Raw genomic sequence first — 121,896 nt, forward strand, 5'->3', positions numbered from 1 at the left:
CTCCTTTCCCTAAGACAACAGTTGGAGCTTGTTCAAAACTCTTTTCTATTTTATGTTAACAGGGGTGGCAAAACAAACACCACACAACCCTTAAAGATGGTGCGGATTTTGGCCAATGGCGACATCGTACAAGACGATGACCCTCGAGTGCGACAGAGCACTCAGAACAGAGGAACCTCCTCTCGGCCGGTGAGGAGAAGACTTTTATGTGGTGTTTCAGTTTTGCTGGGAATTATTATATGAGGAACTTGAAAGGCTTCAATATTCCTGTTGCAAATGGATGCTTAATTCTGAAGTTTGGTCGATCTGTTCAAAGATTACCCCTTTAAGTACATGTGCATGTTTCCTCTAAAGTAAATTTGCAAAATTGAGCCAGGATTGCTTCCAAGTAAGCATGCACAGAATTGAATTTGGGCACTGTAATCTGAACCACCTTTGTACTGAACTTGAGATGGAGAGGGGGAGTTGGACTGGACCACAGTTCCTAACCCTGCCAGTCACTGCCCATGTGGAGTTCCCTATTCCATCTGCAAATATGCAGGCTGTCCGGTGAGATTCCTGAGGTGGCAGCCTGCAGAAAGACCCAATATGGGGTCCTCCAGGGGCAGGAAGGAGAAACTTGCTGGATCCTGAGTCGTCCCCACTGCTGTCACTGGTGCAGCAGATTTGCCTGCCCTTCTGGCCTGACTGCCACGATCAGCAGGGCTGTGGATGCTGTAGGGCCTATGTTGCTGCCTAGCCAGGGTTCACATGGCAGGCTTAGTTGTGAATCATCAATACTAATAGGGGTTTTAGTTCTCCGAAGGCCAGTCATTGCATATCAAAAACCACACCATTCACATGCTAGAGGGGTTATCAACAGACTCAGGGAAACACCAAGGTTTGTAGATGTTTGTTCAGAAGAAAAGCCTTGGGTGGGTGGGGTGGGAAAGATTAAGGGGGGGGGAGAGAGGAGGCCAAAAACAGTTTGGTGAGTACTGAGTGTGCTCACTGGTCATAAAATACTGACTTGATTATTTGGAACAGGAGTGGGACATTGGCAGAGGAGTTTGTCAGTCCTTCTCCACAGGCAACCCTGGAAATTTTAGCTCTTTGAGGGAGAAACAGCAACTCTCAGCAGCCTTGATGAATTATGATTCCCATGATTCTTTGGTGGAAGCCAGGACTGAAAAAGCGGTATGATACTGCTTCAAATGTATAGTGCAAATAAAACCAGGGACAGAACACGAGGGAGGAAGGGGAGGAGGATGGGATATCCTGAAGACAGGAGTGATCCACACTGCAGCATTTTGTTTCTAGCTCCATTTCTGTGTAGGCTGTGTGCCCCAGGGAGCCTTCTTTGGCATCTTAAGTCCAGCTGTCATAGATAGGATTGCAGGCTTACTGTTTCTTAAACCATGTTTTGTTTTGTTTTTTAATTAAGTTTTCTGCTGCATTTTAATGCCTTGCACTATTTTTAAGGATGAGGTGGAAATTAAAAATATTTTTAAATGTCTGTGGAATGTGCTCACTGAAGAGGCTTGTAAGTTTTTGTGCTGTCTCCTCATTTCTCAAAACTCTCTGTGGTAGTACCTCCTCTTTGGAATCTATGAACCACCCAAATGGCTGCATTTCCAGCTCTTTCTGGCTTTTACTGTATCTGTCAAACTGGATCCGGCACCATGAATTCACTCTGTTTCTCTGGGGTTCCTCTGCAGGGTTTTTTCAACATGAACGCAGGCCCTGCTCCACAACAACACTACCGCCAACAGCAGCCGCCGCCGCCTCAGGATGCAGCAAGGCCAGGGGAGCGCTCACTGCTTTCAGACATCAATCAACAGTTGGTGAACATGGGATTCCTCACGTGGAACCTTGGAAACCAGGTGGTGGAGCCAGTCATGTCCATCCTGCTGCTGCTCCTTCTCATGATGGTCGGCGTGCGTGGCCTACTCTTGGTGGGCCTCATCTACGTTGTCTCTCACTTAAGCCAGCGATGACAGGGACTTCTCTACAAGCCATGACTGCTGCTTGGCGAATGGAGAGCCACATTTCCTTATCCGGTGTGTGAGCGCATGTTAGAGAGAGAGTGGGGGGGGTGTCAAATGTGCCCCCGTTGTGTGTATGCGTGCCCATATGGGCTCCCACCCTCAAAATGTTATGTAAATAGATTTTGTAGGGGACAGAAATGAGTTGTGGGGGGAGGCAGTATATGGAGGGCGAGTTTGTGAGGGTACAGTTTCTTCTACTTCAGTTGGCTTCCTGCGGAAGCATGAAAAATTACTTTATTTCAGTGGCACAAGGCTCACTACATTTTTTCTCTTTGTGCTGCTCAGATTGTAGCAGTTGGGTGTGGAGGCAATCTCAGGGTTGTTGGTTAAAGCTTAGTTTTTTGACTGAAGGGGTGAAAAGGCAGCAGGTGGATCTCTCATTTGTTCTCTCAACAAAAGCGCTTAATGAACCTCGTATGTAAAAGGCAGTGTTATGAGATGACTAAGTAGGCATTGTTTATTGCCCTTAGAGAGGAGGTAGGTAACATGATAACTGAGAAGGTTTAAAGCAGAGGTGGGAAATGAGTGGCCCTTCAGGTTCAGATGGACTACAACTCCCACAATCCCTAGCTATTGGCCATGCAGTTTGGGACTGATTTGAGGTGGCATCTGGCAACATCTGGAGTGCACCAGGTTGTACAAGGCTGCATTACACTCATAATCTGGGAGTTGTAAAATGGATTGGGTTTGGTTTGGCACTCTTGGTCATGATCCGACCTTGAGCCTTTGCTTCCTTTGGTTGGAGGGGAAGACACAGGCCCCACATCTCTGCTGTAAAGCAAATTATATAGGTATAACACCTATCACTTCTGAGATGTGTGTCCAGGTCTTTTAAAGACAGGCATGTGCATGAAGATTGATTGAAAACCAAGCTTCTTAACTCAGGTCAATCACAGGATTAAAATACCATCTCCAAATGGAGGGAAGCTTGGGTTTGTGTGGAAATATCGATCATGGAACCACACTTTGCATAGTTGATAGGAGGCCACTCTGTAGCTAATCAGCGTACATGAGGAAGGGCAATTCTGAGAATTATTTTCCATGTTGGGAGCTGTATGTGTGGCCTCTGTACTTTGCATTGTCGCATACACAGTCCCCATGCTGGAGGCAACAGTGCTGATGAATGGTTGCCTCTGTGTGAGTGCTGGCTCCCGGGGTGCTCACTTGGGGTCTGCCTTAAGCATGAAACCATCCATTGTCTCATAATGTGTGTGTGGTTTGTGTGTGTTGCAGTGGGGGAGCCTTACTAGGTGAGTGTGCAGTGGGCATGTGTAACGTGGTTCTCACGTCTGTTAATTTACGTGAATGGACATTTCTGCGTCCTTGCAAAATGACTGGTGGGAGAACTCCCCACCCACCCACACTTTTTCCCCTGCTAGTGGTGGCCTCCTCTTGAAAACAGGAGTGGAGGAATCTAATCCAAGCAAAGGAAAGCTTTGTAACCACCTCCCTCAACTCTTTGTAATACTAGTTGCAAACTGTTCCTTAATACACATCTTTTGTTCCTTTCCAAATGGCTGTGGCTTCCATTCCTTTATGTGTTTGATCTTGGGCTGCTAATAATGAATGCTGCAAGCTTAAATGAAAAACTGGCTATCAACATAACTTATATTTCAGATTTATCCTGTGGACGTAAGGCAAGTTACATGTTTAAAACCAAAAGTATTACATTAAGCTGTAGAAATATAATGTCCACAACACTTTGAACACTCAAATGACTAAACCCTCCCATCTGAAGCTACACCAACAGCTCGACAGTGGCTGCTATAAGCTGATATAAACAAAAATACCTCTGTTTGCTTTTGGAAGTTGTTTTGCCTTGTCTAGATGAAAGACAGATCTGAACAGGCAGGCTGTGAGTGGGTTAGAATTTATTTCTGGGGTGCCTTTCAGCCGAAAAGCCCCTCAAAATGGTTCACAAAGATTTGTCTGTTCTTTAACCTCAGCATATTCTGCAATTTTAAACAAATGCAAATGGGGAAACTTTGCTTGTTCAGGTTAGTAGGGTAGCATCGCTTCCAGCTTTTCAGTCACTCACTTGGTTAGCAGATTTATCAAAGAGCAGGCAGCAGCACTGGCTGGGATCCAAAAAGCCATGCCACTGGTTCTGCTCACCCAGGGGCTGGAGAGACAAGCTTGGAGAAGTACATGGGGAGATGCTCAGCCTCTCCGTGCTCATAAGCAGTTTTAATGTGCGAGTTAGGAGCTCACAGGATGTGGCTGCAACAACTTCTGGGGTCTTGATTGCTATGATGAGGATGATGAGAATGATTTTATTATTTATATGCTTGGCATGACTGGGTTGCCCCAGCCACTCTGGGCGGCTTCCAACAACATATTAAAAACACAGGAAACATCTATATCACTAACTACTGGGTTGGGAAGCTGACCCGCAATAATCTGTGACTCCCCCCCCCCCCCAGTATGTTCTCTCACTTGGCTTTTATTCACTCGCATTCGTGGATTGTCTGAATTTTTGAGGGAAACCCCTGTCAGAGGTGGTCCTTCAGTGCCGGCAGCCACTATTGTGAGTTCAAGTAACAGAACTAATCCTGTTAGCAGCTTGCTCCTGTGCTTGCTGTAGAGGTGATGCTCTCTACAATAACAGAACAATGGGTTTAAGTGGAAGGGGGGGTGGCCTGTCCTCCGGGTGCATTAATCTTCAATCCTAATCTCCTTAAATAACCATGTTCCCATGGGATGTTGTATTTGAAACATGTCTGCTCAGACTTGAGGGCCAAGCCTGGCTCCTTGAGGGTATTTGCCTGTGTCTGGAGTGGCAAATGGCGGCAGCAAGAGGCCATGCTGGGCCTGGTAGGTGATGAGGCTACAGTCCCACTCCCTGTCCCAGAATGACCTGCTTCCAGGCTCCCTTGATACTTGGGTTTTGGAGGCCATTTTGTAAACCCATTACTAATACCTTGACATGGTACTATCTGCATGGGTGAGCTTCACAGACCTTGGGCTCACCTGGTGGTAGGGAAGCTGCTATTTAAAGTGTCTCACAGTGCCCAGGGTATTGTGGAGAAATATAAATGGTGACTTGCGGACCCAGCCACCTGGGTTCTGTGGGGCCTTGGCAGCTGCTGACACCAGACCAGTTGTGATGGCTCATTCAGCTAGGGATCCCTAAGATTCTCCACTTCAAACCCAGTTCCTGACATTTCTGTTTCCTTGGGACCTTGAGCTTTCACCTTTCCTGACTAACATGTGCTGTTTGGGCTGGCCAATATATGTGTGTGTAACACCACAGAAGCAGACCAGTTGTGTGTGGTGGGGTGTGTTGTGGGGAGGGAGCTGGGGTTGGAGAGCTCTTCTGAGGCATTGTCAAGAGCGCCTCCAGTTGCAGCTGCTTGCTGCAGCATGAATAGCTTCACAGCTCACTGAAGAGATGACCGGCTTTAATTTGAGTTGAATGGGCTCCTCCCTCGATCGAGATGACATTTTCATTTCAAACTAACAAGGGGAGAAATCCAATTACACCACAAAGGGGCTCCCTAATAAGCCATTCAGGCATGTGGGGTGGGGTGGGGGGCTCGAGGAATGGGTTGCGGAGGGAAACCCCTCAGGCCATCCATCAGTCACACAAAGCAAGGCCGAGGGAGGGAGGGAAACACTCAGCCCAGCTTTGTACGTGCGGGACTCAAAAGAGAGCATCATTCTGAAAAGTTCAAGAGATGCAGAGAGCGAGCAGTGCTCTGCCAAGAAGGGGTTTAAAGTGTCACTTCCAACTGGCTGGTTTTCATGAGTGCATGTTTACACTTCAGCCACTATATTGATCAAACATGGCTTTGTGAGTCCTAAAGTGTTGGGTTTGGAAAGCCCAGGATGTGAGAGTCTCTCTGAGTGTTTTCACAGGTGATGTGAAGGATGCTTCCTCTCCCTCTGAGAGAGTTAAACTTACATTACTGCACCACCCATTCTTGTAACATGGGAAACATGCTGGTTTCTTAAAAAACTAAAACAACAGTTCCTGGAAATGTGGCTATTGACTAGTGGGTCTCAGATGTATGGCTGCTGCATGTTTTCTCCTCTTTTCCACCCACCCTAATAATGAGTAAAACAAAACATGGCATGGTAGGTCTTTGCAAATAAGAGTTTCCCCCTCCTTGCATGCAACAACTCCTGAGGTTGGGTAGGGGCATGTTGCAGGAGACTGGGAAGGTGGCATGTGGCAGTGCCACTCTTCATATACTTGATTCTGAACAATCTGGTTTTCCCTACTCCTGTGTACAGGTACCAGACTTAGCAACGTACATTCTTGATCTCAAGTTGCTATAAGAAAATGTGGCATCTAATATCTCCTGGGTGTTTGGAAATAACAAACTTGGTATTTTCTAAAAGGCTCCCCAACATTAACTTACTGTGGGTTTAGCTTTAAGAATTCAGAGCAGCCCTGGATCAGTTGCTGTTTCTGACACCAGTCAAACTCATGGAGCAGTTTAGGGAATAAAAAGTGGGTTGAAGGGGGAATAAACCTTTACCAGCACTAGGTATGTATGTATGTATGTATGTATGTACAGAAAACTGAGGGTGTTGGTAGCAGAGGGGCTGGGGATCACAGCTGGAGATGGAGGGGAAATGGAATGGAGTATCCTGAAAATGGACATGGCTCCTTGCCTGAAACCCTGAAGGAAAGCACTCCACAAGCCAATGTCACGGGTCCCACATGTAATTGTTTAATTTTTATAAAGTGCATTCCTGGCCCAAGTCATTAATGAATGACATGCTATTATAAAACAGCTGGTATTGATCCTTAGTGCAGAGAATGAAAGGCAAAACAACAAATCTGGGCCCATAATTATTGGAGTGCTGTGAAAATAACCACTGAGGGGGCAAATTAATTTGTAAATTTAGTGTAACTCATCTATATATCTGGCAGTACCCAGGAAAAAAAGTAGCATGTCTTTTGCCCAAGTGGGACTTTAGAGTACTGTAGGTGTGCCACCTGGTGGATATTGTGCGGCTTAATGTTTTTTCTGCCATAGTGTGCTTCTGTGTATCTTTGCATCTTGAAATACCAGAGAATCTTTGCCCAAAACTGTAACACTGAATTCCTTGCTGGTTGAGCAAATCAGTCTCTGGCTGAGGAAGTTCACCTATCCCTGAGAAGAAACCAACTAGGTAAAGACCAACAACATTCCCTCTTCTTTTCCTGGTCCCTCTTCTTTTCCTTTCCTTTCCTTTCCTATTCTTGTTCATGTTCCAAAAAACACACTGCATTTGTGTCTCACATGGTGCAAAACGACTCAAGTTGCTGTGCAACCCAGCAATCTCATAATGACCATTGGCTGAATAAGCAATTAATTTTAAATCCATGTGAGCCAAGGCGGGGCAAGTTTGTGTTTTCATGTTATCTCCACTAGATGGCACTGGCCCCCTGTTAACTTGCTCCTGTGGATGAGAGAAGAAACAACTTCATAGGAAGACAAGAGAGCTCAGCTGAGGAACGAACTACATTTGCAAATGTGAAAAGGAAGCCAGTCGCCTTTCAGCCCAGTCCTATGTGGGAAAAGCCTTTTAATTCCAGCTATGTTTGCAAGGTGAAACCAGGCTTGTTTTACTCAATTCATGGACAGAAGGAGGGGAGGGCAAGTGCAACGAAGAAACAAACACACACACTAAAAGATTACCCACCCCAGGGCTTTCCCAAGACATTTTGCTGCATAAGGTGGAATAACAAATCGTGCCCCACTCCTCACCATGGCTAGTGCCCAAGGTGGGTCAACTTATTCGGAACCTGAGGAAGAAAACACCCTAAGTTCCTCTTCCCGCCCTGTCAGTGGTTGTTGTTGGCATCCATCTGTCTCGAGAGATAATGGAGGTGGGGGTGAAGTCAAACCACTGCGTCACCAAAGTGACCTCCTTGGGGCACAAGCCTGGGCAGTGTGTATAGAGGTCCTGGGCTGCCCAGATGACAAGATGTGGTCCAAAGGAAAAACGAGCAATATGTTAGGCACCAGCTTGGCTGCAGGAATTGCCGGAAGGAGGCGTACAAGGCACCATCCAGCAGTCTTATTCCTTAGCTTTTTCTTCTCCCAAAGATATCCTGCAAGGCAGCGGAGGTTTAAGATTAGAGTTTTCCTTCTCTTAGATGGGCTACCTTCCCAAGTGGATGAGCCACATCTGCCCCTCACTTCCCTCTAAACCACTTGCAGAAACCACCTTCTTCCCTGTTGAAATCAATGGACTCAACTTACTTAACATTGATTGTAATAGGTCTATGCTGAATATGCCTTAGTTGGATATCTCTCCCCCCCCCGCCATGGCCAAGAATAGAAGATTACTGAGCAATTTTGAAAGAGAAGATAAAAAATATATAAAAATAAAAATTAGGAGAAAGCTGCATGGTATTTTAGGATTTGGACTATGCTCCAAATGCCAGTCCAGTATAAGTGAACAAGAACTCTGCCAATGCTGTAGCCAATACAGGTGGCACACGGACTCATGCTACCCATCTAGGACTCCCTGAGGAAGCAACTATAGAGGAGGAAGCAGAACTGTCAAGTTGTCCTTGAATGTCATCTTGATGTCAATTCTGAATGAGCAGTCTACTCCTCTTTCCCTGATGTATGTATGTCTAGATTAGCAAAACATTGCAGTAAATGCAATTTAGGGCTTTGTTAGTTTTTAAACAAGCTACATCCTCTGTCTCATAGGCCCGAGGCAGGTTGCCATTTCAGATGCTGTGTCAGAAGCCTTTCTTTGGTTGCAGCTGCTAAAAGTTAGGGAAAGGGGAAGAATAGGATCCAGGGGCTCAACTGCTGCTGCCCTTGCTGTTGCCTTCTGCTCAGCATGGAGGAGGTCAGCAGTTACTCTGAACCCAAGTCAAATTGGGAGTGAATTTACCTATATGGAGTTAGAGTTCTCACAAATTGAGAATACACCCATCTCACAACTCGAGTTACATGACCCCTACGGCATGCTCCAAGCCCTGCATGGGTCCACTCAAGCCACAGTCTCAACATACACATCTTGCTTTGTGACACTTGGGTCTCTCCCTTGCCAATCTATTTCAACTATCTTTTCCCTGGCTGTAACAATACAACAATAATCAATAACCAACAATTTGCTGCCCTTTCATGACACCCAGAATTGACCGCCTGAGGCAGCTGTCTATTAGCAGGGCCAGCGTCCTGTCCTGGAAGCTAAAGGGGGTTGGATTACAAAGTATTAAACAGAGATTAAGTACATCACATACTTTTTGGTCCTTGTATCAAACTGCTGTCACTGAAAATTGGAGATGTGTTTTTTTCTGTAGACTCTAAAGCACAGCTGTAGTTGTATGCTGACAATCTGATGGACCCTGGACTCTCTTTCCCCCCTGTTACTGAAACAGGCTATGCACCATCACTTGCCAGTCAAACCATTTTGTGCCATACAGAAACACAACATTCATCCAGCCTCTCCTTTAGCACTCATAGTGTTTCTAAGTGTATGGGGGGAAAGTAACATTTTAGTATGCACTCTGTGTGCTGTTACAGTGTGCAGATCCAAAAACTACAGAAACAAATTACAAGCAGCCAAAATATGATAAACCGTTTCAGCTTTCCTTCATTTTGGTGAAGTCCAGCTTTACTGGATCTGTTGTTAGGGAGAGATAACTCTATCAACACATGTTTTCTGCTGATGCCTAAATTTATTTATTTATTAGACTATTTATATTCCATCTTCCTGATACAATGCTTCATGCGACTCACATTTTAAAACAAGAATAATTAAAAAACAAACCAATTCAAAGTAAAAGAGAGTGAGAACTACACACACACACACACACACACACACACACACACACACACATATATAATCTCTTTAACTGAGGGGTGTGGGGAACTTCTGGGTCCTGGGCCCAGTTAGATCTGTCATGGATCTCAATTTGGCTATGAGGCTATTCCCATTCCCAAACCATGACTGCCTGCCCCACACCTGATGTCATATATAATATCAGAGATAGGACAGGTAGAAATGTGGCTGTCAAGGAAACATCAAGAGCTTTCAAGTGCTCCTGATTGCTCCTTAGCAAAGGAGGATTGCTGTTGGCACCAATCAATTGATTGGAAGCGACAACAAGCTTGCAGTGACTGACAGCACTATGCAGTTTTCCCATCAGGACCTTCATGGCACACAGAATCCCACTGGGCTGCCTGTAAGCGACAAACAGGTGATGTGCAAAGGCTGACCAGACTGACTGACTCACATTGACACTGGCAGTGGGACAGCATCCTCCACGTCAGCTGAAGGCAGCAAGGCACACACAGCTCTGTCTACTCCCAGCCCATCAACATTTGTCGCAGGAGGCAACTGCCTCACTCTGCCTAAAAGCAGGGCTGGTCCCGATTGGAGAGCTGAGCAACTGAAGTCAGTGACAATAGTGTTGTCCAATGGTTTCCCTGCTATGGTGGAGCAGCTTGCAAATGTCGCTGTTCTTTCTACACTTAAGGCTCAATCCAGCACTCTTGTAGTTGTTGGCATGACAAGGGTAGGGTCATGTGAAACTTTCTGCCAAGCAGGATGCAGGGTTTAATTTGCCATCTTTAATAAGTAAGAGCAGGAAATGAGAAAGGAGAGGTTAACCATAAAAAGGAGTCTCGGTGGACAGTTCTTAGCTTCACGAAGCATCAGTGTTGCTTTGAGGAGGCCAACATACTGTTCCATTTATTCACCTTTCCCTTGGCAGAGCACAGCCCTGGAATATATGAGAAAGCTACAGTCTTAGGCCCAAATCCTTCTATTCCTACCACATCTGCTGATGCTAAGAGGGAAGACAGATGTAGCATGTAGGGAGGGGGGCAACCTGGAAGCACACCCACTGTGTTCAGTCGATGGATGCCTATCACTCTGAAGGGCCAAGCTAAAAAATGAATCAACCTATCAATCAACAATTTCCTAGAAGTTTGCAAGAGATGTCAGCTATGCATCATGCTAATTAACAAAATCCTTTAATCCTGTAATGCCACCCAAAACCTCTCCTCATTTTTTATAATGATGATGATGCAATGAAGAACTGGGAAAATGCATTAATGGTTATGTGACATTAAAGAGAAGAACAAAGGTATACAACCTGCATGAGGTGAGGTGGGTGGGAAGATTGATGGCTGTCCCAGCATCCGATTCACTGGAATGTCTGTCTGAAGTTGCAGTTGTAAGGCTGGGCTGCAATTATTGCCAAAGAGTGGGCTGTAAGCTCCTTTCCCCCTTCCTTTACAGCTATTTTCGCTCTCATTTGGATTATTACCAAAAATCTCAGGAATATCTCTCTTTCTGTTCAGCAGATCCCAACATGGACCGTTGCCTGATTAAGATCCACCTAATTTTACACACGGTCAGTGATCTGGAATTCCCCCTGGGAATCGAATGACTTTTTCATCAAGAGCAGGATACAGTAATTTTGGAGGCCCAAATAATTATAGGAGGTTTTTGAGGAGATAATTAGGAGCAGAAAGGTTTGGGTGGGTGTTTCTTTTCTTTTCTTTTTGTTCCTGTGTCTTTGGAAAAATCCACTTCTCCTTCAGCACATCACATGTTTGTTACACAGAAACATCCATAACAATTCTGGGATGGCCAACGAAGCATTGCACTTTCCTGGTGTTTCTCCATACATATATTAATAACTGTGATGATAGGCAAATGCCACAAAGCGTAGATAGAATTGCACTAAAAACTGCCTGTCCTTCTCATCAGGGATCTGAGTTTTCGGAATTCCCTCTTCTACTCCAAGAATCTTGGTGGAAGAGTGGTAGAGTACACACTTTGCATGCAAAAGCTCCCAGGTCCAGTCTCTCCAGGCTGGGCTGGGAGAGAGACTTGCCTGGAACTCCTGCAGTCAGTGCTGGCAATACTGAGCTAGACAGAGCAATTATTTCCCTTGGTGTAAGGCAGTTCCTGTGTTCTATTTCTACACAGGGTGCCTGCAGACTTTCAGTATTTTGCAGAAGGGATTGAAGCACATACAAGAGCTTCAAGTCTGCACAATTAAAATGGATAAAATGCCCTGTTGCCCTAGTGCAACAAATCCACTTTACACACACACACACAGGAGTTTTTGCAGTTTGGCACGTGGTGGTGAAACACACTGGAAAGTTTAGAATGAACCAATGAATAATAGAAAGATGTAAATGCCCTGCAAGTAATTCTGGATGAATGCTCGTTGTTCATACAACTTCTCAAATAAACCAAAACAAATGCTCAATAAGGGCTGGACATAGTCTAACCACCACACAAGCTTTGTGCTAACAAATCAGGATGAATGCAGAATAAACAGGCCATCCAGGGGACCCCCCAGCCATACCAAACTTGGTTGGAGCGAAACTTGTGTATACAACTATCCGTGAAAGAATCACAACCATTGTATGACAATTGCTTTTGTGGCTAACTTGAAACCAGTTTGCCTGCTTGTAGTCATCTAACAGGATGTTTAGATAACAAATACTATGGCACACAGATCGACACCAGTAATTTTGAAAAAGTTGGTTAACATCCTCTGACACGTTGGAGTATAACAGTGAGAATTAAGGAACTTAAAACTATTATCAAAGGAAGTTTTTAAAACATTGCCTGCACCACTAAATTCCACAAAGTCCTTTTAAAGACTATTTTGTTTTTATCTGACATCCTGTTTTTTAAATCTCTTTACGCTTTTATATTGTTTTGTGTGTTTATTGTAAATTTCTTATTTTTAGTGTTCTTAGCTGCTCCAAGAGGTGTTGCTTTTTAGCAGAAAATCAGCTTAAGCACACAATCCTATACATGTTAACTCAGAAGTCCCACTGTGTTCAATGGAGCTTGCTCCCAGGGTTGCAGCCTAAACTGTGTAAGCAAAAGCGAATTTTGTGCTCTTTTTTTTTTTTTTTCACTGCCTGAATCATAGAGGAGACTCTATGGAAGGGACATTCCTTGATTGCCTTTCTGCTTTTCCTAAATGATGCTCTGGCTTCTTGGTCTAAGGTGACCCAATGGGAACCTTCTTGAAATTTGAGTGCATTTTCTCTCTCTCTGTCTCTCTCTCCCTCCCTCCTGCTAGTTAGTTTCATTCCCCTGCGATGGCTTGATGAGAACCAGACTCAGAGTTAAGGTTCACATATTCTCAACAGGGTTAACTGGGTTAATTTTTGCTTCCTGTGTGATGGCCGTGTAGAGCGAGTGCCACAGTGGAATCTTTGCCTCTTCTGCGACAGGGTTCATGGATATTAGGAATTCCCCATCCCACAGAATTGACCTGCTATATGACTGTGGTGACTCTTCCCACATCTGTGTTGTCTCAACTCCCTTGAGCACCAGTCAACTGTGAAACAAACTGTAAGTCCAGGAATTAGGAAGTGCATAGTGCTTTTATCATGGAAGATGTGCAACCAGAACTCATGAGACAAACTTGAAAAGTACATACTGCATCTCCTTGAAATCAGTGGTAAAGCTTCCATTAATATTAGCAGGTCTAGATCACTCTATAAATCCAGGAATTATAGTGATTTGGAGGTTGAGCTAGATAAATCTTTGTTTGTCTTAATAGCACTGTTGTATCTTACCATGGCTGGGCATCCTGGCTAATATAGCTGTTCCTGTAACAGCACTGGATCAAGTAGTATAATGAGAACTATTGATGGTGGGACCTTGTGATTGATCTTATACACTGTAATCCAGCACAGCAGTTTATGGGATTGGACTGTTATCAATTCCTTGCTTTATGTCCAATAAAAACCACTGCAGCACCGGATCATTGTAAGAAATTCAGACTTCACTCTGAGCTGGAAGTTAAAGAGGAAAAGTAAGTAAAGTTCCATTGTGCAGGGGGAATAATTAAAAGTCAACAGCATTGCTTCTGAAAAATAATGTAGTTTTTAGGCACTATTCAGATTTAATCCTCCTAAGTGCTATTCATAATGCAGGTTAGAGCTTTTCCTTTCTTTTGTAATCCAAATTAAAATCCGTTTTTTAACTACGACCCTCTCGATATTGAAATGGCACAATTTCCTATATTTATTTATGGCCGGCTGCAAAATGATTTGCAGAGCAACTTGGGACTCCATCACTGCTGCTACTGGTTTTGTAAATGATGTCACTTTTCAGCAAGAAGACCACAGACAGCAGGAGGCTAAGAAACAAATTACGTTTCCCAGGACCTTTGCAAATGAGACGGATCCCTGGGATGATAAAGGAAATTTCGTCCTGCAATTCATCAAGATGAGATGAATTTTCATGGGGAATGGGAAAATTCGTTTTCCACTGCCTATAGCCTCAGATCTTTCCCAGGGAAGTTCCCTGCCCCTTCTAGACTGAAGGGTGCCTATTGAAGCTGATCTGGAGGTGTTGATATAACACTGACTGCTCGATAGTTTGAACCTCTAGTTAAAGCGGAGAGTCAGGGAAAGTGTTTGTGTAAGGGGAACTTATTAGACCATGTTGCTCTGCAAAAATATGCCCATATGTTCTTTTGCAGTTTCCTGGCTCTCGGTTCTCTCTCCTCTCTGCCACGGAGGTGTAAATTGTTTCCATGAGGCCTAGAACCAGGGCAGGAACCCTGTCAGTTCCTGTCACAAAATGGAGCATTCTCACTGACAACTGCTTGGTTGTCCCAATACAGTGCTGCCATGGCAACAGCGAACTTTACCTCAACCTCTTCATCGCACCCCTGCTTCTTTCTGAGAGACTGAGACAAGGGTTAGCAAAGAGCCTGAGGGAGACAGGGATACAATTTCATTTAATATCTGTATGCCGCTTTCGCAACAACAACACTGAGCTCAAAGCAGATGCAGATATATACAAAGTACAAAGTATTTCTGTTGCTCCAGCAATTCAAGATGAAACACAGACCCCAACTCATGCTTCTGGTCGGACTTACTCATTTCACAAGACTGGCCCTGACACACACTGAGCTGATGTGCCTTAATCACTTTTATATAGATGGCACTGGGCTGTTGCCATAGCAACTGGCTTGGCTGACCTTGCACCTGTCGGCTTACCTAACACATGGGGTGATTTGGGCTCATGAAGGAAATTAACCCCCTCCTCCATGTCCAGTTCCTCCAAAACAAGTGACAGAGCAAAGAGAGGTGTGGATAAACCTGTAGTCTCTGTGTGGGGTTGTGGGCAGAACAGTCCGTCAGTCTGGAAATGGCATAACAGATGAGGGTGCTGGAAGAGGTAAAGGTGTGCAGCCTTTGATCTACATTTCTATTTTTTCAAGGCTGATCCAGTTTTGGTTGAAACTTTGTCATTGTCCGGATTGTCCCTAGCAGTTATTTACACTGGACAATCAGCTGTGGGAAGCATTTAAAGTGAATGCAGTGTCTGCTCACGCTGCATGCCACAGCAACCTCAGTGAGCTTGTTAAGTATCTTTCACATTCCTTTTCTCCATTTTGTGCCTCAGGGAAGGAGTTGGAGCAACCTCCCATCTGCCCTCCTAGACACTAGCTTGCTCTTGCCCATAAATTAAATGATAAAGATTTAAAGAGTAAAATGGGAAAGCAAACATTCAAGTGGAGCTTATGTATGTACCTGGGAATCGGGCCATCTCTCCACTCAGATGCTCTTTCCAGCTTGGTCTGAAGCCACGTGGGAGGAAGAACTCATCTGCAGAGGACATAGAAAGTCACACCACGTGCCTGGAGAGCTATGCAGGCCCGGCTCTACCATTAGGCAGCATGGGGTGGCCACCTCAGGCTGCTAATTTTGGATGTCCCCCCAAAATGGCAAGTTATTACTTTATCACTTGCTTTTCCTGTATTTTTACTTCCACGGAGAGGGTGTTTGTGGGATTTTTCTGTCTCTAGTGCCAAAATAACTTGACTAGCCTTAGGTACAATGCACCCACTCTTGGGGTTGGTGGGGACGGGGGTGACATTTGCTGTTTGGACTCAGACAGCAAGTATTTGTGTTTATTATTTGCATTTATGTCCTGCCCTTCCCCACAGGGGCCCAGGGTGGGTCATGAAAGTATAACAATTAAAACAGGTACAGTTACAAACCATAAAAGAAAAACCACAAGAACAAACCATATTGGAATACAGTGGTACCTCAGGTTACAAACACCTCAGGTTACAAACACTTCAGGTTACAGACTCTGCTTACCCGGAAGTAGTACCTCAGGTTAAGAACTTTACCTCAGGCTGAGAACAGAAATCACACACTGGTGGTACGGTGGCAGCGGGAGGCCCCATTAGCTAAAGTGGTACCTCAGGTTAAGAATGGTTTCAGGTTAAGAACGGACCTCCGGAATGAATTAAGTTCGTAACCAGAGGTACCACTGTAATAATTCAGGAGCACAAAACAGCCGTGCAAGGAGGAGGCAAGAGATACACTCTACAAAAAGTCTGACCAAAGCATTTAGGCTTATCATATTTGGGCAGGCCTGCTATTATTATGAGTATTTTTGTTTTCTTGTGACCTTGCTCCAAAAAGCTCAGAGCAGCATTTTTTTAAAAAAAGCTTCACAACAACAGCCCTGTGAGGTAACTTCATCCATTTGTGGTAGTTGCCCAAGGCCAAAAGGGTTTTGGCAGCTACAGAAAAAAATATCTTGGGACTCATCTGACCAGTGAAATAGATATTTAAAGAGGTTGTCCTTATAGTCGTTTACTTTATTAACTGTAGACAACACACTCCACCATCGCTGCTTCCGTCAGAACCCCAAACGCTTCCACCTGGAACAATTTGGACAGGCCCTATATAATGAGGGAGCAGAAAGTCTTGTAAAGAGACTGACAAACTGACGTGTTGGCAGGCGTATGCTCTGCGTCTGAGTGGTCTCTTCAAGGTTGGATGAGACATCTAAGGAGGCCTCTCCCACGCTGAAATTTCTACTCTATGCCCATCTGGACATTTCCCCTCAAATAAGTCTCAGGTGGCTGCAAACATGCCTGTTTAATCTTGCAAGAGGATGCTAAGCTTTTATTATCACATTTAATGTTGGAACACGGCTCTTTTCCATATGGAAATAAATTGGAAAATAAATTCAAATGGATCCCCTGTATTTCAATCATTCCTCCTAATTGCTCCAAGCCTCCTCTCTCCTTTTTCCCCTTCATTTTTTTTTTCATCCTGCCGGATTGTTTTCTAAATGATGAAAGGCATTTTAATTTTAAAGAGAAAGCAGGCCCTGAAAATCAAAGCCCCTGCTTAAGATTTCTCAGAATTACTGCAACTGGGGCTAATAAAGCCAAGGTTATGAAGTGACACAGAGCCTGGAACAGTCAGGCTCGTTCCATAATACACGGCTCAACAAAAATCTATTCATACTAGGTGAAGGGGTGGGGAGGTTATGTAGAAAAACGGAGCAATTTTCCCAAAGTTTGGTTGTATGGCAGAGTGCTTACAAATATCTGTTTAATGCACTATTCTCCCACTCCAAAAGAAATTGGCAAATGTTCCTATACAAAATGTTCATTATATAAGATGCGGTCCATACAGTCAGTTACTTGAATAGACCCTGGAGCAAAGTAGCCTCAGGTGCCTTCTGCCTAGGATACTTTTGATTTAGCAAGCTCAGTTTCAGAATGCTTTGTTTCATGCTTCCTGTCTCCCCAGAGTTTGGACTTGATATCCCGTCTTCCACCCCACTAAAGGAGCCTCAAAGCGGCTAACAATCTCCTTTACCTCCTCCCCCCCCCAACAACAAATACTCTGTGAGGTGAGTGAGACTGAGAGACTTCAGAGAAGTGTGACTAGCCCAAGGTCACCCAGCAGCTGCATGTGGAGGAGCAGGGAAGCGAACCCAGTTCACCAGATTACAAGTCCACCGCTCTTAAGCACTACACCATGCTGGCTCTTGAGTGGTAGGAAGCTCCAGAGCTGGGTTGTTACAGGTCATGGCCGGTCCTGCCGCCTTTCAATTTTTTTTGTTTCATTCATCTTTTGCTGAGAAACAACACCAGCCAAGAACAGCATTCAGTGAGAACATGTTCACAAGCTATGACTTTCCTTATGAGGTCCCCCAAATTTGTGGGACTTCAGGCACACCTGGACCTTTTTTTCAACATTTGGATGTCACGTACATTGTCCCAGGGCCAAACTAGATTGAATGGTGAAGATCTGTAATGAAATTATGGAAGTCACAGGTGGGGATTCTCGACTGGAGCTGCAGCCCTGAGGGATGGAATAGTGAAATATTGTGGACATGGCAAACGGCAACTTTAGGGAGTCATATAAGCTAAACAGCATGTGGGGGGGGGGGAGAGGATGAACTCTCCCTCCTCTAGCACTGTTGTCCCAATCCACACCCCCTCCCTAGTGGCATAGTGGTAAATTCTGCAATGCAAGTAGTCTCACTGACAACTTCCCACAGTCACACCCCTTCTAAGACTATGAAAAAAAAAGAACTTTTGACCAATGCAGATATTATGGCCTCTATACCAAGCCAGCATTTCTCTGTCTCTTGCATGCCCCCCATTTGCTAAGCATGCAGCCTGACAAAGAGCTCTGCTGGATTCATAATGAAATGATGTTGGGTTTTTGGTTTTTTTTCCAAAATAAAAAAGTGACAATGTAGCCTTCAGCTCTGCATGCAAATTCAACCTACCTCTTCATCTGCTTAGCTTATTTGGTGGGCTTCTCTCTGAGAAAAGCTTATATATTTGGCAGGCAGAGGACTGTCAAATAGCAGGCTCAGGTGATGACATCATTGTCCCTGCTGTGAAATAAGTGCTGGCACACTGCCCCTTCCCTTCCCTGTCACACTGTATTGCTGCCTCTCCTTCCCATAGCTCCTATTTGCCAGAACAGAAAGAGACAAATCGGGCCCTCCCTTGAAGAGGGCATGTATTGCGCTGAGACCTGGAAACCGACACCCTGTGTTGTGGGGGGTATGATTGGTCAGCCACAACACCTGATTGGTAGGTCCCTCGTAACTGGGTGCAATCTGGCCAATGGGACGCAGTCCAAACTGCTTAAGGGACCTATTTATGCCCATGCACGTGACCCAGAGCTTCCTCTTTTGGTGCGTGCATTCAGAACACCCGCCCACCTCTCCCTACTTTTAGGGCTTTGTGCTTGACCTTGCTATGCCTTCGTGTGTCGTCTGTCATTGGGACAAGGGCACGGCAGGATTTTCCCCCACTTGGCTGACTGGCTGTTGCCATTTGGGTTTTGCCTGCTGCGTAGCAAATCGTCACAACTTGTAAGGTTGCGGATAGGCTCTGGTTCAGGTGATAGGGATGGGAGAACGCTCTCACCATCCCTATGTGAAGGGTATTCCATTAAAGGAACCCAGGGACTCAATGGTTTGGTCAACCCCTGAGAAGGGGTTCTGCCCGTGCCTGAGTCCAGAGGGACATTTGGGTGGCGAACATAGCCTGTTCCCGGCTTTCCACTTATCCAGGTGTTTACCCTTGGCTGACCTATGCTGGAACCCTGGGTTAGCGCTACATGCATGGCAGGGAGCTAGTCGAATCAGAGCCTATGCAACCACTCACTTTCTGTAATCAATAAAGTTGTGGCCTAAATTCTGCCAAAAACCAAAAACAAAATTTGAATCAAGTGTGAATTTATTTAGGGGGGAGGTTTCTGGGTCTGAACATGCAAGAGATCCCATTGTTGGCCCTCAGTCAAAATTAGCCCTCAGCAATCCTTCTAGTCAACAGTCCTGTGCAGTTGGCCTGTGTTCTTGTCATCCTTATATTGCAGATGGTCAGTTGAGATTGTGAGACTAGTGGCCTGCCTAAAGCCACAATGAACTTGAAGGCAGTAATGGCTTTGAATGGAATCTTCTTGGCTGATCACTCAGCCCTTCAGCCTCACCAGCTCCTTCCTTCCTTTTATCTGCCACTGGCCTGCCATGTGTTGATGGACAAGTCACTTTGCCCCTGTGAGTCTCCTTTACTAGGGTTAGGGAGCAATTTCAGCTCAGCCAGAGGGCTGCATTCTCTTCTATGAAACCTTATGAGGGCTACATGGGGCCTGAGCAATGACAGTAAACTTTATGTTTGTACAGCCCGGACAATGAGGTCCAGCTCTGAGGGCCTTCTGATTGTTCCCTCACTGTAAGAAGTGAAGTTACAGAGAACCAGGCAGAGGGCCTATATGAGTTTTAGAAGACATCTGAAGTCAGCCCTTTAATGCTTGATGTCTTACTGTGTTTTTATAATTTTTTGGAAGCCGCCCAGAGTGGCTGGGTCAACCCAGCCAGATGGGTAGGATACAAATAAAAAGTATTATTATTATTATTATTATTATTATTATTATTATTATTAAGCTAGTTTACCTAAACACAAACCTCTATCTTCCATCTAGATAAGCAAGAGACATTATCAGAGTTCAAGGACATATTCTGGTCAGACAAAAACATTTGGACTGTGAAACACGACCAGTGAGGTGAGTCACCTGAGGAGAAATGTAAGGGCCAAAGAGAGAGAGGCTTGGAGGGCCACATTTGGACCCCAGGCCTGAGTTTCTCTATCCGTGCTCTGTACACATACACTAAAAATACCAGCACCTGGCACTGAATACTGAGACCATGTTGCAATAGGGGGACGCTGCGAGAAAGTGTGTGCTTTTGTGAACACCTCACAGGGAGATCCCAAAGCCAGGAGAGTAATTGAGACAAGCCATTTGAGAGCTTTAAGCTAATGGACTAAATTCCAACATTATTCTGAAAGTGCCAGGAATGGGCTAAGCTTGAAAGAATGCTGGCAAATACTTGACATTTTCGCAGCACCCAAACTGCCTGCCCTTACAGGGCGCCATGGAAGCAGGAAAGACTTAAAATGGAATTGGCATTGCTGAGAGCTATCCACTTGCCTCAGCAAGGAGGAATGCTAACCCATTTCAGTTCAGGGAATAAGAGATTTGGTGGGAATGGTAGGAAGGAGGGGCAGCAACAAGGGGAGGGGGATAATGCAAAAACTTTTGTAGAGCAATTTAGAACTTAAGCGGGTGGCCCAAACACAAGCCCTGCAGCTGACGTCAGGGGCTACAACCCCGACTTAATAATAAATAGGTTTGCCTTCTCTTTATTACATGGCCGACATTCTTCTCATACAGTGGCTTCTGATAGCTTCAGAACAACCAGCCAGGCAGGGACTCCTGCAGGGGTCAATTGTGCCATGGATACTTAATACTGTTTGACCTTGCATAGAGCCAGTTTACTTGTTTGAGAGCACCGGTGTAGGAATGAAAATCATGGGAAACGAGCAGTGGGTGTCACAAGAGGCGTCTGCCGGGGAAGTCCTGGGAACTCTCTTTTATTGAATATTACAAACATTGCCACAGGTGTGCTTGTGGCTGATTGGTTGATACAAACACAAAGAAACTTAATGCTGATTGGTTAACATACATACAAGGCGGGAATTACATGTGAGGGGTGGGAATTACATGTGAACATTAATCACCGGTAGATTAAAGGCTGGGAAACGAGGTTGGGACTAGACAGGCATGAAACCTGACAGGCATGATTGATCATAACATGAAAGAATACAATAATCAAGTTCTATAAATGTGGTCAGCTATGCATGGAGTACAAGTCACCATGAACTTAAAGTAAACTGAGCGATGAGGGAATGTCTTGGTGTTTGGAACAGACAGTGTGTGCAGAAACAGAGAAAAGACTATAAGCGAGAGTTCCCAGAATGCAAGAGAAGAGAAGCAATGCTTCCCATAGCAAGACTTCCCATAAGGCCACAGTTATGTGTAGAAAGAGAACAATGCAATGCTTCCCTATAATGCAACAATTATGTGCAGAGGGAAAACATATGTGCAGAAGGAAAACTTCCCTTTACACCGGGCCTTTCCAAACATATCTCAGAAGTAGACACAATATATAAATGTAATGAATGTGCTGCTGTAAACATTATAAATTATACAGACTGGAGTCAAGTGTGGGCAAAGGAACTTGACTCTTATCATGCTGCTATAAAATGGCTGCTTCTCTAAGTTCCTGTTTCTTGCTTGGTGTTCCCCAGAACAGCTTCCCTCACTACAACCACACATGGAACACTTTAGTTCCACTTATCTGCTGCTGTCTTCAGAAGGAAGAGGCCCTCTAATGGACATTTTTCATTATCACTCCCCAGATCCTTCATCCTTGTTTTCATGTTCTTTCTTTCCTTCTTTCATGTCTGTCTGTCACTGTGGGCAGGAACTGTGACCATTGGTCCACCTATTTCAGTATCATATACAGTGACTGGCAGCAGCTCTTCAGGGTTTCAAACAGGAGTGTTTCCTCAGCTCCATCTGGAGATACTGGGAACTGAATTTGGGACCCTTTGTATATGGACTATGTGCTCTACCACAGAGCTATGGCTATACCCCTGACAGATTTACACAGAAGGAAGTACTATTGGTTTCAGTGGAACACAACTTCCACTTAATGATTTACCCTTGTCTATGCCTGAAGGAAGGTGCGGCTTTTTTCAGGGCCTCATTCAATAATAATAATAATAATAATAATAATAATAATAATAATAATAATAATAAAAACAACCTTTGGGAAACACATTCATTCTTCACCTCAATTGTTGTGGAGTGGGTTTACGTTTTAAAATATTTCACTCATGAGTAAATGTTAGGTAAATATGCAATTTTGGTAAGAACACCAATATTTCTCTCTCTCTTCCCTACCCCCATTTACATGGATGTTTATTTGGGATGCAACCTGGTGGTCCTAAAGTTTATCATGTAATGATCCCTCTTGCTATCCCTCTGACTGTTTTGAAGAGTTAAACACCATATACTGTAGGACGGTCCTTAAGTGCCTGTAGGAGGAGCTGTCTTTCAGCACTTAGTAACCATGTGTGGAATAATCATCAGGAGCGGAGGAGGGGGAATGTGTAGCCACAGAATTCATTTCCTGGCAGAAATGAGGAAGGCAGCATGAAATGACTGGCAGTATCTAGCTGACTGTGAAGTTACTAAATAGACTGTTGGGCTCCCCGCACTTGGTTGGGAAGCCCCAAGCCATTTAGAGATGGTAAAACAATATCACACTAGTCGTCTTGAGACTTGTCTTAAGATGAAGACTTATGCAATATTCGTAGGCTGTGTGAGTTGGGGAAAGACGGCTGGTTTCAAAAGTGCCCTCTTACCACATTAAATATAAATATACTTTTTGTCCCACTGCAATCTAAAAAAGAAAAGAAAAGAAAAGAAAAAGTCCCTCTACATTTCCAGCACAGTCAGTTTGGAGAGGTAACGCTAGTTTGGAAGGTTACCCATTGGCTAGTATCAATGATGTCACTGACACATCACCCTCAATAGCAGTTTTTTCAACTGTTTTTAAAAATAGTTGTTCAGGTTTTGGCACAAAGGGTGAAAATATAAGAAAAAAGAGCCCCACCTCCCACACAAAGGTGAGCATGAGGGACATGGCAGAGCTGCAACTGATTTAGTATATGTTTGCTAGAACATATGCCTATAGTGTGTTGTGAGAGCAGGATCACATCACAAGTGATGCCGCTTCAATCTTTTGCTTATCTTCAGGATTTATTTGGAGCTAGAGACTAAGCAAAACGTTGAATAACAGGCAAAAAGCATGAATGCCTGAAAGGCATTTGCATTTACATTAAGAACATAGCTTAAAAATCTTGATCTGAAAGTAATGCTAGGTTTTTTGTTTTGTAATAACTTCTTTTTATTGAAATAAAGTTAAAAGCAAGATGTTAAAATCATATCGAAACTCAAATAACATTGGTGGAACCCATCTTAACGTGCCAGGCGCAGGGAAACTCAGGCCTAGGAACCAAATGTAGCCCTCCAGACCTCCCCATCTGGCCCTTGGTGCACTCCCCCAGGCTGCATGCCTCCTGTTTCGCACCCCAAGTCTTTGTAACTGATTAGAATGTATCCCTGAATTCTTGCTTGTCTGGATGGAGAATGGAGAGGCCTGTGCAGAAACTAGCCTACTGCAATTTGTTCCTCTGCCAACTTTTGTCTCTGGATCTGCCCACAATTGCTATATGGCCCTCAGGTGGTTGGCCAAAAGAGAATGTGGCCCTTTGGGATGAAAGAGATTCCCCACCCCTGCAATATGTGATAGGGACTTTTCACTTGCCTAGCAACTACAGTGGTACCTGTACATACGCTTCAGGTTACATACGCTTCAGGTTACAGACTCTGCTAACCCAGAAATAGTGCTTCAGGTTAAGAACTTTGCTTCAGGATGAGAACAGAAATTGTGCTCTGGCGGCGTGGTAGCAGCAGGAGGCCCCATTAGCTAAAGTGGTGCTTCAGGTTAAGAACAGTTTCAGGTTAAGTACGGACCTCCGGAACGAATTAAGTACTTAACCCGAGGTGCCACTGTAATTGAATAAAGCTGGCCAAGTGTGCTCCACAGATAACAATGATTAGCTGTTACACAAAGTGGGGATTCTTTTGACAGCCAAGAGGCTATGGCTGAAATGGAATGAGAGGCAGCTCAATTCACAAAGAACAAATAATAAAAACAATTCCTTGGAATTGATTCTAAGATCTTTTCAAGTATGATCAAATTTGTGTCCTTTAAATTTGCGGCGGCAGTAAGCATGGTTTCAACATCTACCCTGAAGATGACACAGGATATAATTATAAATTGCCCCTCCCTGCTATTGAAGCCCCAGTAGCAATACCAAGGGGCTTCTAAATAACAGATCAGCTTCCGAGCAAAGCCACAGACAGGCATGGAAGGGCGACTACTGTTCTGTGACTCATTCCGAGATTCCATCTGTCCGCCCTGCCTTTGGCAATTTGTTATTCCCATTAAGGAGCGCAGCCTTCCTTTCCCAATGGAGTTAACTGCAAGTCTGAGGTCAGAAGTGTGTTCTTATAATAAGTGGTCTGAAAACTGTAACAGGCAGAATTCAACAGGCTGTATTCAGCCCTTCCTCCCAAAGGAGACTATGGCGGTAGTGTATTGATGCTTATCATTTATGTTGATTTTAATGTTTATTGTATACGTGATTTTGGTTTTATTGCCTTTTATTGTTGTGTTTTAACAGTGTTGTACTCAAGGGATCTTGCGATGAATGGCGGGTTGGAAAAACCATAAACACACATACAGCATCATGCTGCTGAGGTTCTCTGCGCCTATGGAAGGTGACAGGATCAGATTTTTTCTCTGTCTCTAAATCATAGAGGTCACCTGATTGTGTGTGTCCAAAATCAAGGCAAGATAGTGGGTTGTGGAATCAATACTTTTATGAGCCTGTTTTCATCTGTCTGTCATACAGATATAGCAGTGAGTAGAAAGAGGTCTTGATGCTGGGGGCACCTGTAGATAAACATGAATTAGCACAGGGGTAGACCTGGAAAGTAAGTTTTTCAGAGTCCAGGCCTACCCAGGTCTCGCCACCACTCAGTAGATTTGTTCTCTGATGCTAGTTATGTTTCTTTATTTGGAGTATTTACTTACCTGGGAACCTCTATGGTTTTTGCTGAGGACCATCAGCAGTTATATTGTTAGAGGTGAAAAACACACCCTGATTCTCAGACATGGTGACTGTGTGCCTCCTCTTTTACATACCCAGATTCAGCACTTCCCCAGGTTTGGAATGGTTTCCCTCCTTGTCTGTGTGGATAAGCCATTAAAGAGACAGATGATTCCTGCTGGGCAGAAGAAAACCCTGCGGTCACGAGAAACGGTTCTCTGGTTACGTCTAGGCAGGTGGATAGACTGTCTAGCCAAATGTAAACACAGCCCATGTTTTCATTTTCTGCTAACACCTGAGAATGAGTACTCCCACACAACTGAAAACCCCTAGGAGGTCCAGAGGAGCCGGAATCCAAGGCAGCTACTGCCAAAGAAAGTCAAAAGACAGGATAACCGAGGGGGGAAAAGTGGGGGGCAGATATCCTTGCTGTCAATTACTGTTATAGGAGTGTTGGAGCTGAAGAAGCACCTTTCACCCATCCAAAGGACGATCAGCTCCCCTTGACTGTAAACCACCATCTGAGAAAACACTGCCGAAAGGCCTGTTATGAAAAAATAAACCTCATATGCTGCTCCTTGTAACTCCGAACCAAGGCAAATAAATATCAAGCTTTCCTCAGCATATAATGTCAGGTTGTCTCTAGTGCTTTCAAATATAAGCTGCCTTCAATGTAAATATCTATCAGTCTATCCATCTATCTAGCTGTTGAGGAGGATGTCAAGGTAAGTAACTAGTGTATGACTGGGAAAATATATCTCAAGATTAGGGAAATGAGGATTAATCGAAAGAGCATTATTCCACAAAAGCTGCTGGAAGAGGAAGGTGGAGGTGTTTTGACAAAATGGGATTGAGGGGAATTGGTGCATAATGCAGCAGCCCAGGACTAGCTTACTTCAGCACCCATGCAGGTTTGGCAGCAGGGAAAGTTACATTTCCCTAATATTAGGCTTGACAAAAAGGGGGAGGAGCTTGCTACCTCTATTTCAGCTGCTCACTTCCTTTTACATTGCATCAGTAGCAGACACCACAGTGAGGTGGTAGTGCTCACCTGACCTCCCAACATCTGAGTCGCTGTTGCTTTCCGGGAATGGAAGGGGAGAGGCAGTGAGGAAGTCTATGTGATGAAAATGCATCTGGAGGAGTGCCAGGTTGGCTCCACCAGTGCATTTGCAACATGCCAACCTCCCCACTCCCTTGTCCCTCCCCTTCCTGGTAAGCAGCAGCGACTCAGGTGTCAGGAGGTCAGGTGTGCATTGCTTTCCCCAGTATACTGCCCATGACTGCATTATGTATGTAGAAATTCTGCATACCAAGAATGGAAAGCCATAATTGTCTCTTGCCCCTTGTTATGAACACCAAAATATGATATGTTCTGCGTAATCATTTAGAGCTGGGCTGGGTGCTGGTGGCCCTCAAGACGTTTTTGGAGGCCAACTCCCATCAGTCCTAGCCAGCATGCCAACAATCAGGTTTGATGGGAGGTGTAGTCCAACAACATCTGGAGGGTCCACTGGTTCCCCATCCATGACCTAGAGTGCAGACCATAAAGAAGGTGAATGTGTGGGTGGTGTTTTTGGGTGGGTGCTTAGGTGCATGCATGCACAAAGTCTCTTCTCATATATTGCTGCTTTGAGGGGAAAATATATTAAATTGAATGGCTATCCTTAAAGTCTCCATTGATTTGCAATGCTTCCACAAGAACTGTGAACACAACCAAAATCCTCTGCTGTTGCCCACTTTTCAAAGTTTGTTATGTTCAGTGATTTCATTCATGGGAACCCTTCTGCTCGAAAAGGAAGATTGAATATGACAAGTTCTCCAGTATTCTTTATGGCTTCAGCATTTCCTCCCTCCCCCTTCTCCTCCCCCCTCCATTTTCTTTGGCAGTGAAAAAGGAACATTGCCTGGACACTGCCAGAGAATGCCTAGCTTGGCACAGGTCACCCCACCACCCCCTTCAGTGCAGGCCTGCAAATGGACAACTTTGAAGAAATCTGTACAGCAGAAACGTCAGAGGGGAGATTAACCTTTAGAAAACCCGCAGGTTACAGATACAGCAACTCATACCAAATAGGAGTTCCAGGGCTGAGCATTGGAGATGTCAGCAAATGGCAATTCCAGAATGTTCAGAGAGTAGCAAGAGTTGTGTGGGATGGACAAACATTTAGTTGTGCGTGGAAGAAATGTTCCAAATAATAAAAGGACTGGGAGAGGTTCACTGCAGAGGAGGAAATAGTATGCATTTTTCTAATTTATTAGGCAGGGTAATATTTCATTAATTCTCTCTCTCTCTCTCTCTCTCTCTCTCTCTCTCTCTCCATATCTCCACAGACAAGTGTTGTGCAGGTTCACATCCCTTTTTCTACTCGAACGCTCCCAATACATAATTCTGCCAACACAACTCAATTTTGACTGACAACACTCCTTGCTTTCGTCAGTCAGCACCCCCCCTGGGGAAACACTAATTGTAGCTTTCTGCTCTGCTGACAGACTGTTCCACCGGCACCCATCTTACCCTGTGAACTGCCACCCAGTTCTTTGTCCCTTTTACAACCCATCATTGGGATCCATCTTCACTTGAAATTGTTAGGGCAAATGAACCTCAGTTTTACTTGGAGCAAGCATTTAACTTCATAGCAACTGTTCTAATGCTTAATCAGCTACAGCAATAACTTTCCTTTGCTCAGTTAAAAACAACACCGCCTTCTTACATATCAAAAATGGTATCTTTGTATGGCTGAAGCTGCAATCCTAAACACACCTGCTAGGGAGGAAGCCCCATCAATCTCAGGGAGCTTCATTAACATGTAATCCCGAAATTTTGAATGCCCTCCAAACTGATGCCAAAGTTTACATGTTAATGAACCTATCTCAGGAGGACACCCTGGGCTGTATCCAAAGTAGTGCTGAGAAACGCTTGAGTACTGGAATTTCCCTTCTCCCTCCCTGATGCACACCCCCTAAATCTGTTCTAGGTGTCCCCTCGTCTCTCCAGAGCAGATATGGGGAGGGCACAGGGTGCACATCGCAGCCTTTCAATCCACATTCTTGAAGTATGCACAAGGATTCTGTATGCACAAAAGACTAATATGCAACACTGAATGGCTCCTGGCACACCCTCCCAGGGATCATAGGATAGCATCCTAATTGTTTCCCATATATAGGTGGGGAAGCTCAGGCTGGGGAGCTAAATGTGGCCCTCTAAACCTTTCTATCTGGCCCTAAGCACTCTCTGAAAGTTAGCCCCCACCCTACCTAGTCACATCCCCTACTGGCTTCTCTGGAAACCTCCTTAAGTAGTTTTGCCTGGCTGCAATATGTCCCTGAACTCTGATCATGCTTCTTGCATTCCTGTATGGAGGTTAGTGAGGGGTGTGTAAGCATGTGTAGAGCCTAGCCCAGTACACCAAGGCAAAATTTACATTAATTGTTCCACCCACTTTTGCCTCTGGCCCCACCAACCACTGACATGCTACTCCCTCTCCCAAAGGTCCCAAAGGGAACAAGATCCTGAAAAGGTTTCCCTGCCTCTTCTATAAGTAATTTATCACATTTTACGTAATGGATCACAAAAAGTGTATTCCTTGTACATTGAAATGTCCCTAGGCCAAGAGAAATGTCTGTCAGTCTATCAGTGTTTCTCACCCTTGGGTCCCTGGCTGTTGTTGGACTACAAGTCCCATCATCCCTGACCTTTGGTCCTGCTAGCTAGGGACAATGGGAGTTTGTAGTCCAACAACATCTGGGGATCAAAGTGTGAGAAACATTGATAGACACTGCTTCAAGACATGGAACGCTTTGTCTCCCCATGGCAGTTTGGAGGCCTGTCACAGCCACCTGTAATTGGCTCTCAAGTGCAGTCAACGCATAGGGAAGACCATTCCTTAGGTTTAAAGCAGATTCGTTGTGGGAGGGGAGGAACAAACAGGACCAGGGGATTTGTTTTATTTCTCAGAATGAGAACTAGGGAAAGCAGAGAAGAGGAGGCTTGCTCCAACAAGGAACAGGAGTCAGGCTTCCAATAAGCAGAAGAGGCAGGTGCAGTCTTCAGCTCAGTGGCATATGTTAAATTGTTCCGAGGAACTTTTCAAGCCTCCCTTGTAAAAATCCACATCTTTCTCTCCGTATTTAAAGCATCTTTGTACAGACACTAATTCCTCAAGTATCCAATCCGGGATTGACTTTTAGTGTGTTTGTCCAGGCAGGTTGCCAGCACATCCGTTCCTACGATGCTCCCAAGCTCTGACATTTTTGTTAACACTGCAGTAAATCACAGCAACTGCTCCACATTTTCACAAAAACATAGAAGCGGGTAGACTTGCTAGGGGCACACAACAGAAGTACAAACAGCTCTCCTTTTCTTTCAAAAAACAAAATAAATCCTAAATCCAAGGATGTGGGGGGTGGAAGGGAATAGCATGAAAGAAGAGCCAGCAGATGGGAGAGACTGAGGAATGAAAATACTGCAAAATGATGACTTGTCACTAGTGTTTGGTGGCAAATGATAGTATATAGAGATTAGAAAAACCTCAACATTTTCTTAGGCTGACTTCGTCCAATGGACAGGGCTAGGGGGAAAACCTCAAATTGTGGTAAAGTTGCTGGAATTCTGTAATCTGAACTCTTGGTTTACAACCCCCCACTTCTCCCAGGCATCAGAGGGAAAAGAAGTGATTTGGACCATTTAATCTGTTGGACTAACAGTAGCAGCAGTTTCATACCAGATTTCAGCAGGGAAAATAAAAAAGCTGGAAGTGGGGAGGGGGAAAACACACAACCTGTGGTGTTATTGAATACCACCCACCCACACATATTGGAGTTGGGCCCATAACCCAAGGCTCCTTGAGTTTTGCCAGTATTTTGGCTCTCCACCCACAGACTATGCTAAGAAGCGCATTTATATGCTCACAAACTATGCCACTTCTCTCACCCCTCAAAATACTCTGACAACTTAACACAGTTGCTGGTGACAGTAGCCTGCTAGCAATTAATTCTCCTCCCATCAGTGAATTAGAAAAACCCTTTCTTCTTCTTCTTAAAGCCTTTTAAAGTAGGGTTGCAATTTTTTAATGAACTTTTTGAAACGAAATTATTTTTATGAAAATTCGCCAACAAATCTACACTTCTGACATGCGTTGGCATGTACCGGGTTTTCCCGGACATTTTGACTGATTTTTGCAAATTCTGCCTGGACACTATTTTTGGCGGAAGAATCCCAGCTATGTCCAGGAAATTCCGGACATATGGCAGCTCAATTTTAAAGGCTAATGATATTAGTGCTCTTATTGGTGGCTATGGGGATGGCAGAATGGTAGCAAGTCCTGATGACTCTGAAGTATGACTTGTCATCCCCTTGAAACTCTAGCAACAAGTGTTTTAATTTGTCATGGTAATCGCTTATGGAACCACATTCTATAACTTCATGTCCACACCCCACATTATTATTATTATTATTATTATTATTATTATTATTATTATTACCTGTAATCAGCTCCAGTTCCAAGGATCCTTTGGGGGAAGCTGTGTGCCTTAAATATATGGTGCGGGCATGGCTGATAAGAGAGCTGCAGAAGGGCTTCTCCCCTTTAAAAATGCCCTGGATTTTGTCATTTTTGCTTTCACATTCTTGGGAAGAAATGGTCCAAGTAGAGAAGAAACACTAGTTAGGAAGCTAAGGGGAGATCAGAAGTACTATAGATTTCGTCCCTTAGAGGAAATCTCTTCTGTTTTTGTAATATTTCCAAGAAGAAGCAGGAAGCACCAAAACTCTAGGGGGAAATCTGGCAACATTCTTTGCTTATTTCTGCAGTTTCAGAGAGTTTGGATGAGGTTCAGAAAAACTTTGGGGGGTGCTTATGCAAACTGCATCTCCGAACCTGCAGCGATCCGTCCATTCATTTGCAATGTCAGTTTTTCTTGTGACGAAGATGTGCCTTGGCAGATTGAAAGCAAGCCGAAAGGAAACGATGTGTTTAAATAATACGGCAAATAATAAAAAAGATGGAACTGGCTCCTGCTTCTTGCCGTGTGGCCTTCTCTTGGGCCATACAAATTATTGCTCCGATGTACAGATCCCAAGGTGATCTCTGGCTCTCTAAGGCAGTTGCTTTCAGAGTGTACACTTTGAAGAGAACATTTTCTACACATCAGGGAACTCCAAGGCATCCACTGCAAAACTCCTGCATTTTGCAAAGGATTCTGGAGCATCTACATGGACAGGTTACACAGAGCACTGGCTAGGCAGGTGCGCAAACTTAGAAAGCAACACATCCGACAATCCTCTGTGGCTGCATATTTTAGGGGATGGTGGTAAAGCAGAAACGAATCTCAGTAAAGACAGGGCATTGCCTAACCTCCATGTGCAATCAAATCAGGATGAATGCTCAATAAACGGGTTGCTGGAAGGAGCCCACTGCTGCTCCAGGGAGACCGTTCACACCTTCAGCTGCACATCTCTTGAGTGATGTAAACCGCCATGTACAAACTGCCCCACCAAACTCCTGGGACAGTTGCATGTAAGGTGGGGAGCAGGAGGGAAGCCAGGACAAAGTGCTGCTTGTTTTGCTCCTTGTCTTCAATAGCCTTGGCATCTATTTGTGCGAAAGTCTCACATGGCTCGACAACAGCGAGGCCTTAGGAGAGAGAAGAAGTCCTATGTCTTAATGGCCGGTCTGTTCTGTTGAATACTCCACAAGGCTGGCAGGACTCCTGATCTCCCATTCCATTTTCAGGAAGCAGCCCATCACCCCTACCCCCCCCACCCCTATTCTGCTCCCACAGGCCTGCCTGTATATTTCACTGTCAAAGTGCAGGTATTTATTTTTTGCCAGCTTCCTTTCTGTTTTATTTTCCTTGCCTTATTTATGGCTCTTCCCTTTCAGCTCCTTACTGTCTCGTCCTGAACTTTTGCATTATACTGCTTCTCATCTAGGAGGCATTAATCTCTTGGACCAGTGTGCAGAGTGATGGACTTCCCTCATCATCATTAATTTCCCTTCAGCTCCTGGCCCTTCTTCTGGATCCGCAGCAGCTGTACGTGTCCTGCCGGCAGCCTCGGCAGCCCCAAGAACCATACGTCGAAGCTCCCGATTACAGAGGCCTATTGTTTCATTCTCTCGGCTGTCAGAAGTTCCTCCAGCCCAGCCTGCCAGACATACTAATAACACTTGGCCAAGGCTTTAAATGAACACCCTAAAAACCTGCTCTTTGAAACAAGTTGTTTTATGCTAAATAAACTAGGCAGGCACCTATTGCCAGAATAAATTAATTAGTTTTTGTGTGTTTTGTCTCAATACTCTTACCATCCCCTAAAATATAAACAACAAAAACTCATGTGGCATTATGGATGCATAAAATCTGTTAGTTTTGGTTTCTTTCGGTTTCTCATTTTTCCATTCTTAAATTCTGCAACAGTTTACTATTTTTTAACGTCCTCGTGATAATTTGTCAGCACTTTAGTGCACGTTCCTCCAAATACACACATTTCTGTATGCGATTTCCCTTAATATACACATTTTCCCCTTAATATACACATTTTTGCAAGCATTTAACTAATCTATGTCTTTCTGGTGACTCTTTCCCCTAATACATGCAGTATGTACACACTTTTTGTTCGAAAAACTGCACCACAAAATTTGGAGAAGTGTGAATTTTGAAGGACAGCTGTATTCAGTGCTTTTTTCTGGGGGGGATGCAGGGGTACGCATACCCCTAAACATTTTGTGAATCTAAGTTTGGCCTCATTCAGGGGCAGTATTTCAATATGAGTAGGATAAAAAACATTTTTTTAAGAAAAAAAACACTGGCTGTATTTCAGTTTGCACATTGTTTCAAGAAGTGCAAATTAGGTAGATATGCAATGAAATGCAAACCAAATTTCTCCCCCGTCCGTATGTGTCATGAGGTTTTTGTGGAACAGAGCCAGTTTGTTATTTACATGAGGTGCTCTCTTTGTGCTAGGGCAGGGGTGTCTAACTCAAATTCATTGGGGGCCGCATCAGCAGTTTGGTCACCCTCAAAGGGCCGGTTGTATCTGTAGGACTTACAGTACAGGAGAGAAGGGTTTAGGCAGCCGTTGGATCTGTCAGATCACAGGATGGCATGTGCTCAATATAAAAACAAGTGGAGGTTTCCTGAATGCATGTAAAGTGGAGGTTTCCTGTGTAGAATGGCCGGCGCCGCTAGAGGGCAGACGTTCTCTGGCTTGTAGGCTGCTGCGCATGTGCTGAAGAGGCGGCTTTCTTGTGTCAAAAAAAGAAGAAGCGAGAATAAAAGGTGAAGGCTGGCAGCCGGCGGCGGCTACACGGGCCACATAACGAGGTCTGGCGGGCGGATTCGGCCCACGGGCCTTGTGTTTGACACCCGTGTGCTAGGGTGATATGTGTGTGTGTGTTTATAATAGGCCATGTTGTGTATGTATGCATGCATAAAATTAGACTGCACACCTATTTTGTGGTTCTTTGATTCCACTTTTTTCTCTATATGCTGAATGAATGTGAGCCTGTGCATTTGTGAAATGAGGACAATATCCCATGCATTTAGTCCACACTGCTGTGCTTTCAGAGCAGGGGAATGAGGCAGACATCAAGACCCCACTCCACATGTCTGGGAACTGCCATCGGAGCCAAAGGAGGAGAGAGGGCTCCAGAGGGATGCCGGAGAGGGTCCCAGTAGGGAGAGAGGCAGCCCATCCGCTGGGGAAGGAAATCAGCGTAGCACCTGTGGAGAAGGGGGGCAGATGGGGGAATCGGAGAAAAGGCTCCTGGACTCCTCACCGGAGACCAGCGGGGAGAGCACGGGTCCTCCGCTGCCCACACCCTCCCTGCGCAGAGGACTTCCACGCAGGGAGAGTAGGAGGCGACTGGGCGTCAAAGAACTTCTTTGCTGGAAGAAATTCATGAAACGCCCACTGACGGATTCTGCCAGTGACTGAGACAGCCACGAGTGCAAGGCTGTCCAGAGGAAAAGGGTTCAACCAGGCAACCGTACCAGGAGGTGGCGGCAACTTACGCACGACCAACCCCCTTAGAACCATTACACCACAGAATGAGCACAAGAGACCTCAAAGGCAACAGGACTGGTTTACCACATTTGGATGTAAGCGAAGGAATACACATGGCCACTGAAAGAGCCACAGGCTGCTCTATAAGACCATTAAATCTGTAATCTAAAATTGTGTCAGTGTACCACTGAGTCAACGAAATATTATGCCACAATACATCTGCTAATCTTCAAGGTGACACAAGACTACTTCCCTGCCTCTCTGCAACTGACTAACATGACTGGAAGTGCTTAAAATACTTAAACTATCCATCAGAAAAAAATACAGCTGGAAGACAACAGAGCGGAGGAGGAGAACAACTTATACCACTTATAGAAGATGTTCACACTTGAATGGGTCTCCAAATAGCACAGAGAAGAAGTGAAGGAAGATATAAAGTTGTGCCTTAAACTGAATTACCGGTAACTCTCAACTTATGCACATTTAACTAGCGTGCATTCAGCTTTAGGTGCTTGGCAAAAAAATAAACAAAAGGGGGTGGACGTCCAGGAAAATAGATTTTAGTAGTTCCATCTGCCATTGAATCCAACGTGTCTTGACTCTACCCAATTTTGGCTTTAGGTGCTATCCCCGGAATGTAGCCCCAGCTTAAGCTGAGAGTCACCTATATTAAGCAAGCCAACCCATATGCTCTCTACCACTTGGGCAAGTGCAGATATTTGGAAATCCAGAAAGAGATTTTTCTGTCTCCTCTTTCGAAACATACCACCAAAGTTTCAGCACTGAGGACTCTGTTGTAAAGAATCAAAGACGCCAATGGCCCCATTGCTGGAGGTTTAGTCAGGGGTGGGGAATGCTAAGCAAGAGGCTTCTATGCAAGGCAGTGATGGGGGGCATTTCCTTAATATGATCAAATAGGACAGTCCTGATTAAAGAGCCCATTTATTCTTAAGGGAGTCTGGGATGTCTACTGGCTGAGAATAGACTCATATGAAATCGGCCCCATCCCAGAAAAAACGGACAAGTGGCTTTCCGCTCCAAGCCACTTGCCAGCCAATGACAACATAAAGCTCACCCTCCATTTGCTGGGAATTTGAGAAGTTTGTATAGGACAGGGCAGTGCAGGATTAGAACGATCCTTAAGGCAAATCCCCAAGGTAGTTATCTGAGCTGTCCGGGCGTGAAGCTGTCCCAGATGAATGGAGTCAAGAGGCCTGGAAGCCACAGTGAGCTCCCTAACTCTCCCATCCTCAGGAATCTCGCTCAGCTGCTGTGAAGGGCAGCTGCCTAGACTCAGATCCACCTGCTGCTATTGTGTCTGAGAGGAAGACCATGAGCATATTTCCTTAAATCCCATCGAAACCAGCGAAGCTACTTATGTGGCGCTTTCCTTAAGAGCCCCGTTTTCCCCAGTTGTAAAAACCCTAGAAGGAAGGCCAATAATATATTATTCCCATATTACGGACTGGAGGAAGCAGACAGTGGGTGAGAGGGACCCAGTAAGGCTGCAGCTGAAAGGGAGATTGGAAGCAGGAGTTTACTGGCTCACATGCCTCATCCCCTTAATCCTCAGATGTAATCGGATTTGGGGCAGGTTTCCACATGCCTTTTAAATATGTAAAGGCATGAGGGTTTGTATGCATTAAGCGCCACATTTGTTCCACCGGGGCCTTTCCATTCAACTTGTCTTCTGAGTATACCAAGAGGTTTTCCACCTCCGCTATATAATCCAAAATCTTGTGATTTCTGGCTAGATACCTATGCTAGGTGATACTGGGTGCCCTCTAGCGGCAACATCTATTTCAGCTATTAGAGGGATTTAAAAGCAGCGATGGTAGTAGAAGGCTAAGATTCCATTGGATGGGTTCTTTTTGCAGTGAGGGGAAGGAGTAAAATATAGAATTGTAGAGTTGGGACCTCAAGGCTCATCTAGTCCACTTCCCTGTAATGCAGGAATCCTGCCAGATTTCCAATAGAAAATGTCCTTCCCCCGTTTGAATGCTTGAATTTTTGAGTATTTTCACCCTTATACCCTGTGCAAGTGGTAACTGGTGGTGTTCGTGATGGCTTCTCAGTGCAAATGGAGTGAAAACGGCCCTTCTGAACTCCCATTACTAGACTGTATGGAGTTTAAACAAACAGAAACCAGCCCTTAAAGCAAACCTGGCTTTTAAGAAGCCAGTGCAATTTTTTTAAAATGGAATTTGCTGACACAAGCTGTGGTAATGACCTCTCATTGCAATGGCTTTATAAGGAGATTAGGCAAAATTTGTAGGAGCCGACATGTCTGTGTATTACCCATCATAGCTGTCAACCTTCCTTTTTGCGGGAAATTCCCTTATTCCAGCGCCGTTTCCCGCTGCTATTCCGGATTGTTAGATATCCTGTAGACTGTCCCCGGGACAGATGAGGCTGCTGATCCCTTATTTTCAAATCTGAAAGTTGACAGCTATGTTACCCATGACGGCTAGTTTCAAATGAAACCTCTAAGTCCCAGAACAGAATGCCACTGCGTACAAGTTGCTGGTGAGGAATGGCAGGAGGGGGCTTTTTGTCTTCCTCTCTGGATGGTGGGCTTTGTAGAAGCTTCCAGTCACTGAGCGAAGCAGGGGCCTGGATAGAGTCCTTTGTTGCAGTCCAGCAGGGCTTTTCTTATATTCTTCACCAAGAATAATACAGGGTACATTTAAAATATAATAAATTGGCTCCTGAATGGGCAGGGGTGGGGTGGCATTTTGCTTTGTAATATATTCATTTTAATACTGCTTTAGGAAAGCTAGGACTTATGAATATAAAATACTGTGTTTGCTGCAATTTCTGCTTTTTCCTTTTTCCTTTTTTTTAACAAGACAAAATTGCCCCAAAGATGGACCATGGAGGGGGCAGGGTGGGGAGGGGTGATTTCTTGGTGACATCATGAGGAGCCAGTCAGTCAGCACTGCATGCAGTTGGCTGCTACTGTCAAGTTGGGACGAGGCCTACCTCTCTGGTTATAGAAAGCACCTGCTTCACATGCATGGAATACCAGGTTCAATGCTTGGTATTTCCAGTTAAAGGATCTTAGGTTTTTAAGCCTGGAAAGATTCTTGCACTACATAGAACAACAAGCTGTGGGTATAAGGAGACATTTATGCACCCGTTTTCCTTTTTCAGAATTGTGGAGGGAACAAAATACATGTGGTCTGAGCACAAGGCACTTCAGGATCAGCTCATTGCACTGTATATGTCTGCCTTCTGTTCTGCCCACAAAAACAGCACTGTTCATAAGAAGAGCCTGGTGGATCAGGCCAATGGCCTATCTAGCCAAGCACCTTGTGGCCAACCAGAGCCCTGTCGGAAGACTGCAGGCAGGGCCTGAGCCCAAGAGCTCTCTGCCCTCCAGAAGTTTCTAGCAACTGGTATTCAGAAGAATTACTGCATCCAACCATATCAGGCAGAGCAGATATAACTCAATAACTCAAATAGGTCTAGTAGCTTCTGGGTTTGGCTCTCAAGCCCCTGAGCCTTCCTATATTCTTTTTGCTCTTCACCAGAGTAATAATTCAAAGGACCGCCAAACCCTTTCCTCCTCACACATTAGTAATTCCATGTTTCAGTGACGAGCCTGCAGGAAGCAGAACTTAACCAAGGACAAATGTGGCTTATATACAAAACCAAACTGGGCAATGCAAAAGGAAGAAGAAGCAACACAGCAGTGTAATCCTAGACAGAGACTGCTTCTCCCTTCTCCCCCTTCCGCATTCTTAACATCGGGCTGCAGCTTGAATGAAGCAGCAACAGCAACAGCAACCAAAGAACATGAAAGAAAAGGGAATGGCTTCTGTGTAGCCTCAAGTTACTTTCAAGAAAGTGTCCTCATTCAAAAATAATCCGGTGGTGCAGGCAGTGTGTATGGATGGGAGGCAGGAGCGAGGAAGGTTGTTAGCATGCTGCAGCTTCCAGGCTGTATTTTTAGGACTGGCATTTAGACTTGGCTCAGGTGCAAATGGCCAAGAAATGTATGGGATTTCCACTTCCTGCCAGATGATACACTGTGTGCATGTATACAAGATCCCAACCGGGTGGACGCTTATTTGGTGCATCAGGTAGCAGCACATGGCACAGGTACAGACTCTCTCATTTAATTGATCTCTCTCTGGTAAACCAGACATGTTTCTACACTGTGTCATTTCAGAGTGCAAGGGAGGTGCTCAGAACTGAATGCTCCTCTATACAGAAAAACAAATAAATCACTGCACATAGAAAACCAGCATGTCAGGGAGAAGGGTAGGCTAGAATCTTCCTCCCTGACATATAGCATTAGGAAGATAAACCTATAGCATCAGGCCAGTGGACCATCTAGCTCCTCAGAATATTGATATCATGAAAATCATGGTAGGCCAGGTAGGGCACTGTCTGGTGAAACATTGCAGTTGTGGAATAAAATCCAGTACCTGCAGAACTTGCACTAGCAGAAATAGGCTAAAAATTTGCAAAATAGTACGGAAATGCATAACAAACAATAATACTAAATGCAGGATGCATCTTTTGCTAGTACAGGATTTGTATTACCTTGGTGCAGAATTTTCCATACATATTGCCCTGCCCATAGTATCTGAGGTAAATTTGGTCTTGGCTCGCTTCTTGTAACATGTCTAGGTATCTAAAAAATAAGAAAAAGAAGAAGTGTGCAGCACTACTGTAAGGCCAGAGACAAGTTTAAATAAATGTGACTACTGGCTTCCTACACAGAAAGATTTCCTCTGGCTCAAACAAATGAAGAAGGGGAAAAGCTCTTACTGTGCAATTGGGCAAGACTAGACAATGAGCTGTTCACTTGCCAAGGAGCCACCTGCCCATGCGTCAATTTAACATGTTAACAAGAGGTCAAAAACGGGCTCTTCAGTATCGGCCATACCTGCCTACCTTTGTTTCAAATCTTCCCATTCACCTGAAGGGATAAGGGGGAGAGAATAGTGCAAAAAGTTCATCTGGGGAAGTCTTTTACTGGGAGAAGCTCATAAATCTCGATCCAGCCTTCTGACCTCCTGGCCCCCAGAGAGCCATAGAGTGGGGAAAGAAGCATTTTCCCTGCTGTGGTGACACACAGGACGGAGGTCTCCCCTCCTCAAAGCAGATGTTATATACATAGTGCTGGGCCAGGCTCTCAGCTGTAAAAGTTGCCTGAATCCTTCCACCGGAGAAGGTGATATTCTAGTTTGAGTTTTGCTGATAAGTTGGGGGCAAAGCAAGGTTTCGAGGTTTGGAAAGAAAAAGCCTTGGATGGTGACTCAGGGCACTGAATTTGAAGGTTTCAAGTTTCACAAGTAGACAGGATTATGACTCTGGGTGCAAAACCTTCAGGGCAGGGCAGGAGAAGATTATTCAGATGGTGGAAGCATTTTAGGTGGCAGACGAGCACCCTGTGGGGCAGGATGAAGTGCCCAACTCAGGAGGTGGAAGTGCAAGCGATGGGGCTCAGCATGTCCCACCTCTTCTGCAGCCACCAGAATGCCCCCCTCTCACTGGCGTGTATTTTGGTGCATACTTTGTGGAAGCGGAGGGGGCATGGCCTTCGCTTCTGCACTTAGAGAAGAGTTTGGATTTGATATCCCGCCTTTCACTCCCTTTAAGGAGTCTCAAAGTGGCTAACATTCTCCTTTCCCTTTCTCCCCCACAACAAACACTCTGTGAGGTGAGTGGGGCTGAGAGGGCTGAGAGACTTCAGAGAAGTGTGACTAGCCCAAGGTCACCCAGCAGCTGCATGTGGAGGAACGGGGACGCGAACCCGGTTCCCCAGAGTACGAGACTACCGCTCTTAACCACTACACCACACTTTGCCTAGAATGCATCCCTTCTTGCTCTTGATGTACAGATTCAGCCGATCTCTCTCTCTCTCTCTCTCTCTCTCTGTCATCCCCTGTTATCTCTGACATACATAATCCCTGCCATTTGCATAGGTCAAGCATTCTTTAAAAAAAGTTATCTAAAAGATCCCCTATTGGCACTCTAACAGAAGAGTCTGGAGACATAGTGTGCCACTAGAGACTGCCGCCATTTTGAGGTGGGGTTCAGTGTTATCCGATACAATTCAGGGTGCACAATTAAAGTGGAATTTGGAGCTCTTGTGTGACAAACCCACATCTCTCCCCAAATGGACTTTTTATGATAAGGAAAGGAACAGGAAGATGTGCCGGAAAGTGTGGGGTAATGCTTGCTTGACGAAATGCCTTATTACCTCCCCACAAACAGATCACAGTGCTTGATAAATAGCTCTTTGCAAACAAACCAGTATGAAAGACTAACATGGTGAGAACTTCATATAGGAATCCAGCTAAACATTACTGTGGAACTCTTTCTGAATAGCAAAGAAAGATGCTACCACTGTCTAATGAGGGCATATTTCCAGCAGGTGTCACTATCACCCACTGTCAGCCAACCAACCTGCTGCCCAGATAACTGTAGCCTCTCTCTCTCTCCAGAGAAGGAACACCCCTATTAGTCCATTTCCTGGTTACAGGTGCTCTTCAACCTCTCTCCACTTTAGTAGACCTTCGGCACGCTTGTGACTGAAAGCATGTTATTTCTCTTAACACCCAAGCAATGTAATTCTCAATTCAGTGGGGAAAGCCTGCAGAACATCTCGGAGAAATAAGCTCAGGCTGCTGAGAAGTGATAAGAACAGCTGCCACCTGAGGTTAAGACCTCTCTAACGGTCCCTCCGTGTTTAATTACTGCAGTCCTTTACTTCATCAAATGAGTGCTGAAAACGGAATGGAAAAAGATTTTTGGTTTTTAAAGCCAAAACTTACCTCATTTTTGTAAGGCTTTCTTGCCAGGGAGAAGACTATATTCCCTCTAGGCAAGGCCTTCTCCTCAACATATTCCAGTGTCTCCTAAACCTTTTCCAGGGGTACAGGCCTCATTTTAATAATGACTTAATGGTGATATGGAATATTAGTAGCTAATGTCTGTCAGCGTGACAAAACGTAACTCCATTCTCCTAGGGGAGCAAAAGTAAATGGGTTGCCAGGGAAGCAGAGGCCCCACCCAACTCCAATGCTGTAATTAACTTCTTTTCCCTCTCCTCACCACCTCACCTCCCACTGAAGTGAATGGGAGGAAGTAAAAAAGCGCTGAGGACTCAAAGACACACAAGTACCTCAGAACCAGGGCAATGGGGCAATAGAAAGAGGCTGTCAATTGCTAGGACTTTTGTGGGGACAGGTAGGCAGCATTCAGCTCTCTCAGCTCTGCATATAGACATGTTATTAGGGCAGGTCCACCCATGGGGCAAGGAGAGGCAAACACCTCAGGCAACAGAAGCAGCAGATCTGGCCTCCAAGAAATGCATTGCCCACTGCTGTGATGGCTGTGGAATGCTCCTTTGAGACTGGATCTGATGCCTTCTCAGCCGCTCCCCCATGCTGCCTCTACAGCAGCTTCTTGGCACTAGCAGGGTGGACACCATTTTGTGGTTCACCTCAGGTGCCAAAACATCTTGGGCTGGCCCTGCACGTTAGGCCCTTGGAAGGAAAAAGAACCTTCTGCCCCCTTGCTCCTCCTCTCCTCCTACCACAACCTGTCTCCTGGTCCAGCTTATTTTCCTTCTCCCAGGTGGTTCACGAGGGCATGGGTTAGAGAGCGCCACCTTCCCCCCAGTTGAATCTCAAGGAGAAAGGCATGCCTGGCAGTGGTTGGTGGCGGTGGAGGGGAGCGGGTGATGGCAGCAGTGGCACAATGGAAGAATACAGGGCCTGGGAGACATAGTGAAGGGACAGGAGCTGAGAGAAGGAGAGAAGGAACTGTGTGGCTGAGAGGACGAGAAAGGCAAGGAGGGGTTATATTTAAGGTGGAGTGAATGAATGCTCACTTATTCATAAAGTAAATGACTTTTGGTTCCACTTCTGAGGACTGGCTTCAGCGAAGTGTTGTGAGGAATCTCTTTTCCCCCTGCTGTTTAGTAAACGGACATCCGAAAGGGAAATTGGCAACTGAGTGGAAAACAGATAATCTCTCCTGTGTGTTCATAAGCAGTTATGGGATAAAACTACTTGGCTTTACCATAAATGCAGGGCTGCTTCTAAAAATAGGGGCAACACGTTTAGCTTCTGTTCCCCTCCACCCATGTAATGTTTAGCAGAACATGTCGTGATACATCACAACAAACCTCAGTTCCCCATCGTCTGCCAGCTGTAGCTATTTATTTACTTCTGTTCATTTAAACCGTCTTACCCTGTTCTTTATCTAAAAAAGGCTCCCAAAGCAGTTTTATTTTTAAAAAGAAAGTAGTAAGGCTGTATTTACCCTAAGCCTTACTGTTTAAAAGACATGACACACAAGGAAAAGGGGATAAGGAGGAAGAAGGAAAAAAGCAAACTTAGGAGACAGTTCTTAAAGGTACAGTTCTTCTGAAGATCAGCTGGAATAGAGAGCATTCCCTTCTCTCCTTTGCCTTGTTATATGAAGTAGGGGCAGGAAGACACAGAATCCTCTGTTCATTGTGTCATGTAATAACTTCTGTTTGATGGTAGAGAGGACGAAGAGGGAGCCAAATGCCCGCTTGCTATTTGCAGAGCTCTTGCATCTTTAGGGTAATACCTGCTTTAACCGCTGAACAAACATGGACACTGGATTTTCCCTCAGCACCCTGCTATGTGTCTGAAATAAGCCAGCACAATGTTTCAGGTGAATACTAGTTTGTCCTAGTATCTCAACAAACTGTAAATACAACTTCTGGACTGGAAGGCGCAACACAGAAACAGTGTGCAAGAAAAACAATACAAGATCCAGGAAGCTGTCCTTGAGTTTGTAAAAGATAGATTTGATGTATGCACAGTTCAGAATTTGCACTGTTGGACTGTAGATCGGACTACAAAACAATGACTGAAGCAGACATAGCAGATGGTAACAACATAAAGGCTTGAGATTTTCTGCAGCATTTGTTGTCCTTTAAAATAAAGAGGCCTCTTGGGTTACAGTGAAGGGCCCCTGTTTCAAACTATAACAGGTCAACTGAGGACCATACAAAAGATGGCAGACCTCTGCAATGTATCTTGCTTTGATATTTTGCCCTGCATCACCCACTCATATAATGAAAAATGAATTTGCACATTACCATGCCCTTCAACCATCCCAATTTGAGTGGGCATCCCAGAGGTACAGAAGCCATCCTGCAAATATGTACACCTGATTTGGCTGGAGAACTGCTACAAAAGTTGAAGAAGTGTGGATTTTGAAGGATGGGTGTGTTTCAAATTTTATTTTGGAAAACACATATTTGGTAGGTTAGCCAAATATGCCAGCTGCCAGCTGAACCAAATTTCTCTCCGAACAAGGCATGTCTGGTCTGAAAACACAGGAAGGGTACAGCCATAGGCATATTTACTTGGAAGTGGGTTGACGAACTCAGCCAGCTGGACTTCTGAGTAAGTATGCAGTGCACAGGATTAGCATGCAAGACTTCCATTGTGCCCTGGTTTTGTAGCAAACCTGTATTCCTTCAGCCTTTCACAAGATCAACAGTCTAAATCTTACACCCCAGAAGTGGGTGGGTGGAGCTCGCCACTGGTGCTGGTGATCTCACTACCGTTACTAAGCATACTATGCTCAGTCCTAGCTGTCTAGGAACTGCTTGCTTCCCACACTTCTCACCCTGCCAAATGGCCAATTACAGCATGAGAGTTCATCATTTCCCTGAAGCCTGCCAGTACTTGCAAGAATCTGTTAAGCTGAGGATATTCAATATCTTTTGGGGAGGGAGGGGGAGATGGCATCCCTACTGGTCACCCTCACATCCACTTTAAGAACTGAATAGACTCCCATGTGCATGATCAGATTCAATGAAGTCATTCTGGAATCCCCTACATTTCTTCTTGGCTTCACAGCGAACCATTTCTCATATACCTGCCGGTTTTGTCCATGGAATTCTACTGAGCATGCTCAAGTGCTAAGGGGCACGCTCAGTAGTGGCAACTGCAAAGGCCTGTGCTCTTTGGGCGCCCACAACTGGAATCAGATTTCACAATACTATAGGAAACGTGTACAAGAGAAATCTAGATTAGCAAACAGAGGAGTAGATGGGAGTGGGTGGGGCTCCTGAGTGGGGGATGCAGTGATGTCCTAGCAGTGCACTGCACTCATTGCGATGGGGATGGTGTGGGGGAAGGGGGAGTCCAGAGGCAGGGGGAGCCCAAAGCAATGTCCTAGCTGACTACTTACCATTTCTTCCTTTGCTGGTGTGTATTATATGCCATAGGTGGCTGGCTTTAAGTAAATTGTGGGTGTGGATGTGTGAGGTGTTGGAATCTTGATATGAATAGACCAGATCCACACCTCCTAGAGACTCATGTGCAGATTGGACTGTATGTTCCCATCGGATTTTGCACATCTCCAAAGGTTCTGGTGCATTTCTCAGCACACAGACAAAAATGCATTTTAAAATACATATTTTGAGAGAAAGTGTATTTTAAATGCCTTCTTACCTAAATTTAAATGTGAATGTTCATGTGAATTTTTTTTTAATGCTGATTAAGGCAAAAATGGGGCGAATTAGGTTGATTCTCCTATGTTTAGTCATGAAATCTGGTCATGTGTCTCTCACACCCTGTCTAGTTGGGCTTTTAGTCCCAGGTAAATGTGCATAAAATTGTAGCCTTTACAGATTTCTAGCAAACAATATGTTGTAGGAACATAGCACCCAGAAGAGCTGGTCTGAGGAAGAGGGAAATTTCCTTCTTTTCCTTATGGTAATTCTTTCCTCCTAAAGCCTCTCTGAAGATAGACATGCTCAGACTCAAGAACAGATGCTCCAGATGGGATGCTCCAATCACACCTGAGTCTGGCCACTGAACAATGCCCACTTTCTTTCCCAGTGAACTTTGTGAAAGCAGAGGCGTGTGCTGCCTTGGCTTTGCAAAGGGAAGATTTATGAGGTGTTCCACTCCAGGGGTTGTTGGCAAATGTTAATTGCTTCTGCTCCAAGGATTTCTGAGTAAGGAAAAGGAGCGACTCTGAATATTCTTTCTGAAAACCCTGTGTTTTGAAGTTCATTGCCTATAAATGGAGTATCATTTCATATCCTTGCTGGATATGTAGTAACTTTTGCTTGCGCTTTACAGTGCCACATCACTACAAACTTTCCCCCCTTTTTTCTTTTGCTGAATATAAGCAGATACAGATATATACCCAGCTACTTAGAGGTAAAATGCAAGTGCTCAACCTTATGTAAGTGTGGTGCCTTCCTAGGGCATCTGTTATCTTGTTACCTTCTTGCTTAGAAGAAGGGTTTCTCCTGGGAACTGCAAAAAGAGGTAGAAGAAATTATAGATTTACCTCAGACAGTGGTTTGGATATTCAAAATCTGGGGTCGAATTCACACGGAGATACAGCTGCAAGCTGTATTTAATATGAGATCCAGGCAAATTATTAAACCTACACATGAGTGCTCCCTTCCAGCTCTACGATTCTAAGACTGTTCTACTGCAGTTCCACATCACTCTACAAATCAATTTTTAAAACACGCACACAAAATGTACACTTTTAATGAATTTTACCCCAATATAGGCATTTTTCTATGCATTTATTATAAGATACTCCTTTTCATATCCATTTTTACCTAAAGTGTTTTGTAAGCACTTGGTGCATGTTTTGGGGCCCTGAACTATTGCGCTATTCAGAGAAACATGAAAATGAAAGGATAATTGCATTATGATTTGTGTATTAGTCTAGGAAGTGCAGATCAATTCAGTTTGGTTAAAAAATATGGACCAAACAAAATCCCCAAGCAGCTCTATTCTTGGTTATTATTAGCTCAAGGAATGGAACAGATAAATCTCCTTTTTAATATATTTGCATACTGCCAATGCGGTTTCAAAATATATATACTGGGTTAGGTAGTTTGGGCATTTTAAGCACAGCATTATCCTTCTAATGCTTGAGGGAGAGAGCAATAGGGCAGCTGTGTCAGGTGGATTGATTCTACCATGTGTTCCTGCCTATTCAGCACAGGTGCCTGCACAGAGCAAAGCCCCAGGAGAACCCCCCCTCCCCTCCTGTTCTCCTGCGTTTGAGCTAGGCATTAAAGGTTGATTTAAAGGGTTCCACTCCAGTTGTCCTCCTATGGTTCTATAACGAGTGGAGCCTTTTATAAACGAACTCAGATTATGCACTTGCCGGGGAATTCCTGCTGTTGAGTATCTCTGATTTCCTAGCCACATAGGCTGCCGAGAGCCGCAGTCGAGTTATTCCACCCCCACAGCTCTGTGAAACTTTTGCATTTATTGTTGTAGCCCATCAGCATTACAGAGTAATTTCAGATAGCTGGGTTTGTACCTCTCTGATCAGCTCTCGCCTGGTCTCCCAGAGCAGAGGGAACATTCTTGGCCACTGGATCACAGTCAGCGTTGCACCTGTTCCTCTCCAGTGGCACCATGGGAGTTTAAGGCATAATAAAGGGATATAAATAATACCCTGACATTGCTTACACAATCCATTACGGTAGTGTGCACAGTCTGCAATGAGATCCATCAGCTGTTCCCTGGCCAACGCCTCATCACCTAGTCCTTTCAGTAGAGGCAACAGACAAGGCTCCATAGGAAGTAATGGACAACTATCCTGCCATGAATTCTCAATGCATTCAGCTTTTCAACGATGAGCCAAAGCAGGAAGAATTCTAGTACAAGGAGGGTGAAACTACACATTACATTAAATGAACTAGCCTGGATAGGTCAGTTGGTTAGAGTGTGGTGCTGATTATGCCAAGGTTGCAGGTTTGATCCCCATATGGGATAGCGGCATATTCTTGTACTGCATATTCCTGCATTGCAGGGGTTGAACCAGATGACCCTTGTGGTCCTTTCCAACTCTACAGTTCTATGATTCTATGTATAACAGCTTTTGATTTATACAGGTACCTATTGAGAAGATCCATTAAAAACAACAGCTGTACCCAAAGGAATCATTGTGAAAATAGGAAATATTTAGGGGTGTGTGTGCCAAATTTTGTCCTCGCTCAGGGCACCATATTACCAAAGTCCGTCCCTGGTAGTGTGATCCTCTGCAACAGATGAGCTACAGCCTTGCACTTAAGTTTGCTAACTAAATTGACTAAAGGGAAAAAATGGAATGGCCCCTGAGAGATTAGAATGAATCGCATTTGAGCTCCTGATATATATAGGGCTCTCTACTAAGGTGGGGAAGTGTCACACTAACTGCTTTGCATGCAAAGTGGCAGCCCAGTGGAAGCTGATGCCACATTGATGGTTATCAAAGAGAGAGGGCTCCAAAACAAGGGATTGTAAGCTAGTCTTTCCGAGCTGCAAAACTGATTTAACCACCAGGAAGTAGGAAACACGAAAATGTATCCAACATTAATTTCATTACTGAAAAGTACCAATAGACAAATGCTCAGTATTTCTTGACAAATAAACCAAATGGGATCCAGATACCTGAGGATCCAGTGAAATTGTGAAATTGCCAAACCACCAAATTAGTTGCATGGGCAGGAGCAGCAGGAAGTTGCTCCATTTACTTTAAATATTCCCATCAGCATATTGCCTTACAAGAATAAATTTCTTGTGGGCAGATTTCTAACCCCATACTATAGGGTCAGATGCATTTTGAATGCTATTTAATTTGCCTAGAGTCCAGAGAGTTCTTGCTTACTGGTTTATTACGCACTATTTTGTGCCACCAAGATGCTTTTTCCTGGTTTGAGCCAAAGTGGCTTTTCCAGAAGCTTCCTAGCAGGATTGGCTCTGGCGGTGGAAGTACACAGTCCTGACATCTCTGCCACTTTGGGCTTTCCCCTCTCCATCCTAGTAAGTGGCAGCAACACAGCTGCCAGGATGCTAGCATTGCAGCTCCACCCCACCAGATAAGCTGCTTCTGGTTTTGTAAGGTCTGCTGTTACCAGATTTGCCCATGTGAACCCCTATCTCTTTACTAGAGACCATTGCATGCTGCAGAGAGTATTTTCTCGCTGAGCTAACAAACGGCAGCAAGGCAACCTTCCAGAATAGTTTTCACTCCTCACATCATTATGGGGCAGCAAAATGACTCCAACTAGAATGTATGAGCAAACGGCTAGCCATGGGCACTCACTGTGATGCACAGAATTGGAAGGCTAGTTTGGAGCTGTTATCCAAAAATGTGGCCATTTAAAGCACCCACACTAGGATGTCTTGTGCACTGACCTGCTCTTCAAGAGATGATGTTGAATAATCGCAGCAAATTGAAAGCGGCTGCTTGTGCACACAGTGTCATTGCAGACATTTTCAGACATTTTCATCTTTCCCCATTCTTTTACCCTAAGAGGGCAAAACATGCGTGGTGAGCAGCTGCACAGAACAGGCACTTGGTCATCAAAGTCTGCTTCTGTGCATCATTTTTGTGATTATATTATGTATGTATGTATGTATGTATGTATGTCGTCATTTCAAGGGGCTACCATATAGCTGGAGATTATGATTTGGATCTTAATGTAACTTAAGGAAGCTCAAAGAAAAGAAGCTTCAGGCCTCCTCCTCCCCCTGCACCCAAAGCCTGAGATTTATTCCCTTTGTTTCCAATGTGGGGGGGGGGAACATGTGCTAGTCATAAGGCTGGTTTTGGTAGCATGTTGGGGGCCTGGGAGAACAATGAGTATGAAGGATCCATTCGTTCCCAGGATCTGCCACTGGTATGCTCCTTTTTGCATTTACTAACACTGGAGCACTGAGAACAGTAAGGTAAGGGCTGCAGAGGCTGCCACAGCAACAGGGAGGGAGCTCACCAAGTTGGGTCTTAGTCTCTGAATGGACAACCCTCCCAGGGATGATAGAATTTCAGCCTTAAGGAAGACCACAGAAAGAAGTTCCACAATCTATTCTCCCCTTGGCAATCCTCAGACACCCCACATTATTCAAGAGGGCCCCCATCCCTGCCATTCAGGCTTGGGATGTGTGTGCATGGATAGATGTCAGGGGTGGGGAAAGGAGGAAGTGGGAAACTTTGCTTCCATGACCTTTCTTATCCTATGTGATATATCCCTGAGCCTTTGACACTCAACACTCATTATTTGGGAGAGAGTTCCCTTTCAGAAATTAAAATCTGATCTCTGTTTCCTCCCCTTCCCCAATCTTTTTTCTTAAGTTTTACATTGCAAATTAAAATTCCAACATTAAACATCAACGTCATCATTTAGAATTCCCTGAATCCTTCAACTCCCCTCTGTCCTTCCATGGTTACAATTGTCAATCTTTTTTCAATTGCTTCTCTTATTTTCTCTTATTTTTTTCCTTATTACAAGCATTACTCAAATCCTGCCAAAGTTTTAGTTGTTTACATTATAAATTTTTCCCATTCCTTCTTGAAGTTCTCCTCTTCCTAGTTTCTGATTTTCCTAGTCAGTTTCGCCATTTCGGCATAGTCCATCATCTTCATCAACCATTCATCTCTGGTCAGGACTTTGTCTTCTTTCCATCTCTGGGCCAGTAGCATTTGCGCTACTGTCATTGCATACATAAATAATCATTTCTGCTCCTTTGGTATCTTTGCACCTAAAATTCCAAATAAAAAAGCCTCTTTTTTTTTTTAACAAATGTTATTTTAAACATTTCCCCCCAACTCATTATAAATCATTTCCCAGAATGCTTTTGTTATCTTGCACGTCCACCACATGTGGTAGAATGTGCATCTGATCTTTGTTTCCTAACACTAGAAGTGTATGGCTTGACCTAAATATTTTGATTCTCTCATGAAGCCTGCTAGTCATAGAGGTAATGCTGTACACAGATGTACAGTGGTACCTCGGGTTACATACACTTCAGGTTACATATGCTTCAGGTTACAGACTCCGCTAACCCAGAAATAGTAACTCGAGTTAAGAACTTTGCTTCAGGATGAGAACAGAAATTGTGCTCCAGCGGTGCGGCAGCAGCAGGAGGCCCCATTAGCTAAAGGGGTGCTTCAGGTTAAGAACAGTTTCAGGTTAAGAACGGACCTCCGGAATGAATCAAGTACTTAACCTGAGGTACCATTGTACACTACTGAGGTCTTTCCTTTTCTATGAATGCGACAGAAATTTACAGAAAATTGAACACTGCATTCAGAATTCGATGTCATACTTCGAAAAGGAATTACAAAATTTGAAAGTTTCAAACTGGGGAAAACTGGTTCCCCCCGCCCCAGCCATAGTTGCTTTCCTAGCCTCAAAAGGGTGTATTATACAATATAAGCATTAACTCTTGCAGACTCAGAACCAGCTAGTTTAATCTAGGGAGCATTAAAGACAGCACATGACCCAAAGCCCAACAGGTGGCAAGGGTTAGCCTCTAACAGTTGTTTGATGATCTAATGTCAAACTCATTGGTTGCATTATCCCACATCCTGAGAGCAAACAGGTGACCACATCTCCCAAACCACAACTGGTTAGCAATTTCAAAGAGAGAAGTCATGAAACTGACTGACTAACAGGATACGGTACTTGGCCTACCCTGTACGGACAATCCCCGGTAGATTGATGCCATGACACTCTTGCAGGGAATGTACAGAAGAGTAAAATGTTGTTCCTTGAGCTCTGATCAGTGAAGACTTCCATCTCTCGCATGTGGCTGCATTTAATCAAACATCTTTCACCAGCACCACATTTATGAAGTTTAAACAAAAGCACCGGGGCTCCTTAGCTGGTTATTGGTCCTGCATAGCTAAGATGGTTAGGCGCCAGAAAGATATGGGAGGCAACTCCCAAGAGATGCAGAATCTCAGCACATGGTGTTTACCTTCATTTCCAGGCACTTAATATACACTGATGTGCCTTTGAATTGCTTGTCATCAGGTTGTCTTTGGCATTTGGATTCCCCTGCCCTCTTTTTAGTCCCTGGATGGGAAGCCCTCTATGTAAAACAAGGCGTTCTTCCCCCTAATTAAAACCTGTGATGCAATTCTGAGTGGCAAGTGAGTTTTAAATTATTTATAAAACAAGGCCAATCTTAAAAGGGACATTGTTAGGAAACTGTATGCTAATATACGTTACTTCTGGAAATATCCTTTGCTGGATGGAAACATGAAAGATCAAGGACTTCAGCTAATGCTTATTGTCTGCCGTCTAAAAGTCTGTAAAGTTGCTGGGATTCATCTGGTACCAGCGGCGCCTAAGGACTCTACTAATATTTTTGTTAACCAGGAGTAATGGTGGCAAAGTTACCTTTTATTAGGTTTTTGAATTGGGGAAAGTGGAGCTATGCCTCACTTCTGAACTTGGAGCTGCTTTTGGTCTTTTGGGTTTGGCTTTTGCTGCTCAACTCCCCATGGGACTCTTGAGTCCGCTAAGATCCTGATTGCATTACCTGGGTAGCCTGGCTATTCTTTTGTGATGGTTAATACTTTAGTTCCTGAATCCAGGTCACAGGCTCACCCTATTCATAACACAAATGTGCCCTGAAGTCAGGATTTGTAAGCAAAAAGAAGGCTTTCGCCATTTGCCTCCCTTACTGCAGAGGAATATTTGAAGTCATTGAAAGAGTCAAAATGGCTCCAGGATTGCTTTCCTGTACTATTTCAAACACATGGTTTATATACGGTATTTAGATGTGTGTGCATTTATGAATATTTATTCTATATTTGAGACCTCAGAATTCTTATAACAGCAGAAACATCTTTACTTGGATCTGTCTTGATATTATCATCATTTCCGGGGTTGGGGGTTGGGCGGGGAGATGGAGACGCCATATAAATGAATGACATCCCTTGGACACAATGGGCTCTGTTACTGTTTCACTTTATTATAGAATTTCATTTTGAAGTTCCTTCCTTTCTCTTCCAGCTTGTTTCTTTATGTCCACTGAGCTTCAAGCTCTGTGTGAAAGTCTGGGAAAAGAAAATGACAAATCGTGATGGACTTCCGGGTTAGCGCGAACGGCTAATGGCGGATTCCCTCCGAGCTCCGGAGGGAATCGGCTCTGCTGAAGACGGGTCTTGCCGTGCCGGCGACACGGGGACCCTCAGAAACCGCAGGCGCGGAAGCCTGCGGACTTGGTGACTCGGTGGGCACCTTAAGCGCCCTCCCCGACCCACGAAGAGCCTTTTTAAAGGCTACGGAGAGGGTACGGAGAGTGGCGTGGTGCTGAGAGTAGACCGCTACTTCAGTGGAGCGAAGCCGCAAGCCATGGCCGGAGAGCGCTGACTTTCTTCCCAAAATTTGGACTGGATAACAAAGGACCTGTGAGTAGTGGAATTTGGACTTTAAAATTTTTTTGTCCTTTGAATTCGGCACGATCGGGGGATGTGTTAAAGGGAAGTCCGCACCCCCTCTACTTATAGACTATTTAAAGCAAGGAACAGAGAATTAAGGCGGAATGAATACTGTTTTGATGATTTAAAAGTTTTTCACAAATTTGATAGAAGAACATTTTGTGCTGGAGAGAAAGGGAGGAACTTTGGAACTTTGTGTGTAATCCCCCCCAAAACCCGGGAGTGTCCTGTTTGGGTGCCGGAGGAAGAAGTGAAAGGAGTTTGACAGCTGTCAAAGAAGCTGTCAAACGGGCGGACAAAGTAAAGAATTTTGTTATTTAACAACTCTCTGAATTAAAGGTGATACATTTGAACTGAGGCGATTGGAAACAAAGTACTGATAATAACAAAGTAACAGATTATTGGAAAAGGACTACTAAATAACTGAAAGCCCCCTAGGGGGAATTAGTGACATTACAATGGCTGCAGAGGGAAAATTACTGGCGGAGATAGAAAAAATGTTCTTTCTCGTGGGAATCCTGCAAGAGCAGAGTATGGCTCTGAGTAAAGTATTTATGACCTTGAATTCTGAAACAAACAACTCTGCTGATTGCACAAAGGAGACGTATGACAAAAACTCTGCAGCTGAGCAGGAAGAGATGCCTTTGGAATTGATAGAGAAGAAAGAAGGAGTGCAGACACTACAAGTGGAAAATATCAACCAGGAATCTACATTGTTAGAGTATGAGCAAGAAGACCTTTGGATTACAAACCTGCGAAAGATGAGAAAGAAGAAGAGGGAAGTCCCTGGAGTACTTGGAATATTAAAACTAAAAAGAATAAAGCAACATGATTGGGACTTTCCTCTTGAGTATGGAAAAGTAGATGATCCTTCGCAGCAAACACTTTTTAACATTCTGGATGAAAGAAAATATGATGTGACTCTGACTGAACTCCTTCGGGGTCTTAGGACCAACAAAGAGGACTACGAATATAGTTGGCAGAGAGGGACTGACAGAGAATCAGACGCCTCGGACGTGAGGAATCCGGGCTAAGAACTATTTTTTGTTTGTTTTTTGGACATTTGTTTGGGAAGGGACAGAAACCGGGGCGGGGGGGGGGAGAGAGAATAGAACTATAAAATGTTATGATTTGTTTTATTTGGTCAATGTGACCTATAATTAATATAATAAAGGGAAAATTTGTGGAAGGGAAGTTAGATCGACCTTAAAAAAAAAAATTAATGATTATAAGAGAATTGGATAAGTTGAATATAGATAAACAAAAAGAATTAAATCTTTAAAAGCAATATGAATATGTTTAAGAGGTTAGGTAAGAACTTGCTGAATTAACTATTGGAACTGGGATGTAAGAGGAGGGGGTGGGGGGAAGTCAATGAAAGTGGGTAAAGAAAATTAGGGTATGTAATTGTATTTGTGTGTTTTTGTCTTTGTGTGTGTGTTTGTTGTTATAAAATGTAAAAACCCAATAAAAATTATTGTAAAAAAAAAGAAAAAGAAAATGACAAATCGATAGGAGGTGTGCTCATTTCAGACCATTAGCAGAAAGTGGCAAATAATTATGCTTTCTCTTTTGAGTTTTCCTTTCTATTGACAGTACATAACAGAGCTTGCAAAGGGAGATTCTCTTCTGTCGCCCGCTCTTTGAGCTCTTCTGGTGCTTATCTGCAGAGCTCCCTATGACATGATGCTAGAACCTCTGTTCCTTTTTTGCAGTCCAAGTACAATACAAGGGGTGGCCTTCCGGGCCATTCAAGGACCACTTTGAGAAAGCATTTGTAGAAATGACTGCTGCAGGAGGTGTTATACTCTCATTCATATGCCCCAGGCAACCAAATCAAAGTCATAAGGCTTACTTGTCTGCAAAGAACCATAGCTGATAGATGCCTGCTAAAAACTTCTTTGTTTTGGCAAGCCTATCCAAGCATGGGCTTTTATTGTGCTTACTGATTTTTAAATTCTGTTGATTTTATCAGTATTTTTAAAAAATCATTTCACTATATACACATTGCTTTTAAACTTTGTTGATTGTATCACTGTGTGTATCAGAGCATGGATAGCTAGGGTGGTTGGAGTGTGGTGTTGATAATGCCTAGACCGCAGGTTGAATCCTTGTATGGGATTGCTGCATATTCCTGCATTGCAGAGGGTTGCTTCAAACTCTACAATTCAATGTTTCTATATTTATTTCTGGCTTCAAGTAAGATTAGAAAGAGAGAGAGAGAGAGAGAGAGAGAGAGAGTATTGCAATAAGTTGCACAGGAGATCCAGAGGTCTAATGCAGGCATAGGCAAACTTGGCCCTCCAGATGTTTTGGGACTACAACTCCCATCATCCCTAGCTAACAGGACCAGTGGTCAGGGATGATGGGAATTGTAGTCCCAAAACATCTGGAGGGCCGAGTTTGCCTATGCCTGGTCTAACAGAAGCTAAGCTAGGTTTGAGCTAGCAGATGATATTTATGAAGGCTGACGCCCTTTCTTCAAATCACTGATCCCTTGTTTTATGTAATTGCCGTATGCTGTAGGTTATGATTTGCAGTGTGGCAAATTATAATGGTGAAATTGTTATGGCCTTTGGCCAATAAACCTTTGATTGGTTGGGGTCTGTATTTTTCAAGAAAAGATTTTGCATGGTGTTATGTTAGAGACGTTTCATAGCAGTCTATAAAAGTTCTTAAATAAATAACATTTAAAATGTGCTTTATAAGAAAGCAAAAGAGAGAAGTTAGCATCTCTGGTAGAAGAAACATTTGGTATGTTTACTCTAGAGTGGAGTTAGTACTGCCAACATTTCAGGTGGCAGAAGGTTATTACCAATAAAAGAAGACTGAATATTTTTGTAATATCAAGACAGTTCCAGCAGCCTAGCCTGAGTGTCTTGTCTAGGATGGGGGCAGATTTTCTGTACCTCAGAATGCATCCCTAAATGCAACAACCTTAAGGTAAAGGTAAAGGTACCCCTGCCAGTCGTGTCCGACTCTAGGGTTGTGCGCTCATCTCACTTAAGAGGCCGGGAGCCAGCGCTGTCCAAAGACACTTCCGGGTCACGTGGCCAGCGTGATGAAGCTGCTCTGGTGAGCCAGCACCAGCGCAGCACACGGAAATGCCGTTTACCTTCCCGCTATAAAGTGGTACCTATTTATCTACTTGCACTTAAGAGTGCTTTCGAACTGCTAGGTGGGCAGGAGCTGGGACCGAACGGCGGGAGCTCACCCCGCCACGGGGATTCGAACCGCTGACCATACGATCGGCAAGTCCTAGGCGCTGAGGTTTTACCCACAGCGCCACCCACATCCCTATAAATGCAACAATCTTACTTCATCCCATAAAGTTCAGAGCTGATAGCCATTAAGATCTGAGATGGCATTACTGCTACCCTGGGTGCCATTACTCAGTAATGCTAGTGCAGCAAGACAAAGAAAGTGTTGTGTGGCTTGTTGTTATTATTTTGTATACATGGTACAACTGAAGCTTGTTGAACATGAGGAGGGCCTGACGGCGAATTCCAGTCCACATGTCACATAGTTCTCGTAAGGATACTCCGCATGTGCGCTGAAGACAAGAGAAAAATAAGCAGCCAGATCAGATGCAATGTGCAAGCTGGCTTGGCCACAATTTCACAAAAGCACTGGGAGGTGCCCTCCTGTTTTCTTCTGCAGAGCTTACACGATAGGATCTGCTCACCAATCTTCAGAAAGAAGGTTCCACTTAAGATCACTCACTCCATGCTTTTTTACTTGGGGTTTCCAGTGGGGCTACTCCTATAAGAAGCCAATTCTTAGTGAGAAGAAAGGTGGCTTTTGCTGAGCCAGCTTCACCCTATGCTTCTCATGCCTGGGGGCAAGATCTCAGCAGTGGCTGCTGTGTGCTTTTCAATCCCAAGCCAAAACTTATGACCCCCAGCTTTGCTTTGTCTGATTTCCATCTTGTCATTTCTCCTGCTTTATTACTTCTGCTGTGTTTTTATTCATTTCTCTTATTTTACAAGCAGGTCCCTGAAATGCTTTCACTGGCTATGTCCTTCCTGCAGTCCTGAAGAATCAGTTACCAAAATCCCAACTGGACTTCCTGCCAAATTGCTCCAAGTAGCAAAAAGCTGCTCCTTCCCCCACTTTTTCTTCTTCTTCTTCTTCCCCCGCTTGATGTGCCTTGTAGGCATCTCTGCTTTTCCTCCCTTTCCACAGATGTTTTGCATTACTGCATAGTCGCATACAGGAAAGCAGGGGACTGTGGAATATTTTGCTAGATTAAGTAATGCAGGTCAGACCTGAATTTGTGTAGGAGACAGATAAACTTATAAAAGACTTGCTTGTTGAAGTCTTGATTTTGTGGGCTTCAAAGCAGCTGCGGGCTGATTTTTTAAAAAATGGAGGATGAAGGCTGACATTTGGACAAGCAGCAAAGCTAAGACTTTGCTGCCCTTATTCTCCTTCACCCACACTAATTCAGAAGGGCTCCAGGCCTCTGCATGCATTGAGGGTTGCCAACCATTCAGAAAAAAGACTCAGCCTAAAGTTTTCTTTTTAATCTCCGGCTCCAGGGATACAGACAGATAGAGAGAAAGAGAGGCAAAAATGTTCCTCTTTAATCAGGCCTTTGGCTGATTGACTTTTAAATATGTTGGAGGAAGTAGGGGGGATTATTGATTTGTTGTGAGCTGCCCTGAAATCTGCGGATGAAGGGCAGTATACAATTTGTTCCTTAGCCACAGTCATAGTTCATAGTTCAAAGGACTGTAACCAGGATAAGGAGTTACAGATAGGTAGCCGTGTTGGTCTGCCATGGTCAAAACAAAATAAAAAAAATTAAAAAAATAAAAAAAAATTAAAAAAATTAAAAAAATTAAAAAAAAATCCTTCCAGTAGCACCTAAAAGACCAACTGAGTTAGTTCTAGGTATGAGCTTTCGTGTGCATGCACACTTCTTCAGATACTGGAAGGATTTTTTTTATTCTGTTTTGACCAGGATAAGGAGGTCAGCATTTCAAACTCTTGCAAGGATGTGTGCCGCCAATTGTCTGCTTCTGTTGCTAGTGTTCTGCTGAGGTGAACGATGAGCGGGAAGTGGGAAGCCTTGAGGAAAGGGTTAATGATCCCTTGCCACAGCACCACTACTGCAATCACATTTGCAACTCTCCAAAGCGGCAATTTACAATGAAGGAAACGCCAGCAGATCAGTCATGGATGTCTACTGATGCCATGTGCAGTTGGCGTCTCGGTATGCAGAAGCTGGCCTTACCAGGGTTGTCTGTGATGGACAGCAGGGCCCCTTCAGGGCTGGTCTAGTCTGGCAAAAGTCCAAGGCAAGTCACTTCTGTCAATATACAACATTCCAGTATATGCTTTGTGTTATTCCGAGACAGTAGTTTAGCATTTTCACTCAGCGTTTTACGTTTACGTAGGAGACCAGAAATGTGTCCCTGGGCTCAGAAAGGTGGCTGAAGTGAAGGCCACTTAAGAATCTGTGCATTCCCTGCTTTACAACATGTAATTCACACACAAAAAATGTCCATGACGTCCTGCCCCAGCATGCCACTGGGAGGAGGCATACCAAAATATCTCCAGAAGGCTGCCGTGTCCATTAAAGTGTTAAAAATGAGGATATATAGCAGGCAAAAATCTCCGTTTCAGACTTTTCATGAACATATATAATCTAAATAAGAAGCAATCCTCCCTTCAAAGGTTTCAGGATATTTATTTTTAGGAATTCCAGAGCGTTCATAAATTGAGCTCTTTGTCTGAGCCCCTCAGAGGAATACATTACCTTATTGAGAAATAATGTCTGGGGGTTCATTTCACAGGGCTTACCTCTGGACTCCGTGATGGAGAAACAGCAGATTTCAATTCCCATGCCCCTTCTCTGGTGCAACTTGTACCGTAGCTGTAAAGCAACCTCCAATCACAGCAACCTGGAAAGAGGTGAAGGAAAGAATTAGCATTTAAGCCAAGAAAAGGAAATGGAAAAAAATTATGTAGATAAGATCTCCCACCTTTTTGTAAAACATAATGGCATGAACTTACAAGTTCAAAAAAATAATATCTAGCATGGGATGGTGCCCCACAATAACCCTTCATCCCAATTCTTGTCTGTAGGATAATCTGCACTTAGGTCTATTTGTCTACGCTCCTCATAGGTTTTGAGCTTAGCGGGTGTGCCTTGGATGTTGGATATATCCTCACTGGGCTCAGTTTCATTATGTCAACCCTCACACTTCCATATTTCTTTATTTATAGCAGGAGTAGCCAACTGCTACCCTCCAGAGGTTGTTGGACTCCCATCATTCCTAAACACTGGCCATGCTGGATGAAGCTGATGGTAGATGGAGTCTAACATTGGCTACCACATTGGCTACCACTGATTTTATAGCTTTTGTAAATTACTTTTTAATATTCATTAACAAAGTGTTTTATAATATAACAATTAACCTGGGGGGGCACCAATCTGTTGAAATGCATAAAACAGCCCAACAGCAGCAGGATTATCTTCAAATCTTTAAGACAGCAATTTTTGTCAGCACTACAGGTTGTTAGTCAACGGTGGGAAGACAGGGATCCATCTTTGCTGCAATGTGTGAAGAGGGCAGTAGAGCAACCAGGAACAGGTTTTGGTGCTTGTTATCCTACGCAAATTCCCAAGTGTTGACAAGAGGCGCAATAATTTTCTAAATCTGACCAAGGTCTATAGAAACGTGCTCCTTATGGGATCAACCTCTGGAAGATCACTCTAGAAAGTATGTAGCAGATCGCTTCAGAAACCATCAGGCAATACAGAGAAGAGACCCTTTTATATTACCGAGCAGGTCTCCTAGCCATCCCTTCCACTCAGGGCTGGCCCACCCATGAGGCAACTGTCTCAGGTAGCAGGGTCCTCAGGGGCAGGTGATGTCATTCTTTCTCCCCCCCCCCCATTCCTGATGTAGATCTTCGCTTACCCTTCTTCCCTAGTGTGGAGGGACCCCATTTTGGGGTCCGCCTCAGGTGCCAAAATATCTTGGGCCAGCCCTGCTTCCAATCCAATATGGTTCTAATCTGCAACATCTGCTACTACTCTTGTCTAGTATGATTAGACTGAAAAGAAGACAGGGTGCCAGTTGCTTTAATAATTGTACATAACAAGGATTTGTTTGGTTGCTTGCAAGTGGAGCTTGTTATGTGAGGATGAGAAGAAGAAGAGTAGTTTGGATTTGATATCCCGCTTTATCACTACCCAAAGGAGTCTCAAAGCGGCTAACAGTCTCCTTTCCCTTCCTCCCCCACAACAAACACTCTGTGAGGTGAGTGGGGCTAAGAGACTTCAGAGAAGTGTGACTGGCCCAAGGTCACCCAGCAGCTGCATGTGGAGGAGCGGAGACACGAACCCGGTTCCCCAGATTACGAATCTACCACTCTTAACCACTACACCACACTGGCTCTCCAGAGAAGCCACACTCAGGGAAATGGTCTTTCTAAACTAGGTCCTAACAAATTACCTGGGAGTAAGTCCCAGTGAACGGAGAGGGACTTACTTCTGAGTCGATATGTATTGGATTGCAGTGCCTGCTTATGTATTAAAATACACATTAAAATATCCTCTAAATTCATATTTTGAAGGGGAATTATCGTCACAGAAATGGAAAAGAATTATGAGTAAAAAATGTGAAAACAACACAGATCGGAAATTGAGAGATTCATAATGATAGTTCACAGCTCTACACATTAATCCTGCTCACTCTGAATAAAAATTGCCACAAAATGTCACTAAAAATTAAATGCTGGGGCAAATGTGGAGGTTCCTCCTCAAACTAAATGTCTAAGGAATTTAGAGGAAAGCAAAAAGTTTTCAGGAATGACGAATGACATTTCTCATGGGGTATCATAACTTTTGCCACAGCGTTTCACCTAAAGTGAAAATTTGATATAAATTTTGCAGTTCCTGCTCAGGAGAAACATCCAACGGTTTATTTATCTTTTGCAGAACAAAAGAAGTTTAGATAAAACTGCAGAAATTTCTCAGGGGACGTTACATGCACATCCCTGTTCTGACATTTTGTATACTGATGATGCAATTAATTAAAGGAGGCACAAAGTCTAAGTGTTGAAAGTCTGCCAGAACCCTTCATTTACAAATTAAACAGGTTCTGTATATAAACCTCCAGAGGAGAATAGCTATTGGACTAACCTTTTGTGCAGCTAAATCCAAGGGGGGAAATGGCCTCCTCTTGTTCCATCTCTCTAGGCTGCTTATATAGTTGACAAAGTGGCAAATGGTTTAGACACAGAGTTCTCTCACCTGAACCCCTCCTGTGGTGCTCTCTGTTTTAACAGCATTTCAGGCAATGGCTGAAAAGGTGTCAGTCAGCTTAGCTTCTATATGAAACTCTATATTGGCCATTCACCTCTGGACCAGCAGATCCAACTCACTGTAAAGGTCTTGAGTACTACAACTGTGCTGACACCAGGATCATTCACATTAATAATATTTCCAAATGGGCCCCAAATCTGGCAACACCTAGCCATTATTAAAAGTCTCTGGACTGAGCAACTACAAGGTGTGAACTTGTGAATTCCAGCTTGATTGTAGGAAAGAGGGCAAGGTCAGCAACAGGCTTGTGAAGAGGAAGGTGGGTGAGTAGCTGCTTTTCCAAGACTGCAGAAACCTCTAGTCAGCCATGTTTATGATATATATGCAGTATAATTACCTCAGAACCAGGATTAAGACACTCTCCTGTTATATCATAAGGAACCTTAAAGTGGTCCTACCACCTCCAAGTTCTAATATTCTCCTGAAAATTAGCAATATTGAGGTCAGAGCCAGACTGCAAAAAAGAACCCTAAAAACAGGAGTAGATGCATGGTGACTGGACAGAAGAAATTGCAGAGTAGAGTCTAAAGAGCATCTATGCCCCATTTCACATCAGAATTCATGTCACACAGCTTCATGAGTAATAGCTTGGGAAGACTATCCATATTAATCTGTATTTTACCCCATGCACCTCTCTCAAAATTTACCCATTACCACCTGCAGACAAGGTTAAATATTAAATATATTTTCCTTCACCTCTAAGGACACATAAGACCATAATTGTTGTCTTGCTGAATCTCACTAGGATCCAACTAACTCAGCATTCTGTTTTCATTCCAACACTGCCAAACCATATGCTTTCATACACTCACAGTCAGGACATGGAGGTGATGACCACTGAGTGGTGAGATGTTGTTTTCAATGAATTATTGTATATTTTTCTTGGGTAGACAAATATCCTTTATACTCAATTAGTGTGTGTGTATTTTTATTTTTTATTTTAATTCCAAATGCATTACTCTTTTACTGCATTACATCTACTCTTACGCCCGGTTTGTAGAGACCTATTTGCAGCTCTTTACAGTCTGCTTGAGATTTCTGCAAAGTAAATAACACGGCTATTGGTTCACTCACTTCCTTCCTTCCATTAAGAAAACTGTCTAGTTATCCCCACTTTCTGTTTCCTGATTTTTATCAGTTACTCATCTTTAAGAGGACTTCTTATCTGGATTACTACTGTTTATACACAACCAGCTGATATTTACCTATTGGCAAGAAGGAGAAGAGTTTGGACTTGATATCCCACCTTTCACTCCCCTTAAGGAGTCTCAAAGCGGCTAACAATCTCCTTTCCCTTGCTCCCCCACAACAAACACTCTGTGAGGTGAGTGAGGCTGAGAGGCTTCAAAGAAGTGTGACTAGCCCAAGGTCACCCAGCAGCTGCATGTGGAGGAGCGGAGACGCGAACCCAGTTCGCCAGATTACGAGTCCACTGCTCTTAACCACTACACCACACTGGCAAAAGGAACATGAAATCATTAGTAAGGCGGCTTTGCTGTTCTGAAGGCTAGTACAATATAATATTAAACTGGTTTTAACATGGCTATTGCCATCTAGTAGAGTCTCCCCATTTGACATGGCCAATTAGGGGGCAAAACATGCAGTATAGGTTTTATAGCTTTAAAAGATATTGAATTAAGTAATACTATTTGAAAGAGAATTTGCTTATTTCCATGCACTGAGACAGGACCTTGCACACCTAAACATATATTTCTGCTTATTACAAAAGAATGCTACCTATGATCAATCAAATCATAATGTGGCACAAGCAGCTAGCGGATAGTTAAGCTATGGCACTCACACCCACAGGAGGCAGTGATGGCCACAAACCTGGATAGCTTTAAAAGGGGATTGGACAATTTTGTGGAGAATTGGGCTATCAATGACGACTAGCCATGATGGCGGGGCTCTCCCTCCACAGTTGGAGGAGGTAATGCTTCTGAATATTAGTTGCTGGAAGCCACAGTAGGGAAGTGAGCTATTGTGCTTGGGTCCTGTTTGTGGGTTTCCTACAGGCATCTGGTTGGTCACTGTGAGAAGAAGGTTGCTAGATAATATGGGTTACTGGCCTGATCCAGCAGATTCTTCTTATGTTCTTATGGTATGGGTTTCAGTTTCCTCAATGCCAGAGGTAGCCGAGGTAAAAAGAGCAAGTCTAATAGGATATATACACCAATCTCAAGAACAATGAACTTTTTCATTTCCTGCAGGAGAAAGAATTTCCAACCAATTAGACCTGTAGGAAACGATTTTCCACCCTCCTAATACAATTATGAAACTGAGCAATGATATTCTCCTTCGCTGAAATCCCATCCTCATTTGTGGCTATTCCACTTGTAAGAAAGGGGATCAAGGAGACCTGGATTTATGCTTGATAATGCAAACAAATGAATTTCTTGCCCCAATGACTTCCCATATGAATCTGAACCACAGTTTTATATGAGATATATAATCTATAATATAACTAGCAACATGAAATACAGAGGTATGGATTAACTGAGAAAGCCTTGCAAAACCTTTTATAGCTTTCAGTTCTGAAGGACTCCCCCCACCCCATACCAAAGTTTCAATGCTTTTTGAATTTCAAACAAATCCTGATCAGGAAACTCAGCCAAAATGTCTGGGTTTTGCCTGGTTTCAGGTTGAAGCTGCCCTGAGCGAAGGCTTGAAGCTGCTCATGATTTCAACCCTCCAAACAATAAACTGAAATATAAATTATAAATTGGCTCAGCTTCATTTGAAACTCAGCCCAGCCTTCCATGAAATTCAGCCCAGCTTTGCCAGAAGGCATAATTTGAAATTGAGTTGGTCTGGGTGTCAGAGTTGGGGTGGAAGACACTTGGAAACTTCCTAAGTTGCAGCATGGGGAGCATTTGTTTGAAAATTCTTGGAAAAGAATAAAGCAGCCTTCACCAAGATTGGTGCCCTCAATATTTTTGGACTACAGTTCCCATCATCCCCAGCCAGCATGGACAATGGTCAGAATGGTCAGATTTTAGTTAAATACACACAGTTAGCAATGCTAGACATGCTCAGATTGTGAAGCCAATCCTCAAGATTAAAAAGCTAAACGATCTTCTCCTGGGATGCATGGAGGAGTGCCGGTTTTCCGTTATTGATTCTGGGACTGGTAATCCCACTCGTATCCTCAAAAAAACAGCCCTGCAGAGCACCTGCAGCTCCCTCCTCCTTCCTATTGGTCAAAGTAAATTTCAGCACCTTGGGGCTGTTGTTCATAAGATTTAGGAGGCTAGGGCTTTGCTTACTGAATCTTGCTCACAAGTATTCTAGCAGGGTATCCAAACACCCGGGACATCCCTATGACTATCACTGGGAGTAAATAAATTAATATTTAAAAGCTTACACACATACAGCTGCTAGTTGCAGTGATTACTGTCATTAGCTTTTTGGCTGTTTGGGGATACAGTGGTACCTTGGTTTAAGAACAGTTTAGTTTATGAACAACTTGGATTAAGAACGCTGCAAACCCGGAAGTAGGTGTTTTGGTTTATGAACTTTGCCTTGGAAGCAGAACATGTTCCGGTTTCTGTTGAGTGTGTTTAATTTGTAAATTGAGTCCCCCACTGCTATGGGAAAGCACACCTTGGTTTAAAGAACGTTTTGGTTTAAGAACGGACTTCTGGAACGGATTAAGTTCGTAAACCAATGTATTACTTGACCTGTTTGTGTGCTTTATGTTTAATATTCTAGATGCATTTTATATGACTTGTTAATGATTGATCAACAATAATGATTAATTAAAAAGGTAAAGGTACCCCTGCCCGTACGGGCCAGTCGTGTCCGACTCTAGGGTTGTGCGCTCATCTCACTTAAGAGGCCGGGAGCCAGCGCTGTCCGCAGACACTTCTGGGTCACGTGGCCAGCGTGACGAAGCTGCTCTGGCGAGCCAGCACCAGAGCAGCACACGGAAACGCCGTTTACCTTCCCGCTATAAAGTGGTACCTATTTATCTACTTGCACTTAGGGGTGCTTTCGAACTGCTAGGTGGGCAGGAGCTGGGACCGAACGACGGGAGCTCACCCCGCCGCGGGGATTTGAACCGCCGACCATACGATCAGCAAGTCCTAGGCACTGAGGTTTTACCCACAGCGCCACCCGCGTCCCTCTAATGATTAATTAGTAGATTGTTAATTTAGCATTGCAAATAGTTTTATGATTTTAATCATGTAGCATGGTTATTATAGTATTTCTTTGGCCTGTTATTCTGCTGTAAACCACTCTGAGTACAAATTTGTAGAAAATGTGTTATATAAATAAAATAATGGTGAATATAATAATCCAACCTCAAATCTTTCAGTAACTTGTCAGCTGAACAAATAACCAACACTCAGTGTCTTGCTTTACATTCTAAGCTGGAATGCAATTCAATTTGCATTCCTGTTTTCTGAAAGTAAGAAAGAACTTTGGTGACATGTGAACTGAAGGGTGTGTACATGTGCAGTGTTGTCCATCATAGAGTGTGATGGGAAATTGGAGATGGCTTTTAAATATGCACATAGTACTCATTAATATGCATGTTCACTGAATATGTTTGGAGAAAGGGAGAACTGTCTCAAGCATGTACTGAGTTGTGCTTGAATGTGTCTTTGGAATCTGTCCATTGATTAGTAGCACTCTTTGCTAGGAATTACCTAGCGAAAGTCTCCTCTGGCAGGCAAAGAAAGGCAAAGTAATGGAGTTTTAAGCAAGAGGCAAGTCTGAGGCAAGAGAAAGTGCAGACGTCCCTAGGAAATAAAGACCATTCAGCACATGTACAAATCCCTATCTTCAGCTTTGAAAGCTAAGCATCTCTGTTGTTGCACGGCTGAGTAACTAGGCTTTGAAATATGTTATAAACTGAAAGCAACTGACTGACATTTTCAAGATGTCAGAAAATTAGGAAAGCTGGACAGAAGCACTAGGCCAAGAAAGAGACGGGGAAAAGAAAGAAAGAAGTGCATTTTGTGCCAAGAAACCCTGAGCTGCCAGAATGACTACTTACGCCAAGAGGCTCCAAAAGCTTTGGGCTTTTTGTACTGCTTGACCCAAGTACACTGTTCTTCTTCTGGGTCTGGGCTTCAGGTTCAGTGCAGGAGGTCGAAGGGATTTGGGATGAAACCAAAGAGGATATTTGTGTGCATTTAATGCCTAGCTCTGGGATTATTATGTTGAAAAGCAATCCATTTCCATTCCCTTCCCTTCCCCAGTTCTTTCAGAATATATCGCATTCAGATTTAGATTCCTCCATATTCTTACCTAGAAGAGGATAACTATTTCTGTTGCACATATTATTATGAGTTTGTGTCTGGCTTGATATAGATACACTTTCATGCTTAATCCAGACTCTCCAAGTGTCCCTATTTTCCAGGATTTACAGAAGCAAACCTGGTTTCTGATTTGATCCCAGAATGTCTCCTTAGGATGTTTCTATTTTCATCGGAGAAATGTTAGAGGGTATGGAGTTATCCAACCCCCGAGCCATCTGAAAGCAGCGCTGTATGGGGATGTTTTTTAATGTTTAATGTTTTCTAATGTTTTTATATATGTTGGAAGTAGCCCAAACTGGCTGGGGCAACCCAGTCAGATGGGCAGGGTATAAAAAGTAAAATTATCACCATCATCATTATGGAATAAAAAGGTAAAGGGACCCCTGACCATTAGGTCTGGTCGTGACCAACTCTGGGGTTGCGGCGCTCATCTCGCTTTATTGGCCGAGGGAGCTGGCGTACAGCTTCCGGGTCATGTGGCCAGCATGACTAAGCCGCTTCTGGCGAACCAGAGCAGCGCACGGAAATGCCGTTTACCTTCCTGCCGGAGCGGTACCTATTTATCTACTTGCACTTTGACATGCTTTTGAACTGCTAGGTTGGCAGGAGCAGGGACCAAGCAATGGGAGCTCACCCTGTCGTGGGGGATTTGAACCGCGACCTGATGATCAGCAAGTCCTAGGCTCTGTGGTTTAACCCACAGCGCTACCCATGTCCCTCATTATGGAATAGGACATCCCTATTTTCCTTGGAGAAATTTTGGACAAGCATACTCCTAAATCTCAGGAATATATTTTGACAGTTAGGAAGCCTTGCGATTTTTGCCATCTATCCTGGGGAAATCACAGATCACCACCATAAATGGTGTTGTTCCCTAGCCAAAGGCAATAGCTAAATATCAGGCCTTTGGGACGCTTTGCTTGTCAGCATGCACAGACTTCCCATAGCAGCCATCACACTAATGAAGCTCCTTGGAGTTCCAGCAGGGCTATTTCACAGCCTGGTTTCTGTAGCAATTTAGGTTTTTATTGCCTCTGGGACAGAGCTTCTGCAAGTCAATGAAACACTCTGCTGCAGTGGTAAAAGGTGTAAATTGAACTAACTTCATGGGGTCCCCAAGAAGCAGTGACAGATGAAGGAGGCTCTCTCCCCTGCAACCATTCTCTTCACTATAGCTGGGGGGGAAAGAAGAAGGTTGAGGTGTTACAGTAAGAAAAGCAATATTTTATGAAAGTTGCAAGCTGTATGCCTGAAACAGTCCCCCACAGAGTACTCTATGGACTGGTGTTTTCTGTTTATTGTACCTCACCGCACCTAGACCTGGTTTCCTGCTGGCTTTCTTCCTTCCCATGTCCTCACTTTATTTTACCTCAGTCACTACAACCATTTCCAGTATTTGTCCAAGTTTCCACTTAGTTCTTTCGCATCCGACCTCATACACTTCTGTTTGCCTTTCTCTTCTATGGTCTGGACTTGGGCCCCAGACAACAGCAAAGAGTTTCTGAGTTCATTCAGAGGTGACAGTGTAGGGTGTGCAGAGATGCTTTAAATGGGTTTTTAACATTGCACGTTATTGCATTTTAACATTCAGGTTTGCTTCAATTGTTATAACCCACCCTGGGGCTTTAAGGGGAAGGGCGGGTAAGAAACTGGAATCAATAATTGTTTGTCTTCTGTATCTCAAACATTTGTATTGTTATATGTAATAAAATAACATAATTAAAATTTAGGGAGGAATGCTACTACCTTCACTCCCAATAATAACAACAACAATAATTCTCTTAAAGTATTGTCGATGAAACAATCCTAATTTGCATTTTGTGTTTATGTGTATGCTTAATTTTAATTCAGTTGTATTGTCTTTATTTCTTCCTTTATTCTTGCATATTATTGAAGTGAATATCCTTTCTTAAAAAGAAGTAATAACTGAAAATCAGCAGCAGTAGCATGCTTCCTCTCTCTACCCTTCCCTGCCACCCAGCTGCCCAGGTTTGAAACCAGATTGAAATGGGGCTAGATTATCCATTTCATCCAATAATCTATGGAGCTGTATATGCATTCAACACACTGTTTCTGTCCCTGTTTGGTTCTTTTCTCAAACTTTCCTTCTTCTCTCACTTAGTTTCCCCCCTTCTGTCTAAGTCATGACAAACACCAGCCTAACTTAGACTCTTGAGCACATTTACCAAGCTCTCTTGTATCCCTCTTGTAAATCTGTCTCTCTGGCTACTACATTTGCATTCCCTTTTGCTCCTTCAGGCTTTCACACCAGTTCATGTTCCCAGTGCCTCCTGTGTGACATCCATGAACTTGTGCCAGTTTTTGTTGGCTGATACTCAGTTTTAGGATGCAGTGCAAATAGCAGGAGTTTATAGTCTTTTCTCCCAAATATTTGGGAGAAGGAGCCAACTGCAGGCCATTTAGAAAGCTCAGTTTCTTGAACTGTTCTCTTCTAGTCTTTTGTTGGGGCAAGGTCAATAACACAGAAATATTAACTCAGTAGGAAACATAGCTAGGGATATCTGTTCATATATTGCTTCACTGGTATAATGAATACTTAGTTTCCTGAGGTTAAAGACGTACATCCTGGCATGCACTGCAGATACCACTTTGTTCAGTACTTGAAACATATATTCAGAACAAGAGCAAAGCATATTCCAGATCTGAGGCAAAGTGCCCTCCGTAGGTCACTCCCCACCCCAAAGCAGACTTGTCAGGTGGTAAGTTGCAGCAAGAGGCCAGCTGCAGCACTGGAGCACTGGGCTTATGTGGCTAAACCTGCTGGCACTACCATTGAATCCCCCACAATGCAATGCTGTAATTATGCTCCTGTCAGCACCAGGAAGGAAAAGTATGCCCAAACTAGGCTAGTGTTAGCAGTGGGAGAGGAGCTTGTGGGGACCTCAGCATATGCCCAAGAATGGTGCTTGCTGGTGCTGGCCATGAGCACATTAAACATGTGATAGGAATTAAGACCCTGGGTGAAGAGGAAGGATAAGGTTATTTGAGGCAGCCCATTAAGAGAATCCGCATCACTCAGGGTACGCAGGAAGCAAAAAAGGCTAATGCTATTCTAGGCTGCATCAACGTAAGTATAGTGTCCCAGTCAGGGGAGGTAATAGTAGTGCTCTGTTCTGCCTTGGTCAGACCACACCTAGAGTACTGTGTCCAATTCTGGGTGCCACAATTTAAGGAGAGTTATGACAAGGTGGAGCATGTGTACAGGAGGGTGGCTAAGATGACCAGGGGTCCGGAAACCAAGCCTTATGAGGAACGGTTGAGGGCATTGGGTATGTTTAGCCTGGAGCAGAGGAGACCATCTTCAAATATCTGATGGGCTGTCCCCTGCCTAGCTGCATATAGCCTCTCCTCCTTCTAGTTAACAGTTTCCAAGTTGGTGTTGCTCTTGAAAGTTCTTACACGAGATCTACCAAATTCTGGAAATAACTAGAATCTGCTTGTGAATTTATGGGTTCATTCTGAATTGGACTTGGGACACAAATGAAATAAATAATGTTAGAAAAGGGGCAGATGACTGCTGGGAAAATGAAAGAACAAAGCTCTGTCCCTGTATGCATGTATGTACATATTCATGGATTTATTTCATGGATTTATATCCAGCACTTCAGTAAGTTTCCAGGGAATCCTGCAAAGAATCAAAAATACTTATCATGATATAACCCTTGCTCTAAGAAACCTCAGCTTATGTATAGCCAAAAATGTGGCATCTGGAATTAAGAACCTCTTCTTTCATTCAGATTACAAATTGAAAACAATTCAGACTCAAACTGAGGATTACGGTGGTTTTGGCTCTGTAGCTACTAAAGGGGCCATGAATTTCCTAACTTTTATAGGATGTACGGGAGATAGGTTTGAACTTTTTATGCTTGCCTCTTTTAAAATTCTATAATCATACGGCTGTTCAATTCTCCTGGGTAAACTGAGACCCAAGTAGAATTTAGTTGGTTGTAAAATATATATTTTGTGTTCTCCATCATATATATCCCTGGTGAATTTATTCATTCTCTAGCAGTCTTTTTTATAGCAAGCTACAGATGTGTATTACTTAAACAGATTGTCCCATCTTCTGAGCAGAGTCTTATTGAGTAGATGGATGCTTTGATAATATGAAGATTTCTTGCATTTTCAGAAACTAGTTATCTTATTCTCACCTCTTATTCAAAAACAGCACTGAAAAAATGATAGAATCTTTAAAGTCTTTTAACTACAAGTTTTTCATCAACTTGGTTTTTACTTGCCTCATTTGGTAACATATAAATAGCCTTGGAGATAGTAATATAAAGCTCCAAATCTTTTGGATTATTTAATATTTGTGTCTTAATAATTTAATTATATGAAATAAAATAACTTAATCCAGAGCCACATGCATGCTTATTTACATCCTTGGAGCTTCTGCATGAGTGGAGCTCTGTTCATTTAAATCAGGGGTTTGGCCGTGGCCAATCTTCACCCAATAAGGGGTCCAATTTGGCCTGCAAGGCCATTTTCCCTAAAGCATCATCCATCAATCAGATGGAATCACTGGGTGATAGATGAAAACTGGCCCCTTGCTAGGTTACTTCACAGAAGCAACAAGAATAAAGCTGTTCCTCTGTTAAGCAACCATTTTGGTCTGACTTCTTTGAAATAACCTGACAAGGGGCCAGTTTTCATCTGTGTTTGGACACTAGGTGCCGTTTTGATTCAAGATGTCAGACTGAAATGTTCTAAACTGATTTAGACAACTCTGAAGATACTGTCACCCAGCTTGGCATGATGGCTCCTGAGGTGGAGGAGTTGGTTAATCCCTTGTGCACTCTATTTTACCAGAGTGAATTTAATAGCCAAGATTTAAGTTTTGGCTATCATTAAGCATCATGCAATTATCGCCATCGGCGAGCTGCCAACAGAAGATGTTCAGTCTGCCATGTTCTTCCTCTGTAAGTCCACCATCAGACACCATTTTGAATCAAGGTGGTGGGCCAAATTATTCCAAACTGCACCACTTAAGATATCATTGCTCAAATTGGCATGGCAGTTTCCAAGTAGTAGATTTTGGTCTAGGCTGGGACACTATCAGATTTCATTTTGACTCAAGATGGTGAAGTGAGTCACCTGCAATGATTTGAACACCTTTGAAGATGATATTGTTCCCCGATGTGGCATGATGGTTCCTGACATCATAGAGTAAGTTTGAGCCTACGTTTGAATACTATCAGATGCTATTTTGAATCAATATGGCAGGCTGAACCCTTCATAACAGCACTGATGTTAACCATCATTTGGCAGGAATATAATAAGTCTATGCACCAGATTTGGCCAAAATCCCAATTCCAAACCAAATTTGGCCAATTCAAGCTGATCTCAGCTTTGACCAAGTTGGGTCAAGAGAGCCCTGTACTGCCCCAGGTTGGGTTGCCCCAAATTAACCAGGACCATTTTGCATAACAAAAAATGGATTCTTTTTCAGCCATAATATATATATATATATATATATATATATATATAATCTGCTAAAATGTTCCCTTATCCATTTAAATTTACCTCACTTGCCCTCAGTGATAAAATCACATAGCCAGACATGATTGGCTGCATAGTGTTATGATGTCATGCTGTGATTCCTGACAGTTATTCTCATGTGACTACTTCAAAATCGAGAAAGAAAACGAAACCATAGTATTGCTGTTTCAAAACTTTAAAAATTAATAAATTTATCAGGTGATATTTACACTCCACTGGAACAGCTATTCTTGCCTTTAAAATCGATACTGGCAAATATTCAGTGCAGCTCCAGTTATAACATTTTTGGAAATCAAATATAAACACACTATACTTCCCTCTTAATTCTTCAACATGCTTTTGTGCTTTTTGGAGTCCATCAGGTTTTCTCTTCAATCCAGTAACCCCTGAAACAGATCCACTTTTTCATATTGTAGCTGGGATGTATATTTTATATACAGCAAAGCAGTTTTCCGGGGCATATCCTCCAGACCCCTGTTTGTCAGCATTGTTCTTCTCATCAACCTTATCTATCTTCCACATGTACATACTAAAGTGGAATCTCTTTACAAGAAAGCTGTCGGTATATGTTGTGTCCTTGTTGTGCCCTTTTCATATAACCTTCTTCCCCCAGAGGAGTACATTATTATTTTTTTTTTAAGTTCACCATTTTAGGTAATTCACAAATGCTAAGGACTCACAGTTTTTACACGTACTGTACAAGCCTTGATTGTAGCCTTGTCCAAAGGAAGGAACTGCAACAATAAAAACATCTGTGTAAGGCTTCACCTCTTCAAAATCTCAGAGATCTACTCCTTCAACAAGTTGTCAACACAATAATTCTCTGTAAAGCTTTTGTGTCATATGCCAGGAAAATTGAGAGCAGAAGTGACAATGACACATGGCCCCTCAACTTTAGCTTTTATGAAAAATGGGTTTCTTTAAGGGACAGGGGGTTCCAAACCCAGACCCTGCTTCCATCACTACAATGGTCAGAGATCTTCTAGATTCCCCTGTGCCTTAATAGGGGGACCACTACTAACAGAAATGGAACTTCTTTCTGTGACTCCCTCCACTTTTCTTCACCACCTGCTTGCTCACCCACCACCCATCTCCCTTCTACAAAGAAAGCCAATGGCTCTTGAGGGAGGTTAGGTGATCCTGGGTGACCAGGCCAGCAGGTCACAGCTCTTTCTGAAGAGATGAGAGCCTGGGAGGGGAGGGTGCTTGCTGGTATTTGCAGGGTGCAAGATTGGCCCTACCAATAGGCAAAGTGAGGCAGCTGCCTCAGGCAAAAGATTTTCATTGACACAAAAAGCCCACAAACTGTTAGCTATTTTATTTATTATGGTATTTTTTTACAGACTTGTGATACAGAGCAAAATGGAAAAGACTCTGGGACGGAGGAGCAACAGCCTCCTCTAAGTCGGTGCCATGGGAGAGGTAGATGCAGGCCTCACCTCAGTTCTCTCACACAGCCTGCTATATTAAGGGGATCCCTGAGGGCATTTTGCCCCGCACCCCAAGCCTTCAAAAACATGCCCAGATTTCCCTGCAGTGAGCGATGAGGTGAGAAGTTAGGTGATAATTGTGTAGTGGTAGTATGAGGAACAGATGACTTATGAAATGCCACCAGCTTCTCCTGCAGTGGCCAAGAACCTCATTGGAAATTTAAAACAAATATAGCAGACAGAAGAGTAGTACATTCCGTATGTGGTGGCAATTCCACCCTTGCGTAGTGTGGCATCATGATGCCCCACTTCTGATCACAGTATCTCTGGCCAGGGGCAACAGTTTTTCTTTCATAGTTTATTTGTGCTTCTGAAAGGCAGGCAAAACCAGCCCAACATATTTTGGATAGGGTGCTTTTTAAACAAACAACAACAAAACATTCCTACATTTATGACATTTAATTCAAAGTCCACATGTGAACATTTCTGGCCAAATCACTGTTTCTATGCCAGCAAGTGTAGCAGGAGATTCTGCACTGATGACCTAGCAAGGTTAGAAAGTAAGGTTCCCCGTATTTACACCAGGGAGCTTCATACTGCAACAGGTATGAGGTACCCCCCAGAGTCAAGTTGCTTGCTCTGAAGCAGCTTTCTGTTGCTGTTGCTCTTGTTCCTGCAGTTTCCTCTCTTTTGCCTACGGGCCCCCCCTTTTTTAGTGGCTCCTTCTCTTTGGCTGTGTTCAATTGGTGCTGTTGTTCTAGACTGTTCTTTTACAATAATGCAGTCCCTCAGTTAAGCAGCCATTTTGGCCCACCTCAATTGAACGCAGCGCCACCTGTAGTTGAAATAGCAGTACAACAGCTAGCTCTAGGTTACACCCTGTCAGGTCTGAAGCTGCTTATTAACTTAAATCTCTTTATCCTGATGGATTCACAACGTAATGGAAAGTCCAAATGTGAAGGAATCGTGAGGTAGCAAACCTTTTATCGTACAAGACCACTGTAGCACAAAAACAAGCGTCTCCCTTCTAACTTCTATCGGGCACTGTTTCTTTTATCCTTCACTTTGTCTTGCACTCTTGTGGGTTTTAAAATCTCATTTTCCATTACATGTGATTTTGACAGCAGGCTTTGTGTAGATATCTTGCTGAGGTCACTTATGGAGCCAATTACATGGAAACTGCTCCCAGTTTGGATGTTTGTTTGGTATTCAGTTGATGTTTTGTCTGTTAATTCCGGAGAGGTTTCCTTCTTAGGCGTGTTAAAGGCATCTGGAGGTGAAGAAAGTCAAGGTGATATTTTTTTCTCCCTCCGACATAGAAATGTGAAATAAACTGAAGTCCCAGGTCAACAAAATCCAAATATATCAGAAGACAGAGACAGGAAACTGTAACAAAACAATAAAAACTCACTCTTCGATTTTGAAACATCAAAGGCCTTGTAATGAGGAAATGTATGACAGGGAACAGGAGTTTATAAGTAGAAGAATTGTGGGAAATGTCACATTAAAAATGGGCTTGACATTCTTACGAGATGTATGTTTTGCTTAAAATCCTAGGTGTGCAAAAGTCCGTGCCCCAAAATGACTTCAACAAGGCCTAGAATTCACTCGTTCCAAGAGACTCCATCTGACAAGGTTTGCTCTGCATGGCAGAGGGTGAGTCACAGACTATGGTTCTTTTGTGCCATATTCCTGCCTGTGCAGGGGGTATTCCTTAGGTATTGTATACATTTAAGATGGCTGGCTACCAGCGACTTTTAACATTTGAAAAAACAAGTAGCTGTAGGAGCAGAAATGTTTGAGGTGATGCCCATGGCCAGTTAGTGCCAGGGACAAGGCAGATCATTAAGCTTAAGCTGCTTTCTCCTCCTCCTCCTCCTCCTCCTCCTCCTTCGTATATGTCTCAAGGAGATGTACAAAATATAATAAAAGTAAAAACAGCACAGAAAATGAATGATTTTTTTAAATTAAAAAAATATATACAAACCAGACACTAGGGGCTGAGACTTATGCGTTCAGTGGGAACGAAAACTAATTCAATTTTTTCCCAGGAAGTGCAGGCAGTGGGTGCCTGTTGTTTCTCAATTTTTTCAGCCAGCCCCAGCCTGCTGCAAAAAAGGGAACTCCACAAAAATTCAAAATGGTGTTCCTGTATCTGTGTGGTGTTTTGGCGCTAAAGCTGACCTCACAAGCGATTAGACTTCCTAATAAAGCATAAATTTTTTCAACAAGAACACAGGGAGCTGCCTTCCACTAAGTCAGACCTTCTGGTCTATCCAGCTCAGTATTGTATACACTGACGGGCAGTCGCTTTCCGGGATTTTATACTGGAGGGAGATGCCATGGATTGAACCCAGGAACCTGGGACTTCCGCTTGCAAGGCAGATGCTATACTGCTGAGCTATGGCTCTTCTTATAACTTGTTTTACACCCCCCCCCTTTTAAGGCAAGTTGCCTTAAAATACAACATCTTTATTAATATAAGAGACACCAGCAAGTAATCCTTAAATCACTAATACTGATTGTGCCGAATGAAGTTGCTGAAGTTTGTAATTCCTCAATTCAGTATGGAAATTTGTTCAGCTTGTCATGCTCAGCAGTGTTACAAATTGACTTCCATTTGGAATCATTTTCTGGCTCAGAATGTTGATGCAATTCTGCACATGCACACAGTTCTGTTTGCAGCGACAGCCTAAACAGTATGGGAGCTCTGACCTAATGTAAAAGTTAGGTTTCCTGAAATTTTGCAGCCCTGAGCTGGATTGGAGGACCGTATTACTAATTTCTGTAAACAAGGAGATGAGGTCATTTTAAGTATTTTTGCGTGTTGTGTACTTAAATGTCTTGTTTAGTTTGACCTTTACTTTTCTGACAACACCTGTATACTTTCATGTTCTGCATGAAGTCGTTTCTGGCACTCGATACTCTGTGAAACCTAAGCAAGGTAGGAGGAACCTTGCTAGAGTGTGATTTTTCATTTTTAGCACTTTCCATTACTTCATTGTGCATGTTTCTCATGCTTAATATTCTCAGTCTTTCCTCAACTAAATTCTTAGTTGTTCTCTGCATTTTCTCGCTAGGTATCCATGATTTGGACTAATTCACAAATGCATGCGTATCTTTTGAAATCTCACCACTTACAACTCAGTCTTATGGATGTCTAAAGCTCATTCCTATGCACATTTGCTCAGAATTTGTAAGCCTATTGAGATCTGTGGGGCTTACTTCAGGGAAAGTGTCTAGAGGACTACAGCGTCCATGACTCTTCCTTTGATGGTTTCAGCTGAATGTAGAAGCTACCTCCATTAGAAAGCTCCATGTTTAAGGTAGCCTTCACTGCTAAGAAAGCTTTGCCTGTAGTGTGTGATATGTGGTGGCACTCACTGAATGATGAATATGAATGTGTGAACTTGCTCTTAGCTAAAAGGAGATCTTAGAATCACTTATCTGTAGAGAAAGTTGCTGCCATAAAGAAAAGCAAATGTAATGTAAGTATAGTCTAAAATTATAAAAAGTAGTCAAAGTATTATAGTTTCCTTAAATAAATCTGTGCCAGATTTACCCTGCAATTATGAGGCACAAGGAATAGCATGTGGCTAGCAAGGGTGGGGCGGGGGGGGGGGAATCTTGATTTCTCTCAGTTTCTCAGTTTCCCAGTCTTAAAGTCAGTTCTCCACATTTCCACATCAGTTTGTGATTTTTTTTTAAGTCCTCATGAAAATTAATCAGCATTTTAGTGCAAATTATTTCTAATATACAGTTTTCTGTGGAATTTTGGATAAGACATGCATGTTTCCAAACCATTTTCCCAAATACAAATATTATTATATACCATAATAAGATACACAATTATTTTTGCTAATGTTTTCATTTATTTACACACTTTCCCCTAGTATATACTTTTGGGTACACATTTACTTGCCTGTAGAATTACATTGCAAAATTTGGAGAAGTGCAGATTTCAAAGCGTGGCTGTGTTTCAGTTTTTTCATTGTGTGAATTAGATAGGCTCATTTTAAAATGTGAACTGAGTCAAATTTCTCCACCATCTCTACTTGTGGCACTCCTTGCTCATAACTAAAAAGAATTACTTTTAGAGTGTCTAAAAATTAGAGCCACCCAATCTCAGGGGAGCCTGGCCCCTTGAGCTTCTGCTTGAGTCATTGGACTGGCATGCTTCCTTAGAGGGCAGGTGATTCTGCTGCAACACGAATGACTGAACTATCCAATCACACTCAAAGCACATATGCAGGAAAATGTCTCACCCCCAGCAGAGGTCAACTGATGGCAAAGCCAAAGCAGCAAATCATACAATGGTGCAGTGGTAAGACCTCTGTCGATGACCCCAGGGGGCTCAAAGAAGTCTTTAATTAGTTTGTTTCATGTGATGTAGTGGGAAGTGAGGGGCAGATAAGGCTCATCATCAGCCTGAGAAAGTAGCCCATCTAGGACAAGTAAAACACTGACCCTAAACCTCTGCTGTCTTGCATGGTACCTTCCGGAGAAGAAAAGGCTAAAGAGTAAGCCCTACACAAATCCAGAGTGGAGTCCCTTCGATGGTTAGATGGTGCCTTGTACTTTCAGCAGCTGCTGCAGCCAAGCTGGTGCCAAATGTATTTGTCTGCTTTCCTTTGGAGCACCTCAGAGAGGCCGAGAGGAAAGTATTTTTGACTGGGGAACCTGGGACCTCCATACACACTGCCTTGGCTTGTGTCCTGAGGGGGGAACTTTGGTGCTGATAACACAGCAGCTTGACTTTGTCCCTGGAGACACACTCCATTGTCTTTTGAGTCAGACAAATGCCAACAACTGGCACTTTTCTCCTGGCATGCAGCTTGGAATGACTGAAACGAAGCCCTGACTTTTCAGTGTGTCTTCCCCCACCCTTTTTGTGCAAGGGGTCATTGAGTAGACTGAGAGTGGACAGGCAGAGGAAAGTCAGGGATATATGCCCCATGTCCACTTCCCTTTATTCAGTTCTGTATTGCTCACTTCTTCAATTGGATACAGATGTCAAGAAATATTTCTGAAGTGAAAACATATGCTGCTGGAGTGGGGTGGGGGCACATTTGCTAGTTAATTACTGTCAGCTCTGGAAATCTGGAGGCTGTTGGGGTGACTCCTGCATGAAGAACAGTCACACATGCATGTGTGAGTGTGTGCTCATGCAGGCACATGTACACCAGGAATATACCACATTCAGCCAGTCACCTAGTAGTTATGGCTGCAAACTCTCCTGTTAGGATGTCATAATAAGCTAGAATAGGTGGCTTTGAGGCAATTTACTGGTCTAGCCAAACTTGTCTTATGTTCTTCTCAAAAGTTGCAGCTTAGTGTGGCAGAGGGAATCTTTTTTAAAAAAACTTTGCAGATAAAGGCCCATGAAGATGACAGAAAAAAGGCTTCAAACTCATGACCCTGGCTTGGTGGGTGATGATAGTGGAGAGAAGCATAACACTGTGATTAACCCACTGATCTAAACTTTGGTCTGTAGAGCAAGCCTTCCAGTTTGCACATTTAATAAGTTACGATGATGATGATGATAATAATAATAATAATAATAATAATAATAATAATAATAATAATACATCAGGATACACAAACAGAAGACATTGGCATTTAGTGTTACATTGATTGGGCTCCCCCTCATCAGGGAACATTTGTCAGGAACTTCTGTTCTGAGCTTGGTGTGCTACCACCAGCACCCTACAAAAGTAAATCACCCAAGCAATCACTTCAACACAGGAACCTAGCCAGGCTTATATTTTAACACTTGCTGGATCTAGGGGTTAGAAGGGTCTCACATATAGCCTACTTCCTCCCCTTCAAACTCATAGCACTACAGTGGTGCCTCGCAAGACGAAAAGAATCTGTTCCGCGAGTCTCTTCGTCTTGCAGTTTTTTCGTCTTGCGAAGCAACCCTATTAGCGGATTAGCGCTATTAGCGGCTTAGCGGCTATTAGCGGCAAAGCGGCTAAGCGGCTATTAGCGGCTTAGCGACTTAGAAAAAGGGGGGGGAGCGAAAAAAATCGCAAGACTCGCAAGACGTCTTCGTCTTGCGAAGCAAGCCCATAGAGAAATTCGTCTTGCGAAGCGCCTCGAAAAACGGAAAACCCTTTCGTCTAGCGGGTTTTTCGTCTTGCGAGGCATTCGTCTTGCGGGGTACCACTGTATAGGGAGAGTATGCTGTGTGTCTGAGGAATATAGAGGAAGGATTTGTACAAAGAGGTATGGAGTTCTCCATCACAACCTTTTCTCTCATCTATGAACTTTCTAGAGATAATAAATCAGAGAGTATCCTCAGGAGTTTAGAATCTTTAGAAGAGTCTTTTCCATTGCACATTTGTTTCACAAAACTGTGGCTGGCCTTTGCGCCTGGTCAGCCCACACACTTGTGCACATTAGCTTCTGTGTATATTCAGGTGTCAGGTGCAGAAGATAGCTACTGTGCAACCTTGCAGACAGCTGCTATTTACGGTAGCACAAGGTTTTGGTTTGGGAAAAGATTGGAGCAATTGGGTAGGCAGGGAAAAGTTTTTAACCTTATGTTAAAACTGATTTGGTTTAAAAAGAAAGACAAAAAAAGTATCCAGAGGGGTAGCCATGTTAATCTCTTGCAGCAAAAACAACAAAGAGTTTGGGGGCACTTTAAATACTAACACATTTAGTATGGCATAAGTTTTTATGAGCTACAGTGCACTTCAACAGATGCATGAAATGTTATTTTGAATTCCGTATGTACATGGTCATGGGTTGGGTTGGGGAGGACTGTATACAGAGGTCAGAAGGGACTGAAATGCAGAAAAGTACAGTCACTGATATTTACTTTATTAACAATGACAACTCACTCTCTCTCTCTCTCTCTCTCTCTCTCTCTCTCTCTCTCACACACACACACACACACACACACATTGATAACAAAGGCATTCTAGCATTGGAAAGCCTTTTTCATAATACAATACAAGAAACTAATCTAAATCTTAAAAAAAACAGAAAAAGAAAACAAAATGCAGAGTCCTCTCTCTAAGGTAGCGTCTCCTTGCGTCTCCTTCCCAAAGCTGAGGCAGGGTCTTAAAGTGTTCCCATCTACTTTCCAAAGCTGGGCAAGCACTAACTAGGCTTTTGGAAAGAGGCAGGAGGACTCTAGGACCTTGTCACAGCTTTGTGCCTACTTCCCAAAGCTCAGCATCTTGCTTACCCAGCTTTGGGAAGGCAGCATGAGGGCTGGGGTGGGTGTGTCAACTGTTGCCAAGGGCCGGCAAAAATGATCTTGAGGGCCACATGCAACCTTTGGACCAGATGTTGGACCACCCTGCTCTAGAAGCAAGAAAATGTATTTTTCTCAAGAACCTCTGTTGTCTGGAATAGATTACTCTCACGTTTTACTTAGGCTAAGAATGTTTTGATATCTTGTTAGCTGCCCTGAGGGCTCTGGACTTCCCTGTTGGTGGTGAGTGAACCTGTTAAGGCAAGCAAGCAAGCAAGCAAGCAAGCAAGCAAGCAAGCAAGCAAGCAAGCAAGCAAACAGGCTAATGACCGCAAACACCACACACAAAATAAAAAAATGTTACAGCCATTTACATGACTTCTCTTTAATTTCAGTGACCTTTCTCAGATGCTAATATACATTCCCCACACCATGCTTAGTTTTTGGCAGGATGGTAGACAAGCACATGCTTTTTGAAAGACCTTGTCTCAGTCTTTAGTTTTCTAGGCCTCTCCAATGGCTGGAAGAACTGGTTCCATGCACTGCTCCATATAGGGCTCATCCAGATTTCCATTTGTCTTGCTGCTTCCCCCCAGGAAAATCTGATCTTTACCACTGAAATGGAGGAAATATCAGTCCCAGGCTTTCCATGAATTGTTGTTTGTTCTAATTCTGTTAAAGAGAGGGTTTTCCTGGGGAAAGCAAGGGACAATTGGGAAACTGTTTCTGGGCACAGGATAAGGAGAAGTGTGGACGAGCCCATAATGTACTCACCCACACAGTTCCTGTTTCCTTTTTACTTCTTTTCTAGTCTTGCCAGCACAATGACCCTTCACAGTTTAGGCACCACCCAGTTAGCTCAAAGGGGCTTTTAAGACGCTTTAGGGTTCCCCTCTTTTACATTGTGTTCCCCAACTGGGACTATAAGCTACTTTCTTTCTAGGTTACACAAATGTCTTTAAACCAAAAGGGATTATTATCTACTGTATTCTGTTCCACTGGAAACAGATAGGAGATGGGATTGCGTGCCTCCTAAATGGAGGAAGACAGTTCCATCAGCCAGGAAGTTTGTTTCTAAGATGTTCATAAAGTATAGAGAGACATCTCTGACTCTCTGCTCTCCAAACCTACAGACGTTTCCTACTGTATTGCTTAAGGCCTGGTTTCACGGCACACACCGGTGGCATGGATCCAAACCGAGGTTTTACTAAACATTTCTTCCCACAGCTAATTTTGCTCCAGCATATGTTATTAAACAAAAAAACACACAAGCTCACTTATCCTGAAATATGTGGAAACACATGTAAAACGGCATTGAAAATGTTTGATATAGGATGTTGAGCTATAATGTTAACCATGAGGGAACATTTCGCATCAACGTCTGGAATGTCATTCCCAAGAGGCTGTCAACCTCATAGGCCTAGAAACTCAATTTGCTCAAAATTACAGGTGAAGAAGTAGAAATGCTGAGATTGTGTTTCTCGACATCTCTACTGGGCTTCCACAAAACAGTTTTCTAAAACACTTTTAGCTTTAGCCATGTGCAGTTAATTGTAATTCTGTAAACCACGGCACTCCACAAAACAACTAGCCATAAAGCAGTGTGACGGTGAATGTTACAGTGTGAGTTTCACAGACAATGTAGCATGAGCAACATTCAACAACCAGATTGAATGCAGTATTTGCGCATGATGGCTCTCATTCAGTAACTCATATTGCATTGGCACTGCCTGAATGAAAAGCACTATTTATTTTTATGCATGCAACTGGGAATGATTTGAGGTCTTTATGTTTGGCAGGCAGGGGCTGAAAAGTTTGAGAATCTCAAACGTGTTCTGAACCACAGCTGTGATGAGGAAGCTATAGACCCAAGGCTTGTCTGCTGCTTCTCATGAGGTTTTCCAAGTCTTTCTTTTGGTTCAGATAATGGAACTCTTCCAACCACGTTTCCTTGAACATTAATAACAGCTAAAAGAAGCTGTAGGCATTCCATCTGCCTGTGCAAGATAGATTCTATAGGCCAGACAGGAGTTTTGTTCCCAAGCAATCCCAAAATCAGCTCTGCAAAGTCTGGGCTTGCTTAAAAAAGGTTGCCTTTGTTCATTGACCAGCTCCGTAAATATATCAAAGAGCATAAATCCATCTGCAAGAGTCTGGTAAGGATCTGTACTTGATGGTTACTTTTGGATTCCTACTCCAGCAGGTTCAGGTTTTGGCTCTCTCATGTTTTACCTACGCAAGATCAAAAAGTGAAAATGTAAAATTTCTGTGATTCACCCTGGGCACATCTCTTTTAGTCAGCCATTTCTTTAATAACAATCACAACGGCAATAAGATATTCTTTTAAAAACAAACAGCAATATTGATACATTCACCCAAAATACAGCCATTTATTTAATAACAGTTCTAACAACAATAAATTAATTTTTAAAAACTGAAACACCAGCAATGTTGACACATTCTGCAAGAATAATTGTCAAACACCTAGGATTCATTTGGACACTTCATATATGTATGCTGTCCTGGTTCAAGGCTAGGAATAAAACAATATACCTTGTTGTGACTTATGGACTCCCAGCCTCAGCAGTTCAGTAACAGCAAATAAAATTATGTATGTAAAATGCATGTACAGTGGTACCTCGGGTTAAGTACTTAATTCGTTCCGGAGGTCAGTTCTTAACCTGAAACTGTTCTTAACCTGAAGTACCACTTTAAGCTAATGGGGCCTCCTGCTGTCGCCGCACGATTTCTGTTCTTATCCTAAAGCAAAGTTCTTAACCCGAGGTACTATTTCTGGGTTAGGGGAGTCTGTAACCTGAAGCGTATGTAGCCTGAAGCGTCTGTAACCCAAGGTACCACTGTAAAAGCATTAAAGGAGGGCAGGATGTGGTCTGTGGGGAGAGAAGTGGTTCTGGGGAGAGTGTTGAGTTCCAAACAGAAAGGCCTGGGCCCTGGGCCTGAGGTTCTTGGCCCTGAGTAGTTGTGGAGTAAGGTTTAAACTATCCTTATGGTGGGGGTGAGGCTAAACATGTGGGTTTGCCCCACAGCACTGGCACCACGCCTCCCAGTGGAGGGTTGATTCTGTGGTTGGGATCTATCCTGCCCTAGTAGTTGGGTCTTTTAAAATATTCCTCCTGCAATGCAGGAGCCACTAGCAGAAAAATGGCTCAGTCACAACTCAAGTGCTTCTCTTTTTCATAGCAGCATATTATTTACCTACTTATTTGTTTTTTTTTTATAAAAAGCGTACTGCTTAATATAATAAAAAATATTTAGGTGGTTTACATAAAATGCAACTGAAATTCAACAACGTTCCATAATGAAACTAGATAAAAATAAGATAAAAACAAAACATATCAGTGTACTACAGAATAAAACTCAGCAATGTACAAAATTAAACATTAAAGAGTCAGGCTTGAGTCAAGTTTTTGACAGGAATCTAAAGGTCATTAGTGTCTTCTTAAGGGAGGATGGTCCCTCCAGAGAGTCAGTACTGTCACTGAGAAAGCCTGCTTCCCCATTATTATCTGCTGGTCATGGAACGACCAGCAGGGTTTCCTTGAAAGGTTTTAAACATCAGCAGAAGAGGCAAGATGGTAGGTAATCTTAGTCCAAAATTGTTTATAGGGCTTAAAACAACCAAACCTTAAATTTGTATATTTAGCTAAAACTAATAAGGCAGTAGTATTGGTAAAGCTGAAGGCCAGGATACCATTAACACTCCCCAGGTAGCTTTTCTGTAGAGGTTGGTCCTCTAGTCAGATCCAGCATTTTTAAACAATGATTTTGCAATAGCCTAGACTCCTCCTTTACGTGCTGAGAAAATAGGTTACTACTACACTGATGTCTGCATTAATTGACTTACACTGTATTGTGGATGAGCATGCAGACTTCTCCTTGTCAACAAAATTTGTAAGACTCGAAAGTATTTAACTTTAGCCAGATTATATCTATAGAGTAATGAAACTGTCATTAATCTTAATTGAGCCTTAACTGATATCATAACTAGCAATTCTCTTTTGGGTTTCACAGGAATTCGGTAATTTATAATCTAAAAAACCCCAAATGCATTTATTTCTTGGCAGTAGTCTTAGGAAATGCATAGTCCCACCGTAAAATGTACATTAACTATTAGTTTGGGTGGTACTGATTGTGCAAGTACATTACATTTTTTAAAAGGTATATTGATATATAGGTTCCCACACTATCTGGCTCCAACATTTCTCCAAAATCATGGTTCCATTTATTATCTACATGATTTTAAAAGTTTACATTCTGAGTGGCACCCAAAGGCCTTGTGGTAGTAGTGACTGAGAACTTTTTGGGGGGCATCTATTCAGGGCCAGGGATATTTCAGAATTGTGGGGGAAGGTTTAATCCAAAGCACAATCACAAAAGCATAAGGCGGAGAAGAGACTCTTGGGAAGTTAACCACTGAGCCTCAGTGCCCTCCCTGCTTTATGCTAATTGGCTGCTGCATATTGCACCCCCCTTTCTACCAACCCTTGGAAAACTAAAAATGTTCTGTAACCAAAAGTGCATGGGTTGCACATTACAGATTTACCAGAGGATTTACTCAGGAAAAAGCACACCAAAAAGTATCCAACAATATAGAGATCCAGTAATTTTTTTTAATATCAAAAAGATCCTTCCTGTATGGAGAAGAATTTGAAGACTCTCAACAGGTTTCAAGGCCCAAGGAATTTCATCCATATGATCCCATGGAGATGCGTGCTGCTATTCCTGTACATCTTGAAAGGGACCTGCTATCAGATCCTTTGCTATTTTCTCTCCATATGGCCCTGCTGAAAGGCATGATATTTCATTCCACTCCAGCCCATGCACTCCAAATATTTCAAGACACTTGTGCTAACATACAGACTCACAATTATGCTTAGATAAAAGCAAAAGGAAGGAAGGAAGGAAGGAATCTATGTGTGCAGGCAATCCTTAGCATAGAAAGAGGTTCCCAATCCCTTGGCACATTTAAATCACATTATTATAATGGACCAAGTGGAAGTATGGTAAAAAATTGTTTGACTGTGTCACTAACTTATCACAGCAATGGGTGCCATTTTTCCATATATGCCATATTTGAACTCCATCTTTCATTCATTAACAGAGGTTGTTTTGACTTAATCTCACAGTAGCCCTGTAAATTCATTTAAGCTGAGGCTCTGTAGAGAAGTTCACATCCTGGGTTTCCCACATCCAAACTAGTGATGGATTTTTATATGAGAGTTTCTATTGCGTGGACAGGCGGAGTCCCCAGATCCCGCGCGGTCCCCCCCGTCATGTGGAATAACGACTCAAGACAACGTGCTATGGGATTAAATTGGCCACAACTTTATTAAATTTCAAATGTGGGTAGACCTTGGCTCAGGCATTGCGCGTCCACGCAAAGGGCGCCCCCCGTTTTAGGCGGTTAGCAGTCATTGTAGTTGGAGTGGGGAGAACCACACATTTCCCTTGTCCTGGGAAACGGTTAAAATATTTTTTACATTATGTCAGGGTTTCTCTCTTATATGTTGTAGAAGATCAATTTTAAGAAGCAATAGCTTAGTCAGCAATCAAAGATCACACTGTCCTCCTGGCAAATGTAGGACAAGTTGTACACCTATAGGCATTTGCTCGTGAAATCAATGCAGTGTGGCCTGATCTCCTTTAGCATATTGGGCAGGGGTGAAACAAAGGTTGACCTGGATTGGAACACATTCAAGAAGGATGAAAATGAGGTAGCTGATGGGAGGGATCAGTGTAACAAAAAATGAGAACAGACGTATAAATACATATTCATTTTCTACAATCCAAACCCTTATCCTGTTACAGAGTGTTGTGGTGTATCTTCACTGCATGATCCCAAACAATTTAGGATCACATTGTGAATGTGCTAGCATCATAACACCATGAAGTGAATCAGATTTGGCTACATTACAATTTTACTACTTATTTATGAGTGGCAAAATGGAGGGTGGAGTGAAGGAAGAGAGTGTTCCCAAATATTCTCATGTAGAATTTTCACTCAGTTGACACAGAATTAAACTGTACTATTAGTTCATACTGGTGGTTGAAGGAAGCAATGAGGTGAGAGAGGAAGACTTGAAGGAGCTGTGGCCAAGTCCATTACTTGTAATAACTGGACCCACAGTTGCACATGAATTTCTTCATGAGGCTGTGGGGGGTGGGAGAGGTGTTTTCCCTACTATTCTTTAGGGTGAATGGACACTGAAATTCTCCCAGCAATTCTAGGGGAGCCTGAAAAACAAAATTATATGAAAACCAGTTTTTTTTAAATCCAGCATATACAGATGCAAGATTCTGTGTGCACAAGTAATGCAGATTCAGAGATGCACCTTTGCTTTTACTGGCTGCGCATTTTGTGGGATGCATCTCATGCTGCTTTTGCTGGATATGTATTATGGTGCAGATGGAAAGGCACATCCCAGTTCAGGGCCACTAGTTGTAGTACAAAGTTCCTTGTGCATGACTAGAGTTGGATTAGACCCCTTAACTTGAAGTAGAGCCATTCTTGTATTCCTCCGTGCATTTGCCTTCTTAGTGCCTTCATTTTTCCAACTTCTTTTTAAAGGTATGCTAACTTTTCCCCCTTCTAATTTTGCCCATTTTCTTTGGTCACGCTGTAATTATCAGCAAACACAAAAAACTGCTGAATGTTTTAAAACTCCTTTTTTAAAGCACTTCAACATTCATTAACTCATTCTTTCATTTTCTGGTTGGACAGTTTGCACTGCTGGTAACCCCTTGCACTTCTGATCAAGCTTGGTTGACTTTTTCATTCTTCCACTTTTCCATGCTTCTTGTTAGTTCTTAATTTTTTTCTCCTCATTGTATCCTTCCTTCCTTCCTTCCTTCCTTCCTTCCTTCCTTCCTTCCTTCCTTCTTTCTGCTTCTTTTTTTTATGTACTATTCATGATTAGTCTGCTTTACCAATATTCAGATCTTGATCATGTTTAATTGGTGAGTGATTTTGGAAACAGTTTGGTGTACATGCAAAATGCCACTAGCATATATCTCAGTGACTGGCAACTGAGTAATCCCAATTGAGTTTTGGTAAGTGATTGTTTTGAAGGCTAGCCTACTTTACAAGGTTGTTGTGAGGAGAACATTAAATATGTTCCCTATCTTGAGTTGCTTGGAGGAAAGGCAGGCTATAAATGTGGTGGTACTTATAACTAGTAATGGTAGTAAATAGTAGTATAAGTTCCAAAATAACACACTAGGGCAGGAACTACCCTAGAGTCAAATAAAAGGATCCACATATTGCCTTGATCTTTCTCTGAAATGCTAATTCATCACAGCAACTGTAAAAAATTAAAAATTGGAGGACATCTCGCATATAGTGGGTCTCCTTTTTCTTTCTTTCTAGTTGACTCTGATAAAATAGGTTAACCCCTGCCACTGAAAGATTTACATCACATTGCCGACACAAAGATGCAGAGAAGGCTGATACAATAAGAGCTGTGTGCTCAATATGAGACATCTAAGCAGCAGAAGCAGCTGCTAACTTATCCCCTGCTAGCAGCTGTAATCTGGAAAGACTTCAGTGGACGTCTCCATGCAGACGGCAAGAAATCTCTTACTGGAAGGCTTACTGGAAGGCCCATCTCCAGCCTGACATTTCTAGAAGCAACTGACCCATCCACTTACAGGGAGGCTATGTGGCCAGAGCCTAGAGGGATGAAGAAGGGATAGGGTTTAATACTTTGGCTGAAACTGTAGCTGAAACAAGTGTCCACAAATGTTCGAAACTCACTGAATTTTCTAGTTTTGTTGCCAGTGATTTCTTCAATCTGACATTTGAAAGTGAAATGTAAACTTGCATTTTGAATGTGATATATATGCTATAGATTTGTTGGTATCTTTTTGATTGTTAGCATGTTAGCATGTTTCTAATATGAAACAATGACCAGTCTGTTGTGTGAAGGTTTGGTCCTTGGGTCAAAAAATGCAGCCACATCAGTCCACTCATCAGTATCAATCACTGCCTTCTTCAGTTCCAAACTCAAGAGAAGAGGAATCCAAGTAATTCAAACTCTTTTGCTTCAAGAAGATGGCCACAGGAGAGAATCACCTGTTAGCATGGAACTGAAAAATGGAAGAGTAGTATTCCTCTTAGACTGCCCTGAGTAGCATCCAAGCATGAGATTAATTGCAGAGCTTCACCCCAGTGCCACTCACCATTGTCCACAGATAGCAGATTCCCATGTCCTGGCCCAAATGGCAATGCTGCTTATTCAAAGGGTTGTCAGAATTGTGTTTTTATCTTTTGGAAATCCAGCCATTACGCCAGCTTGTGTCTTAAATTTCAACTTCAGAACGATTTGGCTTGAGACCTGTTCTGAGGAAGGAGACGGGCATCACCAGAATGTTATGAGCAATTATTAGATATGTTCACTTATCTGGGACTGCAGACTTTTGTTTTGAAAAACAATAGCCCTCAAGACAGGGCTGGAAGGCAGAGCCAGGGCAGGAAGAGCAGAAGCAGAGTCTGGAAGTATCCCGCTAACTGAATAAGAGCAAGGTTAGAATCTACCAGATCAGAATGCAGGGATGGAGCTGGTGCGGAACCTGGTTATGGGTGGACAAAAATAAGGAAGATGTATATCTGTCCAAAGGTGCTGTAGACGGCTATTGTATTCTCAGAAATGACCTCAGAAATGTTGGGTTGTAGAGATCTTTTTCCAAGGATATTACCTACCCTTTACCCTAAGGTCCCAGGGTGGATTACATAAACTCAAATACCTGTCAAAACCTTGTGAAACCTTATATGCCATGCTATTAACATCCCATATAGTATGACCACGCCTGACTGCCCACGCTTCCATTTGCTTCCTTTGCTATGTCCTTAATTCTGATCTTGTGTGATCTTTCATGCCTACTAGATGCTTCATCTTTCTTTCCAACCTGATATGACTTCTACCAACAACGCTTTGCCCACCTGCAGTACCTTCCTGCTCTAATATATGGTTTCCCACTCCTTGCTGCATATAATGTGCTTGTTCAGCTCTCTAGGCTGCCTTTCTCTGAAAATTCAGAGCTGTCATATGTGATAGTGACAGCGTGGGAGGATGGAGGCACAACGTTGTAAACCAATTTTCATCCGGCTATAACCACACTGGTTTTGTAATCATAAAAATAATGTCACCACTGAAAATGTAAATAAAGTGTGCAATGTTAAAATGCTTAGGCCTCTCTTTTACTTTAGCACTGCAGGGAGGGTCCAGGTGTTATTGTGCACAGAAGCAAGCCCAGGATCAGAACTGAAGACAGAGATGAACAAGCGCTCCCTCATGGCTTATAACACCCAGGATGATCTTTGAAGGTACAGTGAATGGATTTTAAGACTGTGTCCAGGAATGCTGGAAACGATGTGGCTCCCAGATGACATTAGCAGCGTTCCTTGTCCCTGGCTTTTCTTTGCAAACAATGCTGAGAGTAATTGAAAACGACTCTGGTCCATTAGCTGTGAACCTCGTAGCCACCACGCCTGTCTTTTGCATTATCCTGGAGTGCAGCTGTGCTCTGCCAAAACCTTACACTTTGCTGTCAGAAAAAGAAGGATCTTTGATAAAAGACTAAGTGTTTTGAGGGATAGGAAGTTTTTACTAAAAGTTGTTTTCAATTTCCTGAGCTAGCTATCCATTCCCATTTCATTCTTGGGTTCCTAGGCAGTCTGTCTTTAATGAAATATACTCTTCTTTTTCCTCGTTTTGTGTTCACAGAGAGATAGACTGTGCTCCCAGTCAGGTTCCCTCTCAGTAGAAGACCTATGACCTATGGTTTGGAGGGGCCAGGAGTCTGATCCCGCTGCAACAGTGTCCCCAAATGCAGTACTTTTCCCAGAGGAGCAAAAGTTTGGCATTCACTTCTGTAGAAGAAAACTGCAAACCACTGAGAAGTGGGGGCATATTTCCTACTGCACTTCTTTCTTTCCCTCTGTTGCTGGCACAATCGCAAACTTGGTCCCTGTTCTTTGTCCCTCCTCCCATCGAAGAATCAATGAAAGTGAGAGCCCACCTTCATAGCTTGCTAATGAGGGTGGAAAGTTAGGTCTGATGTTTTGATTCAGCCTTATGTTTGATATATAGGGCTAGCAAAATGCCTGTAAATTAGACAGATTAGGGTATTATGTGTCAGAGGAAGATTTGTATTTTGCATGGAGACCTCGGGGTGAAATTGGATTGCCATGTGGGATCCCTGAAAGTGGGACCTGGGAAGCCAATGTCAAAGCAGATGTCACCTTCCACTGTATTATTTTCAAGTACAGTGGTACCTCGGGTTAAGAACTTAATTTGTTCTGGAGGTCTGCTCTTAACCTGAAACTGTTCTTAACCTGAAGCACCACTTTAGCTAATGGGGCCTCCTGCTGCCGCTGCACCGCCGCTGCACAATTTCTGTTCTCATCCTGAAGCAAAGTTCTTAACCCGAGGTAATATTTCTGGGTTAATGGAGTCTGTAACCTGAAGCTCATGTAACCTAAAGCGTATGTAACCTGAGGTTCCACTGTATAACACTTGTATAATGTGGGTTGTGCTGTGGGTTAAACCACAGAGCCTAGGGCTTGCCAATAAGAAGGTCAGCTGTTCAAATCCCCACGACGGGGTGAGCTCCCATTGCTTAGTCCCTGCTCCAATTCTTCCAGTGTAGAATATGTTATACTACAGGGATGGGGAGCCTGTGGCCTTGCATCAGGCCCAGCCAGTTTGGTTGGTTGTCATGGATGATGAAAGTGTAGTTCACAAGTCCACAAGTGGCTATGTTGTACCAAATGACAGGGGGCTCCATAGTGCTTGTGAGATAGTTTATTTGTTTTCTACAACTCTTTTTTTCTCAGCAAAATGTTTTACCCCAAAGAATCTGAAGAACAGTACACAGATTTTACATGTGCTTTTTAAATTTATTACTAGTTCCTTTTCCTTTCTACTGCCTTTTTTATCGGTGCTTCATTCTTCTGTTTCACCTTTAGTTCTGTTTTAATCTTGGTGTTGTCATTCTCAGCCCACTCCTACCTGTCCATCTTGTATTGCTTCCATCTTGTGCTTTTCCTTCATTCTGAGCACTTGATTTGTCTAATTGCGTAAGTTTTTGTATATACTGTATAACTATCATTACCCTTTAACTGCAATATTGTTTACCAACCAAAATGTCACAGAAGTGTGACAAGCTTTTGAGTTCTCCAGCACTCTTTATCAGGCAAGATAGGAGGGGGGGGGAGTACAAAAATTAGGCTGATGATGTCATGAAGGCAGTTTACAGATAGTTCCAAGATGGAGATTGCAGTCTGAAGTCCCTCCCAGGTGCTACAGATATCAGGTTGCACACCTGGGAATCTGGGATAAAGAAGCAATAGCTGCTCCCCAACTCTGAGAAATTAAAGTCTGGCTTGTAACACACAGGTCCCTGGGTTTGGCAGACAGCAGGAGTAAAGTGAAACCTGGCAGTCTTTAATTTAGCAAGGCCAGGGATCAATTTTGGATGGTGTCCTAGGTAAAAAGAGTCAATTGAAGTCAAACAGTATTATCTAGCGGTTGGAGGGGATGTAATCCTCAAAATGAAAAGTCCACATGGTGGAAAATCATCTTCCTCTGGTTGTAGGATTCTGCCTGAATGGCTAGTTTTGTATTCATCTATGCACATAAAGAGCAAAAGTAGCTGTGTTGATCCATATACACATGGATCTATAGTTAGACTATGCCTTTTTGGGGAACCTACTAAAATGTCACAAAAGCATGGCAAGCTTTTGAGCTCTCCAGAAGTCTTCATCAAACAAGATGCTACAATAAGCAGGGAGTGAGGGAGTTGAGAAGTGGGGCAAAGTGCAGAAATTAGGCTGATGTTGTCATGAAGTCAGCTTGTAGATGATTCCAAGATGGAGATTGCAGATAACCTCCATCTAGGTTATGCACCTGAGATTTTGGGATAAAGAAGTAATGGCCCCTCCCTATTTCTTATAAATTAAAGTCTGGAGTTATTATTATAAGTTATCTAATATTTAAATGTTGTTTAACATGGCTTCTACTTTCCATCATGGAAAATGAATTGATACACACAAAAACACATACAAATATCCTGTATACAGTACTGGTGTTTAGAAGTGTGCTTTGATACATTTTCTGAACAGATTGTCAGTACTTTGATGTTCTTCGGCATTTTCTCACTGGAGAAATATTTTTTTTCATTTTTGCAATTTTGCCTGTTAAAAAGTCTCACCACCCAGAATGATCAGGAAGTGAGATCATTGTGCCGCTCCAGCTGGAGAAGATGACCATCTCTGTGACCTCTGATTGCAGAGGGGTACGTTCTGGATGAAATCAAACCCAGACACCACCAGGGGGGGAAAAATGCAAGTTCGGTTCCTGTGAAACATTGCACTTTTCCTTTGATGCAGAACAGTGAAGAAAATGAGTTTGGAATCATCTTGCCTATAATGAACCAGAATTTGGCTTTCTTTGGAACAATGGTGCCACTTTGACTAGAGTTCTCAACCATCCATTTATTTTTATCCATTTAGTTTTTTCTGTGTTCTGGCAGGTAACCTGTAATGAATGAAAAGCCATTGAACTCTACCTTACGCACAGCTCTGCTCATTACCATTCAGGATAAACCCTGGTTCTGTAGCTGACCAACCAGTTGTGAAGAACAATATTTTTACAATCTAAGGTTGGCATCCTCATCTTTGACTGAAAAGCGAGAAAATGAAACTTATGTTTGTGGAGAGGTGGCTTTTGTGGAGGAATGGTGGCCACCAGTGAGAACTGCCATTTTCTCCCCATAGTGCCCTTATGAGCAATGGCACAGCATGATGTAGCATCACTTGGAGGGGCATTTAAGTGGTGAGGGGGAATGGCAGTAGACAAATGGTCACCATCAAAAGGAGTTCTGCTTATGCCTGCAGAGTGGGGGGTGGGGGTAAAAAAAAACTGAAGTTCAATCCAGATAAGACTGAGGTACTGTTAATGCAGGCATCCCCAAACTCAGCCCTCCAGCTGTTTTGGGACTACAATTCCCATCATCCCTGACCATTGGTCCTGTTAGCTAGGGATGATGGGAGTTGTAGTCCCTAAACAACTGGAGGGCCGAGTTTGGGGATGCCTGTGTTAATGGGTGGTTCCCTAGACTAGATGGATGGGAGGTTGCCTGCTTTTGATTGGGTCACATTTCCTCTGAAGGATTGGGTATGTAGCTTGGGGTTACTCCTGGAACCTTGGCTGTTGCTTGAGACTCAGGTGGCCTTGGTGGTGTGAAGTGCCTTCCACCAGCTTTGGCTGGTGGCCCAGTTGCACCACTATCTGCACAGGAATAGCCTAACTTCTGTCTATATTCTGGTAACCTCTAGGTTAGATTACTGTGATGCATTACACATGGGGATGACTGTGAAAACGGTTTGGAAACTTTAAGTGGTACAGAATTCGGTGGCCAGGTTGCTCACGGGGGGAATGTGGTTTGAGCATATTACACTGATCCTGGCTCGACTGCGCTGGCTGCCAATACGTTTCTGGGCCCAATTCAAAGTGCTGGTTTTGACCTAAAAAAGGTAAAGATACCCCTGACAATTAAGTTCAGACACGTACGATTCTGGGGTTGCGGTGCTCATCTCACTTTACAGGCCGAGGGAGCTGGCATTTATCCGCTTCCTCAGACAGTTTTTCCGGGTCACGTGGCCAGCATGACTAAGCCGCTTCTGGCGAAACCAGAGAAGCACACAGAAACGTAATTTACCTTCCCGCTGGAGCGGTACCTATTTATCTACTTGCATTGCATGCTTTCGAACTGCTAGGTTGGCAGGAGCTGGGACCGAACAACAGGAGCTCACCCCGTCGCAGGGCCTCTAACCGCGACCTTCCAACTGGCAAGTTCAAGCGGCGCAGTGGTTTAAACCACAGCGCCACCCACGTCCCTGAGGGTTTTGACCTATGAAGTCTCAAATGGCTCAGGACTGCAATACCTCAAGGACTGCCTCTCCCCATATGAACTGGCCCAGACCCTGTGGTTATCATCTGAGGCTCTTCTTCATGTGCCTCATTCACGAGAGGCCCAGAGGGTGGCAACATGACAAAGTACAATTTCTGTGGTGGCTCCATGTTTGTGAAATGCTCTCCCCAGGGAGGCTGGTCCTATAGAGTTGTTGTCTCTGGCCTGGGTTCTCAGCCTAATAGTTGCTCACTCCCAGATTGATTTGCATGACCTGAGACTCTTACTGCTGATGATATACTACTTATCAGCAGCTTCAGGTCTTTCCTCTATTGAACATTAAGTTTGCAAACAGCGGTTTATGACTACTTCCTGTTGTGCTTGTCCCTTGTGATCAGCAATGACTAATCACTGACAAACTCCATTATTGTTGCTCCTTGCCTTACCACTGCGCTGTGAGCCATTACTGTTCTTCCGCTGCCTTTTATGCCGCTTCACAGAACATCTGTTTCCAGATGTTCTTTCATGAGTCTAGTGAATACAAAGAAAGTCTTGCATTAATATATTTACAATAGCTCGAGATGTTGGCCTGCTAGTTATTGACAGCAATGGATCACCTAAATGAGCCAAGACCTCTCATTTCCCTACAAACTACAAGGAAAAAAAGTGATATTATTTGCACTTAAACATGGTATTTTGTGACAAAACCATGGCTCCATACGGTTAGCAAAGCAGATTGTTGTTGGCAGTACAGTGATGTTTGTTAAGAGAAACATAGATTAGTCATCTAAAGGCCATGTACACATTCACTCAGCAGCACTACAGCTGCTACCAGAGAGGCCCATAAGAAAGCATGGTGGTTAAGTTTGTTGGGATAGAAATTGAAATGCTGGGGATCTAGGGAACAGGCAGAAGAGATTATTTATCCCATTTGTATCATTCCCTTGCTCCAAGATGCTTAGAGCTGTAAACATGAATGGGCTTATATCTTTTAATCCTTTTGACAGCCCTGAGAGATTGTAAAAAAATTACCTAATGCTATCACCTGATCTACTTCAGGACTGACTGGAAATCATAGCCAGTCCAGCACTGCTAACTACACCTACTAGCTATTAAAGATTCATACTGGCTACAAGGGTGGCTCATTGCTCTTTGACTGTGCGCAGATATCTTGTTCTCATGTAGGATTTGGAATGAGCTGTTTGTAGGCACACTCTCTCCTCCCCTTCCTTGCTGTGATGGGTGATTGCAAACCATAGTTTATTCTTGGAGATTTATAGCCTGGACCATAGACCAGTCAGATGATAAAGACCCAGTGGTATCTTTCTTCCCTTCTTTCTCCTTGCTATATAGATAGAGAAAGGCATGTTGGCATGTTACCTAGAAAAGGGATGCTTGTGGATTCTGTTGACTGATTGGGATGTCCACAGACTAATGTGTGGACTAGAAGAAAATAACTATTTGGATTTTACACTTATCTGAATGTTGTTCTCAACTTAAAAATTGGCAGACTAGAATGGACTAATCCATCTTACCCAAAAGTGATTTTTAAAATTTAGATTATTAATAGGCTATTTCTCCATAAATACATGCATTAACATTTACATATCTGTTGTATGTCACTACCCTCCTTACCTACGTTGCCCCATGCTGCAAATGGTCTTGGTCTTATTATCGGCAGTTGGAAACCATATGTGATTACCATTTGCCAAACCATTGGTAGTTTAGAACCTATGATATTTTATAGCTCCAGATAAACCAGGAACGCAGCAAATATTTTATGCAGTGACAACTTTCTCATTTTGGAAAACCAATATTTAGAGCACAACTGGCTAACCTAGGGTGGGTGGGAGTTGGAATACATCAACCTTTGGAAGGCCACTTGGGAAACCCAGCCGGATGGGCGGGGTATAAATGATTTAGAGCATAATGATCAGCCCTCCATACTGATGAATTTCCCCATTAGAAATTAGAAATTTTGGACTGGTGAAAACCATCTGCTAGCATTGTAGCCATCTATTTATCTTTTCCCAGCTTTCAGACACAGCCATTCCCAGTCCCATTTCAGGGTCAGGAACAAACACTCCTGCCTTGTACTTCACATTTTTAGGAAGGTCCACACCATGGATCTTCCCGTGTATATCAAAGAGTCAGAAAGTGATTCCAAGTTCCCTGGGGGGTGGAGAATGTCCCTGGAGGCACTTTATTAAACAGGGCAGCCCTGATAATTCAAAGTATACCAGTTGGAAGAGGTCTGCAGCTAAATTAGTCTATTTATATTGGCACAGGATTATAAGACTCCTTAATGCCTTGTGGATAAAGAAATTACCCGCCCTGCACATCTGCAGCCAAAGCTTCTCATTTGACCTAAACTACGCTGACATGCAGCAACCCGCGCCTAGAGAAACAGCATGACATGGCCAGCAAATGAACTGATGGAAGAGAGGATGGAGGTGGCTGGGAGGCAGGAAAAAGCAGTTATAAACTCATTCAGGCATCTTGGCTGTAATACCTGTATCACAAATCAATAGTGAATTATGGAGAACTCTCTCTGGTTAGTTCTGAGATATGAAGGCTACACATATGGTAGCCGTTTTCCTTTGTAAACATTAAGGATAAAGTTTGGTTCAGATGCAGCCCTCACACTGGTAGATTGGGGTAGTGGGTGGGGAGGAAGAATGCCAGCAACTGGCTTACTTAAGCCATGGCCATGGTTATGATGGAATATTCAAAATACTTTTATTTACCCAGGCATTTTAATACGTTGCAAATCTCAGTCTCCTTTTAAGGGTCTTAGCTGCTGTTTTGTAAACGTTACTTTGCATTATGATATAAATTTTTGTTGCATACTGCACAGAAATCCCAAAGAGGTTGAAGGGTGGCATAAATGTTTTAATATATACTTAAGTAGTGGTTTGGTTCAGGAAACGATTAGCATATTTTGGCACAATTGGTAATTGTCTATATAGTACTGAAAATAGATGTCTCTGTGTGGTTAGCCTTCCAAGACAGGGCAGGCTGTAAACTGAAATAAATGCATGGTATAAGCCTTAGTTCATGCTGCACATCCTATAAGTATAGAACCAGTTACCAAAATAAAACTTACTGTGACAGTTTTGGCATGCAGTAATGGTTATGTGTATACACTACAGACTTGTCAGGAGAATCTGAAATTGAATAATTTATGCTGTGAACACACTGTATCTTTAACACTTATTATTTCCCTCAAAGAATTATGGGAACTGTAGTTTGTTAAAGGTTGCTGGGAATTTTAAATCTGTGAGGGGTAAACTACGGTGCCCAGAATTATTGAAGGAAATAATGTGTTTCGAATGTGCTTTGAATGTGCTTTAAAGGTATTGTTTGAACACAGCTATAGAATGAATTGTTGCAGACAAGAAGGGCAGACCTTGAACACTGTATTACCATATTGGCCTGAATATAAGCCTCACTTTCCCCCCAAATTTTGACCTTGAAAAGTTACAGTGCTGCTTCTATTCGTGACCTTACGGTATACAGCCAGGAGCTTGGGGCAAACAGCATCAGCAGCGCAGCAAAGCGGTGCCCACCGGGAAGGGAGAAAGCAAGGAAGGGGGAAAGCCGCCAGCAACACAACACGGCAACCCCCCCCCAGTATGCAGCCAGGAGCAGTGAGGAAGGGAGCAGCTTATATTTGGGTGTTTTTTCTCTCCCCCTCCAAGTTTAAAGGTGCAGCTTATATTCGGGTCAATACGGTACTTCAGACGTTCACTTTCAAATCCCCAGTTCCATATTTTAGGGTATCCTTGAGGTTGCAATCCTAACACCATTTACCTAGGAGTATGCCCCACTGAATTCATCAGGACTTACCGCTGAGGAGGCATGGTTAGGATTGAAGTCTTAATGTACAACACTCTGATCAGTTCAAAAACCAGCATCTGTTCCCTCTAGTGACAGGAATTAGACATCTCATAGACCTATCGTCATTACTGAAGAAGCATTAGGAGTTTGCAAAGAAGTGAGATTAATTATTTGAACTGTCACTACAGAGGATTCTGTAAAGGTAACTCACATCAGAATAGCCTTCTCTGGGGATGGTACCTGAGGAACACAGACTGAGGTATAAAGAGATGAAGTTCTAGAGCTAATATCCAAATTAAATGTAAATGTGTATTTGGGTTCACATGGCATATAGCCAGCATGGTGGGGCTGCACCTCACTTGACCTCCCTTCCTCCTGCCAGGCTGATGCTGCACACCAAGACACACATGCAGCTGATGGTCTTCTAACAAAAATATGCATGGTATCCCTAAAATTGACCTCATAAGTGGAGGATTGGAAGGAGTGGTCAAGGTAACACCTGTTTTTAAAAGGAATTCAAGCAGTGTCTGGAAATTACAAGCCCAGTAGCTTAATATGCGTAACAGATAAATTGATGGAAAGTGTTTTAACGCTAGAATTCAAGCATATAGAGGAATAAGCCTCGCTGGGGCTTCTGAATGGTTTCTACGAAGGGGAGTCCTATCTTGTTAAGCTTTTTAGAATTCTTTGAGTGTGCAACAGACCATTGGTGAATCACCACTGGGGAGCCACCAAAGACTCCTAAATAAACTTAGCAATCAGAGAGCGAGGCCTCTTATAGATTGATAGCTGGATCAAAAACAGGATGCTGTGGGAATAAAATAGGAAGTTTTCACAATGAAGGGAAATAACCAGTGGGGTCTCTCAAGGACATGTATTGGGAGTGATGCTGTCTTTCTTATTTATAAATTATCTAGAGTCAGGGGTGAGTGTCCAGATGATAACAAATTATTCAGATTAGCGAAAACCCAAGCAGACTGTGTGTATAAAAATCCAAAAGGATATCTCTAGAGTCCAGACTTGGTGAATGAGTAACAAAATGGCAGATGAGATTCTATGTAGGTCAGTCTAAAAGTAATACACATCGGAGAGGAAAACCATAACTCCATTTATACACAGATAGGATCTAAGTTGGCTGGCAAATCAGGAAAGAAAACCAGGGTGGATTCTATCAAAGAAAAGAGCAGCAGTAATACAAAAATAGCAACCCAAAATCAAATACAGCATTTGGAGTTATTGGGAGGGAGACTGAAAGCAAAATGGTCACTATCATAATGCCTTCACATAAGTCCATAGGTACTGGGGAAAAAATTGTTGAAAGAAGAATAGATGTTAGAATGATCAGGAGCTTGGAACACTTCCCTCCCTGTGAGGAAAAAACCCGCTAACACCCTAAGGAGATCATAGCAGGGTACATTTATTCCTTTCTATGCCCATTTTCCCATCTCCCTGACATCCACAAGAGGCAGTCCACACTCATTGATATTTGGGCTGGTTTTTTGGGGGAGAGAGGGTGGGGTTGGTATTTGCTGAAGTCTCAATTTGTGATTCCTAGAGTGGATTCAGAGAGCTTTGCCCTCTAGACCGCATGAGGAAATTACAAGTGAACAGGGGTACCAACCTGAATAAAATATTGGGGGGTGGGCAGATAAACTCCACCCTGCATAACTGATCACAAGACACGGCACACACACATCATTTGAATGGCAGTGCCCATCACTTGGGGGGGGCCAGCCCCATGAAATATTTTATTAGGGGTGGGGACAAGGGACCTCGGCCACTAGGAGTTGGCTCCTATGCAAGTGAAGTACACAGAGATTCTTCTCAACCCATTTTAGGGAATTTCAGTTACTGATCCTCATGATTTGCACCAACAGAAGTTGTACCATATACTGTACAGTCGTACCTCCTTTTGCGTCCGGGATCTGTTGTGGAGCCCCGGATGCTCAACAAAAGGGACGCTCGACAAAGCGCTGCTCTGTGCATGCGCGAAGCACGATTTAGCGCTTTTGCATGTGCGCGAGCGACAAACCCGGAAGTAACCTGTTCCGGTACTTCTGGGTTTGCCGCGGATGTTGGACGAAATGGACCTGAAATGGGACGGACTCAAAACGAGGTACCACTGTACAGCAAATGAATTCAGAATTCATCTGCATAACTTCTTGTCCTGCTTAGTTCATGGTCTGAGCCACTCAGCAGAGATTCTGGCAGACCTTGTTTGAACTTTGACCATGTAACCCAATCTGGTGCTCTCCAACTTCCATCAGCCTCAGTCAGCTTGGCCCACAGTCAGGGATGATGAGAATTTTAGTCCAAACCATCTAGAGTATACTAGGTTTGGATCTAGGTTGCTCAACCCATCCACTTGACCTACCAGATTGCCTCTTTGCTCTTCTAATCCCATTGTTCACTAGTGTTTCCAAACTTTTTTTATACCCAATGAGATAAGATTTCAGAGTGGAAAAGTAACTACTCTTAACTCTCATCCCGTGTCCATTCCATGTTATTGCTTGAATCATTGTTCTAAGCAAGATCAAAGCTGCAACTCATGCAGAGGACAGCCCCCTCTGTAGATGAATACTGTGAACTCACGAGAGCCTTTAATTCCTTATTTCATTTATTTCTTGCAACACTGTAGCAGTTTTTCCTCATGATACACTTTGGGAATTACAGGATTGTGCCCATCCACAGTTCCTTATTGCAATTGCTATCTCTATTGCAATTGCCATCCTTTTTAAGAGAGAGCAATACTAATTTACTATCCGGAGGACATATTGATATCATCAGACAGGAGCTTTTTGTGAGCTGATATCTTTATAATCAGCCAGCCCTTTTGTCCACCTGCACTTCCTTCTTCGTTTTCCACCTTGGAGGAAAAACCTCAGTGTGGAACCTGGACAAGAAAACAAATTGTTAGGGACCAGAATAGATTGCCATAGAACACTGCCAGGCACCCCAATCTAGTGTGCCTTTTCATGGATTGCATTTGTATATTTTTCTAAAGCTACATCAGGAGCTGATCAGGATTAAAAAATGGGGTGTAATTGAATAAACAAACGAAGATTAATCTACTGCATAACAATGTTAACTGAGTTGGATCCATAGAACCTTTAAAAAAAAAAATCAAAGCACCGCAAAGATCAGAAGAAATCTACACAACGTTCTTCAAAAATTAATGCACTTATTCCTTGCACCTCATCATGTGTTAGAAAGACTCAGATATATATATGAAAAGCTGTTGAAAGAAGATATCTGTTAATAGGAGCATGTTTGCAAAGCATACCAAAGGCACAACATTCATTTGAGCTGTTAAATGACAAGGAACCCATTAGAAGAAATTAAGAAAGGATTTCCTGTCAAGCAGACACTAAAATCTCATTTTAGAAAACAAGTGGCTTGCGAAAGGGATATGGCTGTTCAAAGAATAAACACCGTGTGCTCTTGGGTCCTTCAAAGGTTTATTTGACGGAAGGGTAACAGATCTCTCTCGCTCTCTTCAACTGGGTCCCAAAAGGTCCATTTCTTCAAAACACTCTGAAACTGAGCTCAGGCTGGAGACAAATATGAGTTTCCTTTGCCAGCAATTTCCAGCACAGACTGCACGCAAAATGTTCATTTAAACTGTGTAAATGACAGGCAAAGAGTCAGAAGGGAGCTCCATTTGAGAGGCCAATTTTCAGCATGTGTTTTAGTAAGCACGCTTCACAGTAGCCTCGGGCTGCTTTCTTTCAGTGTGTCTATATGAGGTAGACTGACCCCAAACCGTGGTGCCTACTGGGACATTCACAAAGAAGGCACACATCCATTAAGGATCTGTGGAGTCGTCGTCTTTCAGAATATGGGTTATTGACTTCAAATAGTTATTTCAAACTGTCTACCTTTAGGGAACCTTTTTCACATCATCAGCAAACAAATCCTTGCATGTCGGCAACACATCTTGCACCATGCTCTAGGGTGCACAATCAGTTCATTTGGGACGCTTGTCGGGCCTGATCTGTCAGTTAACTGGGATAAAACCATTGCATTGTTCTGCCAATCCAGTATCCTGGACACTCCACAGGGTCTACTGCTAACACCTGCCCTACTGCCCTGGACTCTATTTACGCAAATTTATTCTCATAAATCAGGACATGGTAATAATAATAATAATAATAATAATAATAATAATAATAATAAATTATTTATATCCCGCCCTCCCTGGCCGAAGCTGGGCTTAGAGCAGCTAAGAGCCTGCTGCCTTTTTAATTTTACTCAGTGCCCCAAGCGTAGTGGGCATTTTGGGAATTAAAATGGTGTCTGGTTCCTAGATCCAGGTGTTGTTGTTTAGTCGTTTAGTCGTGTCCGCCTCTTCGTGACCCCATGGACCACAGCATGCCAGGCACTCCTGTCTCCCACTGCCTCCCGCAGTTTGGTCAAACTCATGCTGGTAGCTTCGAGAACACTGTCCAACCATCTCATCCTCTGTCGTCCCCTTCTCCTTGTGCCCTCCATCTTTCCCAACATCAGGGTCTTTTCCAGGGAGTCTTCTCTTCTCATGAGGTGGCCAAAGTATTGGAGCCTCAGCTTCAGGATCTGTCCTTCCAGTGAGCACTCAGGGCTGATTTCCTTAAGAATGGAGAGGTTTGATCTTCTTGCATTCCATGAGACTCTCAAGAGTCTCCACCAGCACCATATTTCAAAAGCATCAATTTGCATGTAACAGATTGTACAAAACATGGCAACAGTGCTATTTTTCTAGAAAAGAGGTGCTGGAACTCACTGTGAATGCCTCCCCTGTTCTCTTATAATGGCAATGGCGCTCACCTGAGAACTTAGTTCTCAAGAGTCCCATGGACTGCAAGAGATCCAGGTACCTGGCCCTAATCAGAGCACTGCTGTCATTTGCAATCACTACCTGGTAAGCTCACTTGGCTAGCCTGTTGCTGTTGGAGGGTGCTACTCAGAGGGTACTTCGCCAAGGGCCTCCTCAAACCTGGAGCTAGCTTTACCACACTGTTACCTCTTGTTAAGTGGCCATGTTTGTATGCTGCACTAAACTATGCTTTGTTTATTTATCTGATCTCTATACAACCCTTCCTCCCAATCAGTAGCCCAGGGTGGTGTACAACATAATTAAAATACCATTACAAAAAATTCCAGGCAAAAATTGGGACATTTAATTCCTGAAGGACCAGGTGAATACAGGAGTCTTTAGCAGGCCTCTAAATGTCTACAGTGAGGGGAACAGCCATATTTCTTCAGGGAAGGAGTCCTAAAGTCTTGGTGCCATCACTACGAAGGCCCTGTCTCCTCTAATCACACCATAACAATGTAGCAGCATGTAGCTTCAGCTATAGTACATCTTCTGCAAGAGTAGTCCCATATAATGCACACTGTAGCAGTTCGAACATGAGGTTATCAGAGCATGGATTATTGAGGCCAAGTTGGCCAGATCCAGGAAAAAGCTGTAGCTGGCACACTAACTGAAGTTGGAAATAAGCACTATCTGGTGTTTCAATCAACGTGGAAAACTAGCAAAGGGTTTTCAACCAACATGGAATGCTTGGGTAGTTGTGGCACATAGCATTTGTTAGTCTTCTCATGTGCCTCAATACTTTTTGTTGTTTAAACTTAGGAAGAGTTAGCATTCACCAATCCATCCTTTCTTTTGGGTTGTTCCAGTCTACTATTGGCTCCTGGCTATGCCTTAGGATGAGCTAGCAGTTCTTCTGGAGTAGATTATTTCCAGTTCTTCTGGAGTAGATTATTTCCATTTCTCAATGTTTCCATGGTAACCTGCAACGATTTTTCTTTCCCACCCAGCTCACCTTACTTCACCTTATGGAACTGCCTCCCAGATAAAAACCTATGATTTTGTCTTTATGGCTCCATAACTTGCCTTAGGTTGTAGCTGACTAAAGTTATAATACTCTATTGACTCAACCTGGCCACTTTCCTGTAGACCAGAGCTCACTGAGTTCCTGCCTGTTGGCCAAACTCCTGGCAGAGCCACATGGATTTTCAATTTCAATTCAGCATTTTCCAAATATTACTGCTTCACAGGAATAATTACAGAGCGTTCTCATGGAGTTTGACCATTATGTTGGAACTGCTTCTGGGTAGACTCATGAACTGCCAAATTAATTCCTGTAGCAGTGAAGTTCTGGAGAATGGCTGGGAGGAGGTGTGCAATTTCAGGACCTGCAAAGTGAGTTCTAAGGCAGTTGTATCCAACCCAAGAAGTCTGTTTCCATTCCCTTACCAGCTACTGTCAGAGAGAAATTTAAGGGGTTCTCACTGTTGAACTAAGATTTCTGAGTCTCAGTGTTACAGAATCTACAATTCATTGGCTCATACAAAGCTTACACCAATTACTGTGTCCTGGGGGCATACAGAGATTACACCAATGCTGCTGCTGCTGCTGCTGCTGCTGCTGCTTCTTCTTCTTCTTCTTCTTCTTCTTCTTCTTCTTCTTCTTCTTCTTCCTATTATTTATTTTTCGGAGGCAAATGGAACCATTGGAACCGTACTATTTCCTTCATTTAATCTAAGCTCTAGGTCCTGGACTTTAACAGGCTAGATTAAAGGATGCAGGAGCCCTATACTATCCCTGTGTCAGAGACCAAACCTAATTCATCTCTACCAGCATTTCAGAACATAAGAACAGTCCAGTCTAGCACCCTGTTCTCACAGTGGCCAACCAGGTGCTCACGGGAAGCCTGCAAGCAGAATCCTAGTGCAAAAGAACTCTCCCAGTTGTGATTCCCAGCAGCTGCTATACAGAAATGCCCTGCCTCTAGCAACAGAGGTAGAACATAGCCATCATAGCTAGTAGCCAAGAGAGCCAATGCTCATTCACAGAAGCTGTACCTAAAACCTGCAACTGTACAGAAATCATGGCCATTCTATTCTTCATTCTGAAATTTTAGTCAATCCTACATACTGTAACTATTGTCGCTTTCTGATGTTATCACTTTTAAGCATCCTCAGCTCACTATGAAATTCCCCTGTAGTTTCATCATAGTATAAGGGGCCATAGCCTACTTTGCATAACTGTTAATCCGTCCTGTGAACTTACTATTTTTAAATGAGGGTTTACATATCTGTACTCCGGCAAACCTGAGAAGATTCGAACCATTAGCCTGAAGTTACATCCCACACACACATTGTTCCCCAGAATTGCAATTTGGTTTCCTTGCTGACATGAGGAACATGCTTCACATGTGTGAAATGCCTGAGCCAAAGGGATCCAGACATATCAGCAATGAAGCTACAACACAAAGAAAGGAGCCGCAAAAAAAGATTCAGGACAAATCAACTGACTGAAAGCACTTGGGTGACTGAACTATCTAAAGTTCTTTAGATCCGAAATTGGTCTGAAAACAGCAGACCTGTGTGGAAAGAGCAGACCAGGAGGATGCTGCTTGACTTCCACAGATGCAATGAAAATCAAAACAAACCCACAGACGTAATCACCCTCATGTGAGATGGGTGGGTGGGTAACACAAGTCCTGCCCCTCTGCTTTATAGTCACTTTCCTGCAGCTATAAATGACTGCAGTGAGTGCCACTTCAAAGAGAAGCTGATGAAAGGCACTTGAGGGACCTGTGGGGCTTTGGAGGAGGTGGGAGCCTCAAATCTAATCCCACCCAGCAGTTTTGCATAAATAAATAAATCATCCAGAGAACGGGAGAGCAGAGGAGGTTGCTTTGGGAAGCCGTGCAGCCAGCATATCTGAGACAGAGAGGAGAGGAGAGAAGAGAGAGAGTGTGTGTATGTGTGTCATATTACAGAGAAGTCAGGAACAGCCACAGTACAACTCCCAATCATTTGAGAATTACCTCTCTCTAATGGGGACCTCCATGCACAATCTGTTGCCTGCTCTGCTAAGGAACTGAAAACTTATCAAACAAAGAGGGAGGGAGGAAAAACAGAGACAACAAACGAGGCTGAAAGACAAACAACAACAACAACAGCCCTGATCAGATTGTTTCCCCTCCCCTCCCAAAAAAACCTCCAAAACTTTTCTGGAGTTTGATTTTTCCCCTTGGAAGGGGAAAATTCTTTTCCCTTCACTTCCTTTTGATCCCTATACATTTTTGTTTGGTTTTGTTAGCTGTCCTTTTTTTTTCTTCCTTCAGTGGCATTTGAGATTCCCTTGGACGGTGCTCTTTTCATGCATTCTGGATTGTACTTCTGAGAGGAAGATTGCAGCTTTATTTATACTATATTTATTTATTTATTGCCTCTCAGGCCAGGGAAGGAATGGTGGTGGAGGAGAAGGGCTGGAAGGGGGCTGCTCCTGGTGCCTTGGAGAGCGGCTGCCTCACACATCCCAGGACAGGAGATGGGGAAAGATGCTGTAAGATACCTCTTCTGCTGAGCTCTGGGCTGCCTGGAGTATCTTTACTTTCTTTGGTGCTGAGCCTCCTGCTGTACTTCAGGACGTCGGACCTGCAATCCAGGGTTTCAGATTTGGAGGCAGACAGATCCACTCCGCTGCCTGCCTGCCTCTCCGCAGACCAAATGGAGACAGCTATTTTGGGAAGAGTTGACCAACTGCTTGCTGAGGTCGGTGTTCTTTCATTTTCACAAATATGTTTAAAACCCTCTGTCCTAGTCTTCTTCCTGCAAAATCCAAGCTTCTTGTGGAGTTGTTTTGGCAAATGATACACCAGAGTCTTTGCTGTTGCCAAGCACTGTGAAACGTCTCTGATCCTTTCTCTGGGGCTTGGGATTTCACTTCTGTTTGACAGCCCACGAGTTCTCCGAGCCTTCCTTGGCAGCTTTAAATTATGTCAGCTTTCCTCCCTCTTATTCTTCTCCCCAGCAGAAATAGATGAGTAGGTAGGTTGACAAGCAGACCAGATAAATAACTAGCATAGAATTAACATCACCTGTTTAATCTATGCAGCTTGAGTCTATAGGTGGGAGCGTGAGTTCACTGGGACTTTTGCCCGAGGAAGTGTGCACAGGAATGCAGTCCCGAAGTGACAGCCAGATCCTATGCATCTTTACTTCACAGTATGCACCCCTGGATTCAATAAAGCTTTCTTCCATATAAGTATACATGGGATTGCAGACTTACATCTGGTAACTGGAAGCTTGTGGACTGATACGGCAAAGCTGAAACCAATCGGAAGCTGCACATGGGGGAGCATGCATTGAAGCTCACTAAAGTAGCTAAACATGCAGAGTCTATAATCAGGTAGAAGGGAAAGAGGATCAGGGAAAGGTTAAGGGGCATCTTGATTCCTCATTGCTTGTTGGAAGGCTTTCAGAATAAGCTGCTCTCCATTTCAACCCAGGTTGCTTTCTTCTTCTTCTTTTTTACAGATGTTGCTTTGCGGCGGGGGTGGGGTGGGAACACGATGGCAAAAAGCAATATACTGGCAAGGCAGTGCTAAGAAGTAAAACTAACTCTGCTAAGAATCTCATAGGCGGAGGGGGAGGAGAATAACAATGAAATTAGAGAGGATCTGTTTACTGACTCTTGGCGGGGTGGGGGGCAACTGCATAAACAAGTGCTGTTACGAGGAGTTGGCAAGACCACACACAGAGAGAAATAAGATCTTGAAGCTCGGATGCAGACTACTCCAGTCCAGTCACATGAGAATTCCCACTGCTCTGCTCCAGTATGCCAATCTCTGTGGCCCCTTCACTCTTTCTGCCAGGTGTGGCCAATGGCCATGTTGCATCTCTTTTACATCATTAATTACATGTGTTTGAAGCAGCATTCTACACTCCCAACCAGCAGTGGCTCCTTTGGACCTTATCCTGAGTTCTTTCCAAGTCCTGCTGCCTGAGATCATGTTAACTGAAGATGCCAGGCTTTGAATCTAGGACCTCCTGAATGCACTCTGCCACTGATCTGCAGCTGTTCCCCTATGCTTTCCATGTTTAATATTAAACACCTCATGGATACGGATGCATTTTAGACTCACAGCCATTCCATAAGCATTTCTCCCAGTTCACAGGTGGTGCGGATGAGTCACACAGCATATTCCAAGTTTCAGAGTAGCCAGGGATGGAAGACAACTCTCCAGAATCTCAATCCAATGCCTTGACTGGAAACTAGCTTCTTTATCCTTGCCATGCAGAGCTCCCCCCCCCCCCAGCCGGAACTAAGTTCTCTGGTGAGTGCCATTATAAGAGAACAGGGGAGGCATTCACAGTGAGTTCCAGCACCTCTTTTCTAGAAAAATAGCACTGTTGCCATGTTTTGTACAATCTATTACATGCAAATTGATGCTTTTGAAATATGGTGCTGGTGGAGACTCTTGAGAGTCCCATGGACTGCAAGAAGATCAAACCTATCCAGTCTGAAGGAAATCAGCCCTGAGTGCTCACTGGAAGGACAGATCCTGAAGCTGAGACTCCAATACTTTGGCCACCTCATGAGAAGAGAAGACTCCCTGGAAAAGACCCTGATGTTGGGAAAGATGGAGGGCACAAGGAGAAGGGGACGACAGAGGACGAGATGGTTGGATAGTGTTCTCGCAGCTACCAGCATGAGTTTGACCAAACTGCGGGAGGCAGTGGAAGACAGGAGTGCCTGGCGTGCTCTGGTCCACGGGGACACGCCTAAACGCCTAAACAACAACAATTACATGCAAGCCCCAAATAATATGTTGATGCTTGCTTGTGGGATGAGAGTAACTTAAACAATGAAATATTGCCTCTCAACTAATTATTGTTATTTCCTGTTCTCTAAAAACAGCTATGTTCTTCCTTAATTAATTTCATGTCCTTAGGAAGAACAAACAGATGGTAGATTTTGAAGGGGGATACATGAGAGAAGCATAGAGACACACAGAGGCAGGAGTCCTGTCTGTGGAAGACTGGCCGCACTCCAGCATAAGGAGATAATTCGCTATCAGATTGTGCCTGAAACCTGGCCTACATGTGCAGCAGGATAAGGTTGTAGAGTTCTGCGGGGATGGGATGGACTGTACCACTTTGGATTAAGGGCTGAGCTAAAATTTCTCAGAATATGTTTTTTTTGCCAGGGAGGTGGGGACCCTTGAGATTTTTCTTTCTCCACCTAGCTATAAAATGAAGGCCACTTTGCAGCATTTTATTCAAATATTCTGCCGTCCTTCTATCCCCCCCCCCCTTCCGCTGTATGCCCTGGAATGGCACAATATTCAGTGCATCAAAGAGGATGCAAAATGATGACCAGGCTGCCTACACAGTTGCTGTTGCTTTCCTTTGCAGCAGATAAGCAAACAAACCGTTTGTGGGAGGCTGAGGGGGAGGAAAAAAGAAGCTGCTAAAGGACGCAGGTAGCACTGTGGGTTAAACCACAGAGCCTAGGGCTTGCTGATCAGAAGGTCGGCAGTTTGAATCCCCGTGCCAGGGTGAGCTCCCGTTGCTCAGTCCCTGCTCCTGGCAACCTAGCAGTTCGAAAGCACGTCAAAGTGCGAGTAGATAAATAGCTACTGCTCCAGTGGGAAAGTAAACGGCATTTCCATGCGCTGCTCTGGTTCGCCAGAAGCGGCTTAGTCATGCTGGCCACATGACCTGAAGCTGTACACCAGCTCCCTTGGCCAATAAAGCCAGATGAGTGCCACAACCCCAGAGTTGTCTGTGACTGGACAGGTCAGGACTAGACTGGTCAGGGGTCCCTTTAAAGGTCAGGCCCATCCCTGAGAAAATGTTGGAGATTTTTTCCTGCTCTTGGAGAAAATCGATGAAATGGTTCCCTCCGTTTTTCTGCCCACAAACAATGTGGTGACAACTCTTAGGCAGAGCTGTGTTTCAGACTATAAGTGGGAAGGACACCACTTTTGAAAACACTTGTATATGTATTTTACAATCCTGGTAAGTAGGAAATTGGTGCCGCAAGGGTTGAGCTGAGCTAGAACTGTTATCCTGTTTTGTTTGTTTGTTTGTTTGTTTGTTTGTTTGTTTTGTTATCTGAAGTAGTACAGTGCCTCTGGAAGATTCTGCTACCACTTTTTCTGCTGCATGTGCAGAACAATCAAGGCTTCTGATAGGAGGGACTGGGAAAAACAGCATAATGAGAGTTTTTGATCTAAAAATATGGGGACTTTTTGCTTTTACAACCATTAATTGCTGGTTTGCGCAATTGTTTTGACAAAGCTGTGCCATTGGTAAGGGTTGTGGCTAAGTGGCAGGAAGAGCAGTTTCCAGGTTCAAACCTCGGCATCTCCAGCTAGGGCTTGGGATGTCCCCCTTTCCAACTTTCCCCTGCTCTTCATCCATCACAATGATTGGCATTTCATTTCGCTAACATACACTGAATAACCAATGTTTGAAACCCAAACACAAAGTTTGTTATATAAATGGTGGGGCTGGTGGTGCGTGTGGTAAAAAAAGTGACATTCTAGGCAGTACCGCAATGACCGCTACCCGCTTAAAACGGGGGGCGCCCTTTGCGTGGACGCACGCAGCCCTAGATCTGGAGCGGCCCCATCAGCATAGGCTTGGCTTTGCCTTCCCTCAGGTGGGATACCTGGAGGTCTCCGCCTACCTCAGTCAGTTGTCCAATCCCACCTGGGGGAAGCGTTGCCAAGGAGCCCAGGTAGGGGAGGGATTACCTGCCCACACAATAGAGGGAGGATCTTACCTGGGAATCCTCACTTGACTCCAGAGCTTCTCCCACCCTACCCACCCTCAGTTAATGTCTTCTGTTGCAGGTTAACTTTTCTTCATAGGTTTTGCAGGTTAACTTTTCTTCACAGGTATGCGGGCGCTGCTACGTTAAGGTCGCTGTTAAAGGGCCGGAAAGGAATTTCCCTGCATTGGCAGGTTTCGCCTTTCCCGTAGCAAAACGTCACAACTTTGGCGGTATCAGGCCTTGGGCGGAATCCTTTAGTCCATCTTCCTCTTTGTGGTGGCAATACCCCCGTTAATGGGGTTTTTGAAGGGAGGCTTTGACCGTACGCCGAAAGGTCGTCATTGCTCTCCCCTGCGGCGGCAGCGTAACGAGGGCGGCTATCTCTGCTTGAACATATGTTCTCCAGAGCCGGCCCATCCCCCCCCCACACTGGATAACCCTGATGCTCCCTAGGTCCCCGACTGGGGACTGGGGAGGGAGAACGACCAATGCCTGAGCCAAGGTCTACCCACATTTGAAATTTAATAAAGTTGTGGCCAGTTTAATCCCCATAGCACGTTGTCTTGAGTCGTTATTCCACATGATGGGGGGGGGGACCGCTCAGGATCTGGGGACTCCGCCTGTCCACGCAAAGATATTACTATGCTCAACAACCATAGATACACACGTCCTCCTGACCAAATCATAGAAATTATGTTCCCTAGACCAGCAGTTTGTTTTCTTTTTAAAATTTCTATTGGTTTATCTGTCCATTTCTTTAGGAATTTACATACCATCTTTCACCATGAGGTCACAGGACGACGTACAACGCATTAAAACACATCAATAGATATTCTAAAAGCTATTAAAACAGAAATACAAGACAAGCGCAGCATAAACTAAGAAAGAAAGCATAAAATTTCTATATCACTATGCACAAGGTGGTTTACAAGCTGAAGAAACAATTTTTGCTATGAATTGCAGAGGAAAATCAAGAATGGTGGTTAAGCTTCCTTTGTTTACCATTAGTGAAAGACCCATGATAATCTTGCAAGGAACAACATGGTTCTATGGCACATGACTGAGAAAACCTTTTGTTGTTGGACTACAACTCCCACCATCCCTGACAACTGACTGGTCTTGCTAGTTAGGGATGTTGAGAGTTGTAGTCCAACAACAGTTGGGGACACAAGTTTGAGAAACACTAGATTCATGGAAAAAGTGTATTCTATTAGATTGATCAAGATGCAGTTGCACTTGCTTTGCTGGAGTTAACCAGAGCAGGTGAGAAGAGAATGATACATGGTAATGGGCCCTTTCTGCTTTGTTCTCTGTGAGTGCCAAAGGAAAGATTGACAAGCAAGTATGGAGGAGAGAGGCATGAGGGAGTTGCTGAGGCAAGATAAAGTGGAAAAGAAATACAGGCAATTCTGGTAAGAGACAGGGAGAGGAATGGAGAAAGCAAGGATAGGAGACTATCATATAGGATGACAAGAGAGATGGATAGCAGAATGGAACCAGGAAAGAAAACAGTATAGAATGACTCACCCCCCAAGCAGAGCATTAAGTCCCTACTCTTTTTCACGTTGTCAGTACTTCTACCGTCACATTCTCATGAACAAGTTACAGTGGCTCCTAATGAGTTTTACAGCTGCAAGGTTCACATCATTCAACAACAACACAGAATAAAGCACAGTGTGGTTTTTAAGGGAGGCGGAGGGAAGCAAATGCACTGAATTAATGAAGCAGCTCAGCTTTAACTTGGTTTCTTTCCTCCTTATTTTGCAAGCACGGGGCATTTTAGAAAGTTAAGCACACTTGGCCTTCCTTGATCTCAGCAGAAAAGTAAAGCATTTGCTTAACAGTCATTAAATCTGGTGGCTGATCCATCCTTATCTTTGGCTGAATTCTGCCCCATAGCAGTAAATGCAAAGGACGTTGTCCTTTTCAAGCCATGTGAATGGATTTCTGTGCTTCATACATTGTGTCTATATGGGACTTTGATGCATCCTTATTCAATGATGAATGCCATAGTAAAAGTAGGTGGAGAGAATGGGCTCCTGTAACTCTAGAACTAGGGTCACCCAATAGAGTCAAGACAGACAATAGAAAGTATTTTTTCACATGAAGCCTAATTAACTAATGGCATTTCCTGTTGGCACTGCACACTGTGTGGCAATGGCCATCAACTTAGCTGCTTTCAAAATGAGAATAGACAAATTAATGGAGGAGAGGCCTTTCTGTGGCTATTAGCCAGAAAAACTAAGTGAAACATCATTATTCAGAGGCAGTACACCACTGGTGGGGGCATAAGCTGGGAAGGGATATTATTATGTGGCTTAGGGCCCTCGTATTTCTGGAACCGCCTCTCCTGGTATGCCCCGCAGAGGACCTTAAGGTCCATGAATAATCATAGTTTAGAGGTCCCGGGCCCTAAGGAAGTTAGATTATCCTCCACCAGGGCCAGGGCCTTCTCAGTGATGGCTCCGACCTGGTGGAATGCTCTGTCCAATGAGACCAGGACCCTGCAGGATTTAACTTCCTTCCGCAGGGCCTGTGAGACAGAACTATTCCACCTAGCATTCAATTTGAACTTAGCCTGATCTTTTATTCCCCTTCCTTCCCTCCTTCTCCCTTTTTATGAAGATTACCCACTCTGGGATCCCACAGCTAATTCTCCCCTGGTCTCCTCGCTGGCCCAAATAGGACTAATTTAGCCAGCTAGCCCTGATGATCATCTAATGTTTATTGGATGGATTTCCCCCCTAAATTGATTTTTGATTTTATTGTTATTCACGTTTTATACTGTATTTTATGCTGTTTTTTGTAGCATCAATTAAGTGTTTTAAATTTGTTGTTAGCTGCCCTGAGCCTGGTTTTCTGAACTGGGGAGGGCGGGGTTTAAATAAAAAATTATTATTATTAAAATTTCTATACTGCCATTCATTCAAAGAACACAAGGTGGTTTACAATATAAAAACACAAAACTGCATACAGTGGTACCTCTGGTTACGTACTTAATTCATTCCGGAGGTCTGTTCTTAACCTGAAACTGCTCTTAACCTGAAGCACCACTTTAGCTAATGGGGCCTCCTGCTGTCACCACGCCGCCGGGGCACGATTTCTGTTCTCATCCTGAAGCAAAGTTCTTAACCTGAAGCACTATTTCTGGGTTAGTGGAGTCTGTAACCTGAAGCGTATGTAACCTGAAGCGTATGTAACTCGAGGTACCACTGTACTTCAATAACAAACAAAAACAATATTGTTTGTTTCCTTCATATCCTGCTATGGGCATCCTGAAAACCTCTGGGTTAACCACTGTGGGAAAAGAATGCAGTACTAAATGGAAATTTGCTCTGATCCAGGAAGGTTCTTCTATCCCTTTTCTTGTTTTTTAATGACTGATCCTAATTACATTGATCACAGCTAAGGGGGTCAGGTGCAGAAGAACAACAGGGTTGCTCCACCTTTAAGAAGTTAGGAAAAGAGAGGATTTGAACAGGTGTAGCTTGTACTGTAACTCTGTCTTCTATACAACCATCAAAGGTGCAGGAACCCTGTCCTCTTTTGCATCTGGCTGTTCCACATGTCTTAGATCGTGGTATTTATTTTCAGGTGGACCTCACAAAGTGGTTTGCATATGATTATGACAACAATAAGCATTGGGGGCACAGGGAGAGGTTATAAGAACGTGACAAAGACAACCGTTTGTTTAGAGGATGTGGTAACTGCTTCTTCTCTACTCCCAGCAAGGTTAGATGATTCTGTAGGTGATGACATTTTGGGGAGGAAGGGCCATCACTGGCAGCTGGTTTGTTGGACGTAAGATCAATTGGGTTTCATGGGAGTTGTTTCCTGGTAAGTACACTCCAGAGTGTGGCCTAATGCTGCAATTCCATTTCCTTTATTGGTAACAAACCTCACTGTACTCAGTGGAACTTCCGCATGTGTAAAACACAGATAGGATCAGGCTGCATATTTGACTAAATTCAAGACAACTCAATAACACTTAACTAAAGGCTAAAGATGGCCTGAAGTCAAGATGTATAAAGAGGTTCTTTCTGTGTCTGATACTAAACAGCTGGGCCTGACAAGTACCCCAATGGAGCCCTGCATATGCCACTAGATACTCTGAAGAAAGGGTGATGCATTTCAAAGCATCACATAATAGTACGCTTTTCTCAAAATATGATCAATGTATAGAGGTTTTGACGGACTGGTTTCTTTGTAAAGCATTACTTGGATCACTGTGTAAATTTGATTTTAATATTCTTAGCTGCGGAAGGACCTCCTGCCATGTATGAACCTAAGACACTGAAAGCCAATTAAAATATGATCCATGCATATTGTCTAACACTCAGAAGAGAGGGGGGGGGATGAAGGACTTGTGAATGGGATGCATACTTTGAGCATGAGTATATCCAGATGCAATTATCAGTTGGGACATGCTATAGTTTTTTCCTGCCTGTTGACGCACTATTGACAGATACCCTGGCAAAAATGATCAGATCCTGATTTGTTCAGAAAGATTGCACTAACAAGAACTTTTGAACACCCAGAAGCTTAGCATTCAGCAGCTGAATGTTAATTTGAGGCAACCACCCTTCTCGGTTGCTGTTTGTCAGCATTGATGTGTCTTCCTCTCTCTATATGTGGAGGCCCAGGGCAAGTGCCCTTAAATGCTCCCTCCCCCGCAGGTTCCGTTCCTTAAGTACTACCAGTGACAGTGAGCAGCAAGCAATGGCATGAGGTTTTCTGCCAACTGTGTTTCCCTGACAAATGTGTTTGTAGACTGAGAATGATGTAGATGGTACAGAGAGTACCCTGGCTGCAAGGCGAAATTCTTCAGCATTTATGGGACAAAAAACAAAGCAGTGGCATTTTAGGCATGGGCAAAGCTTTCAAAGAGAAAAAGCAACTTTCTCCCATAGCAGGTCACACTAGTGGCTCTGACTTCTAAAAGTTGACTTTATTATCACTTTGCATCTGTGCTTGTTGGACAAAGGCAACCTGGGCATGTATAAGTCATCCAATAATCCATTTGTTGTTTTTAGAGTTGTTGGAGAAGTTTTAGGAGCTGCATAGTGGGAGGGGCAATAGAACATTGTCTTCAGTTATGAATAGAGACCTAACTTTATGCTGAAAGAAACCCACAATATACCAGTACATTTGTGCTTTGGATTTAAAATCGATCATCTTGAAGAATACAGAAGATAGTGGTCTCAAGAGATTATTTTAGTTCTTTGGTGATCCAGTAGTCTGTAATGGTCTCATCTCTGCTCTGATATCCCTGTACATTCCCAACCATGCCCTTCCCTCTGCTCCCTCAAAGGACACCACTCTTTATCCCTTTCTGCACTATATACTTGGAGCTGCTTACCAGAATACCTGTGTGATACCACCTTACTTCCTTTAAATTCCTCCTTAAGACCTACCTTTTCTGTGAGGTCTTTGGGTCAGGCCCCCAATTCTCATGCCCTACTGCAACTAAGCCTGTAACAAAGGCTAAGCACAGGTATGTGAAACATTCACATATCGCTCCTGCCTCCACTTCTCTCCCAGCCCTCTGCTGTTTCCCCTGTGTCAAACTTTGATTGTAAGCTCTCAATGATGTGCATCTGCCTTTTATATTCTATAAAGTGCTATGCACAGGCTACCTAAAACTAGCCTTCAAAGGATAGCTTTTGTCATTTCCATTTTCTTGAAGGGCAATCTGAAAACTTACGTACTAAATAAGTTGTTTTGATTATCACATCATTTTCCTTGGTGGAAACCCACAATTTTTTTTGAAGATAGGGGTTTGTAGCATTTCTCTGTGCGAGTACAGAAATGGTCTTTCCATGTCTTCCAATTTGCATTCCAATATATTAAGCTTCCTAAGACAGTTCTAGACCTATGACCACCATTCTTCAATTGTCTTTAGCAGTCTAGGGTCACTTCTGAACAGCTAGTATATTGAACATTTGTCTGTACTTATTTGCACAAAATTTGTGGGGCAGAGAGGCAAGGTCAGTTATTTATTGAGCATTCTTGCAGGGTATTTATTGAGTACTTGCAGGGAGATTACACATTGTTGTATCAAGCAGTCATTATCCTACACTTCCCAGTGCCTTTTCTTGTCACTTGCCTTATTGCAAAAAGTCTGGTTTTGAGTAGAAGCTGGTTTGTTGTGCAAGAGCACCAAATCAACTTTAATTGCACAAGCTGAATTTACCAGTATGTGATTGTATCCTACCCCAAAATGACAACCATCTGGTAGTGCCCTAGGTAAGAAGGTGCATATTTCCCAAGTTATTGGAATAGTGTGGGAAGTAACAGTCTTTTCTGATAACAAAAAGAACCAGAAAATGCTGCATTTCTTTCTTGAGAGCCGAAATAACCTTCTCATTTCTTCTGCCACCTTTGAGTTGCAACAATACTTGGCCACAGCCAAAAAGCGAAAACAATGCCACTTTTTTCGTATCCCGACTGCCCTCCCCATTTTGACTGCCATTCTCTTTGCATTTGCCATATTCTGGTGCTATAAACAGTACATCAAAGAGCTGTGTTCTAAGCCTGAAGCATTAGCTTTCACTTGTTAGAGGACAAGTTGTCACAGAGACCTTCTGACCATGCAAATCATGTCACATGGCCTCATCCCTGAACTTGCCAGAAGGAATGACATATGGTACCCTACAAGTTCCTAATGGAGCAATCTTACTGAGACGGCAAACGCCTGTGGTAAGATCCTTAAATTAACACTTGGATGTATAAAAGGAGGCAATTAGGTCTTCAAAGACCAGGTTACATATCAAACTAAAGGATATGGATGTCCTATTTATGGCCCTAGCTGAAACTTAATACGCACAGTTGAGAAGATCCAAGATACAGAATTAGAATCTCTCACTGGTTTTGAGGTAAACATCAAGGATGAAGAGTGGAACATTTCCAGAACAGAGGTTCATATGCATCCAAATTTTTGTTAAAGGGAGGACACACAGTTACATAGTATTTATTGGGAACTCCATGGTTTCAACTAGAAAACCTCACAGGCTGAGACCTAGCCTAGTAAGTTATTGTTTATGCTCAGCCATCAGAGGTGTGTGCAGCTTCAGACCCTCTGGTTGGAAGTATAACATCTCTGGATTGACCAGCCCAGTATAAATACTAGTAGCCTAGTTGTTTTCCCATGCCAAGTTAATAAAGCAGTACCAGCCTGCAGATCAGACCCCATTAAATTAATTGAGTTCAAGCCCCTGGGTTGGACAACTCACCCTTCAAGCCTAAATTTGAATATTGTTTCTTATAGCCCTAATGTGACCCTGATAATATGTAAGGTACAACTATCTGAAAATACAGACTTGTGAAGGTTGAGGGAGAAGGAATGGCATATCTATATTATAAATTGAAATTTAATAAAATAAATAAATAAAACAAAGCCGGGGGGGGGGTTATATAAAAAAAATTGTATGTAAACTTTCTGAATTTTGGCTTCAAATCTATTTGAAGCCCTAAACATTTTCCCTTAGAAGTAAGTCCCACTGAATTCAGTGAGACCTAATTTCTAGCAGAAATATGCTAGGGATTGCAGGTTTATGGCCTGATCCTAAACATACTTGGAAGTAAGCCCTATTGAATTCAATGAGACTTTCTCCCGAGTAACTCTGCATTGGACTGTAGCCAGATTAATAAATGATCTGATAACACAGCCGTTCCTTCTGTGTCTGAAGTGGTTAAGTTTGTGTGTGTTGCTGAGCATCTCAGTACAGTACTTAGGAAATTCAGGTCACCATATACTGAGTCTTAAAAACAGATCAAGGAGGCTAAAGATAGGTTCCTATTTCTGACAGTGTTGGTTCCTCTTATCAGGTACATGGCTAAGAAAAGGTGAACATGATACATGGTGGATTTGAAGCAAAGCTCCTTACTTAGTTGCAATAGTGTGCCATTGCATTGGCCTTGGCACATGAATCTGATGCAGTTTTCTAAATGTTCTAGGAAGCTGCCTTATACTGAGTCGGATCCATGGTCTGTCTAGCTCCGTATTGTCTATACTGGTTGGCACTGTATAACTTTATCTGCTAAGAGATTGTTGTAATTAAGCGGTATATAAATTGTCAAAATAAATAAATAATGTAGAGGAGAACTAGCAACACTTGATGGAGCAGATTTATTACTGAGGGTTGGTGTATGTGTAGTAGATGCAGCTGTCAGAAATTAGTCTTCTCTATTAAAGACTATAATATTTGCAGGGAGGTACTCACCCCACCTCAACTGCAATCTGCATTTATGGTGACTGAGGGTAAGACAGGGGTAGGGCTTAAGGGAAGTGATGTGGTAGTTGAATATGTGTAAACATTAGTGATCACATAGGATTGGGTTGTCTTATTACATGGAGAACGTTTTTGCCTGACATTCCCATGGTGGCTACTGTATTTAGAAGAGTGCTCTCAAACCTAAATTGTTGTGTCTGCCACATGGAATTTTTCCTGCATGGGTAATTGCCCCGTTCTGCAGCAATCCAGCCCCTCAGCAAGGAATCACATTTAGAAATTCTGTCAAATTTGCTCTGCCTGCTTTCAGTCAAGCGGATGTTGAGATTAAATTTGAAGGCAATTGTCTGTCTTTGATCCGAGACCAGATGTCTTTTCCTCGCTACACTTCTGGGCTGAATTCCTTTCAAAAGCTGTTTTCTAACATGCACAAGTCTTGGGTTTCATTATTATTAATGTAGCTTTCCCCTCCTGCCTTCACTTTATAGAGATTACAGTTCAACATGCCAAGACACCGGGAAGCTAGAGACATCCACCAGCGATGCAACTGTCCAGCAGGTAGGAACTCCATATTGTGGTGGTGGTGGTTATGACGGCTTTTATATAGTTATGGAGTATCATTTGAGCCTTTATGGGCATGCAAGGAGAGGGCAACTTTGATCAAAAGCGAAAGGCAAGCCCTTGAGTTCATTGAAGGTTGTGTGAAAGCCAGCATTGTTTTGGAATATTTGTTTGTTCTTTGATTATTTTCTATTTGTCCCATTTGATCTTTGATTACATTATTTGTTTTCAAATATGTATCCCCTGTTCCTCAACTAACAATTAAAACCAACATTCTGGTAGTGTTCATGCTTGCAGTGTTCAAGGGCGTAGCTTGCTGTTCCGGCACCCAGGGCCACATGGAGGTGCCGCGATCTGCGCACCGGGGCGCCGCAGCGAGCTGCCCACAGAGTCCGACACAAGCCCCATCCTGCCGTTTCGGGCCGTGTGGGGCCCTGAGCCACCGCGTCAGTCCCAGGAGAGACGTGTGGCTCGGGTTTGCTGCATGCCAGGCCCCGCGGTAAGTGCCACCCCCCACGGTGTGCCATTTTGTCACCCCCCCCCCCCAAGGATGACACCCGGGGTGAACTGCACCCCCCACCCTACACCCCTGGCAGTGTTCTCCTCTCTTCAAACCCTACCTCTGTTAATGCCACAGACTGATGTACCGTGATGTCATAATCTCTTGGGAAGGCAAATATGTCACAGCCATTCTAATTTGCATTGATTTAGCTACTCTGATGACAAATTAAAACTGGGTAGGAACAGGCCAAGGCATCTGAATGTTTAGAGGATCTGAAGACTTACAAACTTTGAATTCTAAGGTCAACAAGCAACATGTGTTTAATTATATTATTTAAGGGATAGAGGGGAAATTTATTTGGTCCACATTTTAAAGCAAACTGGCTTAATTCACAGTTCTGGATTTCTATAGGGATTGGACCTTAGTTAGCAATTGAGTTGTGTATTTCTCTGGATTTTGTGATGCACTTTCAGTTCAAACATGCGCATTTTAGAGGGGAATCCATAAAAATTGCACAAAATGCATACTTAGGAGGAAAGTACATACAAAAATTGTTAAGTTGTGGGCGAACATATCAGACGACACAGCAATTCTTCCAAAGCAGCTCTTTATTCATAAGCTGGAACAGAACTGGCTGAGGAGCTCAGTCAGCCTGCTTATATAGAGCTCCAGAACAATGTAACTGTTGCCATTTTATAAAAAACTATCCAATCACTGAACGTCACTTTCAATCCTTCATTTGCATACAAACTATCCAATCATTGAAGGTCACTTTCGTTCCTTCATTTGCATAACTATCTACAGTATCCCCCTGCTGGCCCAGGGTGAGAACTTCAGTACATAACAAAAATGTGTGCAGTTCTCACCATCGGCTGGGTGAGAACTGCAGGGCCTGCTCCCTTCCAGGGCCTTTTCCAGCTGGCCCAGGGGGCGTGGCCCAGACCCTCTCTCCTGGCTATAAAGGGACTCCTGCTGCAGTGAGGCCTCGGACCATCGGCTGGGTGAGAACTGCAGGGCCTGCTCCCTTCCAGGGCCTTTTCCAACTGGCCCAGGGGGCGTGGCCCAGGCCCTCTCTCCTGGCTATAAAGGGACTCCTGCTGCAGTGAGGCCTCGGACCATCGGCTGGGTGAGGACTGCAGGGCCTGCTCCCTTCCAGGGCCTTTTCCAACTGGCCCAGGGGGCGTGGCCCAGACCCTCTCTCCTGGCTATAAAGGGACTCCTGCTGCAGTGAGGCCTCGGACCATCGGCTGGGTGAGGACTGCAGGGCCTGCTCCCTTCCAGGGCCTTTTCCAACTGGCCCAGGGGGCGTGGCCCAGGCCCTCTCTCCTGGCTATAAAGGGACTCCTGCTGCAGTGAGGCCTCGGACCATCGGCTGGGTGAGGACTGCAGGGCCTGCTCCCTTCCAGGGCCTTTTCCAGCTGGCCCAGGGGGCGTGGCCCAGACCCTCTCTCCTGGCTATAAAGGGACTCCTGCTGCAGTGAGGCCTCGGACCATCGGCTGGGTGAGGACTGCAGGTCCTGCTCCCTTCCAGGGCCTTTTCCAGCTGGCCCAGGGGGCGTGGCCCAGACCCTCTCTCCTGGCTATAAAGGGACTCCTGCTGCAGTGAGGCCTCGGACCATCGGCTGGGTGAGAACTGCAGGGCCTGCTCCCTCCCAGGGCCTTTTCCAGCTGGCCCAGGGGGCGTGGCCCAGGAACAAACTTTTGGAACAAACTCTTGGGAAGGGTGGGAAGTGTTCTGCCATTGCTTCCCTGTTCCAGGGGGTTAATGTGCTTTAAAATGTCCTCAAGCAGTCGGTGGCAATTTAAATTTTTATTTCTTTTTTTCCATTGCTGGGGGTGGGTGGGATGGATATTTGGTTGGGGATTAATTTTAGTATAATTGTTCTGTTCCTTTTTGTTGTTGTTGTTTTATTGGTTCTGTATAGTTTGTGTTTTG

The 121,896-nt window shown here is 43.5% G+C and overlaps 1 protein-coding gene and 4 long non-coding RNA genes across 12 annotated transcripts in view; 3 read left to right on the top strand and 2 right to left on the bottom strand.

Annotated features, from left to right (window-relative positions):
- Positions 1 to 3,541, top strand: part of FAM241B (family with sequence similarity 241 member B) — a 5,470-nt gene extending 1,929 nt beyond the window's left edge. For both annotated transcript variants that reach the window (XM_081862011.1, XM_081862010.1), the window contains exons 2-3: positions 63 to 189; positions 1,698 to 3,541. In XM_081862011.1, the coding sequence (XP_081718137.1) occupies positions 97 to 189; positions 1,698 to 1,976 (372 nt within the window). In that variant the 5' untranslated portion in view covers positions 63 to 96 and the 3' untranslated portion in view covers positions 1,977 to 3,541. The remainder of the gene's footprint in view (positions 1 to 62; positions 190 to 1,697) is intronic.
- Positions 3,542 to 5,876: 2,335 nt separating this feature from the next.
- On the bottom strand, positions 5,877 to 14,007 carry LOC309341990. The gene is made up of 2 exons (XR_014156639.1): positions 13,550 to 14,007; positions 5,877 to 8,076 (listed from the first exon to the last, which is right to left on the bottom strand). It is a non-coding gene; the product is annotated as an uncharacterized lncRNA (long non-coding RNA).
- A 5,687-nt stretch (positions 14,008 to 19,694) lies between these two features.
- Positions 19,695 to 25,754, top strand: LOC309341989. Its single transcript, XR_014156638.1, has 3 exons — positions 19,695 to 19,827; positions 20,254 to 20,329; positions 25,453 to 25,754. It is a non-coding gene; the product is annotated as an uncharacterized lncRNA (long non-coding RNA).
- Positions 25,755 to 47,242: 21,488 nt separating this feature from the next.
- LOC309341979 lies at positions 47,243 to 74,687 on the bottom strand. Of its 7 annotated transcripts, XR_014156621.1 has the most exons (6): positions 74,537 to 74,687; positions 74,106 to 74,395; positions 71,720 to 72,429; positions 58,376 to 58,476; positions 51,979 to 52,183; positions 47,243 to 49,875 (listed from the first exon to the last, which is right to left on the bottom strand). It is a non-coding gene; the product is annotated as an uncharacterized lncRNA (long non-coding RNA). The 7 variants fall into 7 exon arrangements; XR_014156622.1 differs by lacking the exon at positions 74,537 to 74,687 and having other exon boundaries at positions 74,106 to 74,527; XR_014156623.1 differs by lacking the exons at positions 74,106 to 74,395; positions 74,537 to 74,687 and adding an exon at positions 73,742 to 73,845 and having other exon boundaries at positions 72,376 to 72,429.
- Positions 73,966 to 119,456, top strand: LOC309341977. Its single transcript, XR_014156618.1, has 4 exons — positions 73,966 to 74,096; positions 74,683 to 74,781; positions 89,559 to 89,675; positions 119,386 to 119,456. It is a non-coding gene; the product is annotated as an uncharacterized lncRNA (long non-coding RNA).
- The last annotated feature ends 2,440 nt before the right edge of the window (positions 119,457 to 121,896 follow it).

This window comes from Podarcis erhardii (genome assembly GCF_964252035.2).
Source record: "Podarcis erhardii genome assembly, chromosome: 5".
Taxonomy (NCBI): Eukaryota; Metazoa; Chordata; class Lepidosauria; order Squamata; family Lacertidae; genus Podarcis; species Podarcis erhardii.